At 38.7% G+C, this 121,896-nt stretch overlaps 3 protein-coding genes across 4 annotated transcripts in view; 2 read left to right on the top strand and 1 right to left on the bottom strand.

The window, feature by feature from the left end:
* Positions 1 to 551: 551 nt before the first annotated feature.
* Positions 552 to 63,844, top strand: SLC16A10 (solute carrier family 16 member 10). The gene is made up of 6 exons (XM_027693050.1): positions 552 to 1,221; positions 39,392 to 39,536; positions 42,763 to 43,201; positions 59,188 to 59,331; positions 60,815 to 61,043; positions 62,169 to 63,844. Exons 1-6 carry the CDS (start codon positions 855 to 857, stop codon positions 62,402 to 62,404), a joined length of 1,560 nt encoding a protein of 519 aa, XP_027548851.1. The 5' UTR covers positions 552 to 854; the 3' UTR covers positions 62,405 to 63,844.
* Positions 63,845 to 69,431: 5,587 nt separating this feature from the next.
* Positions 69,432 to 77,397, top strand: MFSD4B (major facilitator superfamily domain containing 4B). Its single transcript, XM_027693000.1, has 4 exons — positions 69,432 to 69,642; positions 69,750 to 69,918; positions 72,706 to 72,822; positions 75,363 to 77,397. The coding sequence occupies exons 1-4, from the start codon at positions 69,472 to 69,474 to the stop codon at positions 76,613 to 76,615; spliced, it is 1,710 nt and encodes a 569-aa protein (XP_027548801.1). The 5' UTR covers positions 69,432 to 69,471; the 3' UTR covers positions 76,616 to 77,397.
* A 3,913-nt stretch (positions 77,398 to 81,310) lies between these two features.
* The window catches only part of REV3L (REV3 like, DNA directed polymerase zeta catalytic subunit), a 131,514-nt gene continuing 90,928 nt past the window's right edge, over positions 81,311 to 121,896 (bottom strand). Inside the window, exons 18-32 of one of the 2 annotated variants that reach the window (XM_027692916.1) lie at positions 119,544 to 119,655; positions 109,192 to 109,307; positions 104,058 to 104,176; positions 103,310 to 103,428; positions 102,210 to 102,351; positions 95,942 to 96,186; positions 94,838 to 94,946; positions 93,793 to 93,999; positions 93,052 to 93,161; positions 91,913 to 92,027; positions 88,817 to 88,954; positions 87,720 to 87,910; positions 86,437 to 86,683; positions 84,844 to 85,053; positions 81,311 to 82,469 (exon numbers count right to left, since the gene is read on the bottom strand). In XM_027692916.1, coding sequence (XP_027548717.1) covers positions 82,329 to 82,469; positions 84,844 to 85,053; positions 86,437 to 86,683; positions 87,720 to 87,910; positions 88,817 to 88,954; positions 91,913 to 92,027; positions 93,052 to 93,161; positions 93,793 to 93,999; positions 94,838 to 94,946; positions 95,942 to 96,186; positions 102,210 to 102,351; positions 103,310 to 103,428; positions 104,058 to 104,176; positions 109,192 to 109,307; positions 119,544 to 119,655 — 2,321 coding nt within the window. In that variant the 3' untranslated portion in view covers positions 81,311 to 82,328. The remainder of the gene's footprint in view (positions 82,470 to 84,843; positions 85,054 to 86,436; positions 86,684 to 87,719; positions 87,911 to 88,816; positions 88,955 to 91,912; positions 92,028 to 93,051; positions 93,162 to 93,792; positions 94,000 to 94,837; positions 94,947 to 95,941; positions 96,187 to 102,209; positions 102,352 to 103,309; positions 103,429 to 104,057; positions 104,177 to 109,191; positions 109,308 to 119,543; positions 119,656 to 121,896) is intronic. The other variant, XM_027692926.1, reaches the window with a different exon arrangement.

Below are 121,896 nucleotides of genomic sequence, written 5' to 3'. Positions count from 1 at the left end.
CCAGGCAGGGCCGAGCGCCAGCTGTCATCGCGTGCGCGTGTCTGTGTGTGTGGCGGGGTGTGCGCATTTTGAGGCGGTTTCTCTTTACTTGGTTGTTGTTTGCAAACAGCCGGGGCGGGAGCTTCAGACTTTCCCCTCTCAGCTCGGTCGGCTGCAGCGGGACAGCGCTGGGTGCAGCTGCCCTGCCTCGTGGGGAGCGGGCTCGGCCTGGGAGCAGGGCCAGGGGCTTGTTTACCGTCCTGCCCGCCGAGGGCAGTGCGCGGTACCTGTGTGCGGGCTCGGGGCGCTCGCTCGCCCGCCTCCTGCCTCCCTCCTCCCGCCCAGCGCCCGCGGCGGTCGCTAACCGCTGACTTCCAGCCTCGCCCCCATCTTCCTCGATTCCCCGCTCCCCCTCTCCGAGCGGCCACAGCATAAGCGCTTATCGCCGCCGCCGCTGACACGGCGCGGTCCCGCCCCGCTCCACCCCCTCCGCCGGAGAGGCAGAGCTGGAGGGCGGGCGGGGAAGGGGGGTTGGAGAGGCGCGTGGCTTCGCCTCCCTTCCCCTTGCCCCCCTCCCGTCCCGCCTCCCGTCCCACGGCCAATCGGCGCGGAGGGAAGCGCTCGTGCCGCTTACGCCCCCGAGGGAGCCCCCCTTTTAAAATAAAGCGGCGGCGGCGCGGCGGGAAGAGTGGGGTGTGTTGTGTGGGGCGGCCTCGTTAGGTCCCGCACATCGACGGACGGACACATAGACGGGGCGCCGCAGGATGCCTGCAGCTCCCGCGGTGAGGAGGTGAGGCAGGCGGGGGACGAAAGGTCGCGAGGAGAAGGAGGAAGGCGGGAGCGGCGCGCCTGAGGGTCTCTTGCCCGCTCCGAGGATGGCGCCGGTGAGCGAGCAGCTGGAGCCTCAGGGTGCGGAGGGGGGCCCCGCCGCCGCGCCCCCCCTGTCCGGCCCATCGGCGGCCGAGGAGCCGCGGCGGGAGAACGGCAGCGAGTGGTGCCCCGGGAGCGGCGAGAGCGGGGCCCAGCCCCGGGCGGCGGTGGAGGCCCCCGACCGCGCGGGCTGCCCCGTGAGCGCGGCGGCGCCGGAGCCCCCCGAGGGCGGCTGGGGCTGGGTGGTGATGCTGGCCGCCATGTGGTGCAACGGCGCCGTCTTCGGCATCCAGAACTCGTGCGGGGTCCTCTTCGTCTCCATGCTCCAGCTCTTCGGCGGCAGCGAGGACAAGCAGCTGGCCTTCAAAACAGGTGAGAGGCGGCCGGGAGAGGGGTCGGCGTCGCTTACAGCCCGTTCCGCCTCGGGCCTTCCCCGCCCCCGGCCGGGGCTCTTGCTGCTGGCGGTGCCGCCGCCCTGGCGGTCGGTGTCCGAGCCCCGCGGGGCTCTCGGGGCCGGCCGCGGGCAGCGAGACCCCTTGGTAGGGGCGTGAGGGCCGGGCGGAGCCTGCCCGTGCCCCGCCGCAAGCACGTGGGGCTGGGCTGAGGCTCTCGGAAACACTCCTTTCATCGGGGGGAAAAGAAGCTGCTCTCGCCTCCTGGCGAAGGTGCGCGCTCGCAGCCGTGCCCCCGAGGCAGCAAGATCCAGGGATATCAGGGGAGAAGCTGCAGGGAGAGAAGCAGGTGTACTCTGGCTTCTTCCGCAGCTGTATCTTTGTGTCTGTCATCATGCGTTGTTGGGAAGAGTGCACGCTCCCGGTCCCAGAAGTCTTTAATCCCCTGCCGTCGTGAGCCTAATGGTTAGTCTAAATGATTAATTAATAGTGGGGTATAGTGGCACTTAAAACATTTCAAAAACGGTCTTAACAGTTGCTAAAAAGAGCATGTCAATGTGCAGATTTACTGCTGTAACCAATATCACAAAACTCAGGAGTAAAATTAATGGTGTTTACTCGACTTTGAAGACGTTAACAGTACTATCACAATCAAATATCCACTCTGCCATCTAAATCACTCTGGACACATAAGTATCAATTAGTTCAAAGGTGAGCATAAATTCTATTTTATTTTACATAAGTTTTCTTTGGAATGTGTCTTGTGCTTTGACTTTGCAAGCTGAGGAAATGCAGTTTTTGGATCTCGCAATAATAACAAATTAATAGCTATAATAATTTATTATAGTAAATAAAGTTGGCTTATTTAAAAGGTAGCTTCATTTAAACTATTAAGATGAAATATTAAAAGAGCAAACATTGTCTTCTATGTTTTTGTTCCTTTCTAAAAAAAAAAAAAGATGTTCCAGGTATGTAGCCTTGCAGAGGTGGAAGCCTTCTAGGAAACTTAGTACATAGTAGGTGATACAGATCTTTAAAAGAGTTTTGAAATCTATGTCTTCCTTAATACTGGGATAAGTGGGCCTAAAGTTGAGGTGTAGGAAACAAAGAGGCTAATTTTCCTCCTCCAGCTTAATAACAATATTTTTGGCTGAAGTAGAAAACCAAGGCAGGTGTTTCTACTGAAGTAGGAAAGCTGGAAAGCTGTGGTGGAGCATTAAGTGATGTGTTCTCCAGCGTTTGAACTGTTTATGGTGATATACAAGGTGTATCCCTTGGTGTCCTTGAGCTATCAAGATGAGACGCTACATCTACATGTCAGGTATGGCAGTGTCTGCTTTGCAGCTGGGAAATTCATATCCAGAAGTAGGTGTCTAGGCTCCTTAGCCTGCACAGGAGAAGAAAGAGGTTCAGAGAAGGAGCTGTGAACATTTGCATACGGACCTGGGAGTCCCTGGCCAGTCAGAAATGCAGAAGCAAATGGGTGGCTGATACTCTGTCTGTTCATGATGCAGAGGTGTAATTGCTTTTTCTGGTTCTGTAGTAACAAACTCTCAAAACTGCTGTCATGTACTTAAAAAAAGTCTGTAGGTACTAGTGCAGTAGTCAAAATAATCAACAAGAGAAAGATTGAAATTATTATGTCTTACCTTCCAGAAGACTAATTGCACCACTGGTGTTTGAGTGAGGCGAGATTGTGGGTGTGCTCCACCCATGTTTTTGAAAATTTGCCCTATTGAAGAAAAGAGTGGGGGGGGAAAATGGGAACTGGCTTTAAAGCCTAGATCTTTTGCGTCTTGCTTAGAAGAGCAGAAAGAGTCCTGGATGGAGCCAGCACCTCCTGCATTGCTTTTTAAGTCATCTGAAAAACAAAACCAACCAGCTGCAGTTGAAGTTTGTTTTGCTCTATCAGATGTGTTCTGGTTTGGGTAATGCTCAAACTGCCACAAGAAGACACTATTTTTGCCTTTTTTTTTTTTTAAACTCAGGTTGGTTTAAGTTGGGGGAAATACCATGAGATAGCTGCCTTGGCTAGAGAACTTGTGTGCATGTGAAGGACGACTGCAAATTAAAAAAAAAAAAGGTGTCTCCTGTGAACAGCAGGTAAAAAGGTGTCCTTCCTTTCAATGCCTGAAAGTACCTTGATGAGTCGGGGGCACTGTAAGAGCTAAGCAGCAGCTGTCAAAGAGAGCTTTTTGTTTCTTAATGTTGAGCCTCATTGACTAGTAACTGTTTGTCTGCCTTTTTTTTTTTTTTGTCTTGTGAAGATAGGACCGAATGTGAACTGAACTAATAATAAATCCTGATACAATATTTAGCTTGCCAAAAGGGGGAGCTATGATCAGGGTGGCCAGTTGCACTTAGTGTAATGTAGCTCTTATTGAACACTGATGGATTAGCTGGCATTGGTGTAGAAAGAAAAAAAATGACTAATGGAAAAAGTCACTATGATTTTAGTGTTGGAGAAAACTCTAACCTGATTGTTCCCATTATATTGATTATAGTACTTAATCTAGTTGTTTTTTTGTTTGTTAGTTTTGGTGCTAGGACTGATTGCTACCCAAATCTGGGAGTGGAAACTGCATTTGAGTCAGATTTAGTAAGTTGGAAAACTGGAATTTGTAGTGAATTGCTGTGTGGTTTTGGGTTTTTTTAATAGTCTAATTCTTCTGAAAAAAAATTTTTTTTAAATCTAAAATGCTGATTTTTGCGAGGTATGAATATTCCAGGTAATTTCTCCAGGGATCCCAGGTGTTTGTTTAATCTCACTTTTTATCCAGAGTACCACAGAATTCAGATTTTTATTTTTTTTTTAAATCCAGGATTACTTAATCTCTGCTATAAGCACATGTGTTGCCAGAGGTTTCTGTGTGCCTTGGGCCTAGTCAGTAGTTGTCTCTTGCTTGTTGTTTTTCTCAAAAATAGGAATTAAGTAGGTTATAGTACGTGCTGTTTTTGTTATCTCTTAATAGCATTTTGTAATATCTTAAAAATGTATGCCTATTTCTTGGTGTAAGGCAAAATGGGATGACATTAAGTATCATAGTCTGTGCTATTTTTATTAGTTTTAGAAGATGGATGGATATTTATCAATACGAAAGGCAAAAAGGGAGGAGGCAGAATGGAGTAGGATGTAGTCAAGAAGTGACTCTGCCTTGTAGATGAGAAGTGGAAGGAACCAAAAGTACAGGCAAGGCAGCAGGGGCATTTCCAAAATGCAGCATCAGCACTGGATATGTAAGGTAAATAACTATAATTAATATTGTTACAGGATTTAGGAGCAGCAATGGAAAAACTTATGCTATGGATAATAGAGGGTTCACAAATGTCTTCAAGGGGCACCTTGTTGTAATTATTTTTTATGTAAAAATTTGAACATAAGTGGTATACAATATTTTGGTATTCTGTTAGTAAAAAGCTCACTTCCTTGCTCATGTAGTGCACTATATAAGCAAATCCATTGTTTCCTTGGGTAGCTACTTTTTTGTTCAAAAGCTAATTGATGTACAGCTGCAGAAGAGGAAAAGCCCCCAACGTAAGTATAAAACTTCTAGAAAGGTGTGCCTGAAGTCTCAGGAAACTACTCTGTTCATTGTTTATAGTTCATTGTGTTAGAGGAACAAGTTGGGTGGAAAAAACCCATGTCAATGAAATACAGGACGCTCTTGGCCCTTGGAAATAGAGCAGACCTAGTGGGCCTCTAGTGCTCAAGTGCAATTGTAGTCTGATCATCCTTGAAGGGAATGGATCAGGTTCTGAGACCATTCCAGGCTCTGGCAGGAAAAAATGCTTGGTTCCTTTCCCTGTTGGAGTTGCCACATGGGGATGAGGAGCACTGAGCCAGTCCCATTGTTATCTAAGTTAGGGATCTGTGTGTGAGTCCTATCTAGTCCTGTGTTGTGCTGTCTTCATAGATGCCTCTACTGTACAGGGTTTTGTGTGTGTATGTGCACATACCTGTTTTCAAAAGGGAAATAAATACTGTGATACTAGTGGCAACAGAGATAAAAAGGCTAGGTTTCAATTAAAAAAAAAAGTTTAGATAAAACTAGTTTAATTGCTAGTTCTATGATTTACAATACTGGTTCTGTAATTCCGCTGGATTATTCTCTCATATGTCTGCTCATCCTCACTTGTACAAACAGCCTTGTACAGGGTGTATGTTCTCTTGTTAGTGTTCTGCATGCTTGTTTTTGTGTTAACCAGTGGTACTAGAAGACAGTGCATCAGCTGGCCTGAACTGATTATCTTGTGTGCTTGTATGCCCTTACCTTGGTTTGGCTCTGTGAGGTGCAGCCTTTGGTGATGTATCTGGCCATCAGAATGGTTGCTAGTTCACTCTGCTGACTTAGAGCATTGTCAGCACCTTCGTGACTCTTGGACTAGGGTTGCTGTGGGTCCAGTAGGGCAGGGAGGAGAATTCTGCCTTTGCTGTCATATCCAGGCTATAATTCAGATACTGACAAAATAATGACTACAAAGATCTACAAGGTTTGAACAAGCGAATGCTGCCATGTATGGTATTTAAATTTTGCTGGGCAGGGCTGGCTTTTTAATTTCACCAGATAGTTTGAAGTTTTCTTTTACTCTTGAATCTTTTGATATCTTCCTGCGTATTCCTTCAGAGATGAAAGCACCATCATCAATTCTGTTATAATTCAAGCCCTTTTTCTGTAACTGTCCTTCAGAGCCACACTTTCATCTCTTAATCTATGGGATATTGTTTCCAGCTGGCAAACTGGAACTGTCACGTGGTTTATGAGAGAGCAGTTGACTTTTATTTCTCTTTTTAAGAAGAAATAAATCAAATTTGGAACATAGAAGTTATCAGAATACCGAAGTGTAATTTCTGTCATGTACAAGAAAGCATGCTACTATGTAGCACCTTGGTCAATAAGGATTAGGTTGCAATGGAGGATGTAGTTCCACAAAGTGCTGGACTGATAGATTTCAGTACTGCTTTAGTCTACTTTCTTTCCCAAGTTTGTGTGGCTATTAAAACCAGTGCAGGGAACCAGCAATAGATTCTAACCTGAAAACCAACCTGATGTAGAAGTAATGATTAGTTTCATTCAGTTGCAGTCATAAATTTGTACTCTTTTGATGTGGCTTTGTGATTATAAATATATGTGTAATTGAAGATTGACCCAGTCATCCTATCAACTACTCCAAACTGCAAAGTTGAAGATAGTGTCTTTAGTATGCTGTCTTTATTTAGAACAGAATAGTTAATACCACTACTGGTTATGCATACACACATGCATCTTCATGCTTCCAGCTCTGGAGTGCTTCTCTTGAACTCTTGATAAGTTGTCTGCAGACTGATTAGCCTTGAGTCTGCTAGTTAGGTTGTTTTTTTGTGTTTTTTTCTTGTCTTGGAATTCACGTTTGTTAGGTCTTTTTGTTTCAGGTGCAGGTTAACTTGCAAAAAGTTGCTTAGTTAGGGAGAATACTCTTCCTAATGTGTCTGAAAGCTAGTTACCAGTTTATTTTTTTGGGTTTCTTAAGAGGCAGTACTTTCATTTCACAGGGATGAAACATCCCTAAAAAACTCTAAAGACGGCTGGCTATTGCCACCGCTCTGCATTAAATTCACATGCCTCAAGTTATTAGCTTTGGTGTGCTGCCTGTCAGACAAAACTGTATCCTCTAAAATCAACTTCATACAAATCCACTGAAATGCCAAGTTTTTACCGTACTTTATTCATAATAGTTTTGTTCCATGTGAAATACTTTTCATACTTTCAATGTTACATTTTTGTCATCATCTCTGCTCCTATAAGCTTCTGTAATGTAGAGAAGAAAGGTACTGTGTCATGTTACAAAATGAAGCTTTGCTGTTTTCTGGCATGAATGATGTACTATGATAACATTGTGCTGTCTAGTTTGTATTATTTACATAACCTAATGGTTTTTCTTTCTGCTTATTATTAGTACCTGCAGCCAGTGAAGCTTAGTTGACTTTGAAGTTTTCCAGTGTGCGTTGCTCCTTGCTCTTCAACCTTGTTTTGTTTAATTGATCTGTTCAGTGTCATCTTATTCATCCGTTTTGGCTGACATTCTTTGAGGTTTCTCAACTCCCTTCCTCATTTTGAGTTGGCCTAAATAACTGCTGTCTAAAGGGGAAGTTAGTAAAATGTGTGTGTTTATTAATAGACCTTCTTCTTGGACTTAGCTAGATGTACCAGAGCTTAGTGTTTGCCTATCCATAAAGATGATTTTGTTTTTCAGTGCAGTCTGCTTTGTGTCCAGACATTTCAAGTTTCTTGATAATGTTCTATCTCTCATCATGATTTCTTTAGCCTTCTTAGATGAGTGCTGTTAAAAGCCATCTTGAAGTTTAAATGTAATGGCCTTTTTTTTTGTGTGTGTGTGTGAAGAAACAATAGACTGTTCTTAAACTATTAAAGCACAATTTGTCTACTTACTCTTTTAGCAAGTTTGAGTTAATTCAGCAATTAGAAATAAGAACAAAATGGTTAAGATTGTAGCCTTTCTGCTTGGAGCAATGTCTACTAGAGCAGGTTGCTGAGGACCTTGCCCGGGGAGGTTTTGACCATCTACAAGGATGGAGACTGCACAGGCTCTGAGGGTTATCTGTGCAAGTGTTTGACCACCCTCACAGTAAAGAAGATTTTTCTTACCTTTAAATGGAATTTTCTGTACTGCAATTTGTGCCCTTTGGCTCTTGCTTCTTGAGAAGAGTTTGGCTCAGTCTTTTTTAATTTCCTCTCATCAGGTATTTATGCATGCTGATAAAATTGCTGTCTCTCCCCCAGCGTTTTCTTGAACCTAACCAACTCCACCTCTCTGTCTCTCACCATGTGTCAGATGCTTCAGTTCCCTTCTCATTTTTGCAGTCCTTTGCTGGATTCACAGTAATAAGAAGACTACCTGCTCCACCTTTGGCATAGTTGGGGTTCAGACTCTTGAAGCTTGAGGATCTCAGAGAAGGTAAAGTCAACCTCTTGCCACCTCCAGTGCTGTGTAGTGTTCTGACACGCTCCCACATTTCATTCACCTGGTAACACAAGCATACACCTCCTTAGGCATCTGAGTGCCTTCCTGCCTCAGTGAGGAGCCACAGACCTCCTCCTTCCTGAGGAGCACAGTCTGAGTTGGGACCTATGGTGTCACGGGGACAGTTGCTGCAGTGTGTGCTGGGGAGTGTGTCCTGTGGCAGCACCACTAGCGAGCGAGTGTTGGCTGCTCTGAGAAGAGCAGCTGGTCCCCTTTGCTATGCCCTGTTGTTGGCCAGCTGCCATGGCTCTGCTGTTGGAGCTGTGCTCTAGGTCAGCCCCTTTGTGATGTGAGGGCTCAGCAGTCATATGAAACTTAGTATTTAATGTTTTCTGAATTTTATATACATATTACCCACTGTTTGAAGAGCCACATACAGATAATCTTAGCTGAGGAACTCAGTGGCAGTTCAGATTTAGCTGTAGCATTGTTGTTGCTTGGAGACTATCCTAATCTGTGTTTCAGTTCCTCATTTCTAAATTGGTGGATTAATTTATTAATACATTTGGGAATTAGTATTTGATCAGTCACACAAACATTTTCAATAAACATTGATCTATAATGCTCAGCAAGTAATTACCCAATTTGAAATGGCTGCTGTTCTGTGAACTCCATGGAAGGAGATGGACTGATTACTTGCATCCAAGCTAATGCAGTGCTTATAAGATAGCTGCTTGACATCAGAATAGTCAATTCCTTCATTATGTGAAGGAATGATATAGGTTGTTTCTTATGTATTCCTATATATTTCTTTTTATTCTTTCATTTTGTGAACAAACAAACAATGCAGACTTAGACTACTCCAGTTCAATCTTCAGCAAACATGTACAGGAAGGATAATTCTATGAGAAAATATTCTCTTGTGATCTTACACTATCTGTTTTAGTTCCAGAGATCTAATTTATTACAATAACAGCAGCTCTGGTTTATATCTTGCTGTTAATTTTCATGGGAACTGGACAGGAATGACTGGTTTTAATAGCTAAGTTAGAGTAGCAGTCCTTTAGTAAGGATGGGACCAATTTAAAAAACATCAGTGTTAGTTCCCACACACAGGAAGGGATTACTGGGATGTTGAGCCCAGGCTCTTGCTATCAGCAGCATGTCTGTAATCCCATGGAACGTGATCTCAGACTTGAAGTTGCAAACTTTTTTGTTGCCTTTTTGCTGAATAAGCAGAAGTAGTGAATTCTTTGGCTATTTATCTTCTGCAGTGTGCTTTGTACAGTAGAGCTGTACTTTATGTATGTGTCCAAAATACCTCAATAGTTTTTTTTCTTTTGCATTTTTAAGAACACAGATAGGAAGACTAATAAGTACTTTAAAACATATTAGCTATTAATTTAATTCTCTTAGTTTCTAACTATTGTCCTCTGGGAAATTCTTTGTAAAATCATCAGTAAGGGTTGTCTTTTGGCTCCTGCTCTGGGTTTTAGCCATTTTTTCAAGATACTTCAATAAAAATGTTGCAAATAGAAAATGCATTGGGTAAATAAAAAGTCTTTCTACTTCATTGTAAAGTATCTTGAAACCACATAATTTTAGCTGTATTTTGTCAATGCTCTAACTCTGAACAAGGATAATACACTATGGCATAATGTTCTAAATAAATTGTGATCTTTAAGCTTTTGCAGTCTAGAGGGAATGAACAATCCTTTCTTTTGGAACAAAACATAGCTTTCATAGTTGCAAGTTCATTATATGAGACCAGGAACAGTGTTCTTGTGTATAAGGTTGGAAAGCTGCTCTTTTGCAAAAAAAAAATTAAAAACAACCAAAAAACAAACACTTAACTAAGGCAGCAAAAAGAGATTGTTCTTATTAGACAAGTCCTAGTTTTAGCATTTATTATATTGCAGTGAATGCTTAAGAGCTCAATGCAAGAAGAAAAGAGAAGATTAGTATTCATTAAAAAATGATCTTGAGTGAGTGTTGAGATGGGCTGTATCTTTGTAGGCTTTTATGCTGTCTCTGGTGTGAGCACTCTAGAACTCCCTGTTGTCCTTAGACTGACTTTTGTGACTTTGTCTTGTTAATTTTCTATACCCAGGCATGTACTAGCCATGCTCCTCTTAAGTAACTACTCAGTCTGCTCTAGACTAGAATCTGGATGGCAGCTAAGGCACATACAGAATGAACAGTTGAACAACAAAGACATTGGTATAGAACAGAAACCAATTTGGTTTGTCCAAGCAGACCTGTATCTCTTGTCAGAAGAGCTGGAAGCACTAAGTGTGCCTGGCCTACACAGCCAGGGCTTACTTGGACAGTAACCTGATCCTATGTTATAATTAAACATGCTGGAGACGTACTGGTTTGGAATAATCTCGATGGGTTACACAGGTGAGACCGAAAGCCTACTTGTTGTCAGTTTGCTCCACGTTTAGCACATGTTGTAGTTTTAAAGTGGTTTGATGTCAGCTTCTATGTAATGCTGCTTGTTTTTATGAGAGGGAAGAAGGTGTGGTAATGCTGCTTTACCTAAAGATGCTCTTAATCTCAAGCATGTGAGATTGAAATTGAGAACCTGAACTGTGGTGCATATTTTGGACATATCAGTGGTATGTGTCATGATTCAGAGTAGCAGCCCTATTAGAAAGTTGATGTAGTGTTGCTAGATAATATTTTTTCAAATCTTGAGTGTGCTATTTATATGATGACTTTTGGGTTCTCATTCAATTTATTTATGAAAATACTGCCTGTAGCCCCTTGAGTTCATTGGTTTAAGTTGTCATGTGTGTGACAACTGAAGGTGTATACTTTAAACAAAGCCTTTATGGTTTTGGCACACAAAAAGGAATTTGAAATTGACCTTTTTTTCTTTTGTAACTTAAAGTAATTTCCTACCTTTGAAATATTTATGTAGCTTAGGCGCATCAAAACCCAACATTGCATTCCAGACTCGAAAGAAATTAGGACTCTCAGCTTATAGTTTCTGGCACAGCTGGGTTCTGGCAGTGATCTAGAAAATTAAATCAACACTAGGGAGTTTTCTGGAAGCTTAAATAAAATGTGCAAGCCTGGGATGTATTTTCTAATCCTATCAGAGTAACCCCATTTTTTACAGATTGAAGCATGAAGCATTAACAGCTTTTTACACCTCTCTATGTATCAAAGTATTTTGTTAATGGTGCAGCAGTTTAATGAACATTTAGTTTCATGCAGTGAAATCACTGACCCTTGAAGGTGTGTGTTGGGGGACTGGGATAGAATTGGGTGGATTACTGAGATGGCTGGAGTAGAACTGCGCAAAATCAGTATGGACAATGTTAGTCTTTGCATAGTCAGAAGTTTAGTCAGAATGACCCAACTCTGGTGTTCTGAATTTTTATTGCTTTTTCTGATATTGGGCAAAGAAAATAGTATGTTGCGTGCAATTTGTGCTCTCTCATGCTGCATTATTGATCTTTTGTAAATGTGGTATAAGGCATTTAACTTAATGTATGTTATGTGATACAGGTTCAGTCTCGGCATCAAGGTCTGTGACAACAACTGTATACTGTTATTAATAATTTTTTTAGATGAACATGTATTATTTCAGCAATTGGTCAAAATTTTAAAATATTTAAAAAATAATTTAACTGTATTTATTAAGGATAATTGGGAAAATACAGGTAGGGAAAGGTGGATATCCTACAAGCTACTCTGCTGCCTGTTCTTTGGGACATTGTCAATGCTACCTCTGAGTATTTGAGATTTCTTTTCTGGTTTATGTGGTGTCCCACCTACCAGTATTCTAAGTATGTATTTTCCTGATCAGAGATAAGTGAGGTGCTATAAACAGTAATTTAAAAGCCAGGTGAAAAATTGTATCATTTTGTTAAAACTGCATCTGGACCTCTGTGGTTGTTCTGGAGTTTCAAACAAAAAGGATATGGATTCTTAATGTGAGAACTTTCCTCTAGGCTTCGAATCAAGGATTAGAATGGAAAGGATAGAAACTTCATTTCAATATGAAAATTTCCTGCAAGTTTTATATTGTCTTCTGAAGGTGATCAATCTTAGCATGTCTCACAATTTCTTGTTTATAAACAGTTTGGATTCTGTGGAAACTTTGAGTGCTAGTTCTTTGGGATATGATCTCTGCCAGCTGAGATGTTGATTGCTGCTCAGTGTTTACTGTGCAGAAGATGTGGGTATTACAAACAGTATTCTTAGAATGACAGGGTTTCCATTATTTTTATCAAGATATTGCTTTACAAAAAAATGTTAGATCTCTGCTTTCCTTGAGCTTTTGCGGAGCTCTATAGAGAGTGCTGTTCTGGAATTCCTCTTCAACACACCTTTTTGTTTTTTTGGAAGAGAATTAATTTCTGTGACTACAACAGCACAGCTTGGTTACATTGCCTTAGAACCTGGTTACTGCTTTTCTTTTGTGTGTTAAACTAAAATCTGAAGTACAGGAGGCTCAGTGGACTCTAACAGATAATTAGGAGTGGTCATACTTAGAAATAGCATTAACCGTTTAGAAATGAGTACTAAGAGTAAAGTGAATAAGGTGATTAGGCTTGTGACTCTGGCTGGTGTGATTGTAGCTGATCAGTGGATTTATTGGGTCTTATCAAATATCAAGTAAATCATGCTTTTTATCTTTTTTTTTTTTTTTTTTTTACATTTTAAGACACTAAATGCTACTTTGACCACACAGTTTTTAATACTGTTTCCTGTGCTGTGCACCATTGATGATTCTGATAAAATACATATTACCATGATTGATTCTTAACTATGTAACTGTTTCCCATTCTGAAGCTTAAGATTCATCTTTTCATTTTACTCTGCATCCTGCTTAATAGATAAGTAACATGTTAGTTTCATATATATTTGACCTATATGTCATAAAATCCATAAACCTTTCAACTAGAGTGGGGGAGAGGTTGCCCCTTAGCAACCACTATGTTGTCTATCCCTTACCTGTTTCCTAACAAGCTACAGACCCTGTAGAGTATGTAGACTCTATTTTTACAAAAGGCAGTGGATTTGCTCTGTAATGTAGAGCCCTCCATTACGGAATCATAGGATATCCTGAGTTTGAAGGGACCTACAAGGATTATCGAAGTCCAGTTCCTGGGCCTGCACAAAACAGCCCCAAGAATCACACCATGTACCTGAGAGCATTGTCCAAACACTTCTTGAACTCTGTCAAGCTTGGTGCTGTGACCACTTCCCTGGGGAGTCTGTTGCAATGCCCAACCACCCTCTGGGTGAAGAACGTTTTCCCAGTATCCAACCTAAATCTCCCCTGAGGCAGCTTCATACCATTTCCTCAAGTCCTGTCACTGGTCACCACAGAGAAGAAATCAGTGCCTGCCTCTCTTCTTCCCCTTGTGAGGAAGTTATAGACTGCTATGAGGTCTCCGCTCGGTCTTCTCCAGGCTGAACAAGCCAAGTGACCTCAGCTGCTCCTCATATGGCTTCCCTTCTAGTCTCTCCACCACCTTTGTAGCCCTCCTTTGGATGTGCTCTAATAGCTTTACACCCTTCTTATATTGTGACACCCAAAACTGCATACAGAACTTGAGGTGAGGCTGCACCAGTGCAGAGCAAAGCAGGACAATCACCTCCCTTGACTGCATGGCAGTGCTGTGCTTGATGTGCCCCAGGATATGATTTGCCCTTGAGTTTGTAAGCTCTACTTTTTCTTAACTTTAAATTTCCTGACAGAAGACTCATGAGGGTCATAAACTAATTGGGTTTTTTTTCCTCAGGCCATTACCGCCAGAATTACCATGTATCTTTGTGCAAAACTCATAGCTCGGGAGTGTGATGAATTAATTTTAAGGTAATCTTGCCACTAAGTGTGAAATTGTATAATGAATAAAATCCTTTTTTCTTGAATAAGTGCCTGTAGTGGCCGGTGTTTTAGTGAAATGTTGTGTAGCTTTGTGTAAAACATCAATTGAGTTGTGTGATTAAGAGTTTGTGATTGGGGGAGTACATGAATGTTTAGTGGGAATCTAAGAGATGGTTAAAGAATGGTTTAGCAGTATTTACATAAAGGTAGTTGAAATGAGGGGAGTTTAGGACTAGTGTAAATGCAGAGGAAGGAAGAAGGAGCCTCCACCTATTGTTAGGCCTGGTAAAAGAGATCAAAGGTAAAATCAATCTGCTTATTTTAAAAGTGGGACATCTTGTTAAGCTTAGTGAGAATGCTGCATCCACACAGATTTGCTTTTTTGTGTAAGGACTTGCCTTTTAAATTGACTGTACTGCTTCTGATTACAGCTATGCTTTGCTGTTGACATTGTTATTTGCTTTAGCAGTTACTTTTTGTCTTTAGCTACTGTGTCCATTTTTTATGAAGTAACTTCACGATTGAAAAGCCTCTTCCTGTGCAGTTGGTTTAGTTTAGGATGGGCACAGGTCCTTTGAAATTCTGTAAGTCATGAATTTCAGTTTAGTGTAAGACAAGGATATCACAACTGTTTTGTGATAGAAAACAGTACCATGGGCTTTTAGAGCTGATCTGTTCGTATGCTTGACTCAATTTAAGGAGTATCAGTTTGAAGTATTATGGTTACATTTTTGCCCTCAGTAGTTATATCTGGCATGTGTTAAAATATTAAATGGGCAAACTATATATAGTCGTTCCCCTCCGTACCTTTTTTTCCTGTTTTTATCTGGGTCACTATGGGAGTGCTGAATCAAATGTGATTATCAGAGGGCTTTGTTATGTTCTGAAAGGCATGATATGTACTGAGGTAAGAGGCAGCCTTCTCAAATGGCACTGGTGCTGATCATTTTGTGATGCTTTGCATCACACTGTACCAGTAATGTGCATTTTGTGTTCATGGGTGGTTTTTTTTCTTTTGCCTTGCTCTGCTTGTCTGTTTTGTTGCACTGGAATGTTGGGTGACATTTTCAGACAGTGATGTAAAATATGCCAGGGTGATATTACATCTGGAGAGACCTGGCAAGGCATGGAATTCAACTGGCAGATTATAGTAGATGGAGATCTGTTTAGTTCATTCAATGGTTTGCAGAGAGTTACTCAGCTGACCAGATGCAGGCTTTAACTTTAGGGTGGGCTGAAACTCTGCGGTTTACCCTAGCTTTGCTGACTGGATCTCTGCTGGCTCTAATGGGAGCTTTGACTCCATATTCACATGGGCATCTACACTTGGGTCCTTTAATATGCTTTAACTTGGAAGTTGAATCCAACTCCAGGTGTCCTGTAGTGACCCTGAGCACAAAAAAAATACTGTCATACACTTGTGTGTGCTGTATCTGTATGGTCTTTGCTCTGACTAATAATATCCACTCTGATGTGCAGACCAGTGCATGCTACTTGGAGACCACATTTGCAAACCCAATTAGTTGAATCTTTGGGGGTTTATTGTCTAAGTTATCTTTCCTTTTGAAGGTTTATCAGAACCTGATAAGATCAATACAGAAAGCAATGCCCCATAGAACTCTTTGATGCTCTTGATGTAGTATGTAGTTAGGAATTTAGCTCTATTTGCCGAACTGTCTTCCATGTGATGTTGTATGAGCTTCAGCTTCTAATTGCTCTAGAATTTACTTCATGGCATATAGAAAACAGGCTGATACTGACTTTCTGTGGCCAACGCTTTTGTATGATTCCATTCCTCAAAGCAAAGGTAAATTTGTCTTGTATTTGGAATGCTTAAATTCGTTTATGTAGCTCCCAACAGTTAGACTGTAATTGTGGGTGCTGTGTTCTTTTGAATTATTTCCAAATATAAGGCAGTTATAGGCAGCTTTTTCCGGCATGATTGTGGCCAGTGGTTTGTTGATGAGCAAAGTTAGGATACACAGAAGAAAAAAAAAATCAATGTGAGAACATCATGAAAGTTGAATCTTACCAGCCAGCAGTGGTAGACTTCTAAAGTGTGTTCTTGGAGACAAATTATAGCTGCTTGGTGGTGTAACTTTTTTTTTTTCCCTCCTCCTCCCCTCTGTAACCTTTTTGTTTCCAGTTTTTGTCTTGGCAGGATTACAGAGCCCCTGGCATACACAGAGGCCAGACAGTGCTAGTCAGTTATGTCCTGTCTCTGGAAGAGGGAGTTCATGCTGAGCACCACATTTGGTAGAAGTTGAAAGCTGTAAATTGCTTCCTCTCTGAAGCAGTGCATTGCTTCCCTGAAATTTGTCGTGGCAGGACCTAATGCTTTGCCAAAATATCTGAGACATGCCAGTTGGTACCTGCCATTCAACATGTTTTTTTTTAATTTAAAGTGTTGGCTGGGCTAATATGCTATTTGAGACTTCTGGTCATATGTTAGTTATATCTCATCAAGATCTCCAAATTTAATTTACAATTATTTGGTTGGTTTTTAGGAGGAAACTGTCTAATAAGTAAATGATCTGACTAGGATTTAACTGGATATTGCCAAATACAAGTGGAATCATTCTGGTAATGTTTTCTAATTCTAAGGAAAACACTTAAAACATTGTAGCAATTAAAACATGAAAGTATTAGCAGTAACATAGAATTTGTAGTTACTTTTAGGTTATGTTGGTGGTACAGGTTAGATAGAACAATAATAGAAAAATTGAATCTGAAGGCTTAGACATTATTTATGCTGATCTCTTGATGTAAAAAGCCCTGATTATGATCACATTGGTACTCACTCTTATATATGCCAAATATATATTATATAGGAAATAATTGTATTTTGGTTTTTTTTTCCACTTAAGTTGAACATTCTGCCTTGTATTTTTGTTCTGTAATGTTTTGGTTTCTCTGAAGATAGACCAGTTGCTATGAAAATAGGTTATTGGAATAGCATGCTGCCTGGTTTTGGCTTAAGCAGGCGTAGGCAACCAGTGGCACTACTGTGGTTCTGTCTGTTAATGAAGGGCCACTTCCTTTTTTTTCTTAACAGTTATTATCTGTATGTGGGCAGCATCTGGAAAGGTCAGTGCTGTGCTATTAGAAAATGGCTCCAAGGCTATTTTAGTTTTTTTCTTAAGTAAGAATGTTATCTAGACAACTTATATCAAGATTTTGCTGTGTTGTTGATCTTCAGCATCAAGATGTAAGGACTCTGAGTTCCTGTATGTATCAGCTCTCAATATTTTGCTGATGCGAATTGCCAAGATGAAGCACTGGTTTCTACAGTTTCTGTTTGCAGTTGTCTGCTTTTCTGAGCTTTCAAACCAGAGAAGAAATGCAGGAAAATGGAAATGCTCTTCTGTTATTTTAATAGTTTTACTACTCTTATTACATTTACTTTTACATTTCTTATAGTAAATGAGTTAAGATGTTCTCCACTTTCAATTGAATAGAGGGAAATATAAAAGTAACACTTAATCCAATTAATGTATTTTCCTGCTCTGAATCATTGTGATGACTTAGAGCATCTGGTGGTAACTGAGTATGAGCCGCTTAAAGTCACAGAAACCCAATTCCCATTATTTCTGCTCATTGAAGGGAATAAATAAATTACTAGACACTAATCTTGGGATAATTGCTTGCTGAGCAGGAGATCTTAGCTCTTAAAGAAATTAGTTTTGTAAGTTTATGGAGCTGTCAGAACTAGTGAACTATTAAAAAAGGTTAACCACAAATGAACAGAAGCTGAGTTTTCAGTCTTTTATTTGTAAGTATAGCAGTTGAACTTTGCAGCATACAAATATATGCAGTGAAGATAGATATTATCTTTTCCCCTGTGCTGTGGTTTAATCACAGCCAAAACTAGGACACCTTTATGAGTTTTACTGTAATTTATCAACTGAAGTTTAAGCTGGAGACTAAAATTTATGTCAGTGTTTCTGGCAGTACAGAGTTAGGACATATGTGCAGTAAGATACACTATGTACTACTGTTTTGGGTGACCAAACCTTTGAGTTTGAAGTAACTGTTATTTTGGGTTGGTACTCTAATTTGGACATAGAGGAAGGCATGTGTTCTTTAGGTCTAGACAGTCTACCCTTTGGTAATGAATTTTCCTTATTCTACTTTATTTGACATGACTTAGGCAGGTCAATATTAAAAATCCTTTTTTTTGTTCTAAAATAACTGCAAGGCCTTGTGATTTATGTCTTTAGGGTATCGGTATTTGAAAGTCACACCCCTTGTTGCTGGTGGTTCTTACTCCTTTGCCTTTGGAGAGCAGCTTGAAAAAGGGGGTGTTAGGAGTCATCATTCATAGCTCCTGCTCAGCAGCCACCCTTGCTGCATTGACCTCACTGGAGTCTTCTTCTTTGCCTGGCAGCAGACTTCCTCCCCCACACATAGATCTCTAAGTGCTCAGAGCCTACAAATAATTAGATAAAAAAACCTCAAATACACCTAGATTTTTTCCCTGTAGAATAAAATGCCTAACATTTTCCACACCTTCTATTTGCAGGATAACTAAGAAGTAATTTAAGTGGTTCCTGGATCTTTCTGGCCTGATGGGTATTTTCTATCTCTGTAGCTTGTTGCTATGGGCAGTTTATGTGTTTTTTGAGGCTATAAAAATCTGTATTTGCCTCGGTCAAATTCCTATTCTGTAGCTGGTCTTTACATCTAACAGTATATATGTATTCTGATTCTCTAATGCTGTTTATTATAATGTTTACTAGATTACATCTTTGATCAAAATTCCACAGGGATTCTGGCAATGTGATGATAATACCCTGGGTTAACTTGGATTAATTACTCCGATTGGAAGTAATTGTTTCATGCAATATGTTTTTGCCTGTCAATGCAAACTGCATTTTTTTTTCCTGTAGACAGTCTTTTCATTGTGGAATCTCTGCTTGAAACTTCCTCAATTTAAAGAAGTAGGCTTTACTTATTCTCCTTCTGTTTATTTTAACTACTGTCAAAATATCAGGATGTAGCAGACTTGCCATATAAGGACACAATTATTAATATTCTTTAAGTTTAAAGTTATCTCAGTAAGTTATGTTTAACTTGTATTTAGAGGGGGCATGGAGGCTTCAGAGCACTCCTTCAGTTAATGTTCAGATATCATCCATGGGTTGGTAACAGTAGAAGTGTAAAAGCCGTGTAGTGCCACAGGTACTTGCATCAAATATATGATGTTTTAGTTTTGACACAAGCAGAAAACAGCATTTCCTTTTGCACATGGGGACTTCTGTTGCTGAATGCACACACATACTTATAGGAAAGTACAAAAGCAGAATCAAACCTAGCCTACTGTTTGCAGATTTGTTTCTGCCACAGCAGAGCCCCAGTGCTGCCTTTTTTTTTTTCTAAGCTGTACACAGTAGAAATACATTCATCTAGGGGAGAAAAGTCAATATTGTACATATTTGTCATTGCAGATCTGAATTTTGATATTTAAAATATTAATTAAATTTAGATTTATTAAAAAATTCTTTAGTAGACTGACACAAAATACTGAAGTGTGTGACTTCATATTTATAGGTCTTCTGTACCATGCACATGCAATTGTGGTACAAACAAGAAAATGGATTATTCTTGGCACTTTCAGATTAGAGACATCGCACTGTTCACAGTTTATCAGAAGCACAGCAAATTGAACTGTGTTACTTTTTTCCCCACTGTTGTCCTGGAGTTTGTAAGTACTTTAACTAGTACTTACTTTCCTGGGCTACTGCTAGTAGAGACTTCCTTGATTTGGTATTTCCCAATGTCTTTTTAATGCTGATTTTGAGTTAATTAGATTTGCTTTATAGCTTTCTCAAACACTTGAAAGTTTGTTTTAAACTGAGATGGCTCAAATTCTGAATTTTATGAAGAAGTTAGTTCTTCAAAAGTTCTGCAAAAGAATCTATACATATATTGTAGAATCACAGAATTGTTAAGGTTGGGAAAGACCTCTAAGATCAAGTCCAACCATTAACACAGCACTGCAAAGTCCACTAATAAACCATGTCTGTAAGTCCACATCCACACGTTTTTTGAACACTTACAGGGATGGTGATTCCACCACTTCCCTGGGCAGCCTTTTCCAAATGCCTGGCCATCTTTTTGGGGAAGAAATTTTTTCCTACTATCCAGTTCCCAATATCCTCTCCTGGTACAACTTGAGGCCATTTCCTTCTGTCCTGTGACTTCCTACCTGGGAGAGGAAACCAACCCCCACCTCAATACAAGCTTCTTGCAGGTTTTAACTTTTGAATGCAAATAGAGACCATGACATAATAAGCACTGGTAGCTTTTATTTTGCACACAAAAAACTGCCTACATCCCTGGGTGTGTGATTTACTCCTTTTTTTAAATGGGGTTTGAGTTGTTGTGATTAATGAGTGGTTAAGTTGTGTCAGTGTGCTCAGTGGCATGACTGGTTGAGAAAATAAACTAGCTTCGTGCTAAACTTGATTATAAAGATTTTTGAATAATTAAATTCAACTTGTGTTTTTTAAAGTAGAATCTTCAGTGGTGTGATAACTCTCTTCCAAGAAGAATCAGGAGCTGCTGAAAGAAACATGTAATAGGCTCTGTAATTTTCTGGCAGAAATTTCATTATTAAAATTGAGATTATATTTACGATTATCAACTTGAGCTACTTGGCAACAAACCTCTAGGGTAAACTGAGGGATGTTTAATTTATCAAGATATATGGTTATTATTTTTGTTGTATCTTCTATTTGTGTTTGGTAGCTATGGAGATGAGAAATTCATCACATAAAATGTCCCAAAATCTCATGGACACTCCTATTAATTTGCAAGAAAGATCTATGACCTTTCCTTTCAAGTACATTGACTGTGGATTTTAGAGGAAATAGCCATGCTTGTGAAAACTCTTCTAGCTGTGATGTCTGTATTTGTAGAATTGCAGAGTAACAGTAGGCTGGGTAGGATCTCTGGAGACTGTCTTGTTCAACCCCCTCTTCAGAACAAGTTCATTCAGATCAGGTTACTTGGCCCTTGTCCAGTTGGGTTCAGATAGAGATCCAGTATTCCATCTTCTGTCTCTTGTGTAATAGCTGTGCTCCTTTGAGCTGTGTAGTTACACTTTCTCTGTCTTTTAGGTAGTTATAGATGTCAATAAGATCTGCACTGCTCGTGCCTCCCAAGCCTGTTCTTCAGGTTAAAAAAAACCCAACTCCCCCAACCTTTCCTCCTATGTCAGGTGCTCCAACCCTCAGTCACTTTGGTGGCCTTCTCTTGCATTCAGTCTGATACATCAGTGTCTGTCTCTTGTTCTGGGAAGCAGAAAACTCAGTGCAGCCCAGATACAGACTCATGAAAGTGGAATGCCGATGTCTCTCAGCCTGCTGGTAATGCTCCTGCTAATGTCACTTGGAACACAGTCAGTTTTTACTGCTGAAGGGCATTCTGCTGACTCAGATTCAACTTGTGTCCATGGGCTCCCACGTGTCCCTTTCTGCAAATCTGCTTTCTAAGCAATCAACCTCTGGTCTGTACTGGCTTTCATCCCAGGTGCAAGACTTTACATCTGCCTTTGAGTTCCTTCTGTTTGCTGTTGTCCCTTTTCTCAGCGTTGAGGTCCTTGCACATGGCAGCCCTTTCCTTCAGCAGATGAGTCATTCCTTCCAATGTTGTATCTGGTGCATGTGAAGTGTTTCTTTTCATACATGTTACCTCTTGTAAAACCAGCTGTATGTCTTTAATGCTTAATGAAAGACTTCCAGATTTGAAATTATTTTACGACAGTGTTCTGTATCCCATACTAGTAACTGATTAAAAAGTAATCCATCCTGCCATATACCTTCTCCCCTTTGGCCAGTCAATGATTTTTTGGACTTGGAGAGACAGAAGTACAACTTACATCAATTTCTTTTTCAAAGGTTGCTTAATACCTGTGGACTTCAAAACACTCAGTTGTAGAGGATGCACAGTTAAATATTTTTTTCTTAGCATAATTCACTCTTCCTTGTGTTCTAAATGTGCTTTCTGATAACTTTGGGAGTCCCATTTATGTTTGAGAAGTAAAAAAAACCCAACAAACTTTATTAGATCATCTGTATGTATTCCCTCTAAAAAAAAAAAAAAAAATCCCCAAACACACAAAACTAACTAAACAAAAAAATACCTTTCAGCTGCAGTCACCCGAATTGTGTTTTAAGATAAGGAGTGTTGTCTCTCAGCCCTTCTTCCTTTTCCAGGTGATTTGCTAAGATTGCCAAACAGCAGAGACTCAACATGGATTCTTTCTGGATGTTGCTAGTAACTACTCTCTGTATGCTAATTTGACCTCTCCCTGTTTCTTTCACCCAGTTTATTCATACCTCCGAGGGCTTTTCTCATATCCAGTGGAAACTTTGTTTTTTCTAAGAATCTTTTGTGATGGATGAACCCTTTGTTGAAAGCTACTAGAACATTAAACTTACTTTGAATGGCATGTTACTTTAGCATATCCAGATAATTCTCAGTAAGTGATTATATCTAAACACAGTTTTTTCTTAAATCTTTTTATTCAAAAGATGTTTAATTGCATGATTCATGATTGCTTGATGACTGATAAGTATTTAAAGCTGCTTTTAGGTGTGCAAAAGCTTATGATATTCAGCCCCTTTGAAGGGGCCTTGTATCCGAGGTAGTGACCTCCTCATTGTGGTGAAGAACTATTTCTGTCTTGTTTTAGTGCTTTCTAGAATAAAAGTTTTTAAGGAGTACTCCCTCATCTAATTAAGCCTTGTAAAAGAATAAGGTAATTCTCACTTCCTGTTCTAAGTTTTATTCTAGTTTTTTTAAGAAAATGCAGAAAACGTACTTAAAAATATAAATTTGCTAGTCATGTACTGAAGAGCCTTTGTTCTTCTTGAGGAGTAGTTTTAAAAACAATTCCTAGTTACATCTTTGCCATGTGGAAATGCTGGGTTTTTTCCCCTCAAACAAGAACAAAAAAGTATTTTCCTATCCCCATTTTTTTCATAATACTTTTGTTGTATCTGGGTGTATTAAAGCTATGAAAAGGGTAAGTGTTCTTCTTGAAGCTCCTACCAGCCTGCACCTAGAGGATATTTAGTTCTGATTGTCAGGAAAACTATTATTTATGGTCACTAGTACTGAAATGTATGGCATCATCTGTTTGCCTTGGCAGAATTATGTGAAGAAATTATTTGATTGGGGGAGAGGGGCAACGAAGAAAGATACTTTCATGTCTTGTTCATTGCAGGCTTTTTAAGAATAGGAATGACACAGTTTGATAGAAGCCATCCTGAGCATTAGCAGCTTGAGTGAATTTGTCCTCTGTCTTCTAAGGATCTGTCCACAGTTGTATTTACCAAGGGAAGATAAATACTTAAAAATAGCATTTTTATTTTGGGTCTTTTTACTCTCAAGTTTCTGTAATTTCTCATATGAAGCCTGTAATATTCTTAAGAGTAAAATGGTTGTAGAACTACCATAATCCCTTAGACTAGAACTAACATATCCCTTATTGGATATGTTATTAAGTGGTTTTTTTTTCTTCTAATTGAGTCACTTCAGAGCTCCTGAAAGTAAAAGCATTGCCTCAAGCTAAGCATGATGTTGGCAGGAGCTGTGCAAACTTCTTTGTGTTTTTTTGCCAAAGAACCTCGTTCTTGACCTGAAATATCCCTCCTGTTTCCAGCTGTGAGCTTCATGAACAAACACTATGAATTTTGACAAGCTGATAATTATTCATGCAGAATAATTTATTAGATCAAATTCCTGTCCTAATTAATCTCTTTTTGTTTTTTAACAAGCTCTACTTTTTTTTGTTTTCTCTTGTTTTCTTAACAACTCTTACTTTTTGCTAATTTCATTGGGTTGAGTAGGTAATCCTAAGAAATGACTGAAGGATGCAAGTGACATGGGACATTGCATTGTCTAGCTTAAATGGAAGGTTCCACATGTAAGATACTGTCTAAGAATGTATTAAAATGCAACATCCTTTTATTGGTGCGTGGAATTACCTGAATAGATCTTTAAATTGTGATGTTCATAAGCCAGGAATACCAAGGAAGAGAATTAATTAAATTTAAAGCTTTAAAAGAAGATTGAATTTGGAGTGGTTTGGCATTTTTTTTCCACAGTAAACTAGTGTTATATGCAATTTAGGAAAGCAGGAATTTCTCCTGCAACTTAGTCTTTCCCTCAGTCAAATAGTGGGAAATGTTGAGTCAGACATAAAACGGTTTGTACTAAGGCTAGTACATGTGGTTCCTTAATGTCTGAATGATATGTGGATGGAAGTTATGGACTGCTTCCCTTGTTGCTGTAGTATGATTTTTTTCCTCCCCCCCTCTTCTTACCTGTCCCATTCATCCTATTCTATTTCCATGATGAATAATGTTGAAGCAAATCTCATTATGAGTCCTTTGAGGCTGGGAGGTGATTTTTAAATGAAACAAACCAACCCAAAAACTCATACAAAACTCAACCAAACACCTGCCCCCCACACCAACATCGACACATGCACACAAGTCATCTCCACATACCCAATACCCACTGTTAAGCAACCAGACCACATAGATGAATGTGTCAAAGTGGTCTTGCTAGAAATCCTCACTATGAAATGGGCGACGAGAGATTCCTGCTATCAAATCCTCACATCTGCTGGGGTTTTTTGGGTCAGCATTTGTGTGCTGAATTTGGATGTGACTTTGGTACCCTATGAGAGCTCACAGTGGTGAGAATTTCTCCATCCTGTTCCACCTCTGAGTCATTACTTAGATTAGGATTTACTCAGTCTTTTGAATCCCTTTCTTGGCTGCCTTCCATCTTCAACCCCGTTTTTTATCTTCCCACCATTATCTCTTAATGACTTAACCTATAGCTTGTCCCTTGCTTTACTGTAAATGTAGTCCCTGTTTTACTGACTTGGGAGCAGATATGGAGCTGTTAGAATCTTTTTGTTCTTATCCTGTCCTCCAAGAAATCTCTCTAGTCTTTTTTCTCTTCTTTTTCTTGCTTTTCTACCTTGGTGGTGCCAGACGAAACAAAAGACTGGTGTCATACCAGCTTTAGTGTTGGGGCTTATCAACTTAATGCTTTTCTTGTTTTTGGTATTGTGGGCTCCTGTCTTGTTCATACCTGCAGATTTATTGATCCACAGATCCTATTAATGTGCTCAACACTTGTCAATTCCTCTGTTTCATGCTTCTGATTTACTTCCTTTCATGGGCTGAGCATGCATTCCTTGCACAGTAACCTACTCTTGTTTTCCTCGAAGAAACTCTTCAGAGCAGCCACCTTCTTCTGGAGATGGATTACTAGAGAACTGGTGGGGTGGTTGTCACTAGGTTTGAACTGCCAAGGTCTCCTCACATTACTGCTTATTTCATCCTTTGGCATCCAGTGCCTTTTACTAAATAAAGCACAAGCCACAAAGCTTTCTGCACTCCAGTCTGGAGGGTGAATTGAAAACAAGCGGGGCTTTCTTGATTCTTTGTTTTCTTTGGACTACCTGTGGGGGGATGCCAACTGTCAACAGCTTTTCTTTGAAGCGCTTCAGCTAAAGAAACATGCATGGTACACTTTAGTTTTTAATAATTTCAGAATAATTAAAATAGATACCATTCTTCTGCTGTCCGCACTCCCAATAGACTTATGGAGTCTATTGGACTGATATTTTAATTTGCAGTCTTACCTGAAAATTCTTCCAAACTCATGAGCAGGCACACTATTTATTCATGTTGTTTGATTACTTTTACCTAGTGCTGGTTTACACTATGCTATGTTATCAAGGTCAAGCTATGTGCACTAAATTTCCATATTTCTGTTTAGGAATCAGTCATGGAAGTCTGTTGTTTTTTCCATAAAGATATTTGGACTTTGCATCGTGGATATTTAGAACAGCTGCTGAGCTCACTAACTTGTATTTCAGTTGCTGCAAGGAGAGCATTCTGTGCTAGCAACTCTTATGCTGGGGCACTCATTGGGAGGAAGTGCAGAGCTTCCCAGAGGTTTTCTTTATGATAGAGTAATACTTGTAATTACGCGTTTTATCAATATAAGAGCTACTTGTGACTTACATGACAGAGAGACCTCTAGGGTGAGGGCATTATTTTAGTGCAACTGAGATGCCTTCTTGCCCCCCTCTGATGCAATTTAGCGCTCCTGCTACCAGATCAGTTAGCTCTGTAGTAGCTGGGAGTAAATGCTACAGTAGCTCTCCGGGAGGACAAGCTTGTTTCCAAATGGACACTGTACATGAAAACCCCTTTGTTAAGATGGTGGAATTGAAACTGAACTTTCAAAATTGGAAATGTCCTCTTTAGACAAATCTACTAAGCTTTGCTATATCACTTGTCTGTCGTTGACTCTTTCACCAGACGTGGTGTAGGAAAGAACTAATTGTTCTTATTCAAGTGCAACTTCCTGAAGATACAAACTTAGACCAGAAGGGAAGGACTAGTGTATTTTAAATAGGACTGTTATTTTTTTTTTTTGGCTTTTAGTTTTAAGTGTTCGGGGAAATCTCAGGCCGGATCTGACAGCCTGAGGGGAGTGAAGCTGCCACAGCTTTGCGTCCCTGGTTTAGCCAGTAGTGAGGCTGAAAATGTGTTTCCAGTAAGGTCTTGGAAAAACAACCAACCAAAAAAACCCAAACCCAACATTCATGTGTTAAGGAAGTAATAAACAATGTTTTAATCCAGGACTTCAGAGAAAAAATTTACACTGGACGGTGTGTGCCCGTTTGTTTGTTCATGGTGGGTACAAAGAGTCTTTTTAATAGAGACACCCAGAAGCTTGAAGAGCTAAAGGCATTGGTGAAAAACAGGGGAGGAAAAGAACCAGCAGTACGATTGGCTCAGTTTTGTGAGGTTTTACCTACTTGTATTATAAATAAGAGCTTTGGACTTCTGATATTTTTCCAGAATATAGCAAAATAGTCAGTAAACCCATTGGTTTTGTTACTGAGATGGTGTGATCTTTATCAAGCAAAACTATTTTTTTTTCTTTAAAAGAACCTTCAGAAGGTTGTAATCCTAACCAAAATTTGATTTTTTTTTTTCTTTTGTTTTCTTCCTGGAAGCGGGTATTGTAGTTGTGGTAAAGGAACACTAATAGGTGTATACAAAGTCAAAGAGTAAGTCATGTAGTACCAGTATTATTGGAATAGAATGCTGTGTTTCTTGACTTAAATAACAAATTTATTCCAGATATCACTGTTTATATATGCTTTTTGTTTTCTATGTAAGATATATGGACTTTATTACTTTCTTATCTTTGACTAGAATTTATCTATATAAATAACAAAATATTTTTTTAGAGGAATACTCAATATTTTGAGAACTGATTTGATGTCTTAAGCATAGCCATATTATTTTTGGAAAATAGTACTGTACAATAAGAGAGACAACTTGTAATGCTAAAAATTATCTATCGATGTGACAAATGTTGCAGAATAAAACTTGTGCCCTATCTCAAGGAAATGGAGTTTTAGCTCAAAAGACATTGTTTTTTTAAAATTATAAAACAATGCTCAAGTAGCTCAATTACTTGCCCATTTATTTGTATTTTAAAATTAAGTTGCTACATCTTGCTATGGAAGTACTTGGTGCTGAGTGTGAAATACCAAAGTTATGTGAAAATGGCAACAAAATCGGAGTCTAAATTGTTTTCATGAAGGAGCCCACAGTGCAGCATGTTTGCTGTCATCCTCTGGGGGGACCCATGCTGGAGCAGTCTGTTCCTGAAGGACTGCACCCCATGGAAGGGATCCACATAGGAACAGTTTGTAAGAACTGCAGCCCATGGGAAAGACCCCCACTGGAGTAGTTCATGGAGGACTGTCTCCTTTAAGAGGGACCCCATGCTGGAGCAGGGGAAGACTGAGGAGTCCTGCCCCTGGGAAGGAAAGAGCGGCAGAGACAATGTGTGATGAACTGACTGCAGCCCCAATTCCCTGTCCTCTTGTGCTGCTGGAGGGAGGAGCTAGAAAATTTTGGAATGAAGTTGAGCCCAGGAAGAAAGGAGAGGTGGAAGGTGTGTTTTAGGATTTGGTTTTTATTTCTCATTACTCTGATTTGATTGGTAATAAATTAAACTAACTTCTCAGAGTTGAGTTTGTTTTGCTTATGACAGTAGTTGGTGAATGATCTCACTGTCCTTTGATCTTGACCCATGAGCCTTTAGTTATATTTTCTTTCCCCAATCTGGCTGTGGAGGGGCAGTGAGAGTGGCTTGGTAGGCAAGGGCAATCCACCACAAATTTAAATTCTCAGCTCTAGATTATTAACTTAAGTGTGGTGCTCCTTTAAAATAGTTTTTGGAACTGTTTACTTCCATGTTTGACTCAGTACTGTTTCCTAATGAAAAAAAAACAAACAAAAAAACAAACCCAAAAACCACTTCAAGCATAAAAACATAGAAAGGCTTGAGATGGAAGGGACCTGAAGTATCATCTAGTTCAACCACCCTGATGCCATGCCTGTATGTGACCTGTGGCTCTTGAGGGAGTCTGTTCCTTAAGCCAGAAATTCTTATTTGAGATGCCCGGAAAGCTTCATCAAGGCTGGGAGTGTGGGCTGCTTCTACTGCTGCAGCTCCTCGTATTGCCTACTGGGAGCCAAGTTTGGGAACCACTCTTCTGGGAAACCACTTTTTGGTTTGTGGCTTGTTTTTAACTAGGGGAAAGTGGCATGTTTAGAAACATAAATAACTTACAGCCTCAGGGCATGCTGGCATTATAAAGGTAAGTACTTCTGTGGTAGGTGCTCAACCCATGCCATCATTGTCAGCAGTGAGTATTCAAAGCCTCCTTTCCTTTCTCTTCCACCTCCTTGTGGAAGGAAAAACATTTAAAGATTGACCAAAAGAGACTTTCCTACTTTCCTGCCCATTTGTTTGACTCCAGGATCTTGCAGAGAATGGGCTTTGGACAGTGTATTTTATCTTGGGAGAGTGTATCTATGATTCAACAGCTTACCGGGAAGCTTTTTGTTTAAAAAAGGTTTGTGCTTTACTAACTGTAAATATCTAAATTGTAACTGCAACCTGTGGTACATATTTGCAGTGTCAAGATTCCAGTCAAAACCTGTTGTTGTTAATGGAATAAAAAATATATATAACCTGTTGGTTTTTTGTTGTTTGTTTTTCCCCAAACTAGATATTAGTCTGGAGGGGACAGATGTGAACTACAAATTTGCTAAGTACCTGAACAGGCTGTATTTCACATACCCTCTGTCTGTCAGACTGATTTATCTCAGTTGGATATGTGACATATTACATATGCAGTAAGTCACATCCATGAGGGTTTATCAGCTGATTATCTAAGATAAAATTACTCTGTGTATGCAAAGTAGCAATTTGTTCAGGTTTTCTAGATGTATGGCAACCTGGGCATTTGGATTGCTGGAAATCAGATAATTGCCTGAGTAGTTGGGCACTAAATTAATGATAAATAGTTTATTGTCCCAGTGAATTATATTGTCAGACTTGACTATTTTATATGGGGATGAGATAGAAGAACAAGGTCAAGAGTTACAGGGGCTGGTTCACATTGTTACAAGGGTTAGTGCACAAACTGAGTCACACATGAATGTAACTGATACAAAGGGCATATGCTGACATAAAGATTTACCCTGTCATACATCCTCTTTCTTGTATCTGCTCTTACCGAGCTTTCCGTGCAGATGATTTCCTCTCCCTATTAGTCCTCTGAAAGGGACAATGCTAATTAATTTGTTTGCTGTGCAAAAACTTAAGATGCCCCTGTTCTTTGACTAAGCTTTCAGTATTTGAAGGGAAGAGATTGGGTGACAGGGGTGAAAGAAAATGAGATTCATGAAAGTCCCCTCTTTTTCTTTAGCCTGGGAGAACAACATCTAATTCTTAGTGTTGCTTAAAAATATTGCAGTTTTGGACTTCTATATCCACTTGACATTGTATTTGTGATAAGACTGATAAAATTATATGAAAATATTAGAGAAACAAGAAAACTCTTTATGAAAGAGACCCATACTGAACTTCTTAATTGTCACCTCACTTTATCCGAAGATTCCTTGCTTTAAAGTCAAATATAGCTTTCCACATAACTTACAGCACAAAATAATGTTATGATTGCAAAGGCAGAAATTTGCTGTATAGTTCAGTTTTGTACTTATATTGCTAAATGCAGGCATGTGCTTCTGAACACTTGTCTGTTTTTTGGATCGTAGTGTTGTGTTTCAGAATAGACACTTTTGTTTCTGTATAAATACAGATTCTGCTCTGAAGCAGATGTAAGTTAAACAACCAGATCTTACCTTGAAAAATACTTACCTGATACAGCATCTAAATGATTTGCCCTAAAATTACTTGTCCTTGTGTTTTATTTGATCTGTATAATAGTATTTTGGGTTTGGTTAGTGTTTTCTTTATGGTAACTAGTCTGTCCCTTGCTTAAAATGACTATTGACTAATGACTATTTTGGGGTGGAGAGTGGGAAAGGGTGGTTTGTAACACTGGAAGATCTTTTAGATAACAGTTTGAACCTTGAAGGTATGGATTTAAAACCCAAATGAAGTTTCATTATTTTGTTAGGGACCCACAGAGCATAAGAGAAATACGTCGATGTAATCAGGAAATACGTGCTGTTACAATCTGTCCTGAGGATGTGCGTGAAGTTACTGAGATGTGATGGAGTCCTTTAGCCAGTTCTGATGGATTCAGAAGGGTGTTTGCATGTGGAAAGTTGAGGTTAGTTTGTGAGTTGCTTGATGGAAATCTGTGCTCCTGAACTTTAAATAGTGTACCAAACATTCTGGTGAAGTAAGATTTCTTTATCACAGCTGTCTTCATCTTTGTGGTCTCCCAAGGACTTCTGATACTGTAGAAGTGAAATGTATGCCTGTGTCATTTAAAAGGCAACCTTGATTTGCAGGTCTTGCCCCAGTGCAAGTGAGGGGAGAGTAAAGAAAGAAGACTGGTAGCTCTGATAAGAACTTAGGAATTTGGATCTTGAGGTCTAATCTATGCTATAGCTCTAAAACATGAGACCATTGTATGACATGTTTAGTTGCAGATATGTTCGGAATGTGTGTAACTGTTGGTTGTGAGAGCAGTTAGGATTAAACCTTTCTGGTAAATCAGACTGTCATGATTGAAATTAATAGCTTATACTTTCTTATGTAGAACATTACTGATCCTAAATGAAAACAGAACATAATTTTTGGCCTTCAACTGTTTGGAATCGAAAAAAAAAAAAGGAATAAACAAACCAGTGCTAATTTGGGGGGAGGAAAGGGAAGATAAAAATGTGCCTGGAAATCAGTTCTGGAATTCAATTTTTAGGCCATTAGTTAAAAATGTGATTACCTTGTGCTTTGAAAACCATCTCGGATAGTCAGCAGAAAACATTCTTGTATGACTCCTAAAAGGAAAAACAAGTGGTTACAGCCATTTCTTATCGATTTGTTCCTTGTTTATTCTTCCTACCACAGCATTTTTAGACTTTACTAAGTGTCAAAGGTCAAGCTCAGTTTGCTATGAAATCTGAATGCACGTGTTTTTCTGTTAATGATTTACTTCAGCCTTCCTTTAAAGGTTCCTGAAGGCTTAATACTTATAATCTCTAGCAGCAATATTTTTTCTAATGCTGCATTTTTTAGCTTTTGTTTTAGCTTTTACTAACTCAAGCATTTGTTTATTTTCTTCTAACTTTTTAAAATACACAAAGAGCTGCAGTCTTTCTAGTAGTAAACATTGTTTACCTATAAGAATCTTTTTCTTTAACTGTTCAGGTTTCTATTTTGTGCCTTATAGTTTGAAGAAAATGTCATGGTCAGCTTCCCACGATATTTGCTTTGGGTTCACCATTACAAAACTGTGTTTTGTTAAAGGGGGAACCAATGAGCAAAAATAAAAAGCCCACAAAACTCTGCCTAAGCTAGTGTTATTATAGCAAGTGTAAATTGTATGTTAGTTAAGTAATCAGTTAGTTGCAGCAGTATGGGATGTTTTGTCAGTATATGAATACACATTGTTTTTACTTTTCTGCTGCTTACGCCCACAAGGACTTGATTTCAGTAGAAATTCTGATCTTGTGTTGTCATTACTTTTGAAGGCAGAGGGTGAAACTACTGTAGTCCAATTTTTGTAAATGGCAAGTTTGGGGCGGCTCACTTTTTTAAGGATATATGTGAATCTCTTCTGGCCCTTGGTCTTTCATCTATCACACATCTTCAGAGAATGACGTATAAAGCCTTGAAAGAAATGGGTTTGTATTTTGGCTTGGTAGAATGTTTGGTTTTGTTTCTTACTCCTACTATAAGCTTATTTTACTAATTTTACAACATATTTGCAAGTTTATGGTTCTTTTCACCTTCTTGCATCAAGTTCAACATGGCTTATACAAACCTAATGTAGCATTTTGGACTGTCACAAGTCGTGTATGCTGAAGAGATGCTATGCATAAGCGCAGGAAACCTTACAGCTATTGGCAAAATCTGTGAGCTTAATCAGAATAAACTCATTCAAACTGTCTGAGAATGACCTCATGTTTGCTGAAAGCAGAGGTTATGCTTTCATGCTTGTGATATGGAAACAGGGTATCTATTCAAAGGTCTCTTTATTGTGATCCAGTGGGTCACATATAGTTCTTGGTTTCTGATTCCAATCATAACTAGCAGTACCTTTCAGTAGTAATGTTATTCAATAAAAGGTTTGTTCCCCAGGAAACAAGAAAAAAGAGTAGGGAAAACCCTCCAATATCTTGTATTGTGGTTGGGTACTTCCACTATTGCCTGGTTTATAAATCTTTGTGTATTAACCATGATCTGAGTGTGTTGTGGAAATCTGAATAGATCCTTTACAGATAACTGATTTCTAAACCCTGTTCAAGATAGCTTTGGTGTCCAAATGAGACAGTATTTCTTGGGCAAAGATAATTTAGCACAAAAATATTCTAGAATTTTCATTTAAATTAGGGTGATTTTTTTTTTAGAGGGGGTGGGGGGGTAAGGGAGGGTGTTGATAGTATTGGTTTAAGGGAAGCCTAGCTCAGATATCTGCAAACTAAACACTGGAAAGTAAGCAAACTGAAAGCTGTAGTCATGTAACCTGAGTTCAGAGTATAGGATACTTCCTGTGGCAGCATTATGTCATAAATTTATTTTTAGTCTTTAAACACATAGTTTCTCTAATGGCATCGGCAGATCTCTTTTGGATAGAACTTGCAGTGCACTTTTTTGATAGTACGAATTCTAAATGTGTCAGTGCATGCATTTTAACATCCACTTTCCTTTTCTGCTGGCATACTGATCTGTGATCTGTGGATTGCTCAGTAATAGGAGCAGCTGTGTGGAAACCAGTTGCTCTTCCTTTTGCACCTACAACTAACGAAATTCCTCATGATTCATGAGAAGTTACTGAGCAGGCTCTGAGACAGTTTTCACGGGCATGTGTAAGCAAGGCATGTAGCACAAGGTATTTGATGCTATAAAAATAGGATGGCAGTTTCCAGGAGGCTGACCTACAGAGGCTCTCAAAGGACATGGGATGATATTGGAATACTTGTTGCGTGTAATGGTTCTGTTGATCTGTTGGCTACCTAACATCTGCTGAACAATTCCCTCTTTTGGAAAACTAGCTTTCCCTGGAGAAAGAAAAATAAATAATGGATAAAAGAGGATGTGTTTGGAGTGCCTTAGGCAAAGGGTAAGCCAGTACTTCTGGGCACAGGCAACAAGAATAAAACGATACTGATGAAAAAATTGCCATCAGTAGGAGGTAGATACAGTAATTCTAAGCAATGAAGTTTACATCTATGATGCTAATAATAGATTTCAAGAGATCTACTTATAAGGATATATTTGGCTTAGAATTCAAGGATATCTTCAACTCCTTCCCACTTTTGAAGGGGGGGAAAACCCTAAAGGTTTTAATTTCATGGCTTAGTTTTATTTCTTTTTTCTTACCTGAACAAGTTAATATTGCCAACTTAATTTTTTTTTCTGAAGAACTGCTGATGTTTAACATGATCTTCAGAATCCAGTTTCAAGAAGTAGGGGTTTAGAACAGTGTTCTTGCATAAATTATATGCAGTAACTTGAGTTGGAGGAGTCTCTCTGGTTCTGGTCTGACTCCCTTCACTTCAAGTCAGGCCAAGCTAACATACATTGAGCTTCTCAGATAGATCAGATTGTTCAGTATTTGTAGCAGGAAAAATGTTGCAAAGTATTATGGGATTTGTAGTCCTTGGTACTGTCACGCATGCTCAGTGGAATACTTTAATGTCATTGGTTGAGAGATCATGTGACACGATTTAAACACTGTATTTAAACTGATGCCCTTTATTACAAAGTTTAATTCTGCTCTCCCACTCCTTGGTGTGAGTAGTGGGGTTCGTGCAACAACAAGCACCTCAAGTATTGTCCAGTCAAGTTTTGAATATATCCAAGGATGGAATTTCCACAACTTTTTTTTTTGATCAGACCTTCTGATGTTTGACCACTTTCATTGTGGAAAATTTTCATAACATCTAACTGGAGTGTCCTTTTATTGCAGTTTCAGTTGGGATTTTTTTGTCCTGTCACTGTGCATCACTGAAAAGAAGCTGGCTTTATACTGTGTAATGATCACCTGTTAGATACCTGGAGGCACAGATTAGATTTCTTTTGAGCTGCTTGTCTTCTGCATGCTGAACAAATTCAAACTCTGTAGCCTGTCCTCATATGAGTGTGTTGATTGCTGACTTCTAGACTTGCTGAATTATTCTGTTATTGCTGAGTGATTAATATGGCAGATTAAATTCAGTTTATGTATGTGTCTCATGGGGAGAAATGTAATCCAAATAAGTGCTAAAAAAAAAAGGCATATGTACCTCTTTAGATGTCATTACTATTTGAAGGAAAATAAGGTCATGGATGGTTTTTCTAAACGTATTTACTCTGAACCGAAAAAAAACCCAAAAAGAAAAAAGAAAGGATAATTACAACATGGAGACTGGAAAAAAAATTATTTTAGCATAGAGATTTATTGTTTGTCCTGTATTAAATGCTGTATGCAGTTCTGGCTACCCTGTCTCAGAAGAAGTATGATACACTCAATCAGACTGAATATAAAGATGCAAGAGGGAAGAGTACATCTTCTATAAAAAGACAGACTGAATCAAAACATTGCTTCATTTTGGAGAAGAAATTAGTATGAACAGATCTGATTTAGGCATATAAAATCATAGGTTTCAAGACGAACTTCGGCAGGGATAATTAATTCATATTTCTCACAGTAGAGGAATTAAAGTATGAGTAAGTTCAAAACAAAGGGGGTTTAATGTGTTGGTGGTGCTTGAGCATGTTCTGTAACTGATTACAATAAAAGCAGTGAAGCCAAAGTAATATTGATGGAACTAAATGTTCTTAAAGCTTATTCCTGGATGTTGGGAGGACATAGCCAGGGCAAAAGTATTGCAGGATGCTAGCACTTTTTTCAGTGTTCTTTGTCTAAGTACTTTGTGGTGATCAGAAATAGGATACTGGGCTAAATCAGTCTTCGATCTACACAGTATTGCAGTTATTTTATTCTTAAAAATAAATGTCATGTAAATGTGATTATACAGGCAAGAAATTATTAATATTAGCTGGAGATGAGCAAATTGGCTTCAGAAATAGCTTTCAGCAACCACTTTTGTTTCCTCCAGAACAGGATCTCTCAAATTCTTGAACTATTTGTTTATTCTGCAAAGAATTACACGATTTGAGGAACTAATTCTTAGCTTCTAGTGCCTCAAGGAATGTTTAAGTCCTTAAAGTAGGAATAGCTTTTCTTCTATTGCAATCAAAATGTTTTGTGTATGAATATGAATGCAGTTATATGTAGCAATTAAGAGCTGTATTAGTATCTGAATTAGCAGCTCTGGAATATAGCCAGCTTGTGGCCAGGAAAGCAGCCAGTAGCCTAGAGGAGAAATGCTTTAATTATTATGTAATAGCTGCTCTAGAGAGCTCCCAGTGTTCTGTCCAGCTGCATTTGTAACTTTTTTGTATTGTTTGGGACAGTTGAAATTTCTATTTTAAAAAATGTGGAAGACAACTCATTGTACATTTTTCATACTGCATAGAAAGTGTAAGAATGCTGGAAAGCTTACTTGAACAGAGCAAAATTGAAAGTTACTTGATCTATTGAATATACTTGATAGCTGTCAATTTCTTCATAGGATGAGAATGTTGCAGCAAGAGTTACTTGCCTTAAGGAAATTAAAGATTTATGCATGTGCTGTTCTGTTTCTATCTTTATGAAGAAACCTAGCATCAAAAATAATTAAGGATGAATACAGTACATTTTCTTGAACTATGGATACATGTGAAGTTTAACTTCAGGAACATTCTATCCAATAGATAATAAAGCTGTTCATACAAGACATGCCAACAATATCTGTTATGTTTCTGTAGACCACAAGAGCCTCGCATTAACTTGACATTGTAATTTAATGACTCCAGTTTTTATTAGGTAGATAAGTGGTATAGTATGGGCTTCCATTTCTTTAGTGGGACTTCTTTGCGCGTAACCAGTCTGTTCTGAAATGCTTCAGGTAGAGCCGTTGTTCTTCCTGTTAACTGTCTGTTGTGTTGAAAACCAATGGAAACCTTTCTTCCCTTTTATGCTTTGCCCTGTCATTGTTGTAACAAAAAAAGGAGAGAATCAAGGGAAAAGAAAGGCTTACTTCTTTCATTAGTACCTGGAAGCATGAAGAGACAAAATCAGCACATTGTTAACTCAGTGTAACTTGCACTGAATGGCTTCACTTCAAGCTTTTATATTCCAATTATTTTATTAGCTGTGTAAACCATTAAAAACACTGTAAACTTGATTTCAGTAAGGAGAATGCTAATTAAATCACAGCCTGTAGCTCTGAGGTAATTTAGTCTGTTACTTCATGCAAGCTACTTAAACTCAGTTTCAGATGCCCGCTTTCTTTGCTTATCTTCATGAATAGAGTGCATGTACCTGTCCATGTGCAATGGGATTCTCAAAAGAAAGTAATCTCTGGTGGGCTTGTCTAGTGCTAGTTGCCTTTGTGTCTTCTTGTATCTAGGCAGGGAGGGTGACAGGAAGTTCAGCCATTTCATGGTACCTTCATACCATATGAAACTTCTGTTGACAGTGAGTCTTGTGATGCCCACTTCTCAAGATTAAGCTGCCTTTTCTCTTGGCCTTGCGGATACCCCCAGGTGTCACAGGTACTTTGTTTCATAGTGCTGCCCTGCTAATCACACAGATGCTGAGGACTGTTCATGGTGGTGTAGCTACCATTTATTTGGGAGGATGACAAGAAGACATGGACATTCCTAGTGTCTGCAGTTTCCTTTTGTACAGTAAAACTTCAGGCTCACTCTGGGAAAGATAAGTAAAAAGATGAGGAGTCTTGTAGAAGTTGGACTTCTTAGAAGCTTTGTAACTGGCTGGTCTCCAGGCTATACGAGAGCATCTGTTCTCTCTGACTCCTGCTTTCAAATTGTATTTGGTATAATGTTGTCTTGTACCATCAGTAACCACATAGGCTGTAAAATGGGGCAGATCTCCAACTCATCTCCTGCAACACCCAAGGTGTATTTGAGCCTTCCTTGATGGCAGAGGAAGAGAAAGAACAGACCTTTCATAAATTCAGTCTTTGCCTTTCAGTCACTGTCACAGGCCTTTTTCCTCCTAGTCCTTTGTGCTCTCCCTTCATACTGCTTGAGTGTTTGATGCAGAAGGGCAAGGCTGACAGCGGTATTATATATGGGTTAGTCCTACCCAGGAAACACAGAAAATGCCCATGAAAGTACCTCACTCTTCAGACTGTGCCTTGAAACACATTTATCACATGCTCAAAAAACATACCCAATAACACCATCCTCCCACCCCAAACAGTTATGTCATGATTCACTGAGATCACTGTTTGCCCTAAAATAAAGGTCTTGTTTCTTGTACTAATTTCTTGTTTTCTCTAGACATCTGGTTTTTTTGTCTTTAGTGCCTTGCACAATGTGTCTAGCTCACTGGCACTTTAACAACATATCTTCTAAGCCTTGGTATTGGTAGATATACTTGCAAATATTCTTCATCAGGTCTTGGGGTATATATATGTTTTTCCAGATAGTTTTATTTACCCTTATCATTGAATCACAATTGTGTATCCAAATGTGTCTTTAGGAAAGATATTGTAAAAAAAATTCCAGTGACACAGATTTATATCCATTCTAGGTTGAAAGAGGTCTTATGTTTTCTGTACCACTAAAAAAGAAGCTAAAGTGTTTTTTTCTCCCCGATGTATCTTGCATCAGCAGATTTTTCTACTTTTTGTTCAGACTATTTTTTCCCTGAAATAGATGGGGATATTTGCAATACATGGCAACACATATGCCAAATATACTAGTCGTAACTATTGTGCTATGGCAGCCTGATTCACCTTTATGTCCTGGGAGAACTATTAAGTGTAAGATCAGTAATGCCTGTTTCAAAGATTGTTAGATTGTAAGTGGGAAGTGATGTGGTCCTGAACATCCAAATGAAGTGAAGCAGAAAGCTGACTTTTAATTGAAAATTAAACAAATTCTGTTCTACTTAAGCTATTTGAAGATATTCTACCTAAGCTATTTGAAGTAAAAAGCACTGGTAGGTGATACTATAGTGGACTCATCTGAATTGAATCTTAATGATCTAAAGACTCATTTATAATCAAGTACAGTTTTAATGAGGTCTGTAAAGCCGGAGAAGTATCAGTTGTGGTGACATTGTTCCATCATATATGGAAATGGTTTTACTACACTGGTTTGTTTAGTATAAAGTAAAATCAAATTCCTAATGTGTATATTACAGTATAAAAGTCTGTTGTTGTTTACTCATTATAGATGTTCAATATTATCTAGAACTAGTAATTAATTAAAAAAATTATTTTTTTCAGCAAATCTACCTATTTAAAGTCAATAAAGTCTAGAATTAAGTCAAGTGAATTGAAGTCAGAATGGATATGAGACCTCAAAGGTATTTTTAATGACTTAGTCATCAGACTGCATATTAGGTTATTTACTAGAGGAATGTTTCTGTGTTTAAAAAAAAAAGGTAAAAGTAATAGCTACAAAAAAGTTAAATGCATTCTTTGAGCTGATAAAATCTAAATCAGTTGATTATGTAAATTGTTAGGCTTTTTTTACCATGTTAGGTAAATATATTTAAAAAGGCATTTAAATGTTTTTAAAATAGTTACCCAGTTGCTACCCTGCTTTAGTTCAGCAACATAAAATCTCAGATGAAAATAAATACTAGTCAAAAGCTGAAATCTCTTGGTCTTCTAAAATGTTTTTTTGTTTGGTTTTTTTTTTTTTTTTTTTTTTTTTTTTAATTTTGCAGCATGGGTGGGCTCTCTTTCTATGGGGATGGTCTTCTTCTGTTCTCCGATAGTGAGCATATTCACAGACCTATTTGGTTGTCGAAAAGTTGCTGTTGTTGGAGCTGCAGTGGGGCTTGCTGGACTCCTTGCAAGTTCTTTTGTAAGGTAAAAAAATTAAATTCTTAACTTTCAAAGTATTTTATCAGTTTTACAGGGTAGAGGTAATGCTGATTCTATCAACCGAATATGAAGGAGTAAACATAAATATAAAGTGATACTTTATATTATCTGTTAAAGTAGAAAACTTGTTTTGTTTTTTTGTCTTTCAAACTATGACTTGTGAACGTTCAACTTCAAAAGCAATTTAAAAAATACAATAGAATGTCATAACAGCACTCGCTATTTAATGGGAGCCACTATGTATAAATGTCTCAACAGCAAGACTATTGCTATAAGATAACAGCATTGTCCTGAATAAACTTGTTATATGTTTTCTTAATGTATGTTGTGTTTTAGCAGGTACATAAGCATTGTTGCTGTCTTCCCTCCCTGCTCTGTCCCCTCAATTTGCTTTTAAAACAGTTTTAATGTTGATAAATACACAGTAGGACCTCCAGGAAAGTGTTCATGTTCTAGTAAAATTTGTTGTTTTCATCTGTTTTCAGTGATTCAATTGCCAGACATGGAGATAGCAAAAACCTTAGTGTAATGATATATACTTAGGGCTTATTTTCTTTGTTAAGAAAATCTCTGGGTTTTTTGTGTTACTGAAAAAAACTTTGAGTGGGTTTTTTTCTCCAGTTTACAATTTTTGTACGTTTCTGTAACTTTAGCAGAATAAATCCTAAGAAATTCAAGAGCGACAGATTTGTTGGACGTGCCCGGTAGAAGATGAGGAAACAGGAAGTTTACTTATTCTAGTCATTAACAGAAATTGGTTAGTGAAGATAGGGTAAGAAGCAGCAGGAAAATAAGCCAGTTATCTCTAGTTCTCAGACTGCTGTTTTTTCCCCCCACCCTTGTCAGAGTAAGTAGAGGAACAATCAAGAGCTACATTTGGAAGAATTTCTTACATAGATGAAAATATATTTGTACAGACAAGCTTGTGAAAATGTCTCTTCTATGCTTGTTCTCTGAACCAGATAGATGTGAGCTGACTGTGATGTGGACGGATGACTGTCCATGCTGTGGCACTGTGCCTGATCTATTATTACATCTAGCTTGGATATATATCCACTAATGTGAAAACATGTCCACAAATTGACTGGAAGAGAAGGCAGATAGTTCTGTCTCAGATACTGAGACTAACGTTTATATTTATTCTTGGATTAACCTGTATTTGTGGGAAAAATAAAGTTTGTTTTCTTGTTACTTGAGCTAGTTTCCAATTTTTATTTTATTTTTTGGTTAATCCAAGTGCAAATATTTTGCTTAATTCATTTTATTAAAGCAAACAAAACTCCCACTTCCTGATATGTTTTAAGAAGCTGCTTACTAAAGGTGAGGTAAAAACTAAAAGGTGCATCTTGGAAAAGCCTTTCTTCTTCCTTGCTTCCTAATGGTATGTTAAGTGTTGAATACTAAACAAGACTTGTTATTATAGATTAAATCTCTTGATAAAGGATCAGTCTTGTGTTTGTCTGATATCCAATGGAACAAAGGCAAAGAAGAGGCATGCGAGAGGAATTTGTTTTGTAAAGGCTTTAAAAATATTTTAGCTTAATTGAATTTTGTTTTGAAGAGCCCTTTGAGAGTGAATTCTTCGAAGAGTACATGCCAGGTTGCTGTGCATACTTGGTGTTTCATTATGTTACTTACACTAAAATGATTTATGCCTATGATGTTATCAGTTAATTGAAGGAGTATAGTTCAGATATAGAAGTCCGTGTTCTAAAAGTAAAGTATTGTAAAGTAGACAAATGTAAATATGATTTACTGCTTTTTTTAATTTCTTAATATAAATTTTATCTCTTAGGAAGTTGAGATGTAAGAGTGCTTATAAAGTAGGACAATATTTTAATATGTATATTGTGCTTCAATCTGTAGATTCATTCAAAGAGTCTGCAGCACAAGTTCTTTGCCTTTACTGTATTATGTTCCTCCTCTCATTTTATAATGTCTGTTTTTATTTTTCCTGGTTATTTTTGATTGATAAAGGTAAAAAATAAGTCCCCTGTATGTTGTTTCTGCTGGCTTACATTGCATATAGTCAGTTTCAGGAATTGATAGTTTAATATAGAAAGTGACAATATTATATTATACAAACATTTTTCTCTATAATACACAAAACCAGAGTTCCTGCTGTCAGACTTTTATTAGTCAAATACTATTTTCTAAGAATTTCTTTAATTGTATGGGAAGCTTGTGGAGTGTATTTTTCTATAGAGGAGTGCTGTAGAAGTGCTTTCCTGTGATGGAAAACACTACATAAAGCGTTCATACTCCCCCTGAAAAAGTTAATATATGGTCTAATAGATTAAACTTCTGTAAATAAATGTTTCCTTTGACTTTATTAATACTACAAAACTAATTTAATTAGTTATACTGATACTGTTGCTTCATACCTTTAACATTTCTTGCACAAATATCTTTTAATGGCACACAATTGCCTGTGATCACTTACAACAGCTCTGCTTCATTTCAGTTGTATAGTAGATGGTAGAGATGGTGGAGAATCTTATGATGAAGATCCACCTTAGTATGAGTTGAAGTATTTCATGATTAACGTTTTTCAATCTTTCTTAGCATATTCAATATATGGATCAAAACACTGAATTTAAAATAATTAATCAAGAGGGAATTAGTTGTCTAAAAAATTTAATACCTAAAAAAAATTATCATTTGCAAATAATGTGTTTTATTACCAAAACTTGTCAATATTTAAATGTTTTATTTTTCATTAATAATGTTTACTGCTGTGGTACTGTATTTTAATAAGAAACCGTTTAAATATTTGACTTTTCTGGGTTCATGATGAGTGTTCAGTATTACGTTTGAACTGCTAGCACAGTGAAGAAATGTCTAAATCAAAACAGTACACCTTTCTTTGGAAAACAAAAACCCAGCTATGGTTGAATTTATATTTGGCTAATTTACCCCAACAATGATTTTTAAAACTTTTTAGCCACAATATTTGTTGTAATTATAATTGAATATAATTTTTCTTTTTTACTTGTTCAGTGAATTCTGTGAAATTTTCAGCGGAAGAAAATAGAGTAATCATTGAATTAAGCTGACACAGAGCATTTCAACTATAAGTATTTACAAACTCAACTTACTTCTGTAATTATGTTTGTTGATTGAAAAGCTGTCATGTATATAGTGGGTGAACATGAGCATCCACTGTCTTACAAAACAGTAATGATTTTTTCTTTTTTTTCTTTTGCTACAGCACCATTGAACCTCTATATTTCACCTACGGAATCTTGTTTGCCTGTGGCTGCTCCTTTGCGTACCAGCCGTCCTTGGTCATTCTTGGGCACTATTTCAAGAAACGCCTGGGACTAGTGAATGGCGTCGTCACTGCAGGCAGCAGCCTGTTCACAGTGTCACTGCCCTTCCTCTTGAGACTTTTGCTTGATTCTGTCAACCTGTTCAACACCTTGCGGGTCCTGTGCATCCTTATGTTTATTCTGTTCCTGGCTGGATTTACTTATAAGCCCCTTGTTTCCGACACCAAAGACAAGGAGGGAGGAAAGAAGGGGAAGTTCAAATTTCCCCCTGGAAAAAAGATTTGCAATTTCTCCGTTTTCAAAGTTCTCAGTTACCGAATCTGGGCTTTTGGGATCCCAGTTGCTCTTTTTGGATATTTTGTGCCTTATGTTCACTTGGTAAGTGCACGTTTCTTCCAACATATGACATGCTTGAAACTATAGCTATTTACCTTTGTGTTATGGACTAAGAAAGCAATTGCTGGTAGGAAGCAAAATTTAAATTGCAAGTTGTGTTTGGGGAAAAAAAAATAACTTGGTTGTTGTCTGGTTGAAAGAGGGCTTTAATCAGAACTATTAGTTAAGCCAGTTAAAATTTTTGTTCTTTGTCCTTGATCTAAAGCTTAAAATACTTTAACCATGAAAAGAGACATTTGAAAAATATTCTGTGCTGTTCCAAAGAGAATTCTTCATTTTGGTACTCAGTTGCATACATTGCCAATGACACTTGTGTGTTTTAGAGGAAGTGTGAAAGGAGTAAAAAACAGAAAATGGGTAAAAATTGTAATTTTCGCTCCTTTATATTGAGATATGTTAAAGTATTGATTTTTAGGATGCATTTTATTCACCATTTTTCAGCTTTATTAAGAGCAAAATACTTGTATTTTTCTGTCTCTCAAGCTTTAGCTTTGTGGTTTACTACTATAGCAGTGATATAACTGATCCTCCTACCTGGTCCCTACTAGCTGCTAGTTGAGCTGCGTTTTACTGCTGTCTACAGTGACTGACAGAGCTTTGGCTTCTGATGATGGAGAAGCTGTCAGTCAACCATCATTTCTTGTACATGTGCTAGAGTTAATTTGTTTCCCTAGCAGATTTTTTTCTGTAGTACACTGTTACACTAAGAAATTTAGGTGCAACTGGGAGATACAATGTATCTGACAGACACTCATTGCACTACTGAAATGGTGAATTATTTTTTAATGGCTCGCTGGTGGTGCTGTCTAAACTGAAGTGGTGTAAACCAAAAGGCTTAAAAGGGATAGATGTGGGGGGGAAAAAGAACCCACGACTTGCAGTGAGATGCTCTATTTAGACCATTACACATCCTTACGTTCAAGAGTATTTGATTGGACTAGTAGAAGTAGTATTCACTGTGAAAACAGAAGAATCATTTTAATATTTGTTATTCACTCATGATAGAACATTAAGATTAATGATAATAAATACTTTTTAATTCTGTCAAAAAATTTTCAATGACTTAAAAGCCCAGGGGGTTTTTATGCAATATTACAGGTGGTGTCACATCTTTCTGGTATTACATTGGTTAGATTACTGACTCTGCATCAGATACTTATTTTCAAAATTACCTTATGTTGGGGGCTAGTTTGTTTTTGAGCAGCTATAAACTGAATTTTATTAATGGCTAGTTCTTGTTACTTAGTTTTTAATCATGTAAATCTTACTCTTTAATACTTTGAATTAGGCTATTTCAAAGGATCGTACAATCTAAATGACTAAGCTGTTGTGACATCTTATGCTATTTCCTCATAAGCTTCATAAGTCTTCAGAGGAGTTGGTGATGTAGAGAAAGCTATTGGTCAAATCCTAAATGATTGTTAACTAATGCAGAGAATTGAAGAGTAAGGCTATACAAGCAGTCGAATAGAACTTCTGGAATACTTTATTGAACAAAAAGCTTGTAAGTTTTTACCAAGATGCTTGTACAAATGCTTCTAGTTTATAGGCTGGACTAAAGGTGCTGGTTGACTTGTAGAGGACAAAGTTCTTTATCTTTTTTTATATTATAGTATACATTTTTTCTTTATAGGGTGCTTTCACTCCTGTTGAACGAGGATAATACTTTTAATGGAAAGAGATGTTTATTTTTATGGAAACATGAATAAGGGAAGTGGCACTTGTTGCTGGTGGGCTATGATGTATCCTGGGGGGACTATTTAAAACCTTAGAAAGTCCATGTGGATCTGTATTTGAGGAAGTGAATAAATCAGTATTCATGAAGGAACAGTATGGATTCTGCCCTTCAACAGATACTTCAACTCAAGTAGATAGCTCTGGACACTTTTTGTCCTTGTTTTGTCTGCTTCTGATAAGTACTATGTACTGGTTCCAGAAGTACATAGAAGTACGCACTTACAAATAAATCAAGGGCTATAGGAAAAAATAAGTTTTTTTGCTGGTATGTCTACTAAACCACAGAGTGCTTACCTGATCTTTGGAAAATGAAAGTTATTATTGTCTCATTGCTGCAATTTTAAAAATGCAGTAAACAATACTGGAAAAGGGATATGATCCTTGAGTGACAGCTTTTGTTATGTTAAAATTCTTGAATTTTTCCCACTGCTAGGGTTGGCCAACAGCAGCCAGATTGCTAGAATGCTGGTTGCAAGCACACTAAGAAATAAACACTTATACAAACGAACCTGCTGCCTACAGCTCTCCTCTTAGACCTCAGAACTGGCTTCTCTACTTAACCAAGTCCCATTTTTCCCACCTGGAAGGATAGTTTCAGCTGGAATGGCTGCTCTTGACCATGTGATGGAGTGCAGGTGCCACAGGCCCTATGGATTGGAGTCCTTGTGTGTCACCCCTCAGGCCCATGGTGGCAGGAGGTCACAGATTCGGTGTGCTCGAGTCACTGCACATCAGCTGCTGAATGCCAGCTTGGCACAGCTGAGGAGCTCCTGAGGGTGCAGGCAGGGTTTCCATGTGCTTCAGGGCCAGCCCTGATTTCTGTTCCTGTCTCTTGCATTTTCTGAAGTGTATTGGAAAGGAGAACACACATTGTGAAACTTATAGTATGAAAGAAGTGAAAACTCATTTTGGGCTTTGGAATAATAGAATTGGCCAAGTATTTGCAATTTTAACTATCTGCACTGTATTTGCTGCATCAAGTAAAAACTGGAGAAATAACCTGCTTATGAAGTGGGCTCTAACTAAAACACATTGATTATATGGCAAGCTAGATATTCATGTCAAGGAGCTGGCAAGAATTACCCGTCCCTTACTGGTAGATATCAACTGCATGTGAAATAGGCATCATATTCCTTTTGGCTCTTGCAAGGGAGAACCAAAAGGGAAAGCTTTTCTTATCCCAGTTTAATTGGTGTCAAATTCCTTTAATAGGTGTTCCATTACATGTCACTTGGAAATTGGGTTGAGATAAACACTATAAATAAGTTTTGACTTAATTTTATTCTATACTTTCAGCATTAATTCAGATTGCTGAAGAACAAACTGAAGTCAAAAGATGACTAAATCAAATAGTTATTTCTCTCAATTTTAAAATCAATCTAAACTGCAGTGATTGAGAGTGGGGTTTTTTTTATGACCCTCTAAAATAGGCAAATTTTTTGATGGCTCTCCAAGATAGACAAAGAAAATCCTAGTTTAGTCCATTCGGGTTTAAATAGTGAGTTCACAACAGCAATCTGTCAGATTAGTTGAAAACACTTTCCAAGTGTTTTTAGTAAGGACTATCTTACAAGGCAATGATTAAGTACATTTGAAAGACAGTGTACCTACTCTCTGTGTCACTTGTCCTGTGCTTGTTTTGATAATAAATAGAGAACTTCTGTTTTTCAGCAGTCAGTCTGTCTGATGTTAAGGGTTTAGTGTTGTTCTTTTACCCTTAGAAAATATTTACTTAATCAGAATCATGCATCCTTAATTCTTATGAGCTTGTTAGGTCAAGTCTATTAAACTTTGATACAAAGTCACATGCCAGGTAGCTGAAAAGTTATGTTGTTGCTTTTTGTACTTTATTTAGCAGGTTGAAAAGAAATACTGCTTAAAGAGAAATACTGTTGCTGCCTAGTATTTTCTAAGCAGTGGCCAAGGTCATTAGCAAGTTTTGGTATGCGTTTAGGACAGTACTAATTATGACACACTTTCAAAAGAAGGGGCCCAGTATTGTGTTTTATTTTGATGTAGCAATATTCAGCCACTACGAGGAATACTAGTAGGACTGAGAATTTCATCTTAACACTTTTAATGCAGTGTTTCAGTCCTGTAGTAATTTGTCTTGGGACAAATACAGTTTAATTTAGCAGTTAATTTTATTAAATGCCTCTTGCTAATGATAGGTCCTGCCTTATTTATAGTGTCTTACACCTTGGAGGATGAAAAACTGAATTTAACAACTGAATAGTTGAACAAAATATTGCATATATTTGTGTTTTACTTTTTTTAAAAAAAAGCAGCTAGATTGTAGATAATGTAATAGAAATATGTATTGATAAAGTTTACCTTTCTATGTTGAAATATTTTTAGCAAAGAAAATACTCTTAAAGAATTACTAGATATATTTGAAAATTAGGCTTGCTGTTCAGATATGGCTACAGGCTTGTATACAAAGCTACTCGTTAATTGATATGCAATGTGGAAGTTACCATGACACTGACTGTACTTTTAAAACTTCAGAATAGCTCAAGAAAAAGATTTCAGTATTTTGCACCTTGCTTTGCTGCCTATTTCTTAATTTACTGAGTAAATCTGACTTCTCCTTTTGATGCTTATCCACGATCATATTCCATAATGGGTGCATCCTTGTATATGTAGAGATTTTTGGTAAGCAGTAGCTGTCTGGAGTGTATGTGTTCTGTGTCTGTTTGCATCATGTTTAAGATATGAAAAAATGGTGTGTGTCTGGCCATTTTTTCCAGCAACTTTCTTGGGAGAATCTGTCTTGGGAGGGAGATAAGTACTGGATTTAATGTCCTCTGTAGATACTGAAGATTCAGTGTCTCATTGCTTCACTGAAATCTGCATTGCCAGGAATAGGTTCAGCTGGAACTCCAAGGAACAGGGAAGTGAGACTGGACTGCAGACAATGCTTGGAAAAAAAATATTGCCACTGAGAAACAGAGCATCACCTTGGACTCTGCTCTAAGATTCTCATAAACTGTATTGGAAAAGAAAATGCACCTCAGAATGAAAAGTAAAGATGCTTCCAAGCATTTTTATTCATGGGAGAGGCATGAAGCTATTTGAAATCTCTGTAGAGTACATGTTAGTCATAAGAACTTCTTAATGTATATAAACAAACTCACTTTCTTGGCTGCATCACAAAATCAGACAACTTGGATAAATATTAATCTGTCCCCTGGGTGGCTTAGTCTGTCTCCAGATCTTCTGTATTTTTGGAGTATATTGGAGTTTGAGTCTAGTGCTGTGCCCACATAGTCTGTCTTTGGACAAAAAGATAGTGCTGTGTACTGGACTATGTTACCTATCTTTTGCTGGAAAATCCATTTTTTTTTCACGTTCTTTAGATAAAAGTAGTCTTTTTCACTTTAGAAATATAAAAATTAACAGGAGAACTTGCTGATATGGATTACAGATGACACGGACTTCTGTTGCCAGATTTCATTCCCCCACACTTCTAATCTGTAGTGTAAGTTCTGTGCCTTTGTGTGATTTAACTGTTCTACAACTACTTTATCACCTTGGACTACCTTCTTAAATTGAACCAGGATGACTTGACCTTCAGCTCTGTTCTTTACGAGCCAGCTATTTTGACTTTTCTCTGCACATTTCTTACTCTGTATCAGTGATGTGTCTTGTTTTTGTTAATAAGAAATCAGATTGTGCTGTGAAAATTCAGTGTTTGAACCTCTGCCCCCAAGAATATGTGCCAATAAAAACTGTTGTCTTGTGCAATCAACTTGGAGAAATGAACAGCTGAGTTCTTGAAAGATCCTCTGTAGCCACAGTTTTCCTAGGAATTTATCTGAAATTCTCGCTATGTAATTTGAAAACTGTATTCACTTCCATATACTCTGGAAGTTTATGAGAGACCTTACTTATTCAGGACAAAACATTCTCTCTATTCTGCTGATACAGAAAAATTGACATTTTCCACTTGTGAACTGCACCCTCCCCAAGCAAAAGCATTGGGTCACTTGGAGGAATATATGAAGGGAGTGTAGAAACCATCTAAGATTCTTGAAGCAGATTTGAGCTCTGCTGTATCAGGATAAGCTATGATAGTCAGGATGAATCTCACTGCAATAGTTCTGCCTGACAAGACCCTAGTCATCATCTATGACACTGCTTGCAAATATATTTGTAACTCTTCAAGCCTCCCCTACTGACATTGTGTTCCCTAAATATTGTCAGATGTGACATATCTAATTTAAACTCTTCATTTGAGAAACCAGTATTTCAGTTGCTGTCCTTGTAAGAGGGGTCATCCCTACACAGACAGTGGCAGTTGCTCTGTGTCCTTTGCAGTGGGAGAGTTGCTCAAGGAGCCATAGGAGAATGGAGTTATATACCTTGCAATAACTGAAGCTGGTCAGGTTGTGCATTCTATGTGTACAGTCCTAGTCCTGCACCTCTCTCCTCCCTTTAATTCCTATGCCCCTGGATTCCACAGTGGAGACAAATAGAAGCACAGAGATAAATGCTGTCCTTTATGTCTGTGTGCAGAGCATGGTGAAAAGTCTGTATGGACTCTATTAACCAAAAATCTCTGAACTTCACCATGGATATGCAGATTTTATAAGTTAAAGTGCATACACATAACAGCTATTAAAGAAATTTGATTCTTGTAAGGTAAGTACTGTTTGTGTTTTGTGAACCACCTGTATTATGTCATAAATTTGCTACTTTTAGAATGTTTTGTAAAGTAGTGCTTAATATCTAGTTGGTGTGTCTCAATATTTTTTCCTGAAACTGGAAAATTCAGTTTCCATCACTACATTCACTTGCTTTTATGGGCTGCTGTTCAAGAAACCTCATTTCTTCAGATCTACATCAGTCATTTGTCTGAGGTCTACTACATCTTTTATTTCCCAGAATCTGCTGTTAGTCTGTTTTGTAATGGTAGGACAGTATCTCTTAAATTATGTCCAGTACTAACAGATAACTGTTTGTCAAACAGATATTTCTCTGTGCTGTAGGTATAGCTGTCAATTTTAGCACTATTACCTTTCTCATCCACTTTATCATATTTCTGTCTCCAATGGAAGACTAACAAGGCTCTGGTTTTGTAAAGGTCCAATGTAATTATTAAGCAGATACCTCTGAGACCCAAAGTCTTCAGTGGCTCCCCATGCTTTACTTGCTTTTCTAATCTTTGCATTTATCTCCCTTCAGATCTCAACATCTGCTGCAGTTTGACTGCCCAGGTTAGTGAAATTTTCCCCCTTTATCCACTTCTGTAATTATCCTGTGCACCCATTTCTTTTTCAGTATTCCTCGATGTTGACTCAGCACTATTTATTCTTGGTTAGATTGCCCACTTTGGACAGTGGGGGTGGGGGTGGGAAAAAGAAATAAATTAATTCCTATTTTATCCTTGTAATTGTTATGAAAGTGTATTTAACCTATGCTTTTCAAATAAGTACTGGAGATGAATAAAAAATATAGTTTCAAAAAGAATAGAAATGGAAAAGAATAAAACTGATATTTTCTGATTTTTTGAGAAGTAAAAGTAAATGAAAGTTTAAAAAAAATAGGTAGCAGGGATACTCATGTAGAAATTAAAAGGGTAAGAGGAAAGCAGTCTTCCTCAGGTCTGCAATGCTGGCAGATTGAAAGGTCTGAGTTACATTGTGACTTCCTTTGTATCAATCTCTAACGCCGCATTAGTTATTGTACTACCACATAATACAAACTATTCTAATAGCAGATAGAGCATATAAGTCAAAGTCAGAGTAAATTGTGTGTTTTTTGGGGTTTTTTTTGGTTTTTTTGTGTTTTTTTTTTAATGCTATTTTAATGGTAAATTCAGCATCTTGGTTTTGGATGCTTGAAGCATTTTGACCTGAACTAAACTCTTCAAACTCCACAAGTGCCCAGAAGCCTGAGATCACAGCTGATGTTTTTTCCCTGCTACCCTCCTACAAAGTGACAAAAACTAATTGCCAAATACCTTCAGTCAAATACAGACCAGCTTTTGTGTCCAGTGTCTCTTCCAAGAAACCCTCTTTGCTTTTTAAATCCTGTTCAGATCTGTGAATTTTTTACCATGTGTTTTGATTCTTCCTTTGAGGAAATCTCAGAACCTAGCTCTTTCTATTTGATTGCCAGTAATTGTCAGGCTGTGAGCTATTTTTCATGTTCTTTTCTGATGATTGAGTTAAAATTTGTCATTACTTCTGAGCAGAATATTTCCTAGGAAAAGAGAGAGGTAGTTTTGGATTAGTCCAGGCAGGAAAAAAAACCCAGAGCATAAATATCTGTATCCTGATGATTGAGTTAAAATTAGTCATTACTTCTGAGCACAATATTTCCTAGGGAAAGGGAGAGGTGGTTTTGGATTGCTTCAGGCAGAAGAAAAAAGGGAAAAGAAATGTTTGTATCCTGAGTAAGGACTGTATCTCTGTATGAGGAGGAGAGGCTATCATCATCTTTTTGTTGTGTTTTAAATGAAAATTTGACTACTTGATTCAATTTCGCAGGACCCTGGTCTGGTAGATACTTGGCAGTGTATTTGGGACTTGCAAGTGGAATTGAGACCCTTGTGAGAGCTTTCTTCTGTTTCCCAGTAGAATGAATCGGGTACTTCACTCAGGTCTGTGAAAGCTGAGGTGATTATGACCGTGTCCACAAGTAGATTTCTAATACTGAAGTGTTACAGATGCCCTGGTGACTGAATAGAGGTTTGAGAATCAGTTTTGATCTTACTCACCTAAGGTCTATGTTTAAGGAGTCTAGTCCTGAGAGACATAATAAAAGCAGCCAAATTCTGTTGTAGAGTCAGCCTCTCTTAGGACATGACAATAGCATTGTAACATGTAGGCAGATAATGAACGCCTATTTTACTAACCAGTTGACTCTAAATTGCTTACTGTGTTGTTCTTTAAGATAGGCAAGAAATAAAATATTTATATTTGTAATTTTTAAAGGGGCTACTCTAAGAAGCTGCCTTTTGGCAATCTTGTCTGGTAATCTTACTGTTAATTCTACTGCTAAGCTGAAAAATTTACTTGAGGTAGCAGCACTCTTCTGTAAAATGAAAACCTGTCCTCTTGTAAAAGCTGTTAGTTCCTGGCTAATTACTTTCACTGATGCAAATAAATACTTATTTTCATTCTGATCTTAGTCTAGCTTCCATTGTTTCTCTTTGAAATTGTCACCTTCCTGTGTGAGTAGTTACAGAAGAACTCTACTGGTAAATTTTTTAGTCTGGGAGATTCCAGAGGTCTTGAATCAGTCTTATAGCTGTCTTTTAAAATATCTTTTAAGCTGAGGGATACTCTTTTCACTTGACTTGATGTTTAGTTTGACTGACTAGTCTTTATGATCCAAGAAGCTTCTCCACAGAGCAATTTGGAGCATTGGGATCAGGCTTCCAAATTACCTCTCCAAGAATTTTTTTTTTTGTATCAGTTTGGAAGGCTAGCTGCCTAAGAAAAACACCTTAAGAAGTGAGAAGACATCTTTTTTGTGAAATGTAAATGCTGTAGCTAGCACAATATTATAATAAAGGTCTTGCTTGTTGTATTGTTGTGGTGCGTTAGCAGTTCTCTTTTCTTACTTACTATATCACTTAGTTGGTCAATACACAGTCCCATTTGTCTTCCCATATATTCAGTTGTAAGCTTACCTTCAGTGTAGCTGAACTGAACTGTCAGAAGCTAAATGTATACTTTCTGTAAAATCTATGTAATATTTCCAGTCATGTCTAATATAGGCAAAAATAAGAAAAGAAATTGGGTACTTAACTGAAGTAACTGTAACTACTAATAGATCTTGGTTTAAGAAAATCACTTTTGTTAGGCTATCTTTCCGTTTCTTTCTGCACAAATAGTATATGCTGCTATATTCATCTTCTTGGGGTTTATTGTTGTTATTTTTAAGCTAGGGTATTGAAGTCTGACCATATTTGTTTGAAAGTCAAGGCCAAAGCATTATCATCCGTAAAGTGAATAGTACAATAGGAATATTTTTCTTTTTTTAGGGTTGAGGAAGACTAAACTGGATGTGAAACAGCAGAATTTTATTAAAATTTTACTGAAGTATGCTAAATAAAATTAATCCATACTATAAGCTTTTAATTTAATATTATAAAGGGGATGAAGTTGCTATATTAGGTTTTAGTTGCTTCACTTTTATTAACTACTTTGAGAATCCATCTTAAATGGTGTTTAAAACAATTAGCCAAAAAGTGTATTATTTTTTTTTTTAAGAAGTCCAGTACATATGATATTAATCATCAGTGGTTAATGCAATATATTCTTGTTTTTTTGGTGTTTGTGTAGGATATCTTAATCCATAGTTTTGATATTCCATAATTTCATAATCATAGAACATAATGTAATGTGCTCACTTTTAATTACATATATTGTAAACTGATAACACTATATCACATTAGTAAATACCACAATGATTTGAAAAGAATTACTTAACTCTTTAGAAGGGTAATGTAAGTAATGATGTCAGGAAATTGCTTCCTCCAGTCATAAGGTTACTTTTAATCAAAGGTACAGCAGAGTTTTACCAAGCTAGAGCTAAACAAAAATTTTTTAAGTTTTAACACTCAATAAGTATGCATTTGTGACTATTCTAAGACACCTGTCAAATCACTCCAGGAATCATAGAAAATAAGACTGGAGGTATGCCAGTACTTCATCCAATTTACTCAATTTTTGAGTACAGACTTTTGGTGTAGGACCATTTTTAATATTTCTTTTGAAAAATCATTTTCCACAAGTCATAGTTGTCAAATTTCTGCTTTTTGCCCGGTCTTTTGTATTCTGTACCCATGGTCCATGTCTTTAATAATGAGTAATGAACAAAACAGGACATAAAAACTCAGCTGAGGCCTTACTGGTACTGAGCAGTATGTAAAGGTCACATCATGTAATGAATTCATGTCTTTTATTACTTTTATAATATGACATTATTGGAACATGCTGAAGTTTTAATCTGCTAAACCTTTAGTTTCCTTTCTAAAGAGCTGTTGCCAGAGCATTCTTCCATCTTGTATTCATGCACCTGATTTCTTTGCCTCAGTGTTTTTTCCATATAGTTTAATTTCCATAAAAACATTATGAATTAATAACTAATTTCACATTATTGACTGAGATGCCAGTTTGCCAAGATCATTTTGAATTCCAGTGTTTTTCTTTACAGTGGCTGCCATATTCATAATTTGATATAATTTGCAGATCTAAAAGTATATTATCTATTTCACTGTCCATATCATTAATGGAAACGTTAAATAGCAATACATTGGGGAAGGTTTTGGTGGTGCCTTCTTTGGCATATTCAATTTTTCAGTGAATCACTCCTTCAAAGTAGCCTTTCCAAACATTTGAACATCCATCTTTACAATTGTTTCATTTAAGATATGTATTCCAAACTGGCTCATAAGAATTATGTTTGGGAGAATTCCTAAATGCTAGCCAAAGTCAAGATTTGTTACATCTGCCCTTACCCCTGTAGGCAAGGTTTGCTACCCACCATGTAATGGAGAGAAATTAGGGTTGTTTTTTTTTTCCCCATGAATCTGTGTTGATCCTTAGATTGTGATGTTGCCAGCTAGATGTTTACAAATAGTTCTGGTTTTGTTTCCTTTTCTGCTGTTATTCTGGAAACTCAAGTTAATGTGATTGGCCTGTAACTCTCTAGGACTTGCTGATAGTAGCTAATTTTGGACATAGTGGCTAGTTGAGTTTTGAGAGTAAAATAAGCCCTGAAACACTGTTTTAGGCCACAAAAAACAGATAGAACTGAGACTCTAAATTACGGATTGTAATTGCAAATGATAATTTTAAAAAATGTTTTAAAAGAGTAAGTTATCCAACAGTTTAACTCTCATCCCTTGTGTACGTTACAGTTCAGTTCTTGCGGATCCCTGGTTTTATTCCTTGTTCTTGTTCTCAGTCACTGTGAACTTCCTCAGATATGTGTGCACCTTATCTGTCTTGCTGCTGACACCCAAGCCACACCAATCCACCAGTGTGCTTGTGCCCATTTCTTTATGCTGTCTCTTGTGGCTCCACCCTTATGGGGAAGGGAGCACCAAGGATCGATAGAAGCTCATGTTCAAAAGGAACAAATGAAGTGAGAGGGTCTGCAAAAGTTTACGAAGTTTTATTAGTAAATTACACACTTGGCATGGGAATTGGTATGTTAATCTCTGATCTCCTAGATAAACACACAGCAGTGGGTTTTGGATAAAGTGAAAGAGAAGAGAGAGAGATACATGAATTAACGAGTGTGAGAAAGGAAAGAAGGAAGAAAGAAACAAACCCCCAGTCGGTCCTGGATCCAGTGTCAATCGATCCAGGTGCTGGCGATGTCCAGGGTTTTGGGGGCACTGCATGGACTTGATAGGGGTACTTCTCTCTGCCCTGGAGATTTCTCATTTTCTATGCAAATTAGTTACTTATCATGTGCAGCCTGTTCTTTTAGACCTTTCTGGAAATGGATCAGAGGGATTCTGATGTCTTTAGTCTTGCTTTTTCCCTACAGTCTGTGCCTGCTTCTCAGCCTCATTCTGGTACGCTGCACTCTTATGCTTATCTCTTAGGGCTAGAACAAGGACGTTTGTCCTGGAAAAGAGCTGCCCTCCCTCCATATGGCCCCCTTCTCCAGCCACATCCTGTTCTTTCTCACAGTGTGTTATTACCAACAATCCTTGGCTGTTACTACCAACAATCCTTGGTTGGTTCCAAAGCTATGTGGCTATCAGTGTTTGAGACATACACATTAGCCCCCTTATCGTCTAGGCCTCTACACCCTTTCAGCTCTTTCAGGAAACTTAATTTGGAGCAGTTAGGAATAGTATCTCCAATATATGAATGGTACCAGCAGTACTCCATAAGCATTTGCTTTTTTCCTTACACTTGTCTTGAATGAAAGTGTCAGACATAAGGACTTGAATCAGTAACTGAGCACATTAAACCCACCATTTTCTTCAGAGTTTTCTAGGCTATATGTTGCTGTTGGGCATCTCTTTTGGTGAGAAAGACTGTATTATATTTAGCCTACTAAAGCTGTGCTTCATTGGGAATCCCCAACATGGAATATACATGGGAAGAAAACAGTTGACAGAGAAAGAATTGTTTCTTGCTAGCTCATAACTACTTCTTCAGGTTCAAGTTCTTTGTGTTTGGAAAAAAAAAGAGCTACAGCTCTGCTCAGATTACTTTCTTTGATTCACTGCATGAATATAGCTGAATTGTATGTGCAGTGAAGGGAAGATCTTGGCAAAATCTGGTCTTGGATAGAGAGAGGTTAACCAAGACTGTAAATATGAAAGCATTCCGGCCATATATAGTGGCTAATATTTCTTCTAGTCTCATTCTAACAGTAATGAGAATTTGGGCAATAAGATCTGTGCATGTTACCCTGATAATAGAGAGCACAGGTAGAATGCTGGTGCCAGGGATGCATTCACTTATATTCTTCACTGTCTATGTCTTGATTTGGAAAACTGGATTGTATGAAGGTAAATTCTAGCTTTAAAAATAAAGAAGCTGTGCTAGTCTGGGATGTAAATTTGCCTGGGCCAACTAAGTCTTTTCTACATGTGGAAAAATCAGACCTGCGATTCATCAGTGAAGAGCCAGCCACATTACTGAGAAGCAGCAGAACCCAAAGGAAAATGCTTTGGAAATGCTTTGTATGCCTGGGTCCCCATTTGACTGCTGTATCTATACTGCCTAAGGAATCATACAATTACAACTTGTATAATTCCGCAATGACCAGAATGTTAGTACATGAAATGCTGCCTGAGAAGGTTCATAAGCAATTGCTCATCATGGGATTTTTGAGTAGCTCTAGCAGCTAAAAATCTGCAGAAATCTGAATCTTGTTTGAGCTACTTCACCATAAAGATATTTAACCTATAGTTAATAAGTGTCTCTAAGTCCTTAATGAGTTAGCACTTACAGTACTGAATTAATCCTGAATCACTGTATTTCCAGACATTCAGTTAATACTGCTGTTGATTAAAGCTTACCTAGCGACTGCATCACTGAAGGTTGAATATGCTGTTACAGATCTGAGGATGAGACCAGGTTGCTCAGGGCCTTGTGCACTTGGGCCTGAAAAACCTCCAAGGAAGGAGACTGAACAAGCTCTATGGGCAGCCTGTGCCACTGCCCTCCTGGGGAAAAAGTTTCTCCTTACATCTAGTTAGAAGCTTTCTTTAAGGTTATGATGTACTTAAAAACAGTGAAAGCTAAAAAAATAAATGCTAATTTAGGTATTTGAAATTTGAGATGAGTAGTGGCTGTTTTCCTGCTTAAGGAGTTGATTGAATCCAGTATTTTTCCCCACTGATCTAAGAGGACAGCATTTCACCCTGTGTGCTGCTTTGAGAAATCCATTTACTGAGTTGCAGGTTCAGGCTTAAGAGTTATCCAGATGTAGAGCTTTATCTTACCTCTTGAAAAGCCTCTAGGGAGTGGATGAATCAGGCCTGCTAATTAAACAAGCTAGAGGCTGCAAACACATGGAAGTGGAACAGGTGACAAGAATAGCATAAAACACCTTGGCTTCTCTTGCCAGCTGGGCCAGCCTGCAGGTGTTGACAGGCACATGAAGGTAGGGGTGGGAAAACTGTCAGCTTTTCTTCTTCTCACCTTTGACGGAAAGGGAATAAAAAGAACAGCTTATCTTTTATGTTTAAATATCATTCCAGATGAAAAATTTCATCAGATTCTGTTCCCAAGTGTGTCTCAAAAAGCAAAGAGAAAAATAAACTTAAAAAATAGAGAGCGTGCATCTGTCTTCAATTTAAGTTAGAAGGAATTCTTTAAAACCAAACCAAACCCACTAACCCTTATTTTTTTCCCTTTCTTACAAAGTCAGTTATGTGGGACAAATTAATATTGGATTTAATAGGCTTTCTGTGCCCAATAGATTTTATACTTAAGAAAATTACTATCACTAGCAAATCCTGTTTACGTTGGAAAAAAAGGCACTGCTTGTATATTAACATTCTTGCCAGAAAAGAATCTAGACTATTTTGCTTTAGAAGTATTTACTCAAATGGAACTTTTTAATTTTATAGATAGGAAATTAAGAGTTCACTTGTTTGAAGTGATATCACATACTCAGATTTAATAATAAGTTGGTGTGCAGCTTTTACTATCTGGGTTTGTCAGCCTCTGGTTACCTTATCTCTCAAATGTTTTTACTACATCTTTACTTGAAATCAGTTTCTTCTCTTTGCTCTTTCACACATCTGAGTCTTTACTTTCTTGTTCAGAACTACTTATGAGCACAGAGTTTGCAGGGCTGTGCAAATGACTTCTACATCTAATGCCCCCTTCGGCATATTTGGTATTGGCAAATGTGTTTCAAAAGGTAATAGTGCAAAAAAATCTTCCCTGTGGGTAATTTCTGGTCTTTGGGGTTGATTTAAAAACCACAAACACACAAACCAACCTAATCCACTGTGGAACCAGAGAGTCTATAAAAAAATCCATCAAGCCAAGGTAATAATTTTTTTTAACAACTTTAAAGTTGTAATGACTGATATGGGGGTCAGGACCATTGATCAGTTGCCTTAGTTCTTTAGGTTGAAGTGGCTGATAATTCATTCTTCCAGGCTACCTTGTTATCGCTGCTGTAGCTGTACCCTCTCGAGGAAGTGCTTGCTGTTGTATTTGGCATTGCAAGTGGTTCCTGGTCCTCTGCCTCCTTGCCCCTGAACATCATAGTGGTGGTTGTGGATGTCAGGATGAGGCATTCTGGAGGGCCTCTCCTACTTTGTCTGGTTTCTTACTTGTGTTGTCTAGTCTCCAGCTCTCTTCTTCTTGCTCCTGCCCTGAGCTGTGTTGCAAGTGTGGTAGCCTGTGTCTCTGTCTTACTGCATGGAGCAGCATTGCAGTGGTTCCAATTAATCACTCAGTACCTTCACACCTCAGAGTCTACCCTGGCCAGGGGAGCAGCCAGTTTCAGTCAGCCCTTGTGGATTCTGTGTGACATTATAAATATGACTAGTAAATTAAGAGTGGCTGGGGAGAACTGTTCTAAGATCTCTCTCTTTTTTTTTTTTTGTATTAGACAGAGCCTACCTGTTCTAAAATCTGTAAAAGCAGAGTAATGTGATGACCATTTGTAGCTGAATTTGTAAATCTGAGATTCACAGATTAACTTCTATTTAACTCAAGTTTTCCAAGGTCTATCTTTTAATTCTAAAGCAAATTTATTTTCTCAACCATCTTTTTAAACAGATGAATCATGTAAAAGACAGATTTGGTGACAGTGTGCCAGAAGAAGTGCTTCTGCTGTGTCTGGGCATTACTTCAGGAGTTGGCAGGTTGATCTTTGGCAGAGTTGCCGATTATATTCCTGGTGCAAAAAAAATTTATTTACAGGTATGTTTTTATTATTTCTATATTCCTTCAGAACTGTGTATTCTGAAGGCTTTGGTTTCAGGTACTCCTCATAAGCAAGCAGAACTAACTGATTGGAAATTCAAATTTGAAAAGTTTCAAAACTCTGGGAAATTCAATGTATGGTGTTTGATACTAGGAGCCTTTGGTGCAAAGTTTATGAATCTGACTTTTATTTTTAATGCTAAGAAAATGTCGATTTCCTGCTTGCTGTTTTCAGCTGGGAATGGAAGAAATTACTAATCATTAGCATGTGAGTGAGAACCTCTGGGGATTCTCTAGATTCTGCTTTCTGTGTTTTATCCCATGATTTCATAATGGTTGCAGAAAGGTTAATTTTTTTTCCACATGTTCCTCTATTAAGGATTTTGGATCTCTTTTCTTGATCTTTGATAGGTGCTGATTTGGTGTTAAGTATGTTCTGAGTATAGTACGCAGTGGTATGGCCATGGGAACATAAGAGGTGCTTAATTGAGGAGATTTTGCAGAAGGAGTAACAGCTTCCAGAAATGCTGAAGCTTGGGGATGAAGGAGGATATACATTTCTTTCCCTCCACACTTATAAACGATATTTTTTTAAGGCAGAGTGTGGGATTTTGGGAAAGCTTTAGTCCACTTGCCTGTTGGCAACCGCGAGGTGTTCTCCATTTGGTCTTTTAAAATGAATAGCAAGGGAGGCATCTAGTGGATGTTGTCTGCACTGCATTATGGAAAACAAAAATTCTTAGGAAAGAATTACCTTCCTGGAGTATTTGTTGTCATAGAAAAACTTAGATTTCCTGATGTGTTTGGGACATTGATTTCCTATGCTGACATATGGATGGTCCACAGGCAAAACTATTACCTTTTTTTTTTCTGTTTAATTCTGCTTTATTTTGCTGAAAGACAGTTTTATTCCTTTAGTCTAAAACAAATAAATAATCTAAGGTTATATTAGAAAATCTTTGTAAGTATGCATGAGTGCAGCAGTACACTTTTTTTGTGAAAAATTGTAATGGTTTCACTTCTGTTGAAATATAAGCATCCTGAAGTAATCATTCACAATACTGATATTTTTACTTAAATTACAATAGTGAGGAGTCTAATTACAGTATTTCAGCTATATTAAACTTTTGATATTTCTTTGACTTTCATTTGTGGAAAGAGCTGGGAACAACTTCTCAAAAAATTTTGGTGCATGAGAAATGACCTTACAGAGTCACTGCAGGATAGTTGATTACAAATGCATTTTCAAAGTTTGTGAAATGGGTAGTGGAATTTCTTTGCCTGTCATGAGTTATGTTTTTGTTTTATCTTGGTATGTAACCTCTGATGGTGGTAATCCGTGGAGACTGATTATATGTATTTTAAAGCAAATATAGGCGGATAATTTAATTCATTACAAATTCAAGGAAGCTTATCTGTTCCCTAATATTTGTGAATTTGATGCAATGTGTTTTTATATCTTTTCCCTGGTCGTGTTTAGGTGGCCTCATTCTTCTTTATTGGCTTGATGTCTATGATGATTCCACTGTGCCATGTCTTTGGAGCTCTCATAGCTGTGTGTCTCTTCATGGGCCTATTTGATGGGTGCTTCATTTGCATTATGGCTCCTATTGCCTTTGAGCTTGTTGGGGCTCAGGATGTCTCCCAGGCTATAGGATTTCTACTAGGACTCATGTCAGTCCCTATGACAGTTGGACCACCCATTGCAGGTGAGTGTAGACATGCTCTGTAGCTGTAAATATGTTTCTGTGTTTGCTTGACTTTTTGGCCATGTTTTCTAATCCTACATCATATGCAGTGCACTGACACTGTAAGTTTTTTCTTGGTATGTGCTTGAGAAGATGTGGTGAATTTAACTGCTGTGCATTGATTATTAGTTTACTGCACTCTTCAAAGTTTGCTCGATCTTTTTCATTAAGTTATGCAGATGTAAAACCTTTCTCAAAAGAAAGGTAAGTTTCCAGTTGGATTTAGGACCTGGCATTTTCCATGCTATTGAAGTGACAGCCTATAGGTTGCTTGTGTTAGAGTAGGACTCCAAATTAGAATCTGAAAATTAACTGGATTCCAAAATTAGCTTTATCCATTCTTTGATGGGAGACTGTTTGACAAAGTAAAGATTTTGAAGCTGAATACTAGAAGTTCTGTGGGAGGTATAAATAGCTAAAGCTGTGTTTCTTACCACTGATGATTTTCAGTGCTAATTTAATCTGAGATCTGGTGAGTGCTACTGAAAGGTACTTAGTAAGTTGTAACTGAACTATGCAGCCTTATAAAGGACAACATTTTAAAGCTAGAACACCATAGACTAGGTACTTCCTGATCTGGATATACTGTCACAGCTATTAATACTTAAATAGAATTTGACTAATGGGAGGAATTTGGAGAGAGCAATTAGAGTGAATTATTGGCAAACATGCTTTTTAATAAGAGGCTACTAGGAATGCAATATATGCAGTATATTGAGAATAAGAGGAAGAGGCACATTTAATAGAGGCAACTGTAACTAAAAGAGGGAGAATTTCTCCAAGTCATGGCAAGATATAAGTGCTGGAGAAGCTCAAATGAGCAACTTTCAAATAGGAAAAATTGTACATGTTTTTGATGGGTGGTAGTTAAGCTGTCAAGGGGTGATATACTGAGCTCTTCATTACTACTTTCAAATCAACTCTGGAATACCTTTCTACCTATATGTACATGTATATTTGGCCATCAGGTTGTCAGTGGTTATAATCTGTGCCAGCTCTCAGGTTTCTAAATCCAAAACCAAGACCTGTTTTTTGCAGATTCCTGAGGCCCAATTATTTATGAGGGGTTATTTCCTGTCTTTCCAGGCTTGCTGCGTGATAAACTGGGCACCTATGATGTGGCATTTTACCTGGCTGGAGTCCCTCCCCTCATTGGTGGAGCTATTTTATGTTGCATCCCCTGGGTCCATGAACGGCAGAAGCTAAAAGAAAGAGCAAAGCCTGTTGATGGAGAAACTACTGAGAAAATGCTGGAAAATGAAAGCACTTTGGTGTCAAACACAACAGAAAAGCCAGTCAGAGAACTGGAATCTGGCATTTGATGCTTTCTTTTCCCTATACCATCCTGACCTCTACTGAAGTTTGATTTCTACTTTTTGGCTGAAGATATTATACTACACTGAAGAAGTCTTGAACTATTGCTCAAATTGCAAAACTGTTAGAATCTTTTATACCATTGAACTTTTTTGATGAGTTGTTGAATTTGATCTCAAGCCACATTTTCAAGATATTTGAAGTTTTGTAGCTTTAATGTGTATGTGTGTAGTGATTCTGTGTGTGAAGAGAATATTTTTCTAATCCATCAGAACCGATTTCTGGAAATGTGAGAGCTGTTTTTGGTTCACTGACCCAGGATTCTTCAATCACATCTATGGCCCATCCAATGCAGGCACATCCATGGGTGTTTATGCTGGATAATGTAGTAGCTCTTATGACTGATTTGTTTTTTGAAGTTTCTCATGCTGTTTACAGTCTTTTATAATTCTGTATCATGAACACGAATATGCATATTTTTGATTCCCTAAACTCTTGATGAAATGATTTTTCATTAGAAAACTAATTTATTAAACATCTGTTTTATTTTTTCTAAATACCCCAGCCTGTGTAGTTTGCCAAAACACTCGCTTGTGTTTGCATTCACCTTTCACAGTAGCCCAAACAAAGAACGTTCAGGATGAAATTCTTGGGCTCAAGTTTTGAATATGCACAAACTAAGCTCTGAGTGCGAACATGTTCAGAAGTAAAGCTGCCGAATTATAGACTTTTTTTATTTACTGAAGGCAATACTATTAAGATGCATGTGTATAATTTTTTTTTTCAGCCAAACCTCAGAGTAGTTGATAGTTTTGAAACTATAATGACTAATTCTTTGGAGCAGTATTGTGAATTAGACTAAATTTCAAATTATTCTGTTGTACTTGTTAGAGTTTTTTTAATTCTTAGAAACAAGACAGCTTTAAAAGATACATTCTAAGTGCAATACCAAGTTGTTTTTAATGTGGAAATATACCTGAACTATTAAAACGAAGTTCATCAATTAAGGATTTTTGCACTAAGTGAACATGCAGGTTGATTACAGGTCTATATAGTTGTGTTCAATTACCTGTAGGATAGAGCTCCATATCTTATTCAAATATAAAGAAATGTCTTTGCATGTCCTATTTCTTGCTTAACATCCTAAACATATGGCTCCATTGCTTATGTATTCTTAAGTATCATACACTGTTTGTCAAGCAGGTATTTCTGAAAACCTCTTTTTCTGAGAAATATTTAAAAGCATAATACTTTGAGATGAAAACACTGTTTTTCAGTTTATCATAAAACACTTCTATGTGCAGTGCTTATTTGTGGATATGGATCAGCAATCACTGAAATAGTTAATCATTCTTTTTTCCAGGTCCATTCAATACCAATAATTTTTATTTCCTTGTTTAGAACTGTCATAGTGAAGAGTAAACTAAATGTGATCTGGACAAAGTGTATATTTAAGTGCATTTTCTTAATTAGTAACAGTACTTGTTCTTTACACAAACCATGGAGGCATACTGGTTTTTTGAATTATAGCCTTTATTGTCTTTTCTATTTTCATTATTTTTCCTTCTCCAGTGTTGTTGTAGTAAATCGCTCAGAAAACCCACATACATATTTTTTGATACAAACAGCAATACTATTGCATTGCATGTTTACATCTAGCAACTGATGGAAGTTCTTTAAATGTAATATACAGAGCATCCTAATTATTGTAGACAAAACTTCAGACCCTTTTTCTATTGCAGACTTTCAATCCCTACTTTACATGAGTGAGCTCTGAATAATTGAATCTTAAAATATTAGAGGTGTATAGGGAAGGACTTGGAGGTGAGGAAAAAAAACCCCAAAACCAATCTGGAAAACAGAGGTCCCTTCATGTTCACTTGGCACATCATAAGTACTTCTAAAATTTTCATTAAAAGATGCATAGTATTGTTAATTAAAATTACTATGAAATGCTGCCTTCATTAAAAAAGTGATGTTAACAGTTGATGTTGCTCTTGTCTGGAGTGTTTCTGTAGAACATGTTATTCAGTATTATTTTCCAGTTGGGCAACGCAAAAGGTGTTGTTGAGTAAGTGTGGTAAAAGCCTCTTGTTTCCTAATGCTTTGTTATGAAAAATTAATGTTCATCACAGATCTTGCATTTCATGTGTTTTAGTGTTGAGTTTTAAACTGAAAACAAGGCTGCTCTTTATCACTGGTGCAATTTCCAATGATTGTGACCAGATATCTTGATGTAATTGTGATATGGTCCCGACTTGCTGCTCTGTATCTCTATAAATTATCTAGGAGAGTATGTAAAGTAATTGTTGTTAGGTTTTAGAAATGACACAGAAATGGTATAACAATAATATGGATTAATTATTGGCATGCTCTTTAAAAATAAAAATCCAAACTCTCATATTTGAGTAACGAAAAACATTATATTGCTCACAAATATGAAGGACAGCATTTATTAAAAAAACCCCAAAACCAAAAAACCCCAACAAACAAATGACTCCAGGAGGAGGTACAATGAGTTAATAACTGTTTAGGAGTGATTACTATGTAAAAACCAACTAGTGAGTGGCGTATCAGGTGAGAGGGAAGCAGAGTTAAGGAAGCTATGCTGGTGTGGTGAGGTGATGTTGGAATAATGAACCTATTTCTGATGCCAGTGCTTGTTTTGCAAAAACGCTAAAATTGGAAAGGCTTCTCAGAGAAGATAAAGTAAATTAATGCAGAAGAATTCTGTTAGCATCTTTTCTGTTAGCTTGTGTCTATGGGGGAAATGTCCAATAGAAAATACTCTTTTTTTGGACAAAAGCATGAGGAGTTTGTGTCCTAAAGCTAGATAAGACACAGTTAAAAATGAAAAAAAAACTCAGATTTTTAGTGGTGAGGCCAACCAATCACTGAGAAACTTACTGAGAAATATACTGAATTCTGTGTGCCCTGAGGTTTTAAAAATGAGGTTAGCTGTCTCCCTTTAAAAAACCCAAACAAATCCAAACCCAAACAAATCCCAACCCAAACCAAAACACAAAACCCCAAAACAAATAGCTATTTATTACTTCAATGAAAATGATTAAATATTGTTGAAATGGTTGCACTTCTGAAAACTAGGAGAGAAAAGGACTGAAGACTCAATTTTATTCTAACTGAATAAATGTAAATAAATTTTTGTAGCTATTTATTTTCAGGTGTGAAAACCTGTTCATGGGAAGCCTGCTGAACTTACATTTGGATGACTCAGTTCATTCCAGACTTAGTCTTGTTGGCTAGTAGATTCTAAAATTAAAACAGTAGCTTAATTCAAGAAGACTCTTAAATTATTCTGGTGTATCCCTCTCTTGAGAACAGTTTGTAAGAGTACTTTCCATAGACATGGCTCTCTCATCCTATAAACAGAGTAATCATTTTTTTCCATTGAATGTTCTCAGGGTAAGCTTCAGAAGAAATTGGGTCAAGAGAGGTTCACTTAAAATGGTGATGTGAAATTTCCAGTCCTACTTAATGCTATAAATAACACACCAGACCTTGAAATGAAGACTAATTTTGAGCAAGGTTTGATTGTCTTCATGTCTGGCTGACACATCTTTTCAGTGCGTATGAGATCCTTGTAAATCTTAATATAGCTGTTCAGCAAAGAGTCAAATAATGAAAACTCTTCAGGTTATTATTACATCTATGCTATATAACAATATTCAGTGATTAATTTATAAAGAAAGTATTGTTGGATTTGCTTTGGCTACAGTAGAAGACCCATACAAGTCTCAAACCAAGACTTCAAATTATAACGTAATTAGAATTTCTTTCATCCAGATCTTCTTCTGTTCAGCATTAACATTTTAATTATTTTTCTACATTTATTTTCAGTGACCATTTATTGCCCCTGAAAATTGCTCCCTCACCTCAAAGGTGCTATAGGCGTTCTGTGGCCATTCCTCAGGGTCTATTTGGTATCAGAGGTAGACAACTGACATTTTTCTCCTTTGGTCCTTCATGTCTAATGTCTGGGCATATACATTCCCCCTTTCCCTTCAGAGACACTGGATTGTCAAACTGATGCACACCATATTGAATATGGATAGTACTTTTCAGCCTTCCCTGCATTAAATCTTTGAGTAGCCATAGCCTGGCAGACCAGCCAAGTTTTGATGAAGTGAGAGGGGTGAGATTGGATCACCTCCCAGGAGCACTGAATGCAGCTCTTACATATCCCAGGTGAATGCTTTGATCACAGGCTTGTGATGTAAAAAAAATGGACACTGCCATTGTAAAAAAAAAAAAATGCTCTGCTCAATTCTTTGCATCAGGTAGTACATGCCAAAGGGACAGGAGATGCTTCCTTGCAGCCCCAAAGGAAGTATGTCAGGATGGGAATCAGTGCTACTATCCTTACTATCATTTGTGTAATTTAGCTTAAGCAGCTGGGCTCTCTCTGTGCTGGCATGGAGCAGCTCCCTGCCTCGAGAGCTCAGAGAGTGGCTCAGCTGTGCCCTCTGAGCAGGGAGCAGAAGTGGTGCCTTGTCTGAGGCCTGGATTGCCCTTCGGAGAGCTGGAAGTGTTACAGAAGCTGGCATCTGAAAGCTTTTGTCAGAAATGACCCTCTGCTATTAAGAGTGTCTGTGTATGTGTATATAAATACAATGTATTTTGACCAGGGCATACACAAACTTTCTGCATTTATCTAGAGGAGGTGTAGCACTGGAATGTGAGAGATGGCTGAGGAAAAAGTAATTATTTTCATTGTGTGTCTCACTGTTGGCAAGCACAGCACCATTACAGTTCCAGCCAGCCAGTGAGTTTCCAGCCATGTAAACTTTGGCATATGTTCGGTATACCCTTTAGAATATATATATATATTTTGTCAACAGTTGTAATGTTTTGGAACTGCATATGCTAAGATTAGAGTGATTTTATACCAAAATGTTTGCTAATATTGATAACACTGACATGTTTAAGTATCTTTATAGACATCTTATTTTGTATGTTGTTTTTGATATTAAAGGATATATGTTTTGCTAGCCTTAACTACATTCTTTCAAGTTCTGCTTTGTTAAGAGGGTAAGAAATGAATGTCTAATGTTTTTCATGGTGCTAAAATAACTGTGATCAGCCTCAAATTATTCAGAATAAAGATGGTAGTTCTTAAGTGCCCCATTTGTTACTGCATGCATAATTTCTAGTCTTATTCTCCTGTAAAACTTCTAATTTTTAAAAGTAATTTTATGTTATATTATGATAATTATTGAATCTAGTGTGCAGACTTCTATCTAAAAGACTTTACATCTTTTATTACCACTGTGGTCTGAGTGAAATGTCCCCATTTGATCCTAAATTAATATATGGTACTACCCATATAATTCTAATTGTACTGACAATCCATTTTAAGATTAATTATTTATAAGCCTTTACTTCTTTCTGAAAAAATTATCTTCTCTTTCCATTCTGGGGTTTAATATCAAACTTACAGGAAGAGATACATTCACAAAAGGCAAAAGTAAAATTGAGGGGGGGAGAGAAATGAGTAGAATAAGCTTGAATGGTGTTTTAAAAGAATTCTAATTTTTAATTTTTTTTCTCATTTTTGCTTCATGAACTGCCAGTGTAATTCAGTAGGACCTTTGATCATTTACTGGCCTGCTACCAATTTCATTTTGATTTACCTTGGCGGCATGAAGCATGGAGTGTTTCCTCATTGACAACTTAGTTTTATTAAAGAAAAATAAATATTTGGCCCTACTACAAAGAAAAGGTGAATGAACTCCTGAGATTTACCTATCTGATGATATGAGGGAAATATCCCCTTTTCACCTGGGGTTATTCTCTAAGCTGCTTATAGTTCAAATTTAAATTTGAAAAAGGTGCCGAAAACCTTTATAAAAGCCTGGGTGCTGTTTCCATTTGTACACTCTTGAGGTACAAAGCTTCTTTGTAAGTGTTTAAAACAATAATGAGGACAATCCTAGGAAGTACATTTCAAATACTGCTGTATCTTTTCTGGGAAGCTGTTTTTATAAAAGGCGAAATACTAAAACTTAAAAATGCAGTTTGACTGGTATATGACTTTCAGAAAATAAATGCTGATGTTTTATACTTGAAATTGTTTTATCTGGAATTGTCTCTGCTGCTGGACCTATGAACAGAAGCTCAGCAGTGTTTTGCAGATAGCTCGAAGTTCAGACTGCTCTCTTGCAAAACTATTGACCCGGCTGTGAACCATCCAGGTTTAAATGTTGTCTCTTGTTGTTACTTGTAGCAGCTAAATTTTTTTAATGCATGAGTTCCCCCAGGCTACCCAGAACAGGAGTGTGCTTGCGACACGCTTGCCAGTGCCAGGAGAAACAGGAATTGGTTGCTACATTCTCCATGCGCTGTTATATTCCAGTATATATTTGTTATGAACAACTTGCAAAACGAAGCAAGCCAATTTGGAATTATCTTTGAGTTGTTTGGGAGGCTTAAATATACCAAGTATGCTGAAGATTAGAGCCTTTCTTACAAAGAATAGCATCTCTGTTCCAAATAATGAGAATGAAACAAAACATGTTGCACAGCCTGTGAGCTGCTCCAGGTGAGTGGTAGGAATTTATAGAGTTTTATAATACTTTTATGATACTTTTACCACTAGGAATGTTTTCATACTTGTTCTGAGGAGACCCAGCAGCTCTTTGCGTCTTGAGAAGGTTTATCAACCTAACATGACAGTCACTGTAGGAGATAAAGACCTTTTATGCTCGGTTGTCTAAAAGGTCGAGTTCTGTGATAACACAGATTAAATAAATAAGTGCTGGTTTATAGGGGCCAATTTAACTAATCAGCTCCTCCCTAGCGTGACAGCGGTGTGGTATAAGATTGCATCTGAGTTGAGTGCAGGGTGTAAAGTGGAGTGTCAACTGTCCTGGGAATGCCTGTCCTGGAGGCAGAGCAGTGTTCCGAGGAGGAGGCAGCGGCGATGGCAGAGGCACCTCCATCCCCATCCCCTGCCGAGTCCGGCGCTCCGGCAGCTCCTCCCGCCGCCGTGCGCGGGGCGGGGCCGCGGCCGCGCTCCCCGGGCCCGGAGCGGCCCTCGGAGCCGGCGCAGGGAGCCATGGCCGGTGCGGAGCGGGAGAGGTACGTCCGGTTCGCGGGCCCGGGGGAGCCGGCGGAGGAAGAGGAGGCGGCAGGGCCGGCGGGCGGCGGGCGCTGCGGCTGCGGCGGGGACGGAGCCGCCCTGCGCTGGTGCATCACCGGGGCGCTGTGCGCGGCGTTCCTGGGGTTGGTGAGTGAGTCCGTCCCCGGGAATGGGGAGAGCGGGGGGCAGTGCGGACCCTTCCCGGCCCGGCCGGGGGAAGGGTCGGGCGAGGTGACCCCGCATCTGCCCTGCAGGGGATGAGCATCGCGGTGCTGGGTCCCACCTTCCCCAACCTGGCCGCCAACGTCGGCAAGAACGTCAGCGACATCTACTACATCTTCGTGGGCCGGTCCCTAGGATACCTGGGCGGGTCGGTGATCGGCGGGGTGCTCTTCGACTGCATGAACGCCAGTCTCCTGCTTGGTGAGTGCTGCCCCGTCGGCCCCAAGGCCACCGGGAAAATCGGCCCGTCCGAAACTGTTCAGGGCAACTTGGCCTTCTCCTCAGCGTGCGCAGCCCGAGGGGAAGAGGTGTCGCCTTTACTTAGCGGTGCCGAGTCGTGCGAAGGGGCGCCCGTGGCACATGGTGCTGCCCCCGTAAATCCCGGCAGTTACGCTGCTGCTCGCTGTCGCCATATTCCGCCCTGTTGGATTCCTGACGCTACGTGTGCTCGGGCATTACAGCGTCACTGCCAACAGGCTGGGCTCGCTGGGCACATCAGCAGTGGTAGCTGGAATTTATCTGCTTGGACTGAAAAAGTATGGTTGGGCTTTTCTTAGTTTGTATTAAGTAATGTGCCTAGCGTAGATCCTGTTGGAACATGCAGTGCCACTCCACGAAACACACAAGCAAAACGGGAAGCTGTGTTTTGGCTGTCATGCACACAGCAGAAACCCCCAGCAATCATGCTGAGGCACGTTTCTGTGGGGAGAGTTTTCTAAAACCCTTCCCTTACTTAACACTCATCAGACGTGATCATCTTCGTGTGGACAGAAGTCTGGAGATTTTGACTGGAGTGCCTTAGCCAAATTAGAACTCATTTAAAATGGAAAACATTAAATGTTTCCACCATCACAGACAGTATTTAAACTGTAGGAACCACAGCTGATGATCTTAACAGTTTTCTGGACATGTGGAAACTTGCTTCTATAGGAGCACAGGACTAGCCTTGTCCTGGCAGAGCAGGGCTGCTCAGCTGTCAGGGTGCCAAGAGCCACACTCAGCACCCAGAAATGAGGGGCTCCTTTTAAAGTTGTGTTAGTGTCACATTCTAGTAGAGATTCTCAGAGCACACCTAAAACAGTGGAAGCTCTGCCATTTTTTCTTTCGAGTCCAGTAGTGTCAGTGTGTGCCTTGATGCTGTAAGTTAGGGATTAAATCATATACCAGGGCTCGCTCTTTTCTTCTTTATTCAGGGAAATTCAAATAGAGTTGTGCTTTTCTCGAGGGCCATGTTGTAATCACAGGGTCAGTTCAGAGAATATGAGAAGATCCCTTTTTCCATTGCTAAATGTTTGAACAAAGTCTCTTCGTATCCCTGCGTGCCTGTCTCCTATAAGGAACAGTCATATCGTATAATGTCATTCTCCCCTCTCGTCTTCATTTTCATGGATCAGTTCTTATTTGCTCTTGTTCTAAGATGCCTATATTCAGTCTTCTCCCTGTCCTTTATCTGTCTTCTCCAGAACACCTGCAAAGTGGGTTTCCTTTAGCCTCCTCCTTGTGCATCTGACAAGGTCAAAGTTGTCTGTGTCTCACATTTAAGACTTTATCTTCCATAATGGATTCAATACACCTGTGGAAGTGCATGTTAACTTGAAATAGTTTAGTATTTACTTCTTTTTCTGAGGTATCATGCAGGATAGCTTTCTGTCAACAATGCTTGGAAAATGATTGATCTAGTCCTTTTCAATTTGGTAGTGCTATGGCAAGACCACAATTTGAACTACTGAACCTCCTTTAATTTTTGTCATCTGAGGGCTGCCTGTAAGAGATTTTGGCTTGTGTAGTTTTACCTCCTACCTTTCAACTGCTGGAACCCCGCTACTCTACCGAGAAAAAATTGAAGACATAATCTATCTTTGTCAGGGATGCTTTTAAGTGCCAATCTTCAGGTGTGAAATGGGCAACTGACCACCTGCTGAGAAGTTAGTTTTCAGCTCTGAGTGGGGCACCTGAGAAGCTGTACTTGATACACCCCATCTCTAGCATTTTCTTCGTGCAGCTCAGCATGCATGCCTTCAAAAATGTTTGGAGGCATGTATTCCAAGTATCTTGATAGGACTTTACGGTTCTGGGTATTTATTTTTTCCACTGTTGTTGTTTTTGTTTGGAATTAACCTAAGTTCTTAATTATATCAGTCCCTATCAATCTTTTTAATATCTGCCGCATCTATGATCAGACATTGATTTGAAAAATAAGAGAGACATCTGAACTGGTACAAGCTTTCTAAAAACATAATACTGTATATTCAAGATATTAATTGCAGATTATTTTATTATGAAGGTAATTATAAGCATAGAATTTAACTGCTGAATTTCCTCCCAAATGGTAATAAAAATAATTTTCATCTGCTAAAAAATATTTTTTTGGAAAGGCATGTTCTAAGTGTAGTCAGTAATGGCAAAACTAACACAGTTAGTGAATTGCTGCTAAATTTATGAGAAATTTTGTAGCTCTGTCTCTTAAAACTCCAGAAATCCCTTGGAATATATTCCTCATGTGGGAACAGAATATAAATGAAAGTCAGCATATACAGAGGTCTCTTGGTGGCCAAGGTGCAATTACTTTAAAGGATTTTAAGAGTTTAGTGATTTGTGTTCTTTTAAAATGGAGCCAAATAAAATGCTGTGCAGTTCTCAGAGGGCAAACTTGATACTGGTTTCGTGGTGAAGTAACATTTCTAGATCAGAAGTTTGCAGAAGACTTCTTAGTGTCCTAGCAGCAGCTGCTACTCCCTTAGCTTTAGCAGGTTTGTCACACAGTGTTTATATCCTAATAAAATTCTTTTTTTTCCAAACGAAAAATGATCTGTTGAACCTTCTATCTGTTACTGCTAACCATGGATTGAGGTATTTAGGTTGCATCACTTATTAGGATTATCTGTAACTTTGATAACTATGAATGTATTTGTTTTTCTTGGTCTTCTGTGTAGTTTAAATGGAAACTGCAGTATGTGAAGGTTTTGTTTTGTTTTTTAACCTTTCCAGCATTATCCATGGTTGCAACAACGGTTGGTCTTTATGGGATACCCTGGTGTAAGGACTCCCTGCTGTTAACTGTCTTGATGTCAGTTATTGGAGGCTCCATGGGAATTCTGGACACAGGTAAGATTCCTTCAACAAAATAATTGGAAACTTCAGGCATACCAAAATGGTTGCTGTTTTTTCTTGTGACACATCTTGAATTAAAAGAGGGGAGCTGTTTTAACTGGCTGGGATTCTTGGATTAATCTGGTCCTGAGGCTTCCAGTGTTTGTGTGTCTGTGACAGGCCTTCCTTTAAGGGGCTTGGGGTGTGGGTGACCAGTGTGCATTTCAGTGGAACATTACAGGTGTAAAGGAAGTGTCCTGTGCCCTTTAAGCAGTGTTTTCTTTAAATTACAGGAGCTGGTCAGGATACGGTTCATTAACATTAGCTGGAGCTGAGTTAATCCTGAGCAAGCTCTCGTGTTTGAGAGATTCTCACAGTTATTGTGTTGGAATGTTTCCCACCTAAAGCTGGCTAGGCAGAAGTTGGGAATTCACAGCAGGCATTTACTGCCATAGCTCACAGCACCATGGCACCTGTCTCCCTGAATAAAGGAATATTTTCCACCCTTGGCTGGCCTAGCTTAGGTGGCTGGGAATACAAATTTGCTCTGTCTCCCAAATTGTAAGTCTGTGACATGTGCAATACTGCAAATGGCCTGGAAAGAAACCCAAAAAACAACTACACTTTTGCTGGAAAACTGTTCAAAATCAGTTTTTTAATGGGCTCCTTATTGGAGGGAGATGATCTCAGAGATCTTTTCCAGCCTAAATGATTCTACGATTCTAAGATGTACCAGTGAAGTTGCAGAGCAAATGTCTACAGGTGTGGTTAGAAAGGTCAGTCATACTGAAGGTACAAAAAATAAACTCCCACAGAAATAAGTTCATAAGTTCATTGGGCACAGCTTAGAAAGGATGAGTTAGGGATGGCTGACTTTAACAGGCAGTTTTCATCAGGAGGCAAGGACATGGCAAGAGACCTGAGCACACTTAGAGATGTCTGGGAAATGCTGTCATGCTTGCATGTGGAGATTAGGGAGTGACTACAAATACATCAGCAGTGGAGTGTTCTGGTATTGCTGTAGAACGTGGTGGTGCAGCTGCAACAGGTGGCCGCTCACCCGGGACCTCTCCAGTGATGTCCCAGCAGCGTGCTGACTGAGGGAGCCTGGGGATGCTTACTAGCCAGCAAGGTACTTTGGGATCCAGTTGACCAGCTTCAGGGAAGGCTTTATTTCTGAGAAAGAAAGAACTGGCTCATGTATTAACCAAGCTGTCCAAACAGCTCTGGAAGCATCCCAGCCTGGTTGTAGTGGCTCACCTTGTTGGCCACACAGAGGAATGATGGCTGCATATGTGAACCATCTGCCATAATTCTGTGGGGTTTGAGGGAGCTCTGGTAAGATTTAAAGAGCACGATACAGGGATCCAGTAGTGAAAAGATGGTTTTGTGTGGCACAGGCCATGGTAAATAACCCAAGTGCCAAGGTGCGTTTGCTGTCTCTGGTAGGATCATTATACACAGCACTTGGTTTAAAAATTCTTCAGATGGGAAAATCTTATTGGATAATGGTAAGAATACCTTCAGTGGGTGGATGTACTGCTTGGAAGTCAGATCTGAGAGGCAGGGAGACCTCCCAGCCTGATCAGGAATAGCAGAAGGAAGTAAGAGCAAGGCAGTAAAGCGTAACTGAATTAATTTGGAAGAGTGTTCGTGCTGAGTGATAAGGGCTGCTGTACTGCAGCACAGGAATGTGATTACTGTTCTTGTTTTCCTGCATTTGTCTAGGGGACTACTTTAAAACATCTCTCTGGGATCTTGTTTTCTAGCATTATTGTTGATCTGAAGGTATTTTAGTTTGATCTTTGCAGCGGTATTGATGTAAACCTTTCTGCTTCTGGAAAGTCCTTTTAATGCAGTTGAGGTAGTTCCAGCCCATCAGAAGCAAGTGATTGATGTTGTTTCCTGGAATGTTGTTTAATGGGACATCTGATTTTTAGTGTTGTGCATTGTTGCTTTTAATACTTAAAGAAATGAGCAGCAGTTAAATTTGTTCTTTTAAAAAAGGCTGAAAAATGCTGCATATTGTCAAGTAGGGTAATTAGATCCATAGAATCAGTCGTTTAGATTGAAAAAGACCTTTAAGGTCATCAAGTCCAACTGTTAAGCCAGCACTGCTGAGTCTACCACTAAACCATGTCCCTAATGCCACATCTACCTGTCTTTTCAATACCTCCAGGGATGGTGACTCAACCACTTCCCTGGGCAGCTTGTTCCAATGCTTGACAACCCTTTCTGTGAAGAAATTTTTCCTAATATCCAATCTAAACCTCCCCTGGCACAATTGTGGCTGTCCACTGTTGCTGGATTAAGCCACTGTGTGGCTCTTAGTTTTGACTACTGTGAATACCCTCCTAAAGCTCAATTAATCACATGGATTTAAGGCAGAATTTCAGTTAACTACTGTTTTGCACATTGTATTTGCTACATCTGGCATTGTTGCACATTGAATTAGTAATATAGGTTATGGTTTGTTTTGTCTTTTTTTTTTTGTCTTTAAAACAGTATCTGGTCTCAGACTAAAACGACTGAATCCTCCTCTCTCCAATCTGCAGGTGGCAATGTACTGGCACTGAATACCTGGGGAGCAGAGGCTGGGCCACACATGCAGGCCTTACACTTCAGTTTCGCTGTCGGTGCATTTGTGGCTCCAATCCTGGCTAAAATGGCCTTGGGAGGTTCCGAATCTAAAGAACTTCCAGTGGTTGAAAAGACAAACCAATCTGTCCTTAGGTCTGTGCCGACAGCATCAGCTGCATCAGCTACACCAGCACTGCAAGACCATCTTGAGGAAGACTTTTTGTGGTCCTATGTTGTCATAGGAACCTATCTTCTCTTAGTTTCCCTCTTCCTTTTTGTTTTGTATTCAAAGGGCAGCTCAGCTCGAGACAAATCAAAGACTTCTCTGCAGAAGGGCAAGCATGCCAAATATCACTGTGCTCTAATTGGTCTCCTGTTCATATTCTTTCTTTTCTATGTGGGAGCAGAGGTCACTTATGGCTCTTATGTATTTACTTATGCAGTAGTCTTTGCTGAGATGAAAGAAAGTGAAGCAGCTGCTTTGAATTCTGTCTTCTGGGGTACGTTTGCTGCTTGCAGAGGAGCAGCAATATTTGGTGCTGCTTTCTTGTACCCTGGCACCATGATCACACTGAGTCTTGTAGCCTCTGCTGTCTCCTCTTCAGCCTTGGCCTTCTTTGCACATTACCGAGCCTCCCTGTGGGTGGGAACTGCTGTGTATGGAGCATCAATGGCTTCTGTCTTCCCCAGTGGCATTTCTTGGATAGAACAGTACACGGTCGTGGAAGGAAAATCAGCTTCTCTGTTTGTGATCGGTGCTGCGCTGGGCGAGATGTGCATTCCTGGCGTGGTGGGGTATCTCCAAGGCAGGTTTCACCACGTTCCTGTGGTTATGTACACTGCCTTCGTGTCTTCTGTAATGACAGTTGTACTCTTCCCAGTGATGTACAAATTGGCTACCTCTCCCCGTGAGAATGACTTGAAAGAAGTGAGTGACAGAGAGACCCAGAAAGCTTTGTTGTCAAACTCAAGGCTTACTGAGGATGAAGAAGATGAGGATGATGATGAGGATGTGAGAGAGTGGAACGAAGCAGACTTTGAGGTAATAGAAATGAACGACAAGCTCAAAAACTCTCTGATAGACACCTCCCATAAGACACCAGGGGACTCTCCAGCCCAAGTCGCTCTCCAACCCCATCTGGACAACGTATCAGGTGATTCTCCAGTGGTTGCTGGTGGCTACCCTGGGAGCCAAAATGGGAATGTTGACTGGGAGAAGAGTGATTAAAGTCAAAGCTGACTTTCTTTTTTTAAAATGGAAATTCAGCCTGCAGCGATGTGTCTCAAGAGTGGGCAGGTCCTCAATGATGTGAATGGGGTAGCATGATAAATGTGTAGGCTATGCCACAACTGTTAAAATGTTAAGAGATGTTTTCTAAGTGGGAGGCATGCATCCAAGTATGATATGCTGTGATGACTGGGAAAGAAGGGGACTGCTCAGACTACTCAGTTTTTTGGGATTGGTGAAAGGTGCAGGTCCAAGGTGCTTTGTCACAAAATGTTTTCATGAGAGAGAAGAGAGAACTGTTATCTGTGATGCTGAACTCTCTTACCTTGTGAAAGAGGAATATTTTTATTGCATTTGAAAGTTGTGTGTGATCAGGAAATCAGTTAAAATTTCAGGTGATGGCCAGTAGCTGTATATTGAATAACCTTTTGGCAAAATATATAAATTCCTGGTTCTATCACTAAGATGAGAAAAAACTGGAAATTGTTTCTTGGGAGTGGAACCATGCCTCTGGGTCACTTCAAAGCAGTTTATGGGAAGAGGCACATGGGTCATTGTTAATCTGCTCTAATGCACAACTCTGACTTATGGTCAGTGGTGACAAATCTAAATAGTCTAAAATATTTTGATTTTAATTATGGCACTACCACTGAAATCAACAAATATATGTAGAAGATGATAAAATTATCATAGAATCATAGAATGGTTTGTGTTGGAAGGGACCTTAAAGATCACTTAGATCCAACCTTCCACTAGATCAGCTTGCTCAGAGCTCTGTCTAGCCTGGCCTTGAACACTTCTCTGGGCAACCTGCTCCAGTGCCTCACCACCCTCACAACAAAGAATTTTTTTCCTAAAATCTAATCTAAACCTACTTTCTTTTAGTTTGAATCCATTCCCCCTTGTTCTGTCACTACATGCCCTTGTAAAAAGTCCCTCTCTGTCTTTCTTGTTGGCTCCCTTCAGCTAAAAGAGATTACTTAATATGTGGTATTGGCATAGGGATGTGTTATTTTTAAGCCAGTTGTTTAAATTAAAGTTACAACTTCTCTGGTTTCCTGTGCCAAGACTTTCACAAAGTAATGTGTTAAAATGAAAATTTTAGAAGGAGAGGGAATTATCAATGAGACAAACCCTTCTGGTTGTACTGTATGACTACTTGCCCCTGGCCAGTTGGATTGGTGCCATTTGGGTTTCTTTGGGGGATGATATTAGCAGAGAAGCTGTGGCTTATATGTGTAGGTTCATTGCTGCTAAGCAGGAAGCCCTGGGCAGGAGCAGTCAGTCACACCAGTGAGCCCTTGTAAGAGGGGAAAAAAAAGGAATAGTAGCCAATGGCAAAATCAGCCTCTCAGCAAATTGGAGTTTCAAGTTGACAGATGTCAAGATTACTGCTAAGTGTTGTATTTTTTAAGACTGTGTGATTGGAATGTGCTCACGTTTGGTTTTTTTAAACTATGCACTTTTACTAGTATTTTTCTTGCTAAGGGGTTTCATTTACTAACAAAAGAGCTCTAGGTGTAACATAGGTGCCCAGGTGGCCAAGAAGGCCAATGGCATCCTGGCCTGGATCAGGAACAGTGTGGCCAGCAGGACCAGGGAAGTGATTCTTCTCCTGTACTCAGTGCTGGAGAGGCCACACCTGGAGTGCTGTGTCCAGCTCTGGGCCCCTCAGTTCAGGAAGGATATTGAGGTGCTGGAGCAGGTCCAGAGAAGAGCAGTGAGGCTGGGGAAGGGACTCGAGCACAAGTCCTATGAGGAGAGGCTGAGGGAGCTGGGGTTGTTCAGCCTGGAGAAGAGGTGGCTCAGGGGAGACCTCATCACTCTCTACAACTCCCTGAAAGGAGGTTGTAGCCAGGTGGGGGTTGGTCTCTTCTCCCAGGCAACCAGCTGTAGGACAAGAGGGTACGATCTTAAGCTGTGCCAGGAGAGGTTTACATTGGATATTAGGAAGAAATTCTTTACAGAGAGAGTAATCAGATATTGGAATAGGCTGCCCAGGGAGGTGGTGGATTCATCGTCCTTGGAGGTTTTTAAGATGAGACTGGATGTGGCACTTAGTGCCATGGTCTAGTAACCGCAGCGGTAGTGGATCAAGGGTTGGACTGGATGATCTCGCAGGTCTTTTCCAACTTGGCTGATTCTATGATTCCGTGATAGCACAGAACCTTAGATGTTCCCCGTATTTCAGGTCTGGTTTTGGTCCCTCTCTCGTCCTCCAAATGTGCAACCTAGAATTGCATGGCTTTTTCCTTTCTTCCGAGAAGTTAGTGAGCAGCTGGAATCAATGTGCAGTGAAAATGCCTATTTTTTTTTTTGTTTGCATCTTGCCATGTTGCAGGGTGTCTCCCTCCCTCAACCATTGGTACTTAAATGCCATTGTGGTTTTGCCAGATTCCTTTTGTGGCAATTTTTCCAGTGCAATGCATAAACCTGCACTTAAAAATGAGGCCTTGTTTCACTTGTGGCACAAGATTTCTCTCTCTGCTTACAGTGATGGTAAACGCTTCTAAATATCAGGCCAAGTCCTGTTCTAGGTACAGGTGACAGGAGCAAGTCAGTGTGGCCTTGTGTGCTCAGTTGGTTTGCCCTGGTAACAAACGGCATGGTAGGCACACATGGAATGAGTGCATCTCCAACGTACATTTCATCATTTTTTCTTTTCCCATTTTTCCTCCTGTGCATGGCAGGAACTGCTGTGTGTGGAAAGTAGGCAGTGTTTGCTGACGGGGAGGACAAATCCCACTGGTGAATGGGGAGAAAGTACAGGACACCCAATGAAAGATATGGAAACTTTTCTATGGCAGCTCCCCACTGCAGCTGCAATCCATGGGCTTCACCTGCATTGACATCAGTGTAACAAAGTTTCCCTATACGCGAGATCTTGTTTCCAGAAGAAAATTATTTAAAGAAATACACCAGGCAACCAGGAAGATTTTAAATATCCTTGATTCATACATCAATTTTTGACAAATTTCCATATTGGAATGTCCTGCACGTAAGCTTGTTCTCAGGGATAGTTTACATGTCTTGCATAATTGAGTACTAAAAATCCCAGAAAATTAAATCAAAACTGCATTGGGAAATACCCTGTAACCTCTTTGAAGCTTATCTACTATGTATATATACACACTTATTTGTGTTTCTGACCTGTGTCTTCCCAACTAATGTAAAAATATTGCGCAAAACAAAGATTTATTTTTTTTTAACTGCCTGTATTAATTCCTGTGTGAGTAACTTGAATTTATTCCCATTTCCCCCTTAAAAAGCAGGAGGCCTGTGTAGTAGGAATGGAGCAACAGGCTGGAATGCCAAGGTAAGAGCAGCCTTTTCCCAAAAATAAAGGATCCAAAAAGTAGCGGCTGTAAGTGGAACTTGCAGAATTATCTTGAATGGTACCATGTAGAATCATGTCCTACTGATGCCTGCAGACCTTTGTCTGAGTGACATCTAAATTTAGAGTCATCTTAGCCAGGACTTGGAGCCTTCAAGGTCTTAATTCTGGTCTCAAACTTGAACTGGGATGTACTGACAGAAAGTGTTCTCCTTATCCCCTAGCCAACCTGCTTTTAATTGCAGGGACTGTCCTTGAATGAAAATTAAATGTTTGAAGCAATTTAAGTTTAAAACAAGTTCTAGGACATTTCCAATGATGAGTCCAGCTCATAACAATTCTAGGCACCCTGGATGTTCAAAGCTTAGCTTTCCCTGTTCTTGGATTTTGGTGTTCCTCAAGGGTTGTTTTTAGACAGTGAGTGTTAGTTTTCACGTTTAAATATCCTTTCCAAGTAAGTTGCTTCCTGGCATACGGTTAGTGAGAGTCTGTTTACAGTGCGGATCTATTTACAGTGCCTTTTAAGTGGCAGGTCCTCCAGAAAGTTTCAGTACTTATATGTTAGGGGTTGAAACTACTTGAAACAAACTGTATTATGTTACTATCACCCTGCTTATGCTAGAAAAGTAATCTCTGTTGAGGACAAGAGCTGTGATCCAAGGATTAGATATCTGAATTTGATAAGAATCCTATTTTTGTTCATAAAACCAGGAATGGGTTGAAGATGAGCACTCTGCTACAGTGTGAAAGGTAACCTCTTGCAGTTAAGTGTTATTTAATACTTTATCTCCATAGCACTGCCACGTACTGGAATGTACTGCAAGCAATCACACTCCTCGCATTTGCACTTTTATTCTGTACATGACCAATGCTTGAATGCAGGAGCAGGCAAACTTTTATGCCTTGATGGTTTATTTTTTTAGCTACTTTGCATCCAAGTACATTGCAATCTGTGGATGTTCCATTATATATTTAATAGTTTTTATTCTGCTTGGTGTGGGCTTTACATCGTACTGTATAATGTGAAATTTAATAGACTGACTTGTGTCTTGACTGTAATAAATTCCTATCTGGAGAAGGTACTCAGGTTCCTTGATGTAAATAAAGTTTTGGTCTATTTTTTAAAGCTACTCTGGACTCTAAATTTAAAACTTAGTCCCATTCTGACTAATGCAAAATTGGAAATATTTATCTTCTGGTTTGGGGAAGGCCTCTTAGAATTGCTACTGAGGTTTTAGATCCTAAAGTTTAAGCTGGATTCTTAACTCTTATTTGAGCAGTCTTTTTTATATTACTGTGTGTGCCAGACAAGGGAAACAAAGGTGTTTGTAAGTGAGGGTAAATATTAAAAAAAAAATGTAATTTTTTACCATATTGTTTTATTCAATTTTAATATGGTTTCCATTATTAACTTCTAAAACAAAATGATTTCCAGTTTAGAAAACAATGCACTGACCACATAATTCCTTTTCCATTTTATACAGTTATACAAATATTCTAAATACACATTTTGTCAAGATGGTGGCAAATAAGATTTAACTGTACAGTACATAAGGAAAGAAAATATTTTAAGCATATTTAGAAGCAATAGAAATGTCTATACAAAACAAGCAAAAATGGAATAAAATTTTATATTTAAAGTATTGCAACAGTCCCACAGGTTTGTAACAAAAATGTCTTTGCACAGTTCCTCACAATGCCCCATTAATAGCTAAAGCAAGACAGCAATTTTTAGAAAATGATGTTTCAAAATGCTACACATGATACTACTGCTTGCACAGTTTGATCAAATAATAATCTACTTGGAATCAAGCAAAACTTAGGAGGAGATATACCAACCAACTTTAAAATTATCTGTATAAAAGTCATTGCACATTATTTTACTCAGTTGTTTGAAAAGTAAAAAAGTGTATTTACAAAATATTTCGCAGACAAAATTATAAAGTGAATGGATAATATATAAGTAACACGTCTTGATACTGACAGTTCAAAAACACACACAAATGGTTTTATCATTTCAAGAGGTTTTCAGTGCTCGTTCCTCCAGGAAGTAAACTTGACTTCTACTTTGAAATGGATTTACAAGATGTTACACAGAGCTATTTCAACATCAGCATTATAAAACAGTATGTTAGAAACATGAAAGGAAGAAGAAATTTGTACATCTTAAAAAGTGAGCTATTCATAGATCAACAAATGGGTTGGGTTTGGTTTTTTTTTAATTTAGTTATGATAAATGTTCGTTATTCTTCAGATAATAAACCCAACAGGTAAAATGGAAATCCTGGACTAGATGAGAATTGAAGAAGCACCATGCACAATAGTGTGGTAAACACTGAAGAAAAAAAATAGCACCTGGAATCCTGTAACACAGATCATTTAAAACTGGTCAAGTAGCTGGCGAAGATATGGTGCCTTTGACAGTTCTCTGCTTACTCTGGAGAGCTTGAAAAGTATTGGGCAGTTGAGGGAGACGCACTGGATCTGTCGATCAGAGCAGCCTGTACAGTTCTTGCATATCTACATTACATGTAAAAAAAGCAAACCAGATTATTTTAAATGACACAAGCAAGGCATAAACCACTTGGGACTACTAAGTCAAGACTATCACCAGGACAGGCACAGCCCTGCTGCACTGAGCTTTTCCCCAACACAGAGGGATCCAGAGGAGCTCCCTTCTCTGCTGCAGCCCCTCCCGTCGCTGCCAGACGGCTCATTTGGCCACGGGTGGGGTGGCTGGCAGGCATCACCCACTCTAAACTGGGCAGAGAACAACAGCAGGACTGTACAGCCCGGGTTCAAATCCTGCTAATTACATTCTACTCACAAGTGGTGGTACTTGAAAAGCAAGGTAAATACGTTAAATGGATTTAAGCGGGACAGAGTGTTCTATGCATGATAAACTGTATAAAAGTTTCCTAGTGGAAAAAAAAAATCTCTTATTCTGCACTTATTCTCTGCAGAGGAAAGGGACTTTAAATAAATTACTCTTGTTTCAAAATAAGCTTCAATTAGAGTTTTATCTAGTCAGAGTCAATCATTCGTAAGACAGGAACACACAGGCTACATAAGTTGCACTGCTCTCCTTGTTCAAGGAACTCCTTATTAATGCTGCTTGAAAGTACTTTTAACATGAGATACCAGATTGAATAGCAGCAGGCACAGTTTTTCCAACGGTAGCTACCTTCAGAAAAGTCCTCTGCTTTGCTATTTTATTTTTATCCTTTGCAGCATTTGCCACCTCCAGTGGTTTTTCCAAAACCTCAGAAGTTTCCTTTCAACCACACCTGTGTTTTGTAACATTAAAATGTTACACATTTGCATAGCTTGAACAACAAACCAAAATTACATCACTTTGCTTTTAAAACTAGTTCTTTTCCCTCTTTCCATGTTAAAATTATTTGGGAACCAGCACCCTCTCAAGCCAGACCTGCATCAGCACCGAATTCCTGCAGACCAGAAACTCAGACTGACAACAGCCAGAGAGGAGCAGCCCCTCTTGGCCATGTGGCACCTCAGAGGATACCAGTCCTCTGGCCTGCAACCATGACCAAAAGGAACAGGATTTAAACAACTCGTTCCAGGGTTTGTAACCTCAGAAATACATCTGCCCTAGTTCTTTTAAAGAGGCTGTGGCTGGTTCAAATGCCAGGGACCAAACTAAACTGTACTTGGGACATGTTCTAAATTCAGTTTGTGTTGAGGGGAGAAGTCTACGGAAAAATCTACAGCACATAATTTTTAAGTAATTTTCTGCTGGCTCCAGCATGTTTATAGTCACAGGGGACCAAAAATTTAGGCTGTGAAGGATATATATGCCTTCATATTAAAATAAGACAGGTGTTCTTACAGAGACATCAAACACTGACTGGATCAGGATCCTAGGCCTTGCCGAGCTGTTGCAGGGACAAGAGAATGTTCTAATCAAACCCACTGATCCTTCTGTGGAGCTGGATCAATCTGCCAAGTTCTGATTTATTCCAGAACAAGAGCAATATAGAAGATTCAGAGTACCATAGAAAAACTGCAGAACATGCATCTCCTTACTTACTGCCATTTATAATGCAGATAAGAGCAAATATTACAAAATACATCAAGAAGTCCACACCTTAGTAATGCAATATTTATGAATAGTGAATTACAGTGGGTTTATAACAACCCCATGAGAACCTACTAAATCAGTGCTTAGACTACAGGAATGTTTATGTCCCTGAAATTCAGACAAGTCTTCAAAATTGTTCTTGTGGTAGTGCAAAAAATAAATTTTAACCAATATATTTATTAATTATAAAATACAACAGTATGAAAATTAGGTGAGGGTATACACGTTTCCACAAGAGGAGACACTGTGCTTTGCTATCATATATTCACGAGCAGAGTCAGCTACCCTCTTAATTGATTTCTAGCTCAAGAGAAAAAACAGCTTGGAAAATTCCTATGGAGAGGAAAGGTAACAAGAAAACCCCCAAGCTAAAACACATCCATGTTATACATATAAATAAATAAGTTTTCTGGCACAAACATTTTTGTTACTAGAGCATCATCCGTTATTTTAATGCAAAAAAGGTGAATCTTTCATACTTTCACAGCTCTCCATCACTGTCATTATAAAAAGGCACCTACAAACCATATAAGATAATCTTAAAAAAAAGAAGAAAATGAGAAAAGCATCTTCTGTTCTGAGCCCCTCTTTGCCTTCAGTTTTACACAAAGGTAAGGAGAGTAACAGCTGCTATGCTGCCTGCGACAGCAATGGGAAAAGCAAACAAGCTGCCGTGCATTTAACACCCGAACTGTACTTCCCATTTCTGTTGTGAGCACTCAGTAACACCCTGCTTTGGAATTCCAGCCCCTGTCTTTTGCTGACAGACATATGACAATGCTTTAATCGTACCTTGACCAGCTGTTCTTGCTTACGCTCCAACTCTCGGATTTCTTGGTTGAGAATCACTGCCACATGCTGTGGCTGACTTCTGCATTTATTACAGATCCCATACTGGGTCAGTTCATCACACACAGGACAGTGTAAGGTCGTGAAATATTGGGAGATGGTGCCTTTGCGTCCTTCTAGCTCAGTGCGGGCAGTTGAGGCAGCCTTCTGAATCTGTTAAGAAAAATAATTAAGAGGTAATGAACTTTCAAAGAGCAGCTTGCCTTACTTGTAGATTACATATGGTTTTTTTTCTTTAAGGAATAAGAAGGTACAAGACAGCCTGCAGGGCATGGGTTCATATACAAATTACGAACATGGATTGCATCACTCTGAAGAGTGCAGCATTGGCCCTGAAGTGAATAGAACCCACGCCTACATTTATTTCACTTTCTCATCTCACCAGAGAAGAGAAAGAATAACCAAAGAAATCCTCGGTCACATGCTAAACTCCTGATCTCAACTCAAATTCCACCTCCTGCAGTTGTTCCTTTTTTAGCTGCTGATCTGATTGACATCTAAACATGTCCTGGCTGCAGCCCCAGTGACTGCCTTCCAGATTCTCCCTGCCTTAAGAGTTTCTGTGCCAGTGCAGTCCTGGTCACAGAGCTGCCATGGTGCTTTGGTCCATGGCACTAACTCATGCTCTGATTTCCTTGGACAAGGCTCCACCTCTGCTCTGTCACCCAGGGAAGTTTGTTCTCTGCACTTGCTCCTGCTGCTGCATGACTTAAGCTTTGTGCTACCCTTCACTCTCCTGCTACTCTGCTCCCTGTGACTTCCTTGGTGCTATGTGGCCTTGCAGAAAGCCAGGGCTCTTTTCACCTTTTTAGAGCAGCTTACTGGAGATACTTAAGGTGACTGTCACAGTGCCATCGGAAAGGCAGAGAAAAGAAGAATTGAAGTCAGTCGAGGCTGTATTAAGAGTCTGCAGTGGGAAATATGAGGTACTACTATGTTGTTGAAGTCCACACTGAGCAAAGTAACACAGATACACACTGTCTTTTGCTATCCCTTTTTTGTAAGGGGTATCATGAACTAAAATCCAGCTATCTAACGCTTCTCTTCCTGCATCCCAATGACTTTTTGAACTTTTAGAAAAGTCAGGTTTGGATATAATTATTTTAAAATTTCTGGTGATACAAATTTTTGACGTTTTCCTGCTGCTGGGGCATACCACCTTTTCTATACAGAGGAAGGATCGTCAGAATGTTTTAGAAAATAGGATTTCCAACATCTATTATGCTAAACAGATGCATATACACATACTACTAAAAATATACAGCACAGCAAGACATTCTCATAAACTACGGAAGGAGTCAGAAGACAGAATATTACTGTGTGATCAACCCTGCACAGAAGAGCTGGCTGAAAAAACTGAAGTGAAAAAACCACACAGAAGATCTAAGAATCAGGACTGCATGTTTGAGCATCAAACACTGCTTTGTAAAATACTCTCTGCTGTTGCCTCATATAAACCTCATTCCATTAAAAGTCACAATGAAGCCAAACCCTGTACGGGTGCACTGCACTTGTTAACTGTTTGAAAACATTTACCCGTGGCAACTCATGGTACCAGCTGAAGACGTCTATGCCGATAAGTGAGAACACCCTGGCCAGCGGGGGCAGGATCTGTTTGGTGATATAGTACGTGGCGTTCAGCCTCAGGTTGGGATCCTGCAGGACTTCGATGGGCCGCCTCACCAGCTGTATCAGGGGCAGGCCGGGCATGCCGTACACAATGACGTAGGGCACTCGCTCCCCAACCCGTGGTTCAGAGCGACGGTCATAGGCAAGCATTCTCCTGTTTAAAAAATAGCCTTTGTAATACATCCAGAGGCAAATTCACAGTTAATCCATTTGGTTGTAAGCTTCCCTATCTGATTATATCAGTTGCTCTCCAGATGACTGGAGATAACATCTATTATGAAGCACAGGACCAAATTGTTTCATTTTTAATTTATCTTGTGATCAGACCTAAATTTTAGAACTTGGAACATGTGACCTAAAACACGTTCTATTTCATCACTTGGATTTGCATGCAAGTTGCTTTTTAGCTACCTCTTCCTTAAAGAAATATTTAAATAAAGAGCAGCTAGGGAATTAAAAAGAGCTCAAGTAGAATTTGCTTTCTGGTCAAATTGCCTTTGCTTTCTGAGATTGCTTGCTCAGTAGATTGATACCTGCTTCAAATTGGTATTCAGTTTGGACTTGGATTTTATTTTACCAAAAAAGTATAGCTTAATTGGAAGACCTTTTGTATTAAGCAAGGTGGCAAAATGTGCCAACTCACACTATCTATTTCTAATAAACATTATCAATGGGGTGAAATATTAACTTTAAGTAAGGTACTTTTTTAAAAATGAAAAATTATGCCTGGTAATGTATTTCACAGCACTGGGAGACATCACTATTACAATTTTTATCATATCTAGTATCTGTGAGTGATGGGTGGAGACTCAAGCCCTTATACAAAACCCAAAACATAAGTAACAGAAGGGAACACACTGTTACAACATCCGGACAAGACTTTACTGTCAAACACGTGTGGCTGCTTCCAGGACTACAAAATGGCTTTCTAGAACTATCTCATGCCTGATCTCTTTTCACACACAGAAGGAAGCCAGGGACAACTGCTACAACAGTATCTGAAGGACAGATCTTACTGCTACCCACAACTTGACAGTATAAAGGTCAAGAGAACAAATATCAATGATCTACTCATAATGTGCCAGTACAAAGATCAAGATAAAAAATAGCTATGATCTCCTCCCCATAACTTGTCAGCACAAAGGTCAAGATAAAAAATATCGATGATTAGCACTTCTTAATCTCATTACCTGGTGATTTCCAGGGCAGGTACACAGGCTCCAGGTCTGTAAGCTGAGCTCCCTCTGTACTCTTTTGCAAAGATAAAGTCTTGCATGCTGGCTTTTCCTTCCAGTAGCTTCATGCATTGATTCTGAACATACTGCTTGATCTGACTTATGTCCCGTGTTTCAAATAGCAACTTGATAGAACACTCAAGTATCTTTTTAAATAAATGAGAAAGGTGAGAAAACCATGTATGTTTAACTAAAAACAATTAATTCCAATTTATTCAGTAAATTACACGGAAATATGAATACACTGCTCAGAAAAAGTACCAGTGGTGAACTAGAATGTTAATATGACAATAGGTTGCAATCACTCCGCTCAAGGACATTCGTAAACACACTACTGGACGACTTTTTCCTCAGTTTGACATATCTTTCATGACGTCATCCATACTCCAGCACTAAGACTGCTTCAACAATTACAGAGGTCTTCCAGAGTATGAGAGAGGTTTTTTCCTGTCATCTAAAACATTTTGCCATGACTTTCTGACCACCTCAGCAAATAAAAGAATAAGGATTAAAAAAAAAAAAAGGAAAAAAAAAGGGGAAGTAAAAAAGAGCAGTAAATCCTCCAACTTGGTTACCTTTCTTACTGGCATAAAATTGTTTTAATTTGGCTAATAACAAGACCCATTTCTTTACAGCCTTCCAATACACAGTTTAAAATATACAGGTAAGAAAGCTTATTTTAAATGAATTCTTAACAAAACTAGATTTATGTAAGTGAGCTATTTAGCAGACCTATCAGTGTGTCTCACTCATCTGGGAGTTAATACGTACTTTCCGTTAGAGTGAACTGGATCAAGAATGGTCTTTTAAAGAACTTACATGGGCCAAGGGCTTTTTATGGGGTTTTTAGGGGATGAAATGTAAGATGTAAAATGCAAGTCCTTGTAATGCTGTGAAAGATCTTCAATTTATCTTTCAAATGGCTCATACTAGAAAAACAGATGAAATCTCGGACAACTCAAAAGGACTAGGAACTCTGAGAAAGAACAAATACAAAATGAAATAACAGAATACTATAATTTCACTCAGGAAGAAATCTATGAACATTTTACCTTGGAAACAGCAGGACAGGAGTCCCTTCGGACTGTCTCTATGCCTTTTGCATCAAATACTGGGTCCTTCTGGTCCAACGTTTCATACATGTAACCCACGTACCTCTTTTTAGTTTGCAGGACACATGGCAAGTAGACCTGAAATGTTTAGAAAGAAGATAGCCCAATCTGGCATGTGTTGAGAATATAAGGTGGCTTTGAACATAGAGGGTTTCCTAAGGAATACTTTACTTTGTTGCTGTTGTTGTGTTTTGTTTTTTTTGTTAAATCATTGAAACTGATAAACTACATCAAAGGACTGTTAAAGGATGGCTGATGAAGTTGGGATTCTGTGGAGTTCCATTCTTAAATCACTTCATACTTGATCTAGCTGAAGCTCAGATGAAAATTGACATTATAAATTGTTGCAAGTACCCTTATTTTTTTGGATTGTACCTGTCACCATTTCTAATGTAACTCCATTATCTTTCTTTCTAATAAAGGCAACTTCATTTTAATATCAGAGAAGAAAATGTTCCCAGGAAAAGTAGTGCTTAGAACTTTCTGTTTTCAAACTTTATCTAATTAGGAGGTGCCAAAAATGAGCTAGTATCTCCATCTGGGGAAAGTATGCTTTCTTAATGCCTATGCTTGGAGAATGGTTTTTTCATGAATGGATATTTAGGGTAATGGTCTCTTTTGTTTGTTTTCTCCAACCTCTTGATTGTGTCAGGATTCCTTGACCAGTTTTAAATGAAGGAATGGAGAATGATTTCTTCACAGTGTTATTAGGATAACACCACATCTTCCTGGCTCTTGTGGAAGAGGGAGCAGCGAATTTAGATTGCCTCAGGCTGAAGAGGGTCCTGCATATAGGTGTTCTATCTTCCCGAACAGATGCTCCGGCTTTGAGGCATTTTCCTGTTCCTATGCAAGGAAGCTACTGTATAAAGTGTACTCAGTATTTTGACCTGCAGGTGAAGAAGAGCACTTAAAGTGAAGCTATCTTCTCAAGTGTATCCTTCTACCTAGTGATTTATTTTCTGGCCAATTAATCCTTCAGCTTAATGACACAGAAATGCCTCAAAGTGGAAAGGGTCCCTGTACATCACTCAGGGAGCAAAAGTTGCTGTGCCTTCTACAGGAATCCTGACTTTTCTTGCTAATATTCTTCTACTGTATTTTCCATGGAAAATGGCAATTTGCTTACAAATTCTGACTGAACTTGTTGAGTCAGGTATGTACTTTGAAAATATCCGGATCACTAGAACTAATGCTAACTCACCTGAACACCTTGCTAAGGACTTTACAATGATAAACTTTCAGCAAAATTAGTAACACATTGCCTTGCTCTTCTAGAAAAGACTTGTTGTCATCAATATTTTTTCCAGAAGCCTACTGAATGGATTTTTATGATTTTTCATTTTATAGGTATATGTATGTATCACATGGACATACCCTGAAGTGTGCTAAGGCTGACTAAAGAATAAATATCAGGCTTGTAATTAATGCACTGGCATCAGGGATGGTGAACATTTTCTCTACTAAGTTGCACAAGTTGGTTTGAATGTAGGTATGTAACAGAGAATGACAGAATATGCCGAATTGGAAAGGACCTACAAGGATCACTGAGTCCAACTCTTAGTCCTGCACAGGACCATCCACAAGACTCACATCATGTGCCTGAGAGTATTATCCAAACGCTTCTTGAACTCAGACTAGGTGCTGTGACCACTTCTCTGGGGAGCCTGTTCCAGTACCCAGCATCATCTGGGTGAGGAACCTTTCTCTAATATCCAACCTAAACTTCCCCTGACGCAACTTCAGGCCATTCTCTCCGGTCCTGTCACTGGTCACCACAGAGAAGAAATCAGTGCCTGCCCCTCCTCTTCCCCTCACGAGGAAGTTGCAGACTGCAATGAGGTCTCCCCTCAGTCTCCTCTTCTCCAGGCTGAACAGACCAAGTGACCTCAGCCACTCCTCATACGGCTTCCCCTCAGGGCCCTTCACCATCTTCGTTGCCCTCTTTTGAATGCTCTCTAACAGCTTAATGTCTTTTTTACATTGTGGTGCCCAAAACTGCACAAAGGACTCAAGATGAGGCCACACCAGTGCAGAGCAGAGCGGGACAATCCCCTCCCTCGACCAGCTGGCAATGCTTAGCCTGATGCCCCCAGGACACGGTTGACCTTCCTGACTGCCAGGGCACTGCTGACTTATATTCAACTTGCCATCAACCAGGACCCCAGGTCCCTTTCTGTGGCACTGCTCTCCAGCATCTCATTCCCCAGTCTGTACAAACATCCAAGACTGCCCCATCTCAAGTGCAGAATCCAGCACTTTCCCTTGTTGAACTTCATATGGTTGATGATTGTCCAGTCCTCTAATTTGTCGAGGTCTCTCTGCAGGGCCTCCCTGCCTTCCAGGGAGTCAACAGCTCCTCAGAGTTTTGTATCATCTGCAAACTTGTTTAGTAATCCTTCCAGTCCTGCGTCCAAGTCATTTGTGAAGATGTTGAAGAGCACAGGGCCTAAGATGGAGCCCTGTGGACCCCACTAGTGACAGGTCACCAGTCTGATGTTACCCCATTCACTATCATCCTCTGTGCTCGACCCATGAGCCAATTGCTCACCCACCACATGATGTGTTTATCCAGCTGTGTGCTGGACATTTTGTCCAGAAGGATCCTGGGAGAGAGCATATTGATAGCTTTGCTGAAATCCAAAAAGTTTATATGAACTGGCTTCCCTTGTCAACTAGAGGTGTTACCTTGTCATAAAAAGAAATCAGAAATGCCAAACCAAGGGAGATGTTTACCAAAACTGATGAGACAAGAATTTCAAACTGCCTGATGCTGCCAGCACAACAGGCCACCATGCATCCTGATGTGAAAGTAGGAATATATCTTTTTGTTGTTGATACTGCAGTGCTCCTCTGACAAGGTCCCTGAGGTATTAAGGAGCTTGCAATATATGCCCAGAGAAACACAAAAGCACGTGACTGTTGTATATCCTTATCCTACATTAGGGTCCAGAAAGATCTTTTATCTTCTTTTTTTTTTTTTTAAATAACAGTGTTTTCACCCAACATACTCAAAGCAAAGTATTTTCCTTTTACCTTTTCAAACTTCAGTTTAACAGGTTTGGGGTTTGTTGCTGTTACAGCTTCAGCAATTTCTTGACCAATCTTAAAAGACTGCTCCTTCGTGGCTCCTTTCAAGAGTACAAACATGCTACAAGAAATCAGACATAGGAAATAAGCGCAAATTTGCTCAACTTGGTTCCTGAAAATTATAAGCTATAGTTTCCTGGGTAGCAAGGCAGGGATTTTGTCATCAACTGCATTCCCTTCAGCTGAGAAACTTCAGCGTTCAGTACGAAATGAGGAATGCCAAAGGCCTGACGAATGCTGTGACTAGCTGCTGAGGCTGAGAACACAACCGTTCCCAGGCACTGCAAAACTTGAGTTCACAGGAGAGAACTGTAAAGAACTCTGGCTATGCCACTTTTGCCGTCCACGAGCAGCAACAGGATTTTACTTCCTTTCTCCAACAATTTTTTTAAGTGAAACTACTATGAATTCAATATCTTTGAAATTTCAAGTCTTTTATCAAATCAAGCTGAAATCAGTCATTGGATTCACAAGTTGTTACAGAAGGACAGCCAGACAAGCATTGTTTCCCAATGGCTGAAAAATTACCTGAGTGTAGAACAGAGATGGATATACCTAGAGCATGGCTATTATTTAGATGAAAGATTGACTGAGAAAGGGGAGATATTTATATGATGTATTTCAGGCAGCCTAATAATATCTTTGCATGCTCTGGTGCCTGCTTCTGAATTGTATCCACTTTTGAAGCTTAAAATAGTGCCCTCCTCAAGAGGCAATGCCTACTATGTTATAAATACTCTATTTTATAAAATAAAAGCAACATCAGAAATGGGCACAAAACCAGTAATTTGGTAAACTAGATTTATACTAATTCACAACTGAAATAATATTATTTCCCCCCCCTCTTTCTGTTCCACAGAATTTTCAAAAGAAAGGAAACCTTCAAAGATCCAAGAGTCCTAACAAACTTGAGGAAACTGGATATTATTTACTTTGCATATTCTGCAAGACAGTAAGCAACATCCAAAGAGGGTCCACGTACTCTTTTCAGCATCATACATTCCCCTTTTTGAGACAAAAGAAAAATCTATCTACAAAGAATTACTATGATTTTAAAACATTATAAGAAGCAGACCATTAATTACCTGTCTGTATCACCATACACAACGTGAGCACCCCATTTTTTTGTATCATTCACCAATTTAATGGCACGCTCCAATGTTTCTCTGGCTTTGTGGACAATGCTATCTCCAATCTGCAAAGTTAAAGACAGATTGAAAAGCTTTATTCTACTATTAAACCAAACACTAGCTCATGGTAAACACAGCCTAACTGTCTCTGATCTGTTTATGAAAATTACTATATTGAGACAATATATTTTATTTTATGGTTTAAATGCACATAGGAAATAAAAAGCTTGCTTAAATTACCCCAAAATAATGAGAATTGAAGGAATAATGACAAAAAATATTAAGAATTAAAATAAAGAAAAATTTGGTTTAAACTTCTTCAGACATATTAAAAGTGTAAGGAGCAAGACATGACTGCTTTGGACCACTTTCTCTAGTTTTTGGATTCTGCTGATTCCTCTGAAAACCATGAAACAGCTACAATGTTTTATTTTATTTCCACTATTAGAACTGTAATCCAATCCACCTTTGGAGATAGTTCTACAGAAATGCCAACTTCAAATGCTCCTTATGGGAAGAAGAAAAATAAGACATTTCTTTCCAAAAGATCACAAATAAATCCTAAGTTGCTGATTTTCAGTATTACAAATAAAACCAGCTTTTTATAGTTTAAGTATGTTTCAAAAAATTATAATACTATGTTACCTGACTAGTGCCTTTCCCACATTTTTTTATATTTTTATTTGTAACCCTTACCTCAGTGCATGGCATTCTTCCAGAAAAATTAGCAGCAGTATAACCAAATGTAAAATTAGCAATATATTTAAGACCCAACTGACGAGCTTCAAGCATTCGAGTCACAGCCTTGTCATGCTTATAAGCCTTCATTGACTGTTTGACCATTATCCTAGTCTTCAAGATTTCTTCCAGCATCCTTGGCAGCACACCCTTTCTTACTGAAGGCTGCCATAAAGGGAACAAAGAAAAAAATTATGTTTAAAAGCCTAACCTAAACAGGTAGGAGTAAAATCAAAACCCAGAACTGTTAGTTAACCTCTGTCAGGAAGACAAATTAATTAGTAAGATGCCCTAGCCACCAACAGCTTGGCTTTTCCCACAGATATTACAAGGAACCTAGAATACAGGCAAAGCTCTTAAGGGCAGAGTAAACAACTTTTTGTTATTTGTTTTCATCAGCCCTGCTAATGGAATGTTCAGATAATCTTATTAAATAAAATGGGACTTCAATACTGTTAATTCTCAAAATATTAAATGTTGAAGGAATATTGTCTTTTAAAAATTCTGCAAATATTCTTTACTTAAAGTTTTTGTTTTCCATTAAATACATGTATGCTGGTAATTGGCTAACCATTTGTAAGAACTCCTGGCCATATCCATTACAAATCAGCCAGCAGAACACAAAATGAGAACAACAGTCAGGGAGTTTCATCTCCCAAACCATGACTCGTTTTCTAGGAAAGCATTCTGCAGGCAGGAGAACAATGAAGAGTTACACACAGATAATTACTGTTTGATCCCCAAACAAGTAAAATACAATTTAATTATAGATGAAATAAGCCTTCAGTAAAAAGGAAAACACAAAGATGACATTTTACTTCCTGAACTGCCAGAAGTTCAACACTTTGACAAATATAAAAAAACATTGTGAAATGGGAGATTGAACCTCCCCTTTCTGTCTGCTCTTAATGCAGTAAAATATAAACTACAATATCAATTTGACCTTAAGTTAGGCAGCCAACAGGGAGTGAAAATGCCTGTCAAAGAGCACTAGTATAATTACCTTGACAAAAGCTACTCCACTGGGTGACACTGTGATATCATGCCTAATCTGGTAAAGTAAGTCAGGAGGTACTCTGAGAGATGTACAGCCAAATTTGAATGCATCATATCTAATAAAGAGAAAATTTATATAAGAAGATAAGTCATTTATTTACAGTCCAATCAAGCACAGCATCAGCTCACATTGAAATGCTGATAATGCCAGCAAGGACAGAATAAACTCAGGTATAAACAAACATAACATCATTTCATATTTCTTAGCCATGTGCAAAAGGCTCTAGGAATAAAGTACTAATAAATGGCTGAATTCCAATGCATGCATAATTTATCAAGTCTCTTCTGTGTTAATGAATTATTTCCAAATTCTGAGTTAGTGGAGGCACGTATTCATACAGTAATGCCCTATGGAAACCATACATGTTTACCAAGTACCACATTCCACAAATTTTCTTCCTACGAACTCAGAATTTCAAATCAGAAACTTAAAAGCTTGATGGTGATGCCTAGCAATTACTGCATGCATCTTCCCATTCTTCAAAATACTGTTTTATAGAGGTAATTATAAAGAGTAATGAGATTTTTTCCAATTAACAGAATAACTGTTAAGCTCAATAAAAGATGCTACACATCTATTCATGAGAATAATTCATTGTATCTTTTAATTTTGAATAGTTAAGATCAGAGTGAACTACAACTGTTAAAAGAACTAATATAATTTATTAAGGAGTAGTACTAGTCCAGTTTTGAAGATAGGTTGTGGATTTACATTAACTTATTTTGAAGCAATATTAAAAACCAGCATCACCACAATAATGAAAGAGGTGTACATACACACACACACATACACATAGTTGTTTGTTGTTTTTTTTAACAGAACACGGTCTAATTCTATATTTAATTAAAAATACATATTGATGTGTATACGTATATGTGTGCTTATGCACACACCCACATGGTAGATTTTTATCATCCCTACTGTGTAACAGAAAATGATGCTATTCATACCTGCCCATTTTTTCCAATAACAACCAAGGGTTCTCACTATCTGAGAAAAGACATTAAAGTCTCTATGGAATAAAAGTTTGAGAAAAGAAGAACAACTTACTTTCCTAAGTTTTCAACGTGTCCCAGGCAGGTTGAAAAACAGTAGTTGTATGCTATCACAATGGAAGGATATAATGACTGGAAATCTAAGACAAGAACAGCATTGCTGTAGAAGCGGGATTCTGGCTCCATTATTAAGGGAACACATTGTGGGGCTTTCATTTGAGCTCGCTGCTGGACACTGGGTGTCACAGCAATGTAATTCATTGGCTTCGCAATACGCAACATCACAGACTCCACACGATACTGCAAAACAGTTTGGATATTATATCAGTTTGGATATATATATTATTTGGATATACAATCATTATAATTTCAAAAACGCAAAGCAAACGTGTGCATTAAAACAGTGCAAATGCACAGTTATATTTCCTAAATTTAAAGTACAGAAAACTAGTTTTCCAAAATAAGTAGCTCTTAATGTATATTTTAATGGATTTTTTTATCACCAGATCATCTTTAGGGTCCCTTCCAACCCTAAACATTCTATGATTCTATATTTTCTATCACATACAGTGACACTTTTCCATGTTTCCTCTTCATTTAGCCCTGATCACTGAAAGTAAAGTACTTTTTATTTTTATCTATGGAAAAAATAAACATCCAACAACATATATGGATAGCCATGCTACAGTTGTTGAATAAGCATTTGTTAAACCGTATTTCTGTTAGACTTGCACACTATTGAAGAAAACAAAGTATAGAATAAAGTTGATGACCATTTTCCATAGGAATCTGCACAGCAATTTCATTTCAATATTTGGGGAAACAGAAACAATGTGTGAGTCGTATAAGCTGATAATTGTGCCTCCACGCTTTTAACCATGAGAAGTAACTGGAATGTACTTGGCAGTAAGAGAACCGAGGGAAGAATTTAAGCCAACTCATCTCAAAACTCTGCCATTTTGCACTGGGTAACATGCTTTCTCCCTGATGATACCACAAGTAGTACAGGAAGCATAAAATAACAAACACCTCGTTGAAGACATGACAAAACATCATATTTGGAACTAACAACATGAGCAAAAAAACAGCCCTATTTATTTATGTCTAATTCAATGCTTTAGTAAAGGCTTTACAAGCAGGTATTCACTGTGTCCATTCACAATAAAACCCCAAAATAGCTGAAAACTACATACATGGGTGGCAAAAAATCACAAAATATAACAGAACAATCCTATATAATGCTGTGCATTGTAAGCAACTAAATCACTACTTAAAGGCCCTCTGCCTGATGCACTACATATTCAATCACTGTACTGAATGGTTTAGATATAATTTCTTTAACCTTGATGTTATAAATGAACTTACAGAAACAACAGCTTTAACATGATCCTCCACCTTACAAACAGGTTGGAGTTTGAAAGTGTAGTTAGGTAGCAACATTAGCTGCTGCTGCTGCTGTGCACTAATAGTACACTAATTTGTGTTCAGTGATGCGCTCGGATGTGTGAAAAAGTGGCCAGGAAGTGGATCTGGCTAGAGATAGATTTTGTTTTTTTTTTCCACCTCGTTTTCATAGAATGATTGATTTAGTTTGGAAAAGACCTCTAAGATCATCAAGTCCAGCCATTAACCAAGCATTATCAAGAGCCACATCTACACATCACTTAAACACCTCCAGGGATGGTGACCCTGGGCAGCCTGTTCCAATGGCTGACCATTGTCTTGGGGAAGAAATTTTTTTAATATCCAATCCAAACCAGCCCTGGTACAAATTGAGGTTACTTCCTCTCGTCCTATCAGTTGTTACTTGGGAGAAGAGACAGACGCCCACCTGGCTACAATCTCCTTTTCAGGTAGTTGTAGAGAACGATAAGGTCCCTCTTGAGCCTCCTTTTTTCCAGGTTGAATAATCCCAGCCACTCCTCACAAGATTTGTGTCCAGGTCCTTCACTAGCTCCGTTTCCCTTCTCTGGACCTGCTCCAGCACCTCAATGTCCTTGTACTGATGGGCCCAGAACTGGACACAGTACTTGAAGTGCAGCCTCACCAGTGCTGAGTACAGGGGAAGAATCACTTCCCTGGTCCTGCTGGCCACACTATTGCTGACACAGGCCAGGAAGTCATTGGCCTTCTTGGCCACCTTGGCACACTGCTGGCTTATGTTCAGCCTCTGTCAACCAGCACCTCCAGGTCCTTTTCCTCTGGGCAGCTTTCCAGCCACTCTTTCCCCAGTCTGTTGCACTGCATGGGATTGTCTGGAGCCAAGGGCAGGACCCTCATACAACTGGCCTCAGCCCATCAATCCAGCCTATTCAGATCCCTCTGTATAGCCTTCTTACCCTCAAGCAGATTAGTGTCTCATCCAACTTGGTGCATCTGCGAACTTACTGAGGGTGCACTCAATCCCTTTGTCCAGATCATTGATAAAGATATTAAACTAGACAGGCCCCAATACTGAGCCCTGGGGAACCCCACTGGTAATCAGCCACCAGCTGGATGTGGCACCATTCACCATCACTCTTGGGGCCTGGCCAACCAGTCAGGCTTTTTCACAGTGGAGAGTACACCCATCCAAGCCATGAGCAGCCAGTTTTTCATGGGGAATCCTGTGGACACAATGTCAAAGGTTTAACTGAAGTCCAGATGGATAACATCCACTGCCTTTCCCTCATCCATTAAGTGGGTCACCCTGTCATAGAAGGAGATCAAGTTGGTCAAGCAGGACCTGCCTTTCCTAAACACATGCTCGTTGAGCCTGATCCCCTGGTTGCTATGCACATGCTGCGTGACAGCACTCAAGATGATCTGCTCCATGACTTTCCCAGGAACTGAGGTCAGGCTGACAGGTCTGTAGGTCCTTGGATCCTCCTTCCAGCCCTTCTTGTAGATGGGCATCAGATTTGCTAATTACCAGTTAACTGAGACCTCCAGATAAACTGAACTGTTGGTAAAGGATTGAAAGGGGCTTAGTGAGCATTTCCACCAGTTCCCTCAGTACCCTTGGATGGGATCCCATGTGGCACCACACAAGTGTGTGTCTAAGTGGTGTGGCACATCACCTGGCCACTTTCACCTGGATTCTGGGGGCTTCACTCTGCTCCCTGTCTTCCAGCTCAGGGGTCTGGGTATCCAGAGCGCAACTGGTGTTGCTGTTAAAGACTGAGGTAAAGAAGGCACTAAGTACCTCAGCCTTATCCTCTTCCTTTGTCACTATTATTTCCCCCCTGCATTCAATAAAGGATGGAGATTCTCCTTAACATTCCTTTTGTTGTTGATGTATTTGTAAAAACATCTTTTGTTGTCTTTTATGGCAGTAACCAGATTAAGTTCTGGTTGGACTTCGGCTCTTCTAATTTTCCTCCTGCATAAACTCATAACATCCTTGTAGTCCTCCCAAGTTGCCTGACCCTTGTTCTGAAGGTGATACACTCTCTTTTCCCCTGTGTTCCAGTCAAAGCTCTCTGTTCATCCATGCTGGTCCTTCTCCCTCACTAGCTCATCTTTCAGCACACGGGAACAGCCTGCTCCTGCGCCTTCAGGATTGTCTTGTATATCCAGCTTTCCAAGACTCCTTTGCCCCTCAGGACTGCCTCCTGTGGGACTGTCTCAACCAGTCTCCTAAACAGGATGAAGTCTGCCCTCTGGAAGTCCAAGGTGGCAATTCTGCTGAACCCCCTTCCTACTTCTCCAAGAACTGCAAACTCTATGATTTTGTGATCTGTGTGCCCAAGATGGTCTCCAGCCATCACATCACTTACCTGAACTTCTCTGTTCACAAACAACAGGTCCAACCTTCCCTAGCTGGCTCACTTACCAGCTGCGTCAAAGTTCTCTTCCACACACACTAGGAACCTCCTGGACTGTTTCCTCTCTGCTGTGTTGTATTCCCAACAGACAGGGGGTAAGTTGAAGTCCCCCACGATAACAAAGCCTAGAGATAATGAGACTTCTCCCAGCTACTTACAGAATATTTCATCTGCCTCTTCATCCTGGCTGGGTGGTCTATAACAGATCCCCTCCAGGACATTTGTCCTGTTGACCTTCTCTCTGATTCTCACCCTCAAACACTCAACCCTGTAGTAAAACATCATTAAGCTGTAGACAATCGAAACACTCCCTTAACATACAGGGATACCTCACCACCTCTCCTTCCTTGCCTCTTTCTTCTGAAGAGCTTATAGCTGTCCATTGCAGCACTATAGTTGTGCGAGTCATGCCTTCATGTTTTCATGATGGCAACAATGTAATAGTTTTCCTGCTGCACAATGGCTTCCAGCTCCTCTTGTTTGTTGCCCATGCTGCGTGCATTGCTGTACATGCACTTCAGTTGGGTTATCGATCCCTTTTCCCCTTTTTTGGGGGCGATAGGGGGGGAAGCCCAAATCTCTACATGACCGTTCTCAGGCACATCTGTGGTTTCTAACACATTAATAATCCTTTTGTCTTTGCTGCCACACAGATCTTCATCCCCTACCTCCACTGAGACAGCAGACTGAAAGACTGCTAGGACACTGTTTCTCAAACACTGGTGTGATGCTCCCAGGCTTATCTCTAGTGAGCCTGGTTTTATCCCTTTCCCCCTTCAAATCGAGTTTAAAGCTCTTTCAAATGAGCTCTGCTGACTCCTGTGCAAAAATCAGCAAGTTCTTCAATCATCCGACTAATAATTTGTATGCCTATGACCCTCTCCTGTTAGATTTGTTTAGTCTACTATGGAATGTTCAAGATGGCTTCATACAACAAAATAATAAAAAGATACTTTAAAAAGTTATTGTAAAACTTAGTGAGAGATAGAAACACGGAAAAATAACTTAAGATATCTGAAATCTGTTCTTATTACTATTCCATTTTAAAATCTCTTTCAGTTAAAGAGAAAAGGAATATCTTCATAAAAGGAAGTGATAATTCTTCTGAGTGAATAAAAAAATTATTTGAGGTGTTGCAACTGCCGTTTCTGTGATCCAGAAAGTTTCACTGGAAACAGAACATAGGTGCACAGAAGGGAAGAGAAAAGAACAGTCAGGATAGAAAATGCAGTATGCTTCTGTTGCTCACTCCCACTCACAGAGATTTGAGAAAATGACAGGCAGAACAGTGTTTGTGGGCTGCAATCATGACAGTTTAAGCATATCTATGTTGGCAGTATGCCGGTCCCACACTCCCTGTCCCTAGCTGTGCATTTCTCTTCCCTTGCTCCAAGAGCGGTTATTTTCTGATAATATGGTAAATCAGGGAGATAAACTGGCAAATACCTACTGAATGCCACCATGGCTCTGCTATGGGTGCCTGCCTGCCTGCCTGCTCCCCACTCCCCCACAAACAGAGGGCCATTACCAGCAAGACCAACAAGAACCCGCACTGGGTTAAAAGATGACATAACAATTGCAGGCAAAGGAAAAAAGCTGGCAAAAGTTTTTTAATAGGACTGAATTGTTAAGGAAACTGCAGCTTTAGACACTCCTATATCTGCTTGGCTTACGACAACAGTGTCTGCTTAGGACATTAGTCTTTAAGTTGTCTTTTTGTCCATAGAAGTTGGCAAAAAAAAAATCAGTTTTGGTCAGCTGTTTTTTAGAAAGCAGAAAGATTGTAGGAGAAAAAGTATGGTAGGAAAGAAGATGACAACAGAAGAGCTGTAACACATGAGAGAGTAGCTGCCTCATTTCAGGGGCTGTTCAGGTCTCACGTGAAGCCACAACAACAGTCGAGTTAGTCTAATCACTCAGAACCTGGGCAAGGAAAGCCTTTGGTAGTACTGGAGAGTGCTGGAGTCTCAAACAATAGCTCTCACTCTGTCCTTCTCCCTTTCTCTCTGATGCTAGTACCAAAATAATAGAATTGCACACATCTTGCATGACAAATCTCACCCAGAGGTCTGCTTCACAGGAAATGCCACTTAGAACATATTCGATGCAGCTTTGTCTGCCTGGAAGAAAATAATCTCATCTTTCTAAAACACGCCCAATTATATTTATGTTTTAGAAAGTACTCACTTTCAGACTCATCTAAGTGTGAACAATACCAACTCAAAGGGAAAGCTTAGTGCTTCTGAAGTCAGTAGAAGACAGAGATTCACTGGCATGATTAAATTTGGGGAACTCTATTTTTAACAGCTATTTTTAAACTCTGAGACTAGCCAACTCAAAAGCAGCAATAATGGACTGAATGGTATTCTTTATGTTTCACTTTCACATTAATTTCATGTCAACAGTCTTCTGTGACCCTATGAAAATACATTTATGGACTGAAAAGATACTGAAGAACTAAAACACTTTGTAAAACCTATTTTGCTTTTGTGAAGCATAAGAAAAACTAAGTCTTACCTGGGAGCCTCTTGTTAATACATGTAAGAACTGAATGCCAAAAAGTCTCGCCATTTCACTTGTTCTGTCAATCAAATCCAGTTTGTCTAACAACAGGAGATTCCCACGGACCCGGCTAACATAATGATCAACCATTTTCCATCTGTGAAAGCGAATGCCTCGTTATAAACAATCAGGAGAGTGCTGCTCCTTCTACTAAGAAAAATGTATTTTTATGATAACTCATTACAAACCAGCAAATAAAATTTCCTCTAGGACATTTTCATATGTGTTTTTCAAAAATGTTGCATACATAAATATATACTTACATATTCTAAAGATATACACAGAATGTGTTACAGCAATCTACTTTTAAGGTATCTCTCAATGACATGTTTTCCTTACTGTCCCGAAGGATTACCAAAACAGAAACTGAGTTTCTCTTCATTTGTTGACACTTTTTTTTAACAGAGTGACCTTTTGTGGAAACATCCTTCTATATTAAGAATGCCTATCTCAGCTGAACATAAATTTAGAATTTCAGTATAAACCAAGTTTCCACCTAGTTAAAAAGTATTTAACTTTTACAGAAATTATATGTATGTCACAAACAACATGCAGATCAGTACTCAGTTTTATGAATTGTTCATATCACGCAATACCAAATCACTCATGGAAGAGTGAAGCTCAATACGATACATGTTATATAAAGGTATTTTCAAGCAGCTATAGTTACTGTCTTAACCTGTTGCACACTGTTTTGTACTACCTTTAAGCCTAGTTTGTTTGACATGCACTGTGAAGTGAAACAGAACCTGACAGTTCATTAAAAGCCCTTCTGATGAATAGCATACACAAAATAAAAGACATTACAGAACTTCAAAATAGTACATCTATTCAGATATGTTGAAACTATAACTGAAAATGTCTTGTTGAAATATTGAGGGTATAACTATACAACAGAACAGCCAAGTAAATAAGCTCATGTTGCTGCATATACACTGTTCTAGTGCTTGAACTAAACTGATTATTTCTTCCTATGCTGACTTCAGCTTATACCTATCCGATGTTAAGAATCTGGCCTCAAAAACAACAAACAAAATGGATTAATAGATCATTACCTGTAGACATCTGCCTTATTATCAAACCAATCAGACAAAACTCGGAAAGTAAATAAAGGAAAACGATGATGAAGAACATGAAAGCCCACATTTTCAAAAGTGTAATTTGTTAGATTCACCTAGAAAAACACAGCAGACACGTTAACGGTTTTCATAATCAAAGAAATCTCTACTTTTCAAAAACTGTAACAATTAAAGTTATTTTTTTTTTTTTTTTACTATTTTGTTAAAAAGGTACCTAACAAGTCAGGAAAGAGTATCCCTCATCAATTGAAAAGAATATGCAGAATTAAGCAGTTCATAAAGATAAGGTCTGAATTTAGTCAGAACGAGATTTGTAAAGACTGAACCATTTGAGTATTAAAAGTAAGGTCATAAATGGAAAAAAAAAACAAAAAAAAAGGAAAAAAAAGAAAAGAGTAAATCTGACAGCTTAAAATAAGTTCAAGTATTTAATTTTGTAAAAGAACCATATTAGACAAATTCAAATTTTTAAAACAGGTAAGTTGTTCTCCAAACCCACAAAGAAGGGAAAAGGCATATATCATTAAGACACATTACTGATTCCATACTTTAGATTTTAGCAATATGCAAAATCCATTCTCAAAAAGCAGCAAACTACTCTATTTGAAAAGGTGTAGAAAGAAAAAGATCAAAGAGTTACACAAGTTACATGAAACTTTCAACAAAGTCTACAATAATTAAAAAATGCCAGTAAGTGAAAACATTAACCTTTTAAAAACTTTACCTCATTTCTCATCATTCTCCAAATATTCAACATAATTCGCCCAACAATATTTATTTCACTCATTGTATCCGATCCATATTCATCCAGCTCGGTTGCAAATCTGTTCTCTTTCTTTTCATCTAAAGACATTAAAAGAGAATTTTATACGAATTATAAGACAGTCAAGACCAGATCAAGCTATCCCTCTTCCAACTTGAGCTCTCTAGAAAAATAAGAATTCATAAAGACTGTTACTGATTGCACAAGATTATTTATTTACCAGTCATCTACACTATCTCTAAATAAAAGTCCCCCAGGTTTTTCTGCTCTTGCATATTCCTCTGAATGAAACTTCAGTTTCATTGAAATGGTGTCCAAGGCAATATATTCTCTACAGTGAATACATTGGTTAAGCAATGCTGAATGTTACTTGAGAGTTAGCTGCACGTACATTAGTGCACAACATAAAAAAATTATAATTGAAAAAACGTGACTTCTGCCCAAAAGGGTTTATAACTCAAGGTTTTACTTGCAAAGATCTTACACAGTTGGAACCAGGTCATGGGAGAGAAAAGTCAGTGCTTTTCATAGAGTAAAAGCAAACCCACCGCAGTGGGAGCAGGTAGACATGAGTTCTGGACAGCACAGAGAGAGAAGGAAAAAAGAAGGAACAAATGCAGCACTCTGAATCTTTCTGTGACACAGCGGTGACTAAAGTACAGAAATACATCGTCTTTTGCCATCCTTGATTTTTGTCATGCTTTGGAATACTAGAACACAAGAGAAGACAGTCTTTTTGGTATACATTTCTTGAAACCATCTTTTTTTTCAGTCAGCGTAAGTCTACAGTTTTGGTATTCTTTCCAGAGTTCACATAGATGTTTTCTTAAATGTATCACGCAGATTTAAATTCAATAGGAAAACACACTGATTTGATCCTCCCGTCTTATTTCTTAATAATTTAATGGAAGAGAAAGCACTTTGAGGCAGTTTCCTCACATTTCTACATTCATACCCATTTTTCAACTGTTGGTTGTTTTGTATTCTGCCATCACTCATTTATCAGGTATGCCCATACAGTATCCTGTTAATAAACAGCAGAACATTTTGGACAGTGTGCAGAAGTGAGGATACACAATGCTTTGCAATAATGATCTGAACCGAGCAATCAGTTCCTCAGACAGCCAAGAAACACATTTACCCTTGAAGACAGAAGTAAAAATTGCATGAAATTCTGCAGAACTGCTGTGAAACAACATAATACAGACTTAATGTCATATACTGACCCTTCAAATGTGTATCCTATCAACTAAAATATGGCTAACAAAACCTATTTGTCATTTACTGACTTTATCAATTTTGTTTTGAATAAAAATTTAGCAGACCTTTCATTCACTTCACCAAAATGCATACTATCTTTTTAACCTCCTTGTTTCAGATTTTTAAGGAGCAAAAATAGCAATTTCTTTTTTCATGGTTGCATGGAAAAAATGGCCTACAAACAGCAACATTTTGTCTTGTGCTTTTCTTCATTTCCACATGCCGGATCTCCTGTGAAAGAGGAGATCCCCTCAATTTTTTTTTTGTTTTATTGGAAGTAGAAACTATTGGTTAGTTCTAGTTTCCGCAGAGTCTCCTAGATCTCTTTTGACTTGTTTAGGAGATGCCCTGTATTTCTCAAGTTTGCTTCATGTCTTCCAAGTAAAGACAGGAAACAAAGTATACTATGGTCACAAGGAAGACTCACTGCCCTGATGAACCAGACTCTGCATGTGATGAGCACTGCCAAATTACAAAAACCTGTACTACTCTACAACTGGTGTGGGGAACGTATCACCAGAAATACCTAAGCCTCTTTGGGAACTACGCTGTTAAGAAGCAGAACGGGACATTCTTCCTATCTTTCAAGTGTATGAGATGAATAAAAAGTCTCCTCTTATCCTCTGTTATCCACTCCCTAACTTTGAGCTGTGATGTAAAGAAGGAAACGAGGCCACAGTGCACACACAAAAAAATGCCACTATGCACAGGCACAGTACTCACTTCTGTTGTGTCTTAATGACTTATGAATAGTTCACTTGTAAATGGCAGAGGGAGCACCAGACTCAGCCAATAAAGCAAAACCAGAGAGAAGTCCAGCTTTCTTTTTGTTAAGTTGAAATCACAGGAAAGGGAAGGAAAAGTACCTTCCATCTTTATTTCAACAGGAGGAAAGAGGAACATACTGCTTGAAGGAGCACTTCCTGTTCTGAAAATACAGCACGTGAAGAAGGGAGGGAAATATGAAGCATAGGGGTTGGAAAAGCAAGAGGAACGGGGTCAAAACTGTGGACAAGGAGGCCACAAAGCAACAGAGAACACAACAACTTGTACGTATACGATTTTTCATGCAAGCCCACACTTATGGCATGACATTTTTGGGAAGAGCTCATCAGTGTGAATATATCTTTCTCCTGCAATTGTGTCAAAAAAGAATAATTACTTACCTTACAATAGCACCAGTCCTAAGAAACACTTTAAGTGTTATGTATTCCACTTCTGAATGTGCATCTACCAAGATGCACAAGAACATCTGCACTATGAATACCAGTGCTGTGGAGATCAGGCCTATGTCCTGCATGCCCACTCGAATTTCACGTTCAAAAATGTTAAGGGCTACAATCCTAGTTTCCTCCACTAGAACTGAACCCATGTTGTGTGGGACTTGATATTTGTGGGGAAGGAAGGCTGACTGTGAAATACGTAACGACATCACCATTAAGAACCATACAGTCCCCTTTCTTTGAGGACTGATTAATGTGTATCTCAATACCAGTAACTTGAGTAAGAGCTTATGTCAGGAAGATGGGTATTATTAAGAGCTTTGCTGATCTAATTGTCGATTCTGCATCAACTACAGTGCAGACAGAGCTGCCCTGCAAGACAAGAGCTTTGACTCAGCCTTTGAGAACAACAGTAGAGACACACTAGTTACCTGTCCCAAACTGAAGAGATTGTTCAGCCATACTTGTACAGTAGAGCAGTAAACCTTTCTGATCTTTGGAGGTTAAAGAACCTTTGACTACAACACTTACTGCTCCTCTTACCAAAGACATTGAAAATCTTGAGGTGTAACAGGTCAAAAATTTTTCAGAACAGTCTTCAGTGCTTCTGAAGACTGAGCGCAGAGGCATTATTATTGCAGTCAGTGTATGATCTCAATTTGAACCATCAGGGGAATTGCATAACAAGATTCATGCAATCAGTTATTATTTCTAAAGAACAAATTTGAGAGCTTTGTGCTAAAGAATAAAACTTGTGAGCCAATTCATATTTAAACTATCATGTGCTCCTGTTTTCATATATTAAGTATTTAAAAATTCACCAAAGTCCAATTGCCAACAACTTTCAACTGAAGATACAAATTTATCTTATGTTTTCTTGTCCCTGGGAGGACTCTACAGCTCAGATCTTTTCTAAACATGTCACAGGTATCAAAAGCATCAAAAGAGTGTACAAATATTCAAACCTGAAGGAAGGAGTATGTGAATATAGTGCTTCTAAAACATCATGTTCTTCTGGACAGGCACACAGGACTCCAACATAAAAGATGCTATTCCTATGCTGGGTATGCCCAAAGATTCAACTAGCCCAGTATCATGTTCTGTCATGTACTCAAAAGCAGACACTTCAAGATGGGGGAAGCAGTTATTGATACTCTCTCTAGGTCTCTCCCAGCTTCTAACCATTTGCAGCTTCCTGGGCCAGACATTATTTTCACATATATCATAGATCCCAATGGATTTTTATTCCAATAATTTATCTCCTCTTAAAGCAATATACACCTTAAGCATTTGTATTATCTAGTGACAAGGAACTCAACAGTTCAATAACATAGGGATGAAAAATCAACTTCTATTCTGTAGCTGCCATTTACTAGCTTCGCTTGATTTCTGGTTCTTGCATTGGAAAAGACCATGAAAAACCAATCCATATTTCTCTTTATCCCTCATGATTTCATAGGCTTTTACCTTTCCTACACAGTTTTGTCTCTTCTGGAATCCCAACTTATTAAATTACTAGACATATTTGGATTACCCTTCTCATCTTTACCAGTTCTCCTTTATCCACTTAGGGAGGAGGGAAGGTTATGAGGAAGCTAGAACCACAGTACTTGAGGTACAAGCACACTACAGATTTTTACATTTTTCACATTTACATTCATTGCTTCATATTCTCCTTGCTCCATAATTCCTAAAACATGCTTTTGCAACCATTACAAAGCAATAGGCTCAAATTTTTAATAGAACAATCACAGTAAAGCACTTCTTATTTCATGGCTATTTAGTTTCTGTGCAGATCTTTGGAAGCAGCCCTTAAAAAAGCAGTTTTTTCAATGGGTTTGATTTTTAAAATCTCCCTCATCTAAATCCTCTTCATGACTGCAAAGAGTAACAACAAATTTTTGAGACAGTTTGTAATTTTACAGTCATCTTGGTTCTCCTCAGGTGCAAGAGCACATTTATTTAGCTCTTCACTAACTGCATTCTTCAAAATGATAGCTTCTTTTGATTGGCTGAATATAGACACTAGGCTTACCATTCTCATGGATAATTTTCTCTCCAGGTTTTCAAGAAAAAAATCCAAACAGACTTTCCCCCCAGTGTTGGAGGAAAGCATCAGCACTTGGGCCCACTAAAATTTGCCCACAGTAAAAGAGTGGCTATTGAAAGTGAGGATTTTATTACAGTGCTGCTGGCCAGGGCAAGTGCTGTCCAGGAGCATTTTTATATCCTCATATTCCAGCCAGAGAAACCACAGATGATGATTATGATAGGTATCTGAATGACTGAAGTCAAGGAGAAGCAAGGGAAGGTTTGGTGCAGAAGCACCTCCAAGAATTGAAAAGTTAACAAACAATTATAGAAAATGAGTCCAGGTTCATGAATACAGGACACACCCAGAAGTGGAATACACAAGGAATTTGACAATTCAGAAAACACCAGAATCTCACTGGTATTTCAATTTTTTGTATGTGTGATTATACTATAACAACACATAAGCAAAACCAAAAAAGAGGTCCATCTGAAGAAACACTCTACATTTATTTTTTTAATTTCATAGATTTCAACTTGCTTCTATCGGAACTGAACTGAAACCCTCCACAATAACTTACCTGGCACACGAGAAATCATCTGGCATAAATCAACATTTAGTGCAGCAGCCCTCTGTAAGAGATAACCCCAGGAATGCATCTGGACTTCATAGCCTAACAAAATGTCTGGGTCATATCTAGAGAGGTGGGGGGAAAAGAAAAATAAGCCTCATATTATTTAAGAAAGTATTTTCCATGAACAGAGTATAAACAGGATTTCATTCAAATCGTGTTGAGTTTAAAAAAGATTCAGTCACAATGGGTTTCTATAACAGCAGCATCTGGACTAGGAGACTATTTAAAACAGACAATCTTTTAGGATTTTCAATAACATTCAACTGCAAAGATATTTAGAAGGAATATTTTCACTGGAACTTTTTTAGCATATTTCTATTATTTCAATCTTTACAAATAAAGAACAAAATTGAGGTCTTGTTAGGTTTTATTGATGGAATCAAGATGTATCAAGCATAAACTGAAACCCAGCTACTGGCACAAGACAGATGTGCAATGAAACATAGTCATGTCTATGGAACAGAATTTGCCACTACATTTGCTGCTAGGTTAACTTGAATGTTTTGCAAATAACAATGTGTCATGCATGCTGCAGTGTAGCTTATAGTAATCACGGGGCACTTCTGGTCCTAAATGATAACCCTTTATTGGGAGTTACAATTTGCAGTTGACAGACAGCTGTCTCAAATGAAACACAAAGCAAAGCAACCATATGTACCACTTCTCTTTAAATATCTCTTCCTTTATGAAACCTTCTTTCTAGAAGATATGCAGGAAAAACTCATTTTATGCTGTATCTCATTCTAGCTGGCTGGCTCAAGTACAATAAAGTCAGAATTGTCTCTTGAAACAGTAATTGCCTGCCTTCCAATAAGGCTCAGATAAGAGCCGACTAGACAGAAGGACAAACAACATGCCTTCAAAGACAAAGCACAGGCAGGAATTAGCTTAGAGCCAGTATCACCCACCTTTTGAGTAGGCACTATTGAAATCAGAAGTTTAGATCTGGTCACTTGCCAGAGACTAAGACTGATTTTCTTGGACTGGCCAAAGTAACATGAGATATCTGTCATTCTTATAGTAAAAAAAAAAAAAGAAAAGAAGCTTCAGTGGGAAGAACAGCTGCTTCTTGGTTGGACTAGATGATCTTTAGGGTATTTTCCAACCTTGATGATTCTGTGATTCTTTCAATGCAGGTCAGTTGAGGGATTTTGAGTTCCAGCAGGCAGCATTTAATACAAATGAATGACAAAAGGGCAACTGTCAAGAGGTGGAGGACTGGACAATAGGTTGAGCCCAACCCCACAACAGAATGCAGGCTTGTAGACCTTAGTTTATGGGAAAAGTAGACAGGGGCCTTGGTTTAAGAGGATCTCTGTACTTTTTGCATCCTTAGCACATAAAAAAATGTCAACATTTCCTGACTGTTGAATATAGGAGAACACCCTTTCCCCAAATACTGAGTTAGCAGTATCACAGCCATTACAAAAGAAGCTTCAGACTTTATCAGGAAGTGTCTTCCTTGCTTGTGAGTCCCAGCCAAAGGCAGATGACTGTTCACTTTGAAGTTACTAATTATTTTGAGAATAGCTCCAGAAAAGAGCTTCTCCACACTTCTGCCATGGACAATAACTTTCAGTGAAATATATTTCAAGCTTCTTACTCAGCATGACTATTGCTTTATTACAATTTGGGCTTTAGCACTGGCCAGAGAAAGTTGCAAAAATCCCCTTTATCACCTACTTCTACTTGTGAGGGAATAATTTTTTGATACAATTTTTGCCTAAAGCAGAGGATTCTAAAGTAAGTTTTTGATTTCTAGCATTATAGAGAAAGTAAAAGAACTAGCACTTTGCATTTGCCACAATCACACAACACCTACAGGATGGACAAGGGATCAGACCCAGCCAGCACGGGTTTAAGAAGGGCAGGTCCTATCTGACCAACCTGATCTCCTTTTATGATTGGGTGACCCACCTGGTGGATGAGGGGAAGGCTGTGGATGAGTCTACCTGGACTTCAGCAAAGCCTTTGACACCATCTCCCATAGCATTCTCCTGAAAAAGCTGGTAGCCCACAGCTTGGACAGGGACACTCTCCGCTGGGTTAGGAACTGGCTGAAGGGCTGGGCCCAGAGAGTGGTGGTGAACAGTGCTGCGTCCAGTTGGTGGTCGGTCACTAGTGGCGTCCCCCAGGGATCAGTGTTGGGCCCAGTTCTGTTTAATATCTTTATTGATGATCTGGATGAGGGGATCAAGTGTACCATTAGCAAATTTGCAGATGACACCAAGTTGCGGGGGCTGGTTGATCTGTTGGAAGGCAGGAGGGCTCTGCAGAGGGAGCCGGACAAGCTGGAGAGATGGTCTGATTCCAGCGGGAAGTGCCAGGTCCTGCACTTTGGCCACAACAACCCCCTGCAGCCCTACAGGCTGGGGACAGAGTATCTGGAGAGCAGCCAGGCCCAGAAAGGGACCTGGAGTTGGGATTGACAGGAAGCTGAACATGAGGCAGCAGTGTGCCCAGGTGGTCAAGAAGGCCAATGGCATCCTAGCCTGGATCAGGAACAGTGTGGCCAGCAGGATCAGGGAAGTGATTCTTCCCCTGTACTCAGAGCTGGTGAGGCCACATCTGGAGTACTGTGTCCAGTTCTGGGCCTCTCAGTTCAGGAAGGATATTGAGGTGCTGGAGCAGGTCCAGAGAAGAGCAGTGAGGCTGGGGAAGGGACCTGAGCACAAGTCCTATGAGGAGAGGCTGAGGGAGCTGGGGTTGTTTAGCCTGGAGAAGAGGCGGCTCAGGGGAGACCTCATCACTCTCTACAGCTCCCTGAAAGGAGGTTGTAGCCAGGTGGGGGTTGGTCTCTTCTCCCAGGCAACCAGCTGTAGGACAAGAGGGCACGATCTTAAGCTGTGCCAGGGGAGGTTTACATTGGATATTAGGAAGAAATTTTTACAAAGAGAGTAATCAGACATTGGAATGGGCTGCCCAGGGAGGTGGTGGATTCACCGTCCTTGGAGGTTTTTAAGACGAGACTGAATGTGGCACTTAGTGCCATGGTCTAGTAACCATGGCAGTGTTCAATTAAGGGTTGGACTGGATGATCTTGGAGGTCTTTTCTAACCCAGTTGATTTTATGATATTTTGCTATCTGCTGTTCATGTCAAAAGAATGATTCTTTGGTTTTGGAGAGAGGAAATTATCATCAGGATTGGATGCAGTAAATTTAGTCATTTTGGAAGCCTATTCTACCAATGGTACAAACCCCAAAGCTACTTGGAACAATTTATGGACAAATGACTGAAGCTAGCCTGCAGTTCATTCCAGCAGCAAAATCAGCATCAAAAAGAGTTATGACCACTTGCTGCTCTGCACAACATACGATTGCCAAATGACATTCCAAAATTATGAACAGCTCCATCTAAGCTTTGAAATAAAAAGAAATCATGTGATGGTTTATTCAGGCATAAAAGTTACAAAAATCAACATATTTTCAAATTAATTCTTACAATTAAACTATCCTGGTCCTAGTATACTGAAAAACACTACTGATTATTTAAAATCAGCGAAGTACCCATTTATGTTCATATTTGAAAATTGGTTTCTAAATTCTAAAAGGAAAACACAGTGGAAGGCATTATGCAGATGGGTTCCATGATAGATGCAAACGTGAATGAGAAACTCGTGAAGAACTGCTTGTGTGGTACATAAAACAGTATTCATTATGCCAGAGATTTGCTTGCTCTTTTAAGCCTGTTCTGAACTGAAACAAGCATAGAGATTGGAAGCAGCAAGTTGCCATAACTGTATTAGCAGCTACCATTTGTGATGAAGGACAGTTGCTCTGAGTTTTAACTTGCCCAAGCAGTGCATCACCTTTCTCAACTTCCTACTTAACAAAAAAATTTTAGTGGGCTATTATATTACTACTGTAAACACCCCTGTATTAAAACTGAATACATTCCATCAATTCTGGAGCTAATCTTCCCATTCTCTTTTAACCTAATGAACAAAATGACCTCTGTAATCCATCTGCATATAATCTCAAGAACTGTTTCTCTAGTATCCTTTAAATGGGAAGATGTTTTATACGACAAGACATAAAAGCACTTTAGTTTATGCTGTTTTCAGATACATGCATTTTCTCACATAAATAAATTATCTCTAACTTAAATATCACATATTTCAGCACAATTTTATGGAAATTCACGTGTAAATTGGAAAGCTTATCACTCAAAAGATTTTTTAAAAAAACAGTGTGCTAGTTTTGGACTCAGTCTTGCTTGTACAGGCCATTAGGGATTGCCTATAATGGCACATCAGTGAGTCATAGGCTATGACTTTACAGCACATGACTTACTCTGCTTTTCCATCCCAACCAGACATGCATTGCATACGTATTTAGGGAAGAGTCTCATTTGAATCAATTTTGTCACCTCAGGTTTTCTAAGCTGGTTTCTTTATTGCTATTGAACAAAAAAGGCTTCTTTGGGTGAACTGTTTTTTATATTTTAGCCATCTCTTGTAGAATGAGATCCTGTTCTTTCCAATCAACTTCCATGGTGATGAGGGTAGCTAGTTAAGACATCAACAATGAAGTACAGATGTCTAAGTTTCAAGTTAGATGAAAAGTCATACAAAGCTATCTACATGGAAAATCAAGGTTTAATAGATAGTAAATGGTGAAATCAAACCTTAATGTAAATTCCCTGTAAACACAGTCCCTTAATGTCAGTTTGCCCACATATAAAACTTGGATCCAAATGGTATCATTCAAAAAGCATGAAAACCAATAAATATACTACCAGCAACTGAGTTGCTCAAATACTGCAGTAAGTCACACATACATGTATTTTATGTGTATCTGTATGCATTCACAAGCGTATTGCTGAATTATCTCCAAAGGAAAAAACAAAGAAAGATTAAATTGAAGAGCTCCTTTCTGCTGAACAATACTTAGAACACCAAACTCTTGCATGACAGTATGCATAAGATCTACCTTACGCAACAGGTTTAACAGACCTATCAGATTTCTTGCACCTAACAAGAGACACTGTTGTTTCTCGCTTCTAATTTCCTTGTTGATCAACTCTGCCTCAAGTTATGCTGCAGAAATGCCCTCTCCTGCTGCCCAATCTCATGTACCAGCTGTACCAATGAACCAGTGTGTTATCTGTCAAGACCTCCTGTGGTATTCTCTTTCCTATTAGAGAAGAAGAGACATCTGGAGCTAAAAGATGACATTATTCCAAATGGGAAAATGAACAGGTAAACCCAAGTTTAACTGATGTGAGCTAAGCTGAAGTCTCTCTCTCTCTCAACCCTTTTCATGCGGTGCCACAAAGACAACAGGCTGTGAGCTAAGAGGACAAGTTTTATATGTTTCATTCTCCCTTCTCAAAATTTTTACAGTATACTATGCAGTTGGTCTTCATGATCAGTGTAAGCTGTTTTATTAAAAGAAACTGTAATGCGACCAGCTGTTACAACCGCAAGAAACTAGTAAATTGTAATACTGATATTTGAAAGCTGCTGGCTAGGACTAACACAAGAAGAATAAGAGGTGTGTCTGCCAACATAGTGCTCTTTTGTTAAAAGGATAGGCACTGATACTGCTTTGCATGCTGTTGCCAGTCTCTGTGCAAAGATGAAAAGCAGCATTTATGCTGGCAGGATTTAAACACAACAGCATTAACATTCAACTCATACGTGCTGCAGAGAGAAGAAATGCGATTATTTTCCTTTCCAACTAAGTAGTATATGCTGTTACGACATCTCTTTCTCATTTGACAATTTCATGAATGAATACTAAAGCTCCCAGTTATACCTTCCCTTCTATTATGTGTCTGGTTTTCCTGACTGCTATTTTTCTTCCAGCTAAGATTAAGGGAAAAAGGGGGGAAAAAAAATTAGGTCACACCTAGGATACAGACAAAAGCAGTAACTGTGCATAGCAACAGAATACTTGGTGACTCAAATACATAACTGAAATATCTGAAAGATTTTTCCAGTTTGCCTTAGACAATAAAAATCCATAAAGTTGATACAGGACATTAAAGATTTCTACAGGAAAATGCCACAGAAGATGATACTGGCCTGGAAAAAGAAGGTTAGTTTAACACATCCCTATTTTAAAAAGAAAATGTTGCTAGAGCATTTACAGAAGAAGAAATATAATGCACTGTATTCAAACAAGAAATTCATTAGCATTATACCTTACAAGAAAAAATTATACAAAATATTTAAGTGTTAAACATTAACAGTTAATTATTATGCAAATGCTATCCCCAAAATCTTTTAAGTAAAGTCTTACATTATACTCTCATTTTGTAATTTTATCAAAATCTACTCAACTACTTCCACGGAGACAAAGAGCTGTGGGTATCTGGTAAGTCTCACGCAGCAGTGAATCTACTACTCTTTTTTTCAAGCCCATCCTGTTTCCACATTCTCTGTGTGTCACAGAGACAGGGACTGTGCATTCCTACATGAATTCCCCAAAATTTTGCTCCTCTCATGCCTGCAGGACCAGCTCTTTTGTACTATCTAGTAGTATCTGCACTTATAGAAGAAGAGCACAATTTGTCTTAAAAGTGTAGGAGAGGCCCAGACATTTAATTTCTCTTTCATGGGAATCCACTGCTCCATCAGGCTTGGACATTTCTAATTTTCCCACGTGTTTTAAATCTCCAAGACAAACATTCTTGTAGCATTCCCTTCCATCTCCTCCTCTTCAGTCAGCTTTCCTGTGTTTTGTACTGGCTAGTTTATGGAGCTATGTAAATATGTTTACTCCTTTTCCTGCCTTCAGGCTCAGAGAGATGGTTCTCTTACTTTCTCAAGCAGATAGATTCTTCTAATTTTTCTCAGAATTCAGTGCAGATTACACCATACGATAAAGAGAGGGTTTATTCAAGGAAGCTGTTCAGGTAGCATGACAGAATCCTTCAGGACAGCAATATAGATACAGGCTCCATTTCAAGAAAAAAAATCCCCTTTGACAACTCAAAAAAAATGTACAACTTGGATCTCTGTGCTTGTAGATCATCCCCAGTGGCTGCACAGGATGGGAAGGAGGTTGTTTCTCAGCTGCTTTTTGCCAGTTTTGAGCTGAAATCCCTTTTTTTTTTTTTTTAAATTGTTTACAGCTAGAGGATAGCTTACCAAAGAAGGGAAATTTGGACCCCTAGTAGGTGCAGCTTCCTCTCAAGCTCTAAGATGGTTGTCAGGGTACCAAGAACCAATTTATCGATGGTTTTCTTTGTTGCAAATCCATGCTGTTTATCCTTCTCTGCTTCCTCCAAACTCACCTCCATGGCTTTTCCTGTCTGTTCCCTGTCTCTCCATCCTCAACCTCAGTATTTCAATACCTTTTAGAATTAAAGTTGTCTCTACATAGACTTTGGTACTCATGCTTGTAAGTACTCCCATCTCACAGGTGAATCACTCTTAGTAATAATCTCCTAGAAATAAAGGTCCTTATTTCCGTCAATATTTGGACAAATCCAGTTTTCAGTATAGATGAAATCACAGATCACAATTCAACAGAAACAACCAGGTCTTCTTCAGGTCTACACCTATGCTCAAGATGATAATTCTGTTTGCCAACAGCTCTGAGTTAATCAGAGACAACATCTACTAATTCCACAGAAGAATATTTAACCTGGTATTTACTTTATGGATGTCTAGGTAGAAACACATTAATCTTACTGTGGTCATTCAGAGCTAGCACACACTGAACAACTTCACAGTGAAGGTGTTAGCTGAATCGAACTTCAGCTCATCAATTCCAGTGAACTTTCAGGAGCAATACTCAATGTCAGTTAACAGAGAGTAACTTTAGCTCTGCTATAAAAAAATTAGATTTGGGAAACACTCTTCAGTGACAGAAGCCTAGTCAAAACAAGAGACTGATGAGCTAAGAGTGTTGCAGGAAGTTACAAATTGTCCAGGAATCACCTTGCCCTCATCTGTGTGCTGGAAATAGTGGTCAAGAATTCTCTATTGTGCTCTTCCAGAGTTTACATCTATTGACAAGAAGTGACAGAATCAACCTTCTTTTATTTTCAATAACCAGAACAGAAAAAAACCCCAAAAGGCCTAAGCAGAGGAGTAGAAGGCTGGAACTTGAAACAAATGAGCATGTTCCACAACTTCACATATGAAATAAGAGAAAGAATTAGGCCAACTACTAAGAGAATGACTAGAAATGGGAACAAGAATTCTTCAACTGGACTGCATAAGACAATTCCTCCTTCCTTCTTACTCTCTGTTCAGTGCTCCAAAAAGTTGATAAAGTCTGTTCATTATATTGACAATCAAGATTGAATAGATATTCTGTCATTCATTACGCCAGGAACCTGGAATTTCAATCTTCCATCCTTCCCTCCAACAGCCAAAGGCACCAAGAACATGAACCAAAAGCAAGCTGCAGTCATGCTGGACATGCTATTTGGTCACAAGAACTTATTATCTAGCCTAAAGCATGTATCAGTATATAAGATACTGATATGATCCTCAGCTGAAAAATTGAGGTGATTTTGAGTTTTACTCTATGAAGTGGTAATGTTTCTTAAACATGGCCCCATAGTTTTTTTCTTCTAACCTATCAGACCTACTATTAAGTGCAGTATCAGAACAACCAAAGTACCTAGCTTGTGGTGGAAAAAATAACACTAAGAAGAGCAACAAAAGATTGTTTATAAAATAATTACTGATTTTCATTAAAGTTGTTTCCTTGTTCATTTCTCATTGAGGAAGACTTTTACAGTCCACTACTTTTTAATCATGTAGTTTTACCATACTTTTACCTTCAGTTAAAGCTATTCTGGGCCTAGACACTCATTTTGTGCTTAAGAAATACAAAACATATACTCCAACAAAATTTCTTATTCTTTTTTGCCCAGGCAACAGAAAATAAAGGGATGGAAAAGAGCAGCAAACTGTAGATGAAGTAGAAGTTTCAAAATCATCTTTGTTGAGAGTTCATCAGAAGTCTGATACCTGAGGTGTTATTTTATAGAGGAGGGAGGGTAAAAGACTTAGACGATGACAGCAGGCTGCCTCTCCATTAATAGATCAAACTCTTCATCTTCCAGGAATACAAGTTAACTAACTCAATCTTTGATGATAAAGTTGTAGCAGTAAAAAGGCATGGTAGCACATGCTAGAGAAGATCTCTCAAGCGGAGATTTCTCAGTCAGCAACCCGCTGATTGCTACATTCCATCTTGAAGTACACCAAAACTGCATGCTTTTTTTCATTCTGTAATGCCTTCAATATGTACAGATATAGATGACTTCTGTTCTTCAGTGATATGTATTTTAACTGCTGAGTTCTCCCAACTTCCATTCAACTGGTGGAGAATTCTTAATTTATTGGTAGTTTCTCATTCTCAGTAATTTTCCTAAGTTTGATGGAGCACTAGATTTCCCAGAAAGAGAAAAATAAAATTATGTTCCTTACCTGAATTTTGTCTTCTCTGAACAGGGATCTGCTGCTCTGTCAGGACCCACCCTGTGTTGGTTGCATTCAGCAACTCTTTTTGTATTCTGGCTTCATGGGGTTGGTCAAAGTCTTTCTCATCAGAGGTTTTCTGGTTGGAGAGAGAAAGAATTGCAAATGTACTCTGCCTAGTTTTTTTTTTTTCCTGTGCTTCTATTCCAGCAGGGTGACTCATAGTTTAAATCTGTTTATTTTTCTTTGCAATTTTACAGCTTTGCACCTCTGTCAGTAGGGTCTGAAGAGACGTCTGTGGTTCCACCTACTCACCAACCAAGAGGGCTCCCAAAGAGGCTTCCCAGCCTTGATGGAGATGGGGAAAACCAGCAGTTTTCCAAGTCTGATGGAGCAGGGGATTTCCATTCAGAGAAGACAAAACTAATGAAGGAAACCGGTTTTTCAGCTAACCATTATTTTAAACTGTCCACAGCAGTTTCAGTACCATGTAGGGTTCTTTCTGTCTTGCCTCAGAATTTCTAGAAAACTCTTCTTGTCTGAGGGGTTTTCTATAGCTCTCATCACTGTTAATAACTACTATTCTGAGAGTTTCAGAGAGAGATGTGTAATGAATTCTGGGGTTAACAGGAAAAGTTATATGTTAAAGAAGATTACTTATATGGCTGATTAGTTTCAAGACTGTAACTCAGCTGCTTAAGAGGATCTCAATGTTCTTGCTGTCAGAGAAAAAGAAAAGCAAAAAGTATTTTTATTTGAAAGACCACCATGCTTGTCCACTCTAGAAATAAGCCTTTGAGGGAAACAACAACAAAAAAATCAGTATTTGAAAGACTGGCAAGGGTTGAAGGAACTAAATCTGCTGTTCCAAGCCTGAAAAATAAAAGCAGAACGTACAGATATGCTACCTTTTTACAATATTCACTACTTCCTGGAAAAGAGTTCTTTCATCAGTAGCGTAACTGACTTCTAGTCCTGTAACTCCAGATCTTGTGAGCAAGGGGGCTTGGTCTCTGCTCCCTGGAAAATAAAAGTAAAAAACCCCATTACAATTTAGAATGGACTCCATTACTTCAGTCAACAATACTGCTTTAGAATAAAACGTACAACTGAAAAGAAGTATGGAACATAACTTGTTTTTATCCTTAACACTAATAATTAACACAATTAATTCCATGGACTTATTTTGTTCCTCTTGGGTGGAAAAAATTATTCTTTTCACTTTGTAAATTTTAGTGGTAATCTTGCACAAATTCTCAGATATAAATAAATATGATTCAAGAGAAATTTCACCATTTTACATGTACAAGAATCCACCTATTAGAAAATTATTTTTAATAAGAAATATTGAAGAACTATATGAACAGCTTACATAGTGTTTTCATGAAAAATACATATTTTAATTGCTAGCTTGGAGTAGTGCTTCACAAAAAGCCTTACAGAATGAAAATGCTAAATAACTTAGTACTTTTTTTCAGCACATTGCTGATTTACTAATAGAAATGGAAAAACATGAGCAATTGCTCACTTAGTGACATTAAGAGTGTCTACACTGATAATGTCTGAATAATATCTAAATTTGTATGCATGCAGGAACTCGTCATTTACCTTCCATATTAAAAAAACCCCTCTTTAAATGAATAATATGCAACGCATACTCTGTTTTCAGTTTCTCTATACAACAGATAATAAGATCTCTATTAAGGTAATGTTGTGGATTTTAAAAATTGGAGTTTTTACAAGGTATTCTACTTCAACACATTCTGAGGATTGAGAATTTTTAAAAAGTGCTTTCAGAAATAAATGTTAAAATGACTACTGTAACACAGAAAGGGGAAAAAAAGGTGTATTTCAATGTCAAGTCACTCCACAGGTATCTCAAAAAGTTCTAACCAAGAAAGTATTGACAGTACATATCCATTAAAACAATGAATGTCACATTAACATTTAAACACATCATTTTATTTCTCTAAAAAAAACCAGATCAGAACCTTTGTTTTTTCAAAATATCACTGGACCTTTTTACAGAGAGCTTTTTCTTGATAAATTATCAGTGGCACACACCTAGTGAGCCATAGTGGCTATACTGTGGAAAAATCTCAGTAAGGTAATGGAGATAAATTTTTTAAAGATAGTAACAAGCATATAATACCAGAATAAAATTCACTGAGAATAATAAGAACTTAACATGATATAATACCTACAATACTTTGAAAAATAAACTGGTAAAAGAAGAAGCTGTTGCCTTAATGCTAAATTTATTTTTGCTAGGTTTTTGTCCACGCTTAAAATTTTAGACAGTATTTTGTGGTTTAATACACATCACAACGCCAAAGAAACTCTGAAAGAAAGAGGACTACTCTGGGGATGGTTTTTGTTTGGTTTTTTTTTTGGTTGGTTGGTTTTTTTACTAGCCTAAACCAGTGGTACTCAACCTTTAACAGCTGGAGAGCCACTTCTGTATAAAATGGAGTTGCAGAGCACCATATAAATCAAGTATCAACAGTGTGATTTTTTTTTTCCATCATGACACTTCAATGTGTGATGATGCTGCCTTAACATCACCACACATTGATACATCATGACATGACACATCAGCATCCTCTCTCCTAGCAGCATTCTGTCTTCAATCCCTTCTGGCTGCTAGGAAGGAGTGGGGTGGAGGGGTGGAAGGGGCAAAAGGGCATTTTCCCCATTTTGCCCCACAGCTGCTGGGTGGGAGGTGATCTCTACTCTTACCTGTGGGGGGATCCCAGCAGCTCCTTTTCTTTCCCCCTATGGGAGGGGGAACTTCAGCGACTCCCACACTGCTGGTCCATTTGCTCAGTGCTCCCCGCGCTGCCTGATAGAGTGGAGCGCCGATCAGATGCCTACATTGCGAGAGCCGCCTGTAGGGCCATGAAGAGCCACATCCGGCTCTAGAGCCACAGGTTGAGTATCACTGGTCTAAACAAAGCCAAAAAGGTACAATAGAATAAGGGCCCCTGTTTAGATCCAAAAAGGATCAGATAAAACCACAAAAATAACCCTTAAGTAAAATATAAAACATACTGTCTCGCTTTTAACATTTTCTACTTGTAGCTTCTAGTAACTTGAGTAGGAAACTAAAGGCAGGTTTTCCTCTTTACACTTTTAGAACACTGCAGGAGCTTGTCCACAAGTACGCAAACATTGGTATTTTGCACGCGTGTATGTTATTTGTGGTTTACAGCTCATGCAATAGTTCTTTTGAAGATATAAGCAGGAAAACTCTTTATTTAA

Source organism: Neopelma chrysocephalum, unplaced genomic scaffold (genome assembly GCF_003984885.1).
Source record: "Neopelma chrysocephalum unplaced genomic scaffold, ASM398488v2 Primary Assembly neopelma1_23, whole genome shotgun sequence".
NCBI lineage: Eukaryota > Metazoa > Chordata > Aves > Passeriformes > Pipridae > Neopelma > Neopelma chrysocephalum.
Note: the sequence above shows the minus strand (reverse complement) of the source record. Positions and strands in the feature narration are given on the sequence as shown.

Coding starts and splice junctions, on each gene's coding strand:
- SLC16A10 (XM_027693050.1), top strand. CDS start 855: ATGGCGCCGGTGAGCGAGCAGCTGGAGCCTCAGGGTGCGGAGGGGGGC. Junction 59,332..60,814: donor CAAAAAAAATTTATTTACAG/GTATGTTTTTAT, acceptor GGTCGTGTTTAG/GTGGCCTCATTCTTCTTTAT. Junction 61,044..62,168: donor AGTTGGACCACCCATTGCAG/GTGAGTGTAGAC, acceptor CTGTCTTTCCAG/GCTTGCTGCGTGATAAACTG.
- MFSD4B (XM_027693000.1), top strand. CDS start 69,472: ATGGCCGGTGCGGAGCGGGAGAGGTACGTCCGGTTCGCGGGCCCGGGG. Junction 69,919..72,705: donor GAACGCCAGTCTCCTGCTTG/GTGAGTGCTGCC, acceptor TAACCTTTCCAG/CATTATCCATGGTTGCAACA. Junction 72,823..75,362: donor CATGGGAATTCTGGACACAG/GTAAGATTCCTT, acceptor TCCAATCTGCAG/GTGGCAATGTACTGGCACTG.